The sequence below is a fragment of the Gopherus evgoodei genome, chromosome 10, assembly GCF_007399415.2.
Source record: "Gopherus evgoodei ecotype Sinaloan lineage chromosome 10, rGopEvg1_v1.p, whole genome shotgun sequence".
Taxonomy (NCBI): domain Eukaryota; kingdom Metazoa; phylum Chordata; order Testudines; family Testudinidae; genus Gopherus; species Gopherus evgoodei.
The window spans coordinates 77,411,502-77,518,272 of record NC_044331.1 but is presented as its reverse complement, the minus strand read 5'-3'; the positions used below and the strand labels follow the sequence as shown (position 1 = coordinate 77,518,272).

Below are 106,771 nucleotides of genomic sequence, written 5' to 3'. Positions count from 1 at the left end.
CCGAAGCCGGGGACATTTTTTAAAAAGGGTGCAAAGGTCTTGCCAAAGGTCACATGATAAGTGGTGCAGCCAGCCCAGGAGCCCTGATACACCCCTCTCCAGTCTAGCCACTGAATAACACACCCCACCGATGTCTTAAATTAAGTCAATTGTTAAAAACCAAGTACAGTGCAAGGAGGTTCCTTTAACTATTCTAATGTATTTGATCAAACTGCCTCTCTAAAGGCCTGCTCCAAAGGAATCTCCTCATTATCGTCAATGGGTTTTCAGAGCAGGCTCTTGCTTGTTAAAATTCTGAGGTTTAGTTTTCCAAGGCTTCCGCTGATGTAACAACTATAATATAAAACTATCTGTGAGTTCAAAGTCTCTCTGGCATAAAACACAATGAAAACAAATCCATGCTGGGTAAGTTAGAAGGGTAGCTATTGCTTCTTATAGCCTGACATTATTCCCTCCCCTGCCTCCACTTTCAATTCCTGCCCAGTGCGGCTGCATGAATCACAGCAGATCTCCCCAAGACACCTCTTCCCGACCGTCACACATAGCAAGTACCTACCACCAAGAGTGCTGGAAGACGTTGCGTGTTTACAGGGGGCTGGCCAGCTTCTCTTATACCCCCCCGAAGGGCCTGAGCCAGCATTTCCTTTAAAAAAAATAACCGCATTAATGAGACACAAGCTCAGCTGGCCACACCATTGCAAACCTGATTGGCCAACGCTCATGTCCCCTGTTTCTTGGGGAATTCTCCTTCCCTTTCTTCTCCTTATAGGGTATCTTACCCACTCAACTGCATGAGTCCAGGGACCAGGGGCTGAAATAGAACAGCTGCCTAATGAATTTTTCCTTCAAAGGCACCACTTCAGCCGTCTCTTTCCTGCCAGGTGACGGGTAAGAATTTCACCAGTGAGGGTAGCTGATCAGTGAAAAGCAGGAGTCCGACTCAACAGTACTTGGAGTGCCAGCTGTGCCCCTACTTCTCAAGTGGCACTGTCAGTTTTGACCCAATTAAGCTTCCACGTGAAAATAGTTTTTAGTCCTTACATTTGTGTTGAAAAACTTGTGCATCTGAGCTGTTTGCCTGAGTCTGCAGGCAGACAAACAATGGTGTCTATTGCGGAGTTGCAACTGCTTATGCCAGGACTGAATTTCACCCAACTGCTCTAGGAGGTGGCAAGTTTGACAACTGCCCCCAGTCATATTGCAGTGGCATGTTGACTCTGAAGTCTAATGATGACCACTTCAATGTCAACTTTGCTACCTCCTGCACTGCTGTGTGTTTCAATAGAAGCATCTGATGACTTTGTGGGTGGAGCATGAGTAGTATCTCCCGTCAAGGGGTTGTGTGTTTACTTAGGTGAATAAGCTAAGGAGTGAGTTTGCTGGCAGAAATGTTTGCAGAAACAGCAAATTTGAGGCAAATATTAGGGAAATGGAGAAAGCAAATTTTGAATTTGCAGTGGTGAGTATTCACATTGAAAATCAGATTCATCCAATCAGGGAACAGAAATGGTACCGCACGATCTGTATGTCCAATCAGAATGAGCTAATCCATCTTGACTTTTGAATATTGAGTGGTTGTGATGAACTGCTCATGAATGAACTACAGAGTGTGACTTATTTGCTGAGTGTATTCGGTGAATAATTTTAAACGATGAATCGTTGAGTGGAAGTTATAAGTGACTTACTAACGATCTGTCTAGAGAGTGCGAGAGAGGTGAAATTCATCAGATAAATTACGGACTGTGAATTATTCATCCTGATCTATTAGACATAAAGGTCTGTATTATCCATGGGTGGGAGCTAGGTGGCAAAAAAATAGTCACACCTCCCCATGAGGTTATAGGCCAAGCTGGTTAATCATAAACAGGCACAAGCTCATCCAACCAAGAGGCCAGAATCAGCAAACATTTAGGGCCAAATCCAGCTCCCATGAAAATTGGCCGAATAATATTATCAATGATCCAGAATTCTGACTTAGGGCTGCAGTCCCTACTCAGACAAAACGCCTTTGAAGACAGTGGGCATTTTGGCTCTCTAATGGCTGCAGGATCAGGTCCTGAAATATGACCGTGGGCCTCTGGGCACTAGTGAAATATGAGTACAAATAATAATTAATAATAAATACCACCTAAGCTAAAGGAGAATGGCCATTACTTCTTAGCAGTATAGGGCCTATGTCACAGAATTGAGCTGTTCAGATTTTACCCAGCAGAGGGCGCGCGCGCGCACTTACACACACACACACACACATGCACTCTCTCTCATTACGTTTTATAAACTCCATTATAATGACCCTGGCTGTAGTGGACCAACTTTTCCACTCACTTATTGTTATTATTTATATGTTATAAAAAAAGTATTTGTTTTAACAGCGCTTTACAGAAAATAAAAGACATGGGCCCTGCCCTGAGCACTCTGAATAATACCACCCTACACCACTCAAAATGAGTGACTTTGGAGGCAGGTGTTAGGTAGCCCCCTCTGAAAGGTACTGACGTCAAATGGGAGAGAGGGAGGATATCCAGGGGTGGGGCACTAGCCTAGGACATGGGGGACGTGGGCTTGAGTGCCTGTTCTCTCACAGACTTTCCCAGTGGAGAGAATAGCATGGCCCTACCTCCCTAGGGTGTTGTGAGGCTAAATCCATGGGAGCTGGTGCGCTGCCCAGCTGTTACGGTGATGGGCAAAAGATCATCGTGGCAGCGAGTCACACAGCTCTGGTCAGCTTGTGCTAAGGGGCGAAAAACAGCAGTGCCGATGTCCCACTCCGAGCCGAGACCCAACCCTCCCTGGGTTTCAGAGCCTGGGCTCCAGCCCGAGCGGGAATGTCTATGTTGCTGTTTTTAGCCCTGTAGCATTTACCCCTGTCAGTTGCCCCAGGCTCTGAAGCCTGCTGTTGTGGCAGGTTTTTTGCAATGTAGACGTGTCCCTAGGGTACAAAGCCGTATAAGATAGAGTACTTCTTTCTGCAGCCGCCAGCCCGCAACGAGTAAGGTATAGGAGAAGATAGGAGAACAGCAAGTCCGAGTGGGCCAAAAGAAGGTTTGGTTGACTTACGGTCTCAAGCCAGCCTGTCCTGGCAAGCCCTGGGGTAACCGGGAGCTGCCTTCCAGATGCTGCCTGTTACATTCACTAGGGTGCAGCAAACTGACATATGGCAGATGCTGCTTTGGGGGGTTGTTCGCATCGGGAAAGGCAAACCCTGCACGTGGTTATATTAAGAGCTGACCCAAGAGACTCTAAGATGTTTGTTGCATTTATTAATCATTAAATAATAATAATAATAATAATAATGCTGATCCTCTGGCTAAATGTGTTAGTCTCATTCTCAGCTGTTGTCTGCTGGCCGCTGTGGGGAGGATTGGTGTCTTCCCATGAGGACGGTAGGGTAACGCCTGTGCTGAAGAGGCAAACATCCCTGACTCGAACCAAACAAGGGCAAAGAGCTCTTTGCCCAGCACCCTGGGAGTGATCCTGTGAGGTGCTGAGCACGTTCAAACCTCACTAGGGGTGCAATTAGGGGCCCAATCCTAATGAGCCCAGGACTCCAGCCAGCTCTAGCCCTAACCTTAACCTGGGGCCCCCAGCCAGCTGCAATCCTAACCTTAGCCCGGGGCCCAAAACTGGCCCCAATCCTAACCCTAGCTTTGCGCCCTCTGCCTCCTGCAGACTGAACCATAGGCCAGTGCTGGGGCTCAAGCAATATTTGTACTTGCATAACTGACGCGGCAAGCCCAGAGGTGCTGGGGCTAGGAACTTGGGCTCAAGACCCTCAGCTGGCCCCATCCTTAACTAGACCCACCAACAGAAATTCCGGGCCCCAGTGCCAGGGCTGTCCCTAGGGCGGACAGGGGTGGAAGTGACAAATCCGTCACTTCCAGGACAGCCTGTCACTCCCAGGCATGTGCGATTGCACCGGGCCCCATGGGCCGGCACGATTGGCCAGCACAGTCACGTGTGCCTAGGAGCCCTGCGGCCCTCCTGGGCTGTTTAAAAGGGCCTGGGGCTCCCAGCTGCTGCCCCAGGCCCTTTTAAATTGCCTGGGCCCCTGGGCAATTGCCCCCTTTGCCGCCCCTCCCCCGTCAGCAGGCCTGACCTTAACCCATTCACCAGGGTCACCTACTGGCTTCAATCCTTACTCTGATCCAGGGCCACTACCGAGCCTCATACTGAAGTGTGTGGCCCGTGTGTGGTGTTATCTGTTATCATGCATTGCTTAGGAGTGTGTTTTTCTCAGGCCATGAATGGGATCATCCGTTAGGGTTATATGGGCCACTCTCACATTTGTTTGTCAGATCAGCCTTTGGTTTATCTCCATACTGTGTTGTCCTATACCCTTTCGGTTAGTTCTTCCAGCTGCAGTTATGAAAACAGGAAAGAAAAGGAGACTGTGGGGGCGGGGGGAGGAACCTTTAGCATTCCCACCCTGATGGTCTAACCGTTCCCTTAGTCGTTTCTCAGGGAGGTGTGGACCTCAACCTCAGGACATGTCTTAAGCTGCATCTACACTACCACCCGCTGTGTAACATAATTTAGACCGACCTAAGCGCCAGTGTGGACAGCACTATGGTGGTGGCAGGAGCGCTTCTCCAGCTGACATGGCTACTGGCCACTGCTCATTGGGGGTGGATTCGTTCAATCGGTAGGACAGCTGTCTCCCACTGGCTGAAAGCAGCTATTCTAGAGTGTAGCCATACTCTCTAGTGTCGCCATAGCCTCAGTTGGGGCGGATGGGGTGAAGGAGGCAGAATCCACACTCGGATCCCTTGGTTCACTCCATGCTAGAAGCAAATCAAAGAGCTACCAAACAAATAAACACACATTTAAACCAGCTGTGAGTCACAGTGTTCTGGAAGGGAGGGGTCTGGCTGGATTCTCAGTTGAGTTGCTCTTCCAGCAAGTGGCAAGGTGGGGGAGCCCAGCGGCTACACTGGTGCAAAGAACTATTCAGTAAGCTCATCCAAAGAGACTCAGCAGGCCATGCACATCAAAGATCCTACCCAAATGTGAAGAGACATCAGAGCAGCCAAGTGGCAGCGTGGATACAGCACGAGGAATGTAATTACTGCTGCCCCGAAACCTCATTATTAAATCAGCGTGTGTGAGATGGGAAATGCTGAAACAGACATTGATATTATCCTCATGCTTAGCACAGAATTAGCTTTAACCAACAGCTGCTACGAACAGGTAGAGGAGACATGTCCAACCAGGACTGGCTCTAGGCACCAGCAAACTAAGCACGTGCTTGGGACAGCACAATTCCAGGGGCAGCCTTCCGGGAGCTTTTTTGTTTATTTGTTTGTTTGTTTTGCTTGGGGTGGCAAAAAACTTAGAGACAGCCCTGTGTCCAACCTTCTGCTTGTGTCTTTTTAGAAGGCCTTGGAGAGTTTTCAGCATCTCCTGAATATTAATGTTAACCACAAGAAAGCCCCTTCCATCCATCTCCAGTAACTTCCTAGCCTGGGCTGCAATTTTCAAAAACTCCTAAGGGAGTTAGGTGCCCAATTCCCATTGACTTTCAGGCCCCTTTGAAAATCCTTGTCCTTATTTATTTAATATTTAGTTTATGGAAGCATCCAAAGGTCTTGATCAGAATCAGCGACCGGCTGTGTTAGACTCTGCACACACAGTCCGTGCCTCGAAGAGTTGACTATTTAAGGGTACATTGACACTGCAGATGGAGGTTTAATTTCCAAATTGAGCAGACATACCCATGCTAGGTCTGACTGAGTGAGCACACTAAAAATAGAGTGTAGGTGCACGAGCAGCAAGAAAACTAGCCACCCCGAGTATGGTCCCATCTGAGACACTAGCTTTGTGCCATTGCTCATGCTGTTATGGCTACATGTGGAGCACGCTTGCGTGATCAGATTTAGCACAAGAATGTCCACTCAATCTGGAAATTACACCTCCAGCTCCAGTGAAGACATTCTCTAAGAGCTAAATTTTGCCTGTGTAACACGGACAGACCAGGGTTGTCTGCAGGCGAGATTGAACCAGGGACCTCAGTGCATGAGCGTCTACCACAAGAGCTAAAAGCCCGCTGGCTGTTAGCTAAGGCTGCAGAGCAGACTCATTAATCACACTCTAAGTGGTCTCAGTGCCACTAGCTAGGACAGAACACCACACCCAGATGGTGTGTGGGTTACACATGGCCTTACGCTCTATCCTGAAGGAAATGGGTTTGCACAGGGTGTTGGCATACAATTTAGCCCTTGACCACTCATGTCTGCCCCCATCAAACCAGTGGCAAGCAACCGCTTCAGCTCACTGGAAGTATGGCACGGCTCCAGCCTGCTTCTGCTCCCTGTGAAAGTCATGTCAAAACTGCCATTGACTTCAGTGGTTCAAGAATAGGCCCCACACACAGCGTTGTGCTCCTAGCACAGGACAAACCTTTGTGAAAGGCTTCAACCTACTCCAAAGAGAAAGATTCTTCATGGCCTCAAATATAACACTATCGGTATTTAGGGAGTGGAAGGGGACCAGGCATTCATGTGCATCTAATGAAATTGCACATTGAATCCCTGACAGTAAAGTGACATCTTCAGGGATTTTGTTAGGTTGCCAGACTTCTGAAATCCACGATTTTCTGATATTTTCATGGGTTTTTCCCTCCCACGTGAATTAAAATATTTTCCTTTAGTTTAATGAGTGATTTATTCCCTTGGAATTTGAATGTTTTGGGGGAGAAAGGTTGTGTGGGATGTTCACAGATGTTTAAATCGTTTCTCTGTTCCTCCTCCTGCCCATTTATGGGATTCCCTCCGTAAATCTGAGACAGCCCATCAACGGCTTGTGCTTTTTCCCTCAGCTGCACATAGTTCTGCCTGTTTCAACACATCCAAATATTCATGGCACAGAAAAGATCCTGAGACTAAACTAGAGCTGAATATTACTGGATCCTGCTATTTAATTCCTTTAGAAAACAAACTCTGTTGAGCTTCAAGGAGCTCAGTGATTACATTTCAGCAGTTCAATAAATCAGTGTCCCGTAATAACTCTAATAATTAGCTGTGTCTGATGTTATCTTTAAATAATAATATACCAAACAGTTACTCTGATCCCCTCCGAGATGGCAGAAAGGATGAAGCTTAAGAGGATAAAATTAGTTCCTTAATGTTCCGTCTAGTGTGGAGTGACAGTTCTTCCAGGCCTGCGCTGGCTTTCTAAGATGTACATTTATATTGCCTGGCTAACGGACATTAGCAGCTGCATTTGGCAAGCGCTAAAGGCCTCCTACCACTTCCATTCAAGCTGGCGTTAGAACTTCTCAGGCTCAATTAGCCTGTCAGTTGCATGCATGCAGCTCCCATTGGCTTTGGCCTGCGCAACTGATGAGATAATCAGGAGCCTGTCCTATATTTCTGAGTGAATACTCTCATTCTTGGCAGAAAAGAGACAGTTAAAGACACTTGGCCTAAAGCCTCGTGCCTTGAAAAAAACACACAAAGGGACAGATTCTTCTCTTCATATATTCTTGTGTGAGTTATTATTGTTATGTGCATTATTGTTATATTTTGTCAGCTGCATTGAGAGTCCTGCGCCAGCTTTAGCTAGGATTTGTTGGGACAAAGAATAAAAATGGAATCGCAGAAAGCAAAAGCTGATCATGTAGAGTTGTTGGTATTCACTAAATGTAACACAACCCGTCAAATGCCACCGGAGATTTTTCATTCAGCTTCGGTGTCATCTGTTCTTCTTCTTTGTAGTCAGGGCTTTCAGGTTGGAGCATTTATTGTCCAAATTGTTTGGGGAGAGGGTTTAAGTCCATAGCCAAGCAGATGAAAAGTTTTAAACAATTTTGGCGGTGATTTTGATCGCCTCCTACTGTGCACACACCCCTGGCCATGAGCCCACCCGAAGGAGAGCTCACTGGGACAGAAAAGACGGTCTTGTGATTGAGGCACTAGACTCAGGAAATTGGGGTTCAATACTCAGCTCTGCCACAGACTGCCTGAGTGACCTTGGGCAAGTCTGTTAATCTTCCTGGTGCCTCAATCCTCCATCAGTAAAATGGGATAACAGCACTTCCTTTCTCCTTGCTTTCCTCTGACCTGTTTATATAGATGGTAAGATGTTTGGAGCCAGGGCTGTCTCTTCCTAAGTGTTTATATGGGACCTAGCACAATAGGGCGCTAGATGTCAGAAATCAGGGCCTGCAACAGAGCTAGTCTCCAGGCAATCCATGGCTTGCAGCAGGCTGTCTGAGCAGCTGGAGGGGCCAGCAAAGCAGCTCTGAAGCCAGCAGCAGCTTGCTATCTGTTCAGTGCTCATGTACATTATTGTCACTACTCTTGTCCCTACCTGAGACCCCACCTTGCCCGTTATCCTGCTTGCTCTAGGGGACTCCAGCTTGACCGTTGGCTGTGATACCCAGTGCCTGACTCCAGTCTCCAGCTCTGACCCTACCCCCTGATTTCTGATGCTCGGTTCCTGCCGCCTTCTCTAACCCTTAGAGCTGATGCTCGCACTCACCACTAGGCTAGACTGCCCACATCCAGGTCACCTGACACTAGGTGCTACAGGAATAATAATAGTAGGTGAAATGAAGTTGAAGGCTGGGGACGTGAAGGCCACCATTTGCGTGATTCTTCGGCTGACTGGGGAGTTAGTAGGGACTAGTAAATTATCATTGTTAACCAGAACATCTTTACTGATAAACCCACATACAATACATTCAATTTACAGGTCTGATCCTGCCAGCCTGGCTCTCATTCACAGCCCAGCTGGGGCCAGTGGGGTTACTCCTGTGCATAAGGGTGTAGAGGGCTCATAGTTTCCCTTGCCCTCCCTAGCAACAGAACTGAAATGTGGCTGCAGCTGTCCTGACAGCAAAGCACTCTTCTCGGCATCTGATTCATCACTTTGTGACTGGCGTATCTCTTGGCTTGGGTCCCCGAGTGTGTCATCCGTACCAAGGGGAACCATGGCACTCAGTGACTTCTTCTGCATTTGTCTGTTTTATCAGAGCTGAAAGCTTTCCCCTCACATGCACGTTGTCACGCTGCTTGGCAAATTGTGGGGACTTCTTAGGAGTCTGCTTCCTAACCCAGGGTTGTGAGTTCAGTCCTTGCGGGGGCCATTTAGGGATCGGGGGCAAAAATCTGTTTGGGGATTGGTCCTGCTTTGAGCAGGGGGTTGGACTAGATGACCTCCTGAGGTCCCTTCCAGCCCTGATATTCTATGATTCTAGATATGTACAGCATCTAGTGCAAGATACCCAGTTTGAAGGCAGAAGATGGCTAGCTTTTTGGACTCCTTTTCTTTGTCCCTCTCTTCCCCAGGTGAGGTTTCATTTTGCAGAAGAATCGCTCTGAACACCTGCTCCAGAGAACAACCTCACACGGCGATGCCAGGGCAGCAATTGCATGACTTGTCTGACCCCACTGCAGGGATCCTGCACGTTGACGTATTTTACCAGTAGCATCTTTCACTGCATGCAGCAACGTGAGGAAGCCTATTAAAACGACATGAAAAGATGGAGGGGGCGCGGAGGGAGGAAGCAGACTTTTACCTTCAGGCTTAAAAATGTTTTCAAAGCTGTTTGATCTAAGCAATCTTCAGTACTGGTGTATGAATGCCTGACAAAAACCTGGCAGGGGGAAAAAACCTGCTGTACAATTGAGCTATTTCCTCTGAGATGCAGGAAATGAACAAACCGATATATATTTTCTCTTCCATCTGATCAGATCCACCTGCTTGGGACACAGAAACTCCAGCACCAGGGTAGAGTTCTCACTTTTGCCTACCTGTCAAGATGGGGGTTTTCAGCATGAGCACACATGACTGAGCTAAAGGGCCACTGTCTTGTCGATTTCTGGTTTTATCTTTCTTACTCTCCATTAGTTGTGAAACCCTCCGATTAAGTTTGAAAATAAAACATCTCTATCGATCTTGCGCTTCCCATTTGGCAAATATTGATCTTCCCCACGTTCTCCACAGAGGCTGAAATTAACCCGGCTCTTTTTATTCCTGCTTCTAGGCTTGACATTCAACACTATGGGCAATGATGTGATCCAGGAATTAAGCAAAGCTCTGGGGGGGTGGGAAGGGGCTTTATTTAGTGAACTTGGCTGCGCTGTCTCGCTTGCTCTTTTTCTGTGCTGGCAGTCACGGAGCACTACACAGGATGGGTCTGGTTGTGCCTGGCAGGTGTGCAGGAAAAGGAAAGGCACCAGGAGAAAGAGGAGCAAAGAATAACAATAAGCTTCCTCACGGCCTCTTCACTTATTCACATTGTAAAGCCTCATTTCCTGCCAAGAGAAAGTCAGAGTCTTGAAGGCTAAAGGAGCCATTTCCCAGTGCCCACCTCTGTTACTTGTCATGAGAAAGTAGCATCAGTTTAACATAAGGCATGAGTTTAAACCCATTTAGTTAAACTAGTGGAAAAGGTTGTGTGGACCCTCCTATCTCCCTGTAAACCAGACATATTGCGGGTTAGCTTGCACCAGTTGGGAAATGACTGAAGCTAAACCACGACGAGCCACTCTGAAACCAAAATAAAAGGGTCCACATTGTCCTTTGCACCAGTTTGAGTAAATCTGATTAAAAACTAATTTAAGTTACATTGGCGCTATTTTCTCATGGAACCAAGGCTAAAGGAAAGACAGAGTGCAACCACTTGACACATAACACTCATGTTATGGAAAGTGCCATGGGATCTTTAATGTCCACAAAGAGCTGGGTTCCATTTTGAAGGGCTCATCTGAAAGACCCCCTCAGCACAGTAACCTGCTTAGATCTTGTTTCATCTGCCTAGGGAGGAATGGCTAAAATGACCCTTCCTGGGATTTGAACCTGTGATTCCAGGCAGTCTTAATATGCTGTACACGAGCACATACAGGTATTCCCTGTGGTTTACAGATGTTTCCTCAAAAAGGTTCTCAGTATATGTAATTAACTGGACACGTGGGGCCAAATTCTGCTCCTGGTTACACCCCTGCAAACCCCAAGACCCTTAATCCCAGGAGGGTCTAGTCTTCTGACTGGAAGCAAGCCCCAGGCATCCTGCCCAGCTTACTGAGAAGATCTCTGTAGTTCCAAAGCTTGTCTCTTTCCCCAACATGAGATATTACCTCAACCACTTTGTCTCTCATCCCCTGGGACCAACATGGCTCAATGAACGTCCCGCTCCCAGGAAAAGATGTTATGTGATTTTAAAGTAGATTTTAATTAATTATTTTAAACTCCCAGCTGAGTCCCATATGCATTTAGCAAACACTGGTCTTTTTACCCCTTGTGTGTTTCATGATTCAGCTGACGTTAACATGAATTTCTCTATCTGTAACAACCCCCTGCATCGTGGATGGCTGTCACCTCTGGCCAGTGCTGGGGATCAGCTTGCTGCTCCTGTGCACCAAGCAGAGGGAACACAAAGCAGGCTTTCTGGAGCCCGCAACAAAGGGCTGTTGGTAGCAGGATATTTAAAAGGATGCCTCCCCTGAGTGACCAGAGAAAGTCATACCTTTGAGGGCTGTAGTATTTCAGTCCCCTCTGAATGTCTGCTACCAGGCAGGGAGGCAAGCATGATAGGCACTACAAACACCAGGTCCTTGCCTTCTGTGGGTAGAGATCAACTTCCATTTTGAATCACAGAAGATGACTTTTCTAGGGCTACTGGAAACTGAAAAGAACAATTACTCAAGAAAAGAGTAACCTAATGGTTCCTCACCTAGCTCCTATGGGCACCCCACTAACAAGGTATAAAGGTAATGGAGTCTCATTGGGGTTCCCTCCACGCCATCCACCTGCTGCATATACACAGTCAAGCCTGTGCCACTTGCATGCACGCTGCTGCTGGCAACAGGCAGTTTCCGTGCCTAGCTCTCAATTTTTCAGTCCTTCCTCCTGGGCTCCTTGCCACCCGGCCTTCCCTGCACAGCCAGCTCTCAGGCTGCTGCCTGTGCCGTTTCTCCCACTCATACGCAGACCCCTCTCTCTGTACTGACCATGGTCCCCTCTAGCCTCAGACTGCCGCTTCCTTCCTTGTATTATGGGGATTGTGGAGCAGATATAGAGCTGGGTAGCACAGTGCCCACCCCCGGCTTGCTCCTTTTCACCCTTGTTCAGCCAGGGCAAGGGGGAAGTTGCCCCAGCACTCCATATGAGAACAGTTTCATATCTGGTTTATTCCGGTGTTGCAGGCACAGAGGGTGCCTGAGGCAAGCAACAGTGGTTCGTGCCTGGAGTGCTTAGCGCCAATGAACACACACCAGGGTGGAGAAGCAAGGAAAGTTTATTTGAGGTTTTAAAGTGGTGCTGTGAGACTTGACATGCCTTAGATTTAGCCCTTTTACACAAGCGGCTTTTTTTTATATGTTTTTTTCTTTTCTTTTCTTTTCTTTTTTTTTGTAGCAGTTATGTAAGTGCAGGTGCATTAAGTAATTCTGGCCGTGGCAGCTTGTTAGTAAGGTTTTTTTTTTGCAAGTTATCTTGTTCTTTTGCTAAAGGTGCACAGGCCTTATTATTTTTGCTTTAGACCAGTTAGAACTGTTGCAACTGATAACGGCTGTTACACCTGGCCTTTTAGGTCGATTAAAGTTTAAACATGGAGGGACTTTTGTTTGCTGAGACCTAAAACCAGGAAGGCTCCATACCCTTGTGGCCTTCCACCCTCCCGAGTTACTTAGGGTTATGCTTAGTGACACCAACACCGGGAAGGACCGTTTCTCACATTTTCCCAGCTGGTTTTTGTCTGCACTTTAAACAGGCTGCTTGCCCCTGCTAGTCAAGCAAAGCCCAGCACCCTAGCAGGACAGTTAATGCACAATGTTAGTAGTGGGCTGGCTGGGCCCCAGCTTTGATGTAACATGGTGCATGGCAAAGGGTGGGGGGAGACACTGATGTGCTGGGGATGAACAGCCCCACCCCAGAAGCGACTGAAACAGCCACGCCAATCCCCTGGCGCGAGAATGGGTGGAGCAGAGCCCCTGGCCGGAGACCCTTCGCAATCCCCGGGTGGCAGGTGATTCCTACCCCTCCCCTGCGGCCTCGCGAAGGGGGAGCCGGGCGTTGCTATGGCAAAAGAATGTTAAGTAATTACAGGGGGGGGGATAGCCAATCAGCGAGGCGACACAGATCCGCGCGGGGGAGATTAAAGTGCCAGCCGCAGCCTGCTGCTCCAGCCGAAGTCTTTGCCCAGAGCCAGGGCTGAGCAGGTACAGGGGGCCGCTGCCGGGGGGGCTTTGCGGAACAGCTGGTGCGGCAGACGGGCTGTAGCTGGGGTCCCTGCGCCGGCTGGAGTGGTCACTCGCTGCTTCCACTGACTCTTGTTTTTTCAGCCTGCAGCCCCCTCCAGCTGGGGGGAGAGGCGTGCTGCGGGGGCGCGGAGGGGTCGCCTCCTTCCTTGGGTGGGAGGCCAGGCTCTGCAGAGCTGCTCTCTGGCTGTGCGAGGGGTGCACCTTGGGGCTCGCCTGATGTAATTGATTGCAGGGGCTGCAGGCTGCTCCCTTCTCCCCCAGCTGCTAGGGGCAGGCAATTTTTCTGCCCTTGCTGGGAGGGCAGGCGTCATAAGCGGGTTACCGACCTGCTAGGTCTCTCAGTAGTGGACTAGTTGGAGGCTTTCACGAGTTGTTTTAATAAACGTCTAAAATCTTCTGGGAAGAAGTAGCAGCATTTAGTCCTTCCCTCCTCATCTCAAAACCTGTTAGACTGAGCTCTCCTCCTGTGCAATTCTGTTCCAATTGTCAAAGACATGCAGAAATCCAATCCATGAGTTGATTGATGAAAGGTCTATTCTGCCAGTGATACAGCCAGAAACAAAGGGCTTGATCAGTAAACTATGTGCATGCAAGTTACAGCTTAAATCCAGCCCTAAAGCAGGGGTGGGTGAAGCCTGTGGAGTTGACTGGTTCCTCCCCCTGCCGCATGCTGGTAGCTGGCTGGTATGTACTTGTGGATTTGGCTACTAGTAATGGTATCTGGCTTCTCATGCAACTGTTGAGCATAAATTGCTTTAAATGACTTCTTAAGTGGGAAGCCCCTCAAAGGGCCGATGTTTTCAGTATTTCCTCTCCAAAAGGCTTGGGCAATATATCCCATGTCTGATGGTGAATGCAAAAAGATAAGAACTGGAACATGTATGCGTAAAACTGCTACACAAGCATGTTTAGAAAGAACTTGTTTCTAACATTGCAGCTGCATCTGTGACCTCAATGCTAGTAATACCCTAGGACTGCTGAGGAAGTGTAAACTTGCCTTGCTTGTCCTTTACTCAACTTCTCAGGCTGTTTGGTCACCTGTAACATGGGCCATTGTGAACTACCTCAGCTGGTGGTGTGCAACATATACCTTCCCCAGTAGTATGCATCTGAGCTTGTAGTTATGGCTAATGTTGACTGTTGTCTGGTCTTTAAAATAACCAAATACTTGTAACCACAGCTTTGTGAGGGGTAAGGCAGGGATAGCTCAGTGGTTTGAGCATTGGCCTCCTAAACCCAGGGTTGTGAGTTCAATCCTTTAGGGGGCCATTTAGGGAACTGGAGTAAAAAAATCTATCTGGGGATTGGTCTTGCTTTGAGCAGGGGGTTGGACTAGATGACCTCCTGAAGTCCCTTCCACCCCTGATATTCTAAGGCTTCTTAGTGCAAATTCTAACCTGGAAAAATACTTAAATCTGAGCCACTTACTGGCTGTCAATAGCAGTATAGCAAGAATTGTAATAGAGGTGTCCTAGTTATTCTTAACCAGTACAGGTTACCTGGTGGTGTAAGAAAGTAGGCTTGCACATATTCAGTCTCTTCATAGCTACCCCTTAAGTCAGTGCTTTCATCATGGACTCTCTTGCATCCCTTTCAAGCTTTGAATGTGTCTAAACTAAAGACAGAATGAGATAAAAGCTACAGTATCAAGTAATGGCTACAAAAACCTCTTAAGACAAGTCTGGGTTCTTGTCACAGAGCAGATCTTGTCCTTAGTGACAAATGTAACTTCAATGGCCTAGTGTTAGTCACTGAGTTTTTGTTGGCCAGTCTCGGGTCACTTAGAATACTAACCGCCAGGATAGCTTATGCTCCAGAGCATGAGCTTTAAATGGTCCTTCCTGTCCAGAAAACAAACTCGTGCCCAGACACTGATTAGGTAGAGTGTGCTGGGGACAAAGCTGTTTGGAGCACTAGACTTTGGACACTGGAACATGTATGTTCACAACCCATACCTGTGCCAGGTGCAGTCTCTCCCTTTAGACCAAGGCCTTGGCTACACTGGTACTTTACAGCGCTGCAACTTTCTCACTCAGGGGTGTGGAAAAAACACACCCCTGAGCGCAGCAAGTTACAGTGCTGCAAAGCACCGGTGTGAAAAGTGCCCCAGGGCTGGGAGCGCAGCTCCCGGCGCTGCAAGCTAATCCCCATGGGGAGGTGGAGTACGTGCAGCGCTGGGAGAGCTCTCTCCCAGCGCTGGCGCTGCGACCACACTCGCACTTCAAAGTGCTGCCACGGCAGTGCTTTGGAGTTTCGAGTGTAGCCAAGCCCCAGGTTAAACCCGTAAGTGTAGCTTGCCGACTAGTTGCAGTGAAACTAACTAATCACTGAAACCTAATCTGTTCTGTCTCCAATCCTATCTGCAGCTGAAGCTTTGAACTCGCTCAACAGACAGCTGACAAGATGCCTACCACAAACGAGCAAGATGAGAGGATGAAAAAGTTTAAAAATAAAGGCAAAGATACAGCTGTAAGTATGGAGGTTCCTGGCCAATCAGCATCCTGACATTTGTGTCTGCAGGATTCCTCAGGAGGTGTTTTCCCTTATGGCACAGAACTTGAAAATGTTGACTGTAAGTGGTCTAAACAGTAGCTTTCAGAATATGATAAAGCATACAACATGAGATTTAGGCTTGGCCTACACCAGAGGTTCTTGTGGCCCCCTAAGCATGCAGCTGTGGCCCATGTGACATCCTCAGGGCCATACAGGTAGTGTGTATATATATTGACTGTAGCCCATATAAACCAGAGAGCTACATATCTGGCCCACAATGGTAAATAGGCTGAGAACTATTGATCTGTACTGTGAAATTGTCAATATAATCACGTTGCTTCACGCCCCGAGTGATGTAATTGTACCAAACAAATCCATGGTGTAGACAACTGCTTAGGAAGATGCTTTACTTAGGAGACAGGTTTCTCCTGTCTGCCTATCAGCATAGGTGGTATCTTCAGTAAGCACTACAGTGGCACAACTACAACTACAGCTGCAGTGCTGTACGTGTAGACAAGCCTTAATACAGCAGGAGGAAAACATGCCTTGAGCTTGAAGGAACAAGATCTAGCTTTAAACCACAAAAGAGAAACTAAAACTTGGTAAGAAATCACTGGGGCAGAAAGCTAGTTCTCAACACTTGTAAAAGGCAGAGATTTTGCTTTTCAGTTCTGTCAAACTGAAGCTTAATGGTATCAGTCATCATTTTGTGCAGCTACAAACACTTGAAGGCTAAAGCTAGCGCTAAAACTGTCTTGCTTGGCTTGGGGTGTTTTGTTTGAGTTTTACATAGCCCTCAAAACAAAATTACAAAAAGTTATCTGTATGGGGGTCAAGACTTTGAAAAGATTACCTATAATGTAGAATTTGAGAGATGAATCTGGGTTCTATTCGGTTGGAACAGTGTTCTCTAGCACTTCCTCTGTGGTCCCCTTGTACAGAAACTGAAGAAAACTTTTTAAAAACTAGGGGAAAAATGCAAACTGGCAGAGGATTTGAGGGCAGGTTTCATAACTGACAACTTTCTCCAGCTGATAATATCTCAAGCTGACAAATCTTTAAAAGTCCTGCCAAGTTTTAAAATAAAAACATCCTGGGATAAGGAAAATATTTGTAGGGGCTTGTGTAAACTTGAAAGCTCTCTTAGATGAACCTGAATTGCTTTAAGATAAACTGGCTTACATCCCCTTGTTTAGTTACAACATCTCATTCTGCTTTAATCCATTTTGGATGCAGATAGACTCTAATTTGGAAGGAGTTGCCCTGGAATAAGGTTGGCCTGGATGCATCCCCATTTAGAATTAGCTATTCTGTGTCTGGTAGTCCTCCCACTGCTATCCCACACTGCATTAGTGCCCACCTGGGTGGGCCCATCTGTTTGTACTACTGCTCCTGGGTCATCTTGACCAGATATCATTGCCCTGATTAAATGCTGGTGTGCAGCCAGGTGTGCCTCCTTTGGAGAGCTCTCACACAGTGGCATACAAATTATAGCAGCCACGCCCCCATGTGGAATGACAGGAGAGGAATCATGGGCATTAGTTTGACCAAGGCCTCCAATTCCAGTGGCTTCCAGTAGGTGTTCCCCATACAGTAAGAAAAATCCCAGAACTCATGAGCCTGGTGGTGGATCACAATACCATGGGATGTCTGCCCAGAATGCTCTGCACGTTTTTTGAAAAAGCACAGTGATGTGCTGTCTCTGATCCAAAAGGGAAGTCAGTTACAGCAGTATAACAAAGCAGTCTGGACCTGCTGCTCTGGGAATAGTTATACCTGATTGTCGGTATGTCTGCACTACAAAAGTAGGTTGAATTTATAGAAGTTGATTTTTTAGAAATCAATTTTAAGTGGGAACACACAGAGACCACTAACTTGGCAGAACACACACAGACCGCTAACTTGACAGTACCAAGGCTAGTGTTGACTTCTGGAGCGTTGCACTGGGGATAGCTATCCCACAGTCTCTGCCACCCATTGGAATTCTGGGTTGAGCTCCCAATGCCTGATGGGACAAAAACATTGTCACGGGTGGTTCTGGGTACATGTTGGGCATTTCATCTTTTTGGAACGGAGTTCTGATAGCACAGATTCATCTCCCTATACAGCGATCAGATCCCATACCTTCCATTTGGTCTATGCTGGAGCTCTCTTGCAATTCTGAGACTCCATCATGGTCACCTCTGCTGATGAGATCTGCACTCACCTGCATATTGCCCTGCTGGCCAAACAGGAAATAAGATGCAAAAGTTTGCAGGCCTTTTCCTGTCTACTTAGCCAGTGCATCTGAGTTGAGAGCGCTGCCCAGAGTGGTCACAATGAAGCACTCTGGGATAGCTCTCGGAGGCCAATACCATTGAATTGCAACCACACTACCCCAAATTCAACCCAGCAAGTTGATTTCAGTGTTCCCCCCTTGTCGGGGGAGGAGTACAGTAATCAATTTTAAGAGCCCTTTAAGTTGGAAAAAACCAGCTTAGTTGTGTGGACGAATGCAGGGTTAAATCAATGTAATGCTGCTAAATTCAACCTAAACTCATCGTGTAGACCAGGGCTTTGTCTCAATCAATCTGAAATAACACTCGAGTGGAGCCAAACCCTTGTACATGGCTGCAGTGAAGCTCTCTTGGAGAGGATAACTGTTTTGTGATCAGTGTCGGATTTGTAGGTGCACCAGAGAACAGTCTGACTACACTGGTGTCAGGAATGCCCTCTGGGGTGGGGGGGGACTGACAGGGAGGATGGATTTATGAAAACTTACTGATAGGAAGTGCCAGTCTAGATAGAGTAGTGCCCCCCCCTTGAGAGAGGGGAAATGTCAGAACAAGTCCTGGAGTTTCCTAGTGAAATGCAAATAACATCTATGCCAATAAACTAGCTCTTTCTAACATGTCTGAACAAAGCTGCTCTTTCCCTTAGCGTGTGTAAGGATGCAAGCCAAAAGCTGTCCTTCATAAATAATGACAAGGGCAGATTTCTGATAGAGATCTCGATTGCTTGGTAAACTGGGCGCAAGCAAACAATGGCGTCTGAAAAAGATTTGAGGGTTGTGATGGATAATCAGCTGAACCTGAGCTCCCTGGGCAATGCTGTCACCAAAATGCCTAATGTGATTCTTGGGTACACAAACAGCAGAACTGCATGTAGGAGTAAGATTATTTTAGCTCCGGCACTAGAATACTAGCTCCAGTTCTGGTGTCAGCAATTCAAGAGGGATGTTGATATACTAGAGGGCTCAGAGAAGAGCCAGGAGAAGAATTAAAGTTATTAGAAAACATGCCTTACAATGGACTCAAGGTGCTCAGTCTCTTTTTAGTTTAACAAAGAGAAAGTTATGGGGTGATTTGATTAGTACCTACATGGGGAACCAAGATTTAATAATGGGCTCTTTGGTCTAACAGAGAAAGATGTAACATGATCCAATGGCTGGAAGTTAGACAAATTCAGAGTGGAAATAGTGTAAATTTAACAGTGAGGGTAATTAACCACTGAAACAAATTACCATAGATATTGATGTATTCCCCATAGCTGGTGGTTGGATGTCTTTTTTCTAAAAGATATGTGCTCCGGGAACTATTTTGAAGTTCTATGTCCTGGCTTATGAATAAGCCTTGCAGAATTCTGTTTTCTTTTATGATTGACAGAGAATATTGCTGTTTGGTTTTAAGCATTTTTAAGTTATGGACTTTAAACATTCAGTTTCCAGAAATCATCAGGAGGCGTCAGACAATTTAATGACAGGTGTTGAGATTCAGAAAGAAAGCTTTAAGTGCAAATTGTCTGCATCACATCAAAATATGCAAAGTAAATATTCTTAAAATCAAACTAGAATTTCTCAAATAGCACTTTTCTTTCTTTGCCTGTCTAATTTTCAGTTGATCACTTTTTCTCACTGGTTTGTGTGTGGATGGTGAAATTTACATTTGTCTGTAAATGTCATCTTTCCAAGCTTAATTCTACAGGAGGTAGACTAGATGAACACAATGGTCTCTTCTGGCCTTGTAATCTGTGAATCTGATGGTTTACCTTAATTTCTCTAGGATAGCACTAAAGCATTTTCCACAGGAATATCACCTATTCTCCTAGTCACCAGAGCATTTGTAAAGCATGTCCAATGGCAGATCATTACAAGATTCCCATTTTTTGGTCTTGCAGCGTAACTCTCAACTTGCCACAATCCCCTGCCCCCAATAATACATATGATTGTTGGTGCCAATCTGTCAAGACATGTCACAATATTTATGAAGCTACAAAGCTTAAATAAATCAAACAGGAAATCTGAGTGGAACACTTGAAGACTAAACTTGGGATAGACGTCAGATCACTTCCTAGAGAAATAATGTGTGCAGTACTATGAAACATCTTCAGAGCTGATACTCACAAAACAGCTTGTAACATATGGCACTCTTCCTTCACAGGCGATGAGACGCCAGAGGATGGAGGTTAATGTAGAACTTCGAAAGGCCAAGAAAGATGAACAGATCCTAAAACGAAGGAACATTTCTTTCTCTTCCATGGGAGAGTGTCTTTCTCCAGAACAAGAGAAAAAGAATGCAGTGAGTACAGTGCACTGCTGTGCAAAAACCATGCCAGGTGCTAGACTCTGTAGCCAGGCTAATTCGTATAGTGACATAGTTGCTAGGTACTCTGTAGTGTTTACTGTAACATCTGAGCGGCTCACAAAGTCTAAGTGAATCAGTTCTACAGGAAGACCATCCAAAATACACTAGAAAGGAGATGTCTGAAAACCTCTTCCAATGGTATATGTTAGACTTCCTGGTAGAAGATAGAACTGGCAAGAACCCAAGCTGGCTACTTGAGCAGTGAATGCAATGTGTTAGCTGATAGTCTGGCTACGCTGGAACCTTCTCAATGAACTTTCAGAACTTGCAGGCTTATTCCTGCCTGGCACAAGGGATCAGTTACATCTGACGTTTTCATGGACTTTCTTCATCTGCCTCGTCCTGAAACTGCATTGCATAAAGGATGGATATTTAGACATGCAGTGGTGACCGATTGGGCCTAGGCTTCTAGTTGACTACAAAGATGAAGTCTGAGTCTGGGCTTACCTTGTCTGACTCTGAATCTCATTTCTCCATGACAGACTGCTCAGCTCTCCTTGGAGGAAATTGTTCAAGCTGTGAATGGAAACAACCCTGAGCTTCATCTGAAGGCTACTCAGACAGCCAGGTATTTTGTAACAGTTCTTTCTGTGCAATATAATACAATTATTGATGTAGTGCCCCTATGTGCTACAGACCTGTTCCCTGCTCGAGTTTTACTGCAGACCTAATTGAAGAACTAGAGAGGATGGGTTGTCTGGTGGTTAGGGTATTGGCATAGGACTCGACATCTGTGTTGAAGTCCCTACTTCACCAGACTTCCCGTCTGACCTTGAGCAAGTTACTTAGTGTGTCTGCCTCAGTCTCCAACCTGTAAAATGGGGATAATAGTACTTCACCACACAACTGTGAGAAAGGGAAGAAATCAGACTGAGGCATTCAAATAGTGCAGCAATTTGGGGGAGAGGGCATGAAAGTGCCTGAAACAATGGAAGGGAAAGGGGCAAGGGTACAAAAGCCAGGATCCAAAACATGAGGCAACTCAAACATTAGCCTGTGTAGCGATGAGGTGCTTCCTTGCTAACTCATGGGTGGGGAAAGGGATGAGTCCTGTCCTGTGTGAGTGAGTGGAGACAAGTGAGGGGAGGAGGGGAAAAGACCAACCAATGTCTGAAGCTCAGGTTAGAACAGTTTAAGAACAGACCTCAATGTCTGAGGGGACAAGTACTGTGAAGGAACATAGCTGGTAAAGTGTCTCCTCTCCTTGAAAGGGTTAGGCCTGCTTGAGGTGCAATTCTTCCTTCAGGCCACATAGCAGTCTCCCACCTTAGCCTTAAAAGGCAGGGGGGTTGCTATGGCTGCCACCACTCACTGAAGGCTCCTCCTGGCTTCTTCTGCTGACTCGACTCCCTAGGCAAGGGCATCTGCTATGTCTGCCAGAATGACTAGGACACCTCTATACTGTGGTTAAACCTGTGGCTGGCTGGGCTTCAGCTAAGAGGCTGTTAATTGCAGTGTAGATGTTCACAGGAGCCTGAGGTGGAGGAGTCCCAAAGGTCAGGCTGCAGCCCAAGCCTGAATGTCTGCACCACAGTTAAACAGCCCCTTAGCCAGAGACCTGCAAGCTGGCATGAACCAGCTGTGGGGTTTTTAATTGCCACATAGATGTACCCCAAGAGCCTTCCTAAAGGTCCTGTGGTGGTTATGATGGGCAGTGCAGTAATCTCTCTCCTCTGGAGACTGGTTCAAATGCATTTGCTTCTCAAGTGACAAACTTGGCCTCTACTAGGCTCAGCTTGTGCACATCACTAACACAACTTGAAAACTAGATGTGACTGACCCCTTTCAAGGAAGAGGAAGGCCAGTCTTCCAGGTGCATGGCAAAGCTGACCTGCAGTTGACTTTTGAGCGTCCCAGGCAAAATATCAACAAGCTGTAGGTAGTCAACCTGGCAGGCTGTACCAGAACACAAGTCTTCTAAAGGACCCCCACAAAAAAGCAGTAATCCCTAAAGAGGAAGTATTACTGCTCTTAACATGCTTTCTCTGGCTGCCTATGGCTCAGAGCAGTGGCAAACAATGATATTGCTGCCACCGTGACCTCTTGATGATCCATGTGACTACAGTTTCTGTAAAAGACTAACTTTTGGATACACAATAACACAACTACTAGTTTAGGCAAATCCAACAGATGCTGAATTCAGTTTTCCTATAGTGAGAGCTACAGGGTTTGTCTACTCGCTGTGTAAAACACTCAAAGGTCCATGTGACTATCTGAATCCAAACTAGAGGATTGTGGTTCTCCCTTTTCACTCAGTCAGTGGGAAATGATGAAGTTACCCTGAGATGCCATTTCCTGTCTGTCCCCCCCACAGGAGGATGCTGTCCCGGCAGAGGAACCCACCTCTCAATCAGATCATTGAAGCAGGGATTATTCCCAAGCTGGTGGAATTCTTGAGCCATAATGATAACGTTACCTTGCAGTTTGAAGCTGCATGGGCACTGACTAACATTGCTTCTGGAACATCTGACCAGACAAGAGCCGTTGTGGAGGCAGGTGCTGTCCCAGCCTTCGTAGCCCTCTTGTCTTCTCCACACATGCATATCAGTGAACAGTCTGTGTGGGCACTGGGTAATATAGCAGGTAAGAGGCACTCTCTAGCTTTCACAAAATGGTGACCTGTGCAAGGGCTCTCCTTTGGAATGCCTCCAGATTTTGCCTTTTGATCACTATTGCCTTGGCAATAAGCCCTCTAGCCTTAATGGGAACTATATATCTAGACTGCTCAAGGTATAAGGACTAGTGTAAACCCAATAAATTCATCTACTCGACCTTGCTGTGGTATAGGCAAACCCCTTCAGCACACAAATGCTGGCTAACAACCCTTACTGAGACCTTAAATTCCTCTTATGAAGGCAGAGTACTCAATCTTGATTCCCCTCCCCCTCCATATCTGCCTCTACCACCCCTTTCTTGCCCAAGAGTGTGGTTTTGATTTTCTTAAAATTCAGTTTGTGTGAAGGGAAAAACTGTCTGGCCACTGAGTTCTCACAGATTGAAAACAAACAATACTTAATGGCTCTAGTCTGCCTACCAAAAATAAACCACCTCTTCACCTACTGTTGGCTGCAGGCATAGACACTACTTTCTTTAATGCATCAGGAAGTAGTCTGGCTGCTAGGTAAGACAACTGTAAACAAACCATTCTGCTTTTCCCCACACAGGTGATGGCCCCATGTACAGAGACTCCCTTATCCACAACAACGTGATTCCTCCTCTGTTGGCCCTGGTGTCGCCTTCTACTCCTGTAAATATTCAGCTCCTTGAATTAGTAGCTGTTAATCAGTTGACTAATTGCTGAACTGTGACTACTAATCACTTGTAACAAAGCCAAATGTTAACCCGTTTGTGTAAAGGTGGGATGGGCTCTGCTCTTGTGATAAAAGGGTTGGGGAGAAGGGGTTGGAAGAAAAGGATATCTTGTCCTATATATAGTTAATGGTTTGTGATTGGCTAATTGGAAATGCCCACTGGATACAAACTAACAAAGATCTGACTGCTTTCACCTGCTGGTGTTGCTTTGGCTATCTAATAGTGGCAAATGTAACAAGTTGGTCCCCCTGCACCTAGGTCTAAGGAACCTTTCCACTCTGAGCCTCATCTTCTTTTAAACCTCTCAATTTGTCTAGTGCTCAGTTGCAAACAACTGTCAGAACTAGATAGAAAGTGGTGAGATGCTGAACTGTGTCACTCCCAAAAGGATGGGGGCTGGGGTGGAATAATAGGAGCCTATATTATAAGAGACCCAAAAATCAGGCCTGTCCCTATAAAATCAAGAGATCTGGTCACCCTAGAAGCAGCAAGGTTAACTTGTACTCTGTAACACACACGCTGCTCATGGGAGGAGTGAAGGAGGGAAGTAACACAGGGTCTGGTGTGCCTCCTGGCTAGTATTTGAGTCCATGTTAGATGTTCCAAAACAAGAATTTAAAATCTTGGCTCTAAACACAAAACAAAGAATAAAGGGGGGGTTGGAGGTTGGCAATGCAGGTGTATTATACATCACTTTATCTGCAAATCCATGTGAGTGATCCAGGAAATTCACCAGTCCAGATCCTTACTACATAACTGTCTAATACTCTCTCTCCCTTGGATGAACTGCTTAGTCTGACCCTGCTAAGGGTTCCTGAGATGATAAATGTGTTTCTGGGGCTCCTCTCCTCCCTGGAAGGGCTGAGGCTTTGTACAAGATGCTCCCTGGAAAATGGCAGGGTTAGGGTTGGGCCTAGTGACCTGCATGGATGCCTACAGTGGAGTGTCCATAGGCCACTGATGTCCTATATTGTCCTTTCCTATGGGTAGAATAGAGGCAAGAGAGCCTGCTGTGCACTACTTCTGGGTAGAGGAGGGGCAGTTTAGGGCAGTGTTAAGCAAATGTCCCTCCCTTAGATCAGCAGTTCTCAACTTTTATATTGCTGATGCCTTTCACATAGCAAGTCTCTGTGTGCAGCCTCCCCATATAGATTAAACACTTTTATATTTAACACTACTATAAATGCTAGGGATGAAACAGGGTCTGAGGTGGAGGCTGACAACTTGCAACCCCCTGAAGGGTCATGACCCCCAGTTTGAGAAGCTTACTTTAGATCTGCCTAGTTCTTGCAGAATTTGTCTCTTGCTGCTGCATTCCTAGATGTACTCATACTCTTGCCTCCTCCCAGGGAACAGCATGGATAGATTAGCTATGTATTGAAAACATAATATGGTAGATGCAACTCTTTCTGAAGGACAGCAACATCTGGGTTCACAAAGTCAGTGCTTCCCTCCTGCTGTGATGAATATGGCCTGCACAGCACTAGCTATTCATTAAATCAGCCCATGCTGAAATACCAACCACTCCAGATCAGAACTTGGTAGGGGATTACTCCATAATCTTGGTCCCAAGGTCCAGCAAATGCTTGCCTTGGAAACTGGCATTTAACTTGTAACATGCCAAACAGCTCTAGTTTAAAAATCCACTCTTTCAGTATCAGTTTGTCATGCCGTCAGGTATTTATTTGAGATGTCTCACCAGGTAGCAATTTATCATGGGGGTCTCAGGGGGGAAGGAGACTGCCTTCTTCCTACCTCATCTCAGATGGGGGCACCCTATTAACTCACCTCCCATCTTATCCTTTCTCTTCCCCAAAGAAGACCACCTCCCCAAACTTCACAGAAACCTGCGACTGGCTTTGCAGGATTCTCTTACTGACTCTTTGCTGTTCTCCTCTAACTCATGAGGAAATGCTATTAAATGGGGCAAATGCACCACTTCTAGAGTGCTTCCTTTCCCTGGTCTTAGCTTTGCAGATTTTCAGTCTTGTATGAGAACATCCTCCCTTGTGTTTCAGGTTGGGTTCCTGCGAAATATAACATGGACACTGTCAAACCTCTGCAGGAACAAGAACCCTTACCCACCCCTTGAGGCTGTGAGACAGATCTTGCCAGTGCTCATTCGCCTACTGAAACATGAAGACAAGGATATCCTCTCTGACACTTGCTGGGCTGTATCCTACCTGACTGATGGGTCCAATGATCGCATCCATGTGGTGGTGGAGACTGGGATTCTCCCGAGGCTGGTGGAACTCATGGCCAGTCCAGAATTAAGTGTTGTGGTAGGTAGAACACGTGGCCTATGGCAAGGAATACTCATTCTATCATGAACCTCACTCCTCCACAAAGGCACAATTCAGTGCTACAAAGAGAAACCTAAAAAGCAAGACTCCTCCCGTATAGGACTGGAATTGGAAGCATGCTGGAGGTGGGAGGGAAACAAAGGTATCCTTGTCCAGCATAATGGGATTGTCCTGCTCCCTAGATTGCAGAAATAGTTCTGCTGCTGATCCAACACCCTGGTCTTGCTGGCTTATGGTTGCATGACAAAAGTTTAACCAAGCCAACTTCCTCTGAAAATGGGACTTGTCTTAAAAGTAGGACACCAGAGTTGTGCACTAGTTAGGTTATGGCTGCAGGGGCCAGCAGTATGAATGAACTCTTCTACTGGTTGGTGAGGGGAAACATTTGTTAGACTAGTTCTGTTTCTTGGGTGACTAAGTCTGGGGTACCTGCCAAACACTGACTCCTCATCTAGCTCATTCAGTGAGTGAATCATTTCTCTCTACCTAGACCCCTGCTCTACGTGCTATTGGGAATGTAGTCACTGGGACCGATGAGCAGACCCAGATGGCCATCGATGCAGGTGTGTTGACCGTCCTGCCACAGCTCTTGCAACACCCAAAGCCAACTATACAGAAGGAGGCAGCATGGACTCTCAGTAACATTGCAGCAGGACCTTGCCATCAGATCCAGCAACTCATTACCTGTGGGCTGCTACTTCCCTTGGTGGAGCTGCTGGATAAGGTATGGGAGAAGCAGTGTGGGTGATGTGTGGCGCTGGGATTACCACTATAGCAAAAGCAGTGCTGAGTTGAAAAAAGAGCCATGCTTCCCCCTTCTAGTCTGAGCCTTTGTTTGGACTAGGAGGAATGGCACATGCCACTACTCTTCAGGTACTCTGGCCTGTTTCGTGTGCCTTAAAACTGCAAGGGAGCCGCACACTTTTCTTGCATGCCCCTCATAGAAGCATGCAGGTACTCTTTCCCTATGACCAGCCTCTTCCATACAGACCTCACAAGTGTCAGATGACGTGTGCCTGCTGATAGTTATGAGTAGGAAGACGGAGTGAGGGCAGCTGGCTTCAGCAGTGTTAATGACCATGCTCAGTACAAGCCAAGCAGCAAATTGGGGGAGAGGGGGAAGCATGACCCTACATGTCTCCATGTCACTTCTACAAAGCTTAGCTTAATTCAAGAATTAAGCAGACTCCTGAGACTACAGTCGTATCAAGGAAACTGTCTAGTCCTTTTCAACTTGTTACATTTTGTAGATATAGGTGAATGGATCTCCAAGTTCTAACATGCATCTCTCTTGCAGGGAGAATTTAAAGCTCAGAAAGAGGCTGTGTGGGCAGTAGCAAACTTCACAACAGGAGGCACTGTACAGCAAGTGGTGGAACTTGTCCAGTATGGGGTCCTTAAACCTCTGCTCAATCTGCTCTCTGCCAGAGATGGCAAAACTATCCTGGTCATCCTTGATACAATTTCAAATCTTTTCCTGGTAAGACCTTCACTTCCAGTGGTCTTGCTTTTTTTTGTAAGTGGTGGTTTTTCCTTTGGGGGGGGCCTCAAACTTGTATGCACTAGGGTTCCACCTTGCCTGTGCATGTGGATCGCCCGTATTGGCCCTACCCTTGGAATAGGCTGTAGGCAGTACAAGAATGCAAGTGTTGCCCCAAAATGACTACTAAATACCAAAAACTTGAGCTGACTTGGATAACATTAAAAGCAGTGCATAGAGAAACAGAAGCTTGGATTCCTGCTTTCAGCTCTTTCTTCCTTCATAAGAGGATGAAACAAGCTATTATGGCACTACAGCAGTGTCCTGTGTAAATATTGGCCCCCTCTGGAAATAAACTCCTATTGACGGGCTGTGTAACAGCACAGAAATAGAGTTCTTGAAAACTAAAGCTTAATATTTTTAAATAAAAGTACTGAGGTTAACAACTTAAGATCACAACTGGTCCCAGAGGATTGTAACTAAATCCCTTGGAGCCAAGTACACCTCTACCTTGCTATAACGCAACCTGATATAACATGGATTCGGATATAATGTGGTAAAGCAGCGCTCTAGGGGGTGGGGCTGGGCACTCCGGTGGATCAAAGTAAGTTCAATATAATGCAGTTTTATCTCTAACACAGTAAGATTTTTTTTGTTACCTCAAGGGAGGGGTGTACTTATTGTGTGGTTGAATTTTTGGAAATACCTGAGCTTCAGGCCTCATTCTTGTAGCATTGCAAGATCCAACTGGAGAGCTTGCAGGTTACAAACAGTGTACCTGCATGCAGGCTTTGATTCTCGACAACACTTTGGTGTGCAGAAGTAGGGATTCAATGGATTGTCCCAGAACAAGGGGTCATCTGATGGAGTTAAATTTTCAGTATGTCAAGAAGGCACCTCATGGCAGCTGGTGTATCTAATCTCCTTGCTCCTTTTCCCAATCTCCACAGGCAGCTGAGAAGCTGGAGGAGACAGAAAAGCTGTGCTTTTTAGTGGAAGAACTTGGTGGCCTGGAGAAAATTGAAGCGCTGCAAACCCATGATAATACTATGGTTTATCGAGCTGCCTTAGGTCTCATAGAGAGATACTTCGCTAGTGAGGTATGTGGACTGGAGAGCAGTATCACATGTGTTCTCTGAATAGTATCTTATGCCAGGTCTCTCCATCCAGGCTTTCAGGACCCTGAAACAATCTTGAGTTTCTGCAGTTTCTTAGCCTCAGACTGTGCCATCATTCATTTCACAGGTATCAGTTACTAATCTGGACTCCAGAAGTTCAAGACTTAAGTTAGGTTGAGTTGATGCCCAACAAAGTCAACCAGATCCTATCTTGCTGCTGGAGTTCCTTTTGGCTGTCTCCAAATGACATCTGTTGGAATGATTCAAGGATTTATATGAACTGCAAATGTAAATAGGGTTCACTTATTTAAACTTAGCTAACTTATTGGCATGAATGGAAGACTAGACTAAACATCCTACTCTAATTGAGCACTCTTGTCAAGCTGCTAGCCCTATAGGGAGAAGATCAGATCATGTTAATTCTCAATAAATCTCCCTCTATCAAAGGTTAAGTTTAGAACACTGGTCTAATGCTGTAACTCTAAAGTTATGGTTACAGTTGCATTTGGGGAGGGGAAAAGGATACAGGGAACTTAGCCCTGTCATGTGCCCCTTTGTGACTTCTCGTAACTGCAGTTGCAGCATTTGTGCATGTACAGACAGAGTGTAGCTGTGCTGCTAAAGTATCTGAAATGTGTTCATAATATCATTAGGCTTAAAAGCGAACACTCCTCGAGGTGAATTGGGGCACCTTTAAATGACAAGCTTTTTGAGCAGGGCTTATCATACCAGTCTGTTCAGCACCCAAGCACAGTGGGACCCAGATCCTGCCTAAAATCTATACGTGCATATCATTAGGATGTTCGTATCCCAAACCCTAAGGTCTAGAAACTATAATTAAAAGGAAACACTCTCTGCAGGATTTTAAAATACTTGTAGGGAAGCCTCATGTGTTCCGGGTAGCTGACCCAACCTTGAAGGATTTGGGGGCACAGGAAGAAGGCAGACTAACATCTTCCTTACAAAGAAACTGTCAGGCTGTAACAGCAGTGATCAGAGCTTGAGTGAACTCTACTGCAATGCTTCTGTGAGACGTGTGACCTGTAGCCCATCTACACAATCAATACAGGAGGCCTAGAATATCCCTGCTTTGTGCAGCACTAGATGGGTTGGAACAATACCTGAACTAGTCCCCAGTCATCTTGTCACTGCCAGTGACATGACTGATCTAAGGATTCCATAGCTATAAGAAATGAGTCACTTAGTCAAGTCAAATGGCCAGTCTCCACTGCATGAAACACCCCTAGCTAACTGCCCCTGATTTGTCCATGCTGCAGCTGGAAGCAAACTCAGGCAGCAGCTTGACCTCACAAGCCCATCCAACCTCTTGGATCAGGGCTAGAATGGCAAGCTGCAATCTCTGTAGAGCTAGTTTTAGTGCACTAGATTGAGTGAAGCTAGTGCGAGTGTCTTACTACTCAGGCTGGGAGGCTTGCTCCCCAGCTGCAGCTTAGACCTACCTTGAGTATTTCCCAGATTTTAGAAGAGGGCAGAAACTTGGGCCTCAGCAATCCCAATGAGCTGCTACTGCCACTGTCATTCAGCTGATGAGTATCTGCCTTTCTCTAGGAGAATCCAAACCTGCAGCCAGAATCTGACCAAGAAAAACAAACCTTCAGCTTCTAAAGATGAAGCACCACAAAACACTGAGCTGGTGGGTGGAGGTGTCGTCCTGTCTGGCTGCCAAGCCCTTCGAGAGGAACAAAGGTGTTCAGTCATTTTTTGTATTTCTGAAATCTGACAATAAATCACTTTCTGGATTTGTACTACATGCTTCTGAAGCCTCTTTCCAATCACTGCTGTGAATATCGTCAGCAGGGTCTGATCTAATCTCTCAAACACTATTGTAGTCCACAGAACTGTTTTTCAGGCAAGGGGCATGGATGGAAAATTCAATCCACTTAGTTCACAAAGCAAAATAAAAGCTTTCCTAAGTTATACTTGGAAGACTTTGTAAGATAACACCCTGATGCTTAGTGTTAGAATAAAGCAAACTTTCATCTGGCCACATGTGATGAAATTTTCAAGTAAGCTTGGACACGACTGAAACCTTCTTAGCTATACAATAAGCTATTTAAAGAGCGTACATCTTGTAGGCAAAAAACCAGCTGACCCCAACAGAAGGGAACTAAGGGCACTCTTTCCTGGTTGACCTAAGCATCTGCTAAAGAGGATTCATACTTTCTAAAACTGGCCTCAGTTCAGGCCAAAATGAGGCCTGAACAAATAAAGCTGCTGAGTTAGATGTCAGACCTTGTACTAGTGGCAAAACTAGCTGTTGGAGCAAGCCCCAGCTTGCCTCCAGTGGTCAAAAAAGCAAGCATGAGCCCTTGTTTAGTGTTTTGAGCCATTTTAATGGAAGTTGCATTTCCCTGGGAGGATCACAAGGAACTAGCTCTTCCCTGTCCTCATTGCCGGCTGAGCATGGGGTGTACAGGTGAGGGTGAGGAGATAATACACACACCACTGCACGTAGCTTTAAAACTGTTTCCATGAGTCAGTCTAAGGGCTGGTCTACACTGGGGGGATCAGTCTAATATAAGCAACTTCAGCTATGTGAAGTTGAAGTATCTTAGTTCAACTTACCTGGCCATCCTCAGGGTGGTGAGTTGACTGTTGTGGCTCCCCGCTCAACACTGCTTACTCCTGCAGAGGTGGAATACAGGCATCAATTTGCAGATCAATTATGTCTAGAGGAGATGCAATAAATCAATCCCTGATAGATCAATTACTACTGGCCAAAACAGCAGGTAATATAGACATACTCTAACTTGTACCTGTACCATAAAGATAACTAGCTTGATTAAAGCACCAGTGTGTAACAAGGCTGTGTTTCACAGGTCTCTGCATAGCAATTAGGCATTTCATTATGTGCAGCCTGGAGCCATTGCCTATTTCACTGAGGCAGATCTTCTCTTAGACAACCATGAACTTTGCAATTTCTGTTTTGCTAGTCTGAGGGTATGTCTACACTACAGGATTATTCTGATGTTACAGAAACTGGTGGGTTTTTTTTAAAAACACTTTATACAAAGTCAAGTGCACGCGCCACACTAAGCACATTAATTTGGTAGTGTGCATCCATGTACCAAGGCTAGCATTGATTTCCACTGTGGATAGCTATCCCATAGTTCCCACAGTCTCCCCTGCCCCTTGGAATTCTGGGTTGAGATCCCAGTGCCTGATGGGGCAAAAACACTATCACGGGTGGTTCTGGGTACAGCCTCGCCTCACTCCTCCCTCTGTGAAAGCAGCAGACAACTGTTTCATGCCTTTTTTTTCTTGGTTGAACTGTGCAAACGCCATAGCACAGCAAGCATGGACCCTGCTCAACTCAAGACCACAATCGTGGACGTTGTAAACACCTCATGCATTCTCGTGTAGTCTATGCTGAACCAGGACCTGCAAAACCAGGCGAGGAGGAGGCAGCTAAGGCAGCGCAGCGACAAGAGTGATGAGGACATGGGCACAGAATTCTCTCAAACCGTGGGCCCCTGTGCTTTGGAGATCCTGCTGGTAATGGGGCAGGTTCTAGCCATTGAACATCAATTTTTGGGCCCAGGAAACAAGCACAGACTGGTGGGACCACATAGTTGTGCAGGTTTGGGATGATTCCCAGTGTCTGCAAAACTTTTGCATGTGTAAGGGCACTTTCATGGAACTTTGTTACTTGCTTTCCCCTGCCCTGAAAGGCCAGAATACCAAGATGAGAACAGCCCTCGCAGTGGAGAAGCGAGTGGCAATAGCCCTCTGGAAGCTTGCAATGCCAGACAGCTACCGGTCAGTCAGGAATCAATTTGGAGTGGGCAAATCTTCTGTGGGGGCTACTGTGATGCAAGTAGCCAAAGCAATCATTTAAGCTGCTATGAAAGTTAGTGACTCTGGGAAATGTGCAGGTCATAGTGGATGGCTTTGCTGCAATGAGATTCCCTAACTGTGGGGGGGCAATAGATAGAACCCATATCCCTATCTTGGCACCAGAGCACCAGGCACCCAGTACATAAACCGCAAGGGGTACTTTTCCATGGTGCTGCAAGCACTGGTGGATCACAAAGGATTTTTTCACCAACATCCATGTGGGGTGGCTGGGAAGTGTTCATGACGCTCACGTCTTCAGGAACACAACTCTGTTTAAACAGCTCCAGCAAGGGATTTACTTTCCAGACCAGAAAATAACAGTTGGGGATGTTGAAATGCCTGTAGTTATCCTGGGGGACCCAACCTACCCCTTGATGCCATGGCTCATGAAGCCATACACAGGCAGCCTGGACAGTAGTCAGTTGTTCAACTACAGGCTGAGCAAGTGCAGAATGGTGGTAGAATGTGCATTTTGCCATTTAAAGGCTCACTGGTGCACATTACTGACTCGCTCAGACCTCAGCCAAACCAATGTCCCCATTGTTATTGCTGCTTGCTGTGTGCTCCACAATCTCTGTGAGAGTAAGGGGGAGACCTTTATGGTGGGGTGGAAGGCTGAGGCAAATCACCTGGCTGCTGATTATGTGCAGCCAGACACAAGGGTGATTAGAAGAGCACACCAGGAAGCAGTGTGCATCAGAGAAGCTTTGAAAACAAGTTTCATCACGGGCCAGGGTACAGTCTGACTGCGGTGTTTGTTTCCCCTTGATGAACCCCCACCCTTGATTGACTCATTCCCTGTGAGCAACCCACCTTCCTGCTTCAATTACAGCTTCTAAGGAAATAAAGTCACTATCGTTTAAAAATCATGTATTCTTTATTAATTATAAAAAGAGGGAGAGAACTGACAAGGTATCCTGGGTGTGGTTTGGGAGGAGGGAAGGAAAAAGCCACTAAAAAAATTTCGAAGTAGTGACAGCCTTTTGGTTGGGCTGTCCACAGGGGTGGAGCGGGCGGGTGCATGAAGTCTTGCCCCACGCGTTCTTACACAGCTGGGTGAGGAGGATATGGAACATGGTGAGGGGTGAGGGTGGTTACACAGGGGCTGCAGCGGCACTCTGTGACCCTGCTGCCATTCCTGAAGCTCCACCAGACGCCAGAGCACGTCAGTTTGATCACTCAGCAGCCCCAGCGTTGCGTCATGCCTCCTTTGATCTTCCTGCCCCCACTTCTCATCTTGAGCTTCCCTCCTGTCCTCAAGTTCACTGGCATCTTTCCTGTAATTTGATACCATGTCCTTCCACTCATTCAGATGAGCTCTTTCATTGTGGGTCACTTCCATGATTTCCGAGAACATTTCCTCTCGTGTCTTTTTTTTTCCCAAAGAGCCTTTGGGATGGAGTAGGGAGGCTTGAAAAATTTGCAGCTGCACCAGGGAGGGGAAAAAAGGGAGAGAAGTATTTAAAGAGATACGTTTTACTGAACAATGCTTATACTCTTTCATGGTGAACACCACTATTCACCTTACATAGCACACGTGATTTCACTACAAGGTCACATTTTGCATCTTAATATTGAGTGCTGCGGCTCTGGTGTTAGAGAGCTCACAGACGCAGGTCTGGGCATGAGAATTCAGCTTGCATGCGTCCATGGTAAGCCATTGTCTTTCGGCTTCTGCAGCCTTCATATACACAGTGCCCTCCTTTCCCAAATACCAAGCAAATCCCGTTCAGTTCTGTTGCTTTCCTGTTAACATGCAGCAGCAGCAACCACCCCCGCATCCAATTCTCTGGGATCGTTTTACCCCTCCCCCCACCGTGTGGCTGGTATCATGGAAGATCACTACTAGCCAAATGTGAAAAAGCTCAGTGCCAATTTCTCCCCCCCTCCCCACCCCACTTGGCTACCTCCAAGGAAGGATTTCTTTTAAGCAACAGGCAAACAGCCCAGTAGGAATGGCCATGTCTGTCCCCTTAATTAAATTCCTGAATTTCAACTAGGTTATCATGAACGATTTCACTCTCCTGAGGATAACACAGCAAGATAAAGAACAAATGTTGCTTGAATGCCAGCAATCATCGGGACCATATGCAGCTAGGCTTTGTCATGCAATGATACCAGATTACGTGCTACATGCATGGCATGGTCAAATGTCCTACCATGGAGGACGGAATAAGGCTGCCCTGCCCAGAAACCTTCTGCAAAGGCTTTTGGAGTACCTCCAGGAGAGCTTCATGGAGATGTCCCTGGAGGATTTCTGTTCCATCCCCAGACATGTTAACAGACTTTTCCAATAACTGTACTAGCCGCGAATGCATCCCAAGTCCTTATTAAAAAACACTTGCTTTTAAACCATGTTTTATATTTACAAAGGTGCATTCACCAGAGGTCCCTTCCATGGCTTCACTGTCTGGGCTAATGGCTTGGGAGGGCTGGGAGGGTAATTCCATCACGGTGAGAAAAAGCTCCTGGCTGTTGGGGAGAACAGAGTGCTGTGTGCTCTCTGCAAGCTCATCCTCCTCTTCCTCCTCCTCATCTTCCCTGTCCGCAGAATCCTCAGCCCTGGCTGAGATTACCACCCCCACCTCGGAATCCATGGACAGGGGTGGGGAACTGGTGGCAGACGCCCCTTAGAATTGCATGCAGCTCAGCGTAGAAGCGGCATGTTTTCGGCCCTGCCCCAGACCTTCCGTTTGCTTTTTTGGTTTTCTAGTAGGCTTGTCTGAGCTCCTTAACTTTCACACGGCACTGCCCTGAGTCCCTGGTGTGGCCTTTCTCCATCATGGCCTTGGAAATTTTTTCAAATGTTTTTTCATTTCGTCTTTTGGAATGGAGTTCTGTTAGCACGGAATCCTCTCCCCATACAGCGATCAGATCCAGTACCTTCCGTGCGATCCACGCTGGAGCTCTTTTTCGATTCTCAGGAGACTGCATTGTTACCTGTGCTGATGAGCTCTGTGTGGTCACCTGTGCTGGTGAGCTCTCCACGCTGGCCAAACAGGAAATGAAATTCTAAAGTTCACGGGGCTTTTCCTTCTACCTGGCCAGTACATCCGAGTTCAGATGACTTTCCAGAGCGGTCACAATGGTGCACTGTGGGATACCACCCAGAGGCCAATACTATTGATTTGCGGCCACGCTAACCCTAATCCGACATGGCAATACCGATTTCAGCGCTACTCCTCTCATCGGGGAGGAGTGCAGAAACCGGTTTAAAGAGCCCTTTATATCGATATAAAGGGCCTCGTTGTGTGGACGGGTGCAGGGTTAAATCAGTTTAACTCTGCTAAATTCAGTTTAAATGCATAGTGTAGACCAGGCCTGAGGAGCAGCCGCATGTAAGAATGGGCCCCTTGACTTTATAAAGTGACAGTGGCTTAGGAGAATGCCATAGTTCTTGAACTGATACTCTGCTCAGAGCAGGAGCTGCATGACCAGGTCTCCCAGCTCTCAGGGGGCCAGAACAGTTAAGATCTCTGCCCTAATTCTCACCTTGAATTAACCATCCCCTTGGGCTTTGCTACACTTGCAAGTTAGAGCACATTAAAGCAGACCTAGGCACCCTAACTCCTGACCTGTCCACACTGGCAAGGCACTTATGGCACCTGCACTCTGCAGCTAGGGTGACCAGATGTCCCAATTTTGGGGTCTTTTTCTTATATAGGCTCCTATTACCCCCTCATCCCCTGTCCCAGTTTTTCACATTTGCTGTCTGGTCACCCTAGCTGCAGCTGGAGCGCTCCCGGTAATCCACCTCCATGAGAAACATAACATTTGCTGTGCCTCGGCTGAAACACCCAGGCATCAGTGTGAACAAGGTGTTGCATTACTGCACTGTGATCAGCCTCTGGAAACATCCCATAATCCCCTTAAGTCAAGTGGCCACTCTTGTCCTTGTTTTGAACTCAGCTGTAGGAATGCAGATATCCCCTTTCAAAGCTCTGTTTCTGACATCTGGCTTGCTTATCTGCTCCAGGGCAAAGCAACCATTACTGTGGAATGCTGCTTGCTGTGAGTGTGTGAGAGAGAGGAGGGGGGTCTGCTGCTATCTGAGCTTACAAGACAGCATACTGACACACTCTCAGCACCCCAAAAACCAACTCTCTCTCTCCCCCAAATACACACAACACATGCCCTGTCATCCCCTGCATTTGAAAAGCATGTTGCAGCCACTTGCATGCTGGGATAGCTAGCACAATGCACTGTTGTTTGTGGCATTGCAAGAGCTGCTAATGTGGCCACACCAGTGCATTTCCAGCTGAGTGTGTAAACACACGGCAGCATTTTCCCTGCTGCGATCTCTGAAGGCTGGTTTAACTCCCAACACTTTACATCTGCACGTGTAGCCATGCCCCTTGTTATTAGCATCCAACTTCTGAAGCTCTTGTTCTCATAGTAATGTCACAGTGCAGAGGTCTGATCAATCTCTATACTTGTGGTACCCAAAGAATGGCCTATGAGTCACCTGCTGGCTAGTAACAAGATAGCTTTTATTGCTGAGGGGAGTAAAACTATATTAAATGCTCTCTAATACTAATCTAGGCAGCAACTGTAGCTGCTGCAACATTGTCTAGACTACTTCCAGCTGGCAAATAGATGGATAAAGAGGTCCACAAGACTATCTAAGATCTGACCCACCTCTCTGAAGTCTATTTCAAACAGGTCCTCATCTTCAAGGGTGAACTTCAGCATTTCCACCCCCTCAGTGCTTTCACACAGCACTAGGAGCTGCAGTTAGTGGTACAGGAGATACTCTCAACCGTTTGAGGATGAGGTGAGCGATCTCTCAGTGCTTCGTGGAAGGTAAACCAGGGAAGGAGTGAGTCTCTAACTAGAAGACTGCACTGTTCATAGCACACTAATGGACTTCACCCTTCAAACGTCTTCATAAGAACAGCCCCCAACCTCCCACTTCAGGAGTTAAAAGCAGAAACCATTATCAGTCCTAGCTGTGGACTTGGTCTTCAAGTACACCTCTACCCCGCTATGACGTGGTCGTGGGAGTCAAAAATCCCTACCGTGTTATAGCTGACACCCTGTTATATTGGAGTAGGGGCGGCAGGGCTCCGGAGCTCATTTAAAGAGCTCTGGGCTGCAGCTGTTGCAGGGAGCCCAGGTCCTTTATATTGCCAGCGAGCCCCGCTGCTGCAGCCCGGGGGTAGCGGCGGCAGGGCTCTGGCGGTGATTTAAAGAGCTCTGGGCTCCAGCCGCTGCAGGGAGCCCTGCTGCTGCAGCCCAGGGGTAGCGGTGGTGGGGTTCCAGTGGGATTTAAAGGGCCTGGGGCTCCCCGCAGCAGCCGGAGCCTCGGGCCCTTTAAAGCGTCGCCGGAGCCCAGTTGCTACTGCGCTATATGTGAACCCGTGTTATATCGGGTTGCGTTATAGCAGAGTAGAGGTGTAATAGGTGCCTGATGCTTTGACACTTCAGCTTCCTGTTATTTAGTTCCCATGAAGCAGATTCTGCCCCAGACCATGAGGTGCTGGTGATGAAAAAGGGCGGGGTTGTGCAGAGAGCATCCGAACCTTGCTGTCTGCAGACACTTCCTGTGTCCGTAATTACCTGACTGTACAAGAAGCTGCCTCTGGGGTCCAAATGAAAAATACATCACAGCTCCTTCCTCCTACGCTTTTTCTCCTAATTAACAATTCTTGCCTAAAGACCCTCTCACGGAACAGATCTAGGCAAGAACCTGCCTCTTCATTCCCACATGCAGTATCCAGTCTTCTGTAGGAAGCAGTCTTGGTTTGGGCTGCACAGCAGCTAGGCTTGAGCAATGCTAACCTCCAGCTAACTCATTTGACTATAGCCCTAGGCAGTTCTAAATTAAATCCTTGCTAGTTGAAAGCCATCTAGCCCATGTGCAATAAGAGGCTGCCTCAGTCCTGGTGTAGAGGGTTTGCCGCAGCCTTCTCCACAATTACAACAATGAGGGCAACTGGGCAAGGATGATGTGGCAGGTGGACATGATGCTGCAACCTCAGTTGGAGCTATTGGTTCCATCTTAGAACTGTGAGCAGCTGCCAGGGGAGCTTGCACTGCCCCTGTCTAACTCAAGAGGCATTTAAGTATTGCAGAAGATACAAAAGCCAGAAACTTCCCTAGCAGAACTGGAACATGCTGGAGGGCAGGTGAACATCGGTGATGACTTTGCTTGAGGGAGATCTACACATGCAACTGAGAATGCAAAGCAAATGGGCATGCGTGATAGGTCTAGTTACCTTTTGCCTTCCTATGAAAAAATAAATTAGGCCTTGGTTTATTCACTATCTGCTGGCTAATCACAAGCAGCAGCGACAATCACTTGACTGGCATGTGGGACAGTTCAGCTGGCTGTGATGATCATGAGATGAGAAAGAGGTATAAGTCATAACTACTGAATAAAAGCTACTGTATTATAAAGGGTAGGTGTTATCTTGATCTTCTACAGCCACTAGAAAATCTGCGGGAATGATGGCTACTCTACTGGTGATTGGTGTAGAGTGGCTATATAAGGAGAAATACATAAGGTCTTCATGGAATGTAAATTCCATCTGATCTCGCTCCTCCTCTCCCAAAAATCTACCATGACTTAAGATATCATGCCCCATTCAGGTTTCCTTTTGACAAAAAAGAAAAGAAAAGAAAAAGCCCCAGACGTGTTTAGGAGTTTGCATCCCGTGTTGTAGTGTATTAGGAAAATCTGGTACTGGAGAATAGAGAACCACCTTCCATTAAAGTTAATTCAGCCTGGAAGCAAAACCTATTTCCTCCTCTTATTTACCCAGTTCTAACTGAAGTGTTAATATGCTCGAGAGTCTGTACACACGCTCCATCTGCCCTGGTGAGATGCATCCAGTTTTAATCATGTGGGAGACTTGAGTATTCTTCTCTGTTTAATATTAAAATGCCAGAGCTGCTGAATTACAAAGTGATCCTTAATTATTTTTTGTTTCTTGGATACGATACTGTATATTCAAAACTGGGACAAAGGGTTGTCTGAACATGTAATTTAAACTATTAAATCTTTTGTCTGGGCCAGTGAGTTGATGTCAAAAGGGCTCCTCAGCTCATCTGCCTTCTCCTTCTGGCATAGCATTACTGCTGAGACTGATATTTTAGCTGGAAAATATTGTATTTCACTGGGTAAAAAGAATCTGAGGCAGATGCCTCTTTGTTGTAAATTGATACACAGCATCGAGGTGGGCCTTGCTAGGCCACCCTGTGACTGTCGCCTTGAGATTGGATTACTTTAAAGCATCTACATGGTTGTATCTGTGCTGGGCTTTTTCATAATCTCTCACCAGTAGGCTAGCAGTGGTAGCACACCAGTGGAAACTGTCCTCTAGTATTTGAAGCACCGTGTCGTTTAACCTGGCAGTACTGCTAGATGACATGGGACTGATCTAGCTCTACCATCAATAGAGCTCCAATGGGTGATCTTTGAAAGATGCTTGGAATAGGCCAGGTTCATGAGACTCTTAGTACTCAGAACCTCAGCTGCCCAGTAACCAAGCAGCATCTTTCTCAGACAGCATATTTCACTGATGCTGTGCAGTCTCCACTGGCTTTCTTCAGTTTCACGGAGGAGTTCAAGGAGCCAGGGCTGCCCGGGGGGGAGGCAAGTGGGGCAATTTTCTCCAGGCCCCAGGCCCTGCAGGGGCCCCGCGAGCCCTGGCCAAGAATCCCTTTCCTCCCCTGGCAGTGCTCCGAGTCTGCAGCAGCGGCATTTCGGCAGCAGGGGACCCTTCAGTCATTCCGGGTCTTCAGTGGCGGGGGGCCCTTCAGTGCTGCTGAAGACAAGGAGCGACTGAAGGGACCCCGCTGCCAAAATGCCGTCACCGACTCAGAGCGCTGCCCGGTGAGTACAAGCTCCCCTGCTTTGCCCCAGGCCCCCTGAATTCCCTGAGAAGAGCTATAAATGCTTGGGATCTGGCCAGGCGAGAGACAGCCTCTTTCCCAACAGGATACTATAGTGGAGAAGCTTGCACCCTGGTTTAAAGGGGCAGGGACTGGTGCTAGGCTGTTGTCAGGGAGAGGTCTTTTCCTCTACAGCCCATTCCCCTTGGGCTGATAGAGCTCCGCCTTTGTCGCTGCCTAACATTTCTATAGCAGCAGCATTCTCCCTGCACCATCAAGTGCATATGGCAGAAGTCAAAGAGCACCAGTCATCCTTATCCTGGGCTTGTTTTTCCAGCGCTTTTATATCCAGATATAATAATGCTGCTTCAGCCATTACTGTGCAACAAAGCAGGCCTCTAGGTCAGCAGCTCAGTCTCTTGGCTTGGGGTCATGAAAGAAATGCATGCTTAGGTAGCCTACTTTTGGACATTCTCATAAGGTGACCCAGGTATGGACCATCTCTTCTTCTGTACTCCTTGTACTGTTGTGGTAGTTGTGCCCATTCTAGGATCTCTTATTACTGCAGTAACACCTAAGTACCACCAAAGGAATCGGGGGCACCCGCGGGACTGAACGCTGTGCAAATGCAAAGCCAGGATCCCTGTCACAAAGAGCGCACATGAACGCACGCTGCAACACTCCTTTTGGTATCCTTGGCTTCTGTTGTGGGGGTGTTGGATGAGCAGAGGTGGGATGTCATACTTCGGCAGTTGACTTTGCTGTGGCTGGCTGAGTATTGGGATAGATGCCTGAATAAATATGCACATACCAGTGCTCTTTCAGTTGTCTCCTAGTGGGTGAGTTTGCTACGCACGGGAATCTGCTTGCCTGCTTCACTAATGCTGCTATCCTGTAATCATCCATCTGAGAGGCCCCCTGCCTCAGGCAGCGACAGGACTGAGTGTGAGGTGGCAATTTTCACTTTTGTTTTTAGGGGAAGGGGCGTTTGAACTGCCTGACCTCTCTCATCATCGAAGGAAGCACCAGTCTGGCTCCAGAGTGTAACCGTACCCCACCCAATCTATGCAGTAAGAGTAGCTGGTAGGATCTTTTGGTTGTGTATCATGGCTAGGGCTAAAAAAGTCAACCAAAAGAGAGTTGTAGGGCGAAGGATTAATTATAAGAGATTAGTTTCCTGACTACCTAGTCCTCAGCCTTGTATGAATCTGATCTCTCCTCTGAGAAATTTGCAATCCAGTGTAAACACAGAGTAGAGATCAGACACACAAAGCTTAGGGTGAAGGTCCAGGCTTCAAGCACTGCTATTTAATTCAAATACACAATGTATGTGATTACCCATGTCGAAAGGCATGGAATAAGTGTTTTAAGGAAGGATTTGAATGTAGAAAATCATCTGATGGTTTTCATTTCACCCATCACACCCAAACATATTATTCAACAGTACAATCCAAGGAGACCAAAAATTCATGGAGTTTTCCTCTCCTTGAAGTCTACTTCCTGGAATTTATAGGAGAGACAAGGTGGCTGAGGTAATATCTTTTATTGGCCCAATTTCTGTTGGTGAAAGAGACAAGCTTTTGAGCTCCACCAAGCTCTTCTTCTGTAACGCTCAAAAGCTTGTCACTTTCACCAACAGAAGCTGATCCAGTAAAAGATATTACCTCACCCGCCTTGTCTCTCTCATATCTGTGTATCCCCACAAACTACAACACTGCAGACGACAATGGAATGTATAAAGCAGTTTCCCCCTTTACCGCAACAGAATTCCATGTATAGAGATTCACTGCTGAACGGCTGCTGTGCTTAGTTAAGCCATCGCAGACCTTTCTTAGCAAACAGATTGCAACTTCTACAACTGTTATTCCTAAAAACGACAATCTGGAGAGGAAAACAAACTGCAAGGAAAGTCCGCTGCTGGGAGACAAGGCATTTAGCTATCAGCATTCTGAAAATCAAACAGCAGGGACACAGGGATTAGTCTTAATATCCTTGCCTTCTTTCTCAGTCCTAATTTCTGGAAATATTTAAGGTCGTGGGTCTTCTGGATTGAAAATATATTTCAGGCAGTCCAGTCCCTAGCTGCGCTAGGAGTTAACAAACACCGATACAACACTTGGAAAACATTAAGAGCCAGATTTTCAGCTGAGGATCTGGCCCTCTACATGCTACATACTTACTATTAAAAATCACTGGAAAGGGGTGGACAAAGTTAAGAGGAGCTGTAGTTTATAATTATAGATCATCTTTGCCGCCACACAATAGCAGCTACATCAAAATCCCAAATTATTATTTTTTTAATGGGAGGGGGCTTGAAATAACTGCATTTAGCCACTACCCCACCCCTTCATGCTCCAGGAGTCTTTCATTCATCTGTCCTGGCTTCAATTTTTTTACCCCAAAGAAGGGAAGATTAGAAACTGTGCTGTCTTAGCCTGTGGAAGGAGCCAGCCATGTCACTTTCATCCAGCAGCAGCAGCACATGATTTCAACTTAAATACAGTCAGAAGCAAAGCAAAACCCAAGTGCATATCGTCCTGATTCCAGCTTCTAGTTCAATAAATCAGCAGGAGTGGGGAACTAGGTCATCTCCGTGCTGGCAGAAAAAAAAAAGGCTAACATTTATCTGCCACACACTAGTGTTTATTCCTTCTGTCTGGCTATGCATAGCCTCATCTAACCTCCTCCAGTAGCATGTTCAACCTAGCATGTGCTTGCCTGAGACACAAAGCACCACATGCAGATAGATAATCAAGATATGCCAGTCTTAGCTCTAGCAAAGGGTATAATCTATAGGTTTATTAATGGATTGAATACAAGAGACACAAGCAGAGTTTGGAGGAGACTATATCTACCTCTTTGGGGGGAGGGATTATGTTGTATTTATTATTCAGATGTTCATTGTTGTTTATTTTGCTGATAGCATTGTGTAGCTCCCTGAGCTAGGACGGGTTTGCTCTTTATAAAGACAATTATGTTATCCTATCTTTGTAAATCAAAGCTTTATGATACCTATGCAATTTTTATTCTAGTTGATATTCTGTATCAGCATACATAGGCTATTTCAAAGTTTGGGTTGGATGGGAGAGGAACGGTGGTAGTTACAGCAGGAGACTGGGTATCAGGACACCTAGGTTCTGTTCCTTGCTCTAATTTGCTATGTGACCCTGAATAAATCATTTTATCTCTCTATGTTCCCCTCTCTTTATAGCACAGAATAGTTGAGAAGGTTAATTCATGTTTGGAAAGCAATTTGAGATCCTTTAGGTAGAATGCTGTAAAAGTGTAAAAGAAGAAAGAAAAGATGGGCATGGTCACAACTTGGAATGAGAGCACCATTGTGATTTAGCATAACACAGAGACCTGGAAACGAGAGCATTTGACGTGGCGAGGAACGTAAGCATGATGCACCCAGATATCGTGGTGTGGAAGTTCAGCAGACACTGTCATATTGTGCCATGGAAATGTGCCAAAATTCTTGTTGTCTTGGTATTTCCATGCCATGCCATATCAATCTCTTTAGATATTTATATGATCTCACCACTGTAATATCTGAATAGCTCTAAAATATTACAAATAGAAATATCAATAACCATCTCTCTCTCCCTTCCTAGCCAGTAGGAGAAGTAGCTTTATTTGTTTTGCTTTATAATTTTTTTTGTATTTGTTTACATGTATGTGAGTGACAAATTTATTGGGGGAGTGAGCTTTGCCTCTAGTTCTGAAGGTCATTCTTAGCTCTCACGGCTATGAATTCCAGGTTCTTCCTGTCTTGTAATGCACGTACAATAACACACTTATTGACATTGAAAGGCAGCAAATTCATAACTGAGAAAAGGAAATACTTTAATTCAACTGTGGATCTCATTGCCACAGGATGATGTTGAGGCCAAGGATTTCGCAAGGTTCAGAGAGGGACTGAACATTGATATGGATCACAAGAATATCCAAAATTAGAATAGTTAATGCTAAAAAAGATATTTTCAGGATTTAAACCTCTCTCTAACAATTAAAGGATTGGGATTAGACTTTCTTCAAGAGCAGATTATTCCTCATCTGTTTACTAAGGGGTTTCTTGCATCTTCCTCTAAAGAATCTGGTGCTGGCCATGGTTGGAGACAGACTACTGCATTAGATGGAGTAGGGGTCTGATCCAGTACGTATGAGAATTCCTATATTGATCCAGAGAAATGTAACTGCTATGGGCGGTCATGGTTGCAAAGGAAGCGGATATCTTCCAGGTAGTTTGAACCAATCTCAAAGAGGGCTTTGAGTATCATGATGGAGACTTTTCACAGTATCCTGTATTCAGTAGGGAGCCAATGCAGAGCGGAGAACACTGGCATGAAGAGAGCACAGCAACTAGTGATATCGAACAAGGCAGGCTGCTGCATTTGGTAGCAGCTGGAGCTTTTTCAGGGTGTGTAGCTTCATTCCTACATATGACAAATTGCAGTAATTGAGATCAGGAGTGTATGGGGCTGGGTCTGAGCCCCATAGGAGTGGGTGCAGGGAGTCCAGCATCACACTCTAATTCAGTCCTTAGAATTATTCTGGATTTCAACAAGCTGCAGCCTCCTCACAAACTACACCACACCAGATAAGAGCATCCAACCCAGACTCATTTTTTTTCCCCTGGGGGAAGGGAGAAGAAACACCCCCCCACAGCCCTGAGCCCTCTGGAACTCGGCCCCAATCGCAACTCGAGAAAAGAACCACCCTGGTGGGTCCTCCCATGATCTGTGGAGTTAGGGAACCCAACTGAGCACCCAAACACCCCCTCCCCCCTCCAGGGGTCTTGCCACCCCAGGGGCACCAGGGGGCCAGTACCCTTTACCCCAAGGAGGAGGGGAGAACCTGCAGCCCCATGCCCACTCGACCCCTCTCTGCCTTGCAAGGCCCCCCGATCTCCTAGGCCCCCAGGGTGATGACAATGCTTAATTTGTAATGAAAGACGTGCCAGGAAATTAGGTGCCATGGCTCAAATAATTTTTTTTTACGTTCATAACTGATGCAGAAAGCCAGAGGTGCCAGGGCTATGAACTGCCAAGACGAGAGGGGCCCAGGTTCAACCCTAGCACAAATTAAGCCCTGGGGGATGGAGTAAGACATGGCTCAGTCCCAGAAGGCCCTGGAGGGGCGATGGGGGTGACCCAGGCCCCTTGGGGTGGGGGTGCGGGGGCAGGGCCCTGGAGGGGGGTATGGGGTACATGGTGTGCAGCATAGCTCATCCCCCAAGGACAGGGTGCAGCACAGGCCTCAGTTTCCCTGTGGCCACCCTGAAACCTTGCACAGACTCGGTCTCCTCTCTGGAAGGAACCAAACCGCTCCCTGCAATACTGGTGCCCTCCGCCGGGGGCACTGCCCGCTCCGCCCAGAGCGTGACGCCGGCCGGGCTCAGCTGACGACCTCCCCGCGATGGCGGCAGCCTCTGGCCGACGCGCTTGCGTCACGCCGCCTTCTCGCGCAGGAGCGAAGGAGGCGCGAGCCTGCGGTTCGGGGCGGCGCGAGCGCGCAGTCCTCGTCCGGGTCGGGCTGGGCGTCGAGCTGCGAGCCGCGGCTTGCTGAGGCGCTGTGGCGGGGACGCTGTGTGGGGCGGCGGCGGCCGGACAGGCGCAGCCCAGCCCGGGGGCCGGGAGAGGCAGGGCCCGGATGGGGGTGACTGTGGCCGGCGGCTGATTCCTCTCCCTTCTCCTCGGGGAGCGATGTCGAATCCAGGGACCCGGAGAAACGGCTCCAGCATCAAAATCCGGATCACAGGTAGCGGAGCGGAGAGGGGCGGGGCGGCGAGGGTTTTACCCCCCCCCGCGCTCCCACACCCCGTGGGGCCTAGGGGATCGGGGGGGGGCATGAGGGTCCTCCCCTCCTTCTTGGGATAGAGGGTCCTGTTGCCTCTGGGGGGGCAAGACCCCTGGGGCAGGGACGGCCCGGGCCCCGGAGGGGGGTGCAGGGTCTCTGGGGAGAGCAGGGCCCCGGAAAGGGATGGGGATCAGAGCCCGTCTCTGTTAAATCCGGTTTCGCTCCTCTGGTTTGGGGTGTAATCCTGGCCAGTCGGGGCCGGAGGGGAGGGGAGGGTTTCATTTTCCCTTCCCCGGGAAGGAAGCCCGCTTGGGGGGGCGGGGTGTTTGGGTGCTCGGTTGGGTTCCCTAACTCCGCAGATCCTGGGAGGACCCACCCGGGTGGTTCTTTTCTCGAGTTGCGATTGGGGCCGAGTTCCAGAGGGCTCAGGGCTGTGGGGAGGGTTTTCTTCTCCCTTCCCCCAGGGGAAGAAAAATGAGTCTGGGTTGGATGCTCTTGTCTGGTGTGGTGTGGTTTCTGAGGAGGCTGCAGCTTGTTGAAATCCAGAATTATTCTGGGGACTGAGTTAGTGTGTGCTGGGTAAAGTTGAGAATTTTTCTTTCCTTTTTCTCTTCCTTTTTATTTCTATCCAGACCCTGTTTCTCAGCAATCGTTTTTCCATTCTCACCATTTCCTCCTGCAAATCTCCTTACTTCACAATCTACCATTTGTATTTCTCAAGTGTCTTTCTCCTGTTCCTGTTCTTTTTCCCAGTTGGGGTTGTCAAGTGAGAGGTGTCTGAAGTCCAGACTGGAGTATAGGGGGGACTGAATTTCCTTTATGGCTTTTTTTCTTCAATCAACTTTATATGTCTCCCCTTCCCGTTGTGTTTTGCATTTGCCCATTAGAGATCCCTTAGCGGATGAATGTGTGAGTCCTGGTGTATGCATGCCTCCTATGGATGGACAGTTTCTGCTGGGAAGTATCCCTCTTTGGCAGTCTCCAAATGTCCTGTCCATTCCTGGCATCTTTCCTTTCCACTCCCGCCACAAAAAAGTCTGGTTTTGCTAGATGTATTTAAAGAGTCATATTTTTGTGCATGTCAATTTTTATAATGGAAAATCAGTCCCTCCCTTAATAGTTTATATTTTGTTAGCCCTAATTAATAATTAATTTGCTTTTTTCTGCAATTGAGAGGTTCACTTGCTGGAAAATATATATAGGAGAATATATCAAACATCTGTTTAATCTCTTTCAGACATTTTCACCTAATTCACTTTCCTTAAGTAAATCACATACTACACTTTGAAATTCATGTTTGGTCATGAGGTTGTAGTGGGTACATCAGTTTGTTATACCCTTACAGAGCTGAATTACCTGTTATTTTATAAAAGGTGCAGCCTGCATTGACATCTCTTCTTTAAGGGAAAGACATGTGATTTCTGTTTCTAAACATGACAGCATCATGAATTACTGATGAATAAGATCCAGTACAGGTTTTGAAAGGCAACAGGTACATCCGCTATAGGATCTCATTGACTGAAAGAACCATAATGCAATTCCACTGCATGAATTTAACATATGGTATATAGTTTTTGTTGGTACATAAAATATCATGGATTAATGAGAATATGGCATTAGTTAGAATCTAATTTGGTTCCTAGTTACAGAGCAGTCAGTCATAAACACCTGTGTTAAAACCCATTTCCTTTTATAAAGTGCAAAACTAGCTGATTTCAAATAGTATTTCTAGGAAACAGTGATTAAATATATGTTTGAGGGGGAAGTAATTGGTTGGAAGATATCAGCTCATTAATCTTAGATCTAAACTACTGGTTTAGACTTTAAGCTTTGTGAGAAAAGGGTTTTAAAGATAGAATGAATGTTTTATGAAACTAAAATGTTTTAAAATGTTTGAAGTACATAGCTATTGATGTACATAGATACTGGTGTATGTTAAATACATGCTCACAGATTCATAAATTGTGTTTTCTAAAACAGACGTTCAGAATTTTTTTTTATTGATTTCAGAAGGAGCTGAGTAATTGTTGCATAAGGTTTCAGAGTAGCAGCGGTGTTAGTCTGTATCCGCAAAAAGAACAAGAGTACTTGTGGCACCTTAGAGACTAACAAATTTATTTCAGCATGAGCTTTCGTGAACTACAGCTCATGAAAGCTCATGCTGAAATAAATTTGTTAGTCTCTAAGGTGCCACAAGTACTCTTGTTCTTTTTGTTGTATAAGGGACACCAGCAGTCCACTTCACAACACTGTACATAGCCCAAGTAAAAATTATTCTGAACAGAAGTTACTGGTTTTGCATTTTTTAAACAAATACCGCATCAGGTAGCTTGTATTTTCATTTTCACTTCTAGTTTGCATGAATCGACCTTCATAATTCAAAGCATTTTGGGAGATGCTGCATTTTTTGTTAATGAAATAACTTTTGGTGACTTGTTGGAGCATAATATTCTTTAAACTATATTGAGGGAATCTGCCATCTGGTCAATCTTACTTTGTTTTATTAATAAATAACCCCAACAGTGAGTTAAAATCTGCAAGATTTATTCTAAACTTAAATACTACTTTTGGAGATTTGTCCCTTCAGAAGTATTAAACATATATTTTACTTCTTGCTTCATTTGAAATGTGCTTGTTGACTGATCAGCTTTGAATAACTATAGCTATTATGTCTTTTGTTACTACATTCTGTTTTGTTGTTGAGAGAAGCTGAACTGAAACAAAATGGGACATCTTCTGTTTGATATACTACCTACATCATGTTGCCTTGTGACTTGCTATTTCTTTTCCTGTGATTATAAATGATCTCTGTTGTTTTATATCAACTGAAAATTACTATATAAATACCACTTACATAGAAGATGCCTTCAAGAACCACTTCATAAACGAGATGTAAAGACTGTAGAATCTTTCCTGTGTTTAAAGAAATGAACTTCATTCTTGTACACACACAAACGTTTGCATTAACAGAAACGTTTTATTTATTTTTACTTATCCCAAGTTCTAGACACTTTGACAGTGATTAAAAACACAACTGCTTATGGACAGGATTGGACACTGTGAGCTCTGCCACAATGCTATCCATAAAAAAAAAAAAAAGCAAATCCCTCCCCACCCCTGTTTAAAACAGAACAATAAAAAGCCAGTCCATAGACTAGAATAATCCCACCTTTCACTGATCTCAAGCACTCTGATCTCCCCTCTATACTCCAGCTTTCCTCAAAGACTGAGCAAATAAGGTCCTGATGGAGGTAAGGTGTGCACTAGTTTTTACAATCATGTTGTCTGTTGCTTTTCAGAGCAACTCTGGACAACACAGTGTAAAAATGTGTATTATATTGTTATCAGTGGTAGTGTAAGAATGAGAGCACTCTCTCAATAATAATAATAATAATAATAATAGCTAGTGTAGAAAAGTCCTAAATGGGTTGTGCCATGTGTGTCTGAAAGGTCAGCTGTTCAAGGGAGGATTGCATTCCAAAGACCAGGGAGCCTTCACAGAGGATATTTCTCCAGCAGTTCCTCTCATTTTAAACAGGGTTCCAGCTCAAGCATCTTTGTTGTGTTTTGCTGTGGCAGTGTCACTTTGGCAGAGGGGTTTGTCGGATAGGTCCCAAAACATTTAAGGTTTTGAGATTTCTAGTAGCACTCAGAAGCCTTGATGAGGATTGTTATCACATCATGCTGAGTATCATGCAAAGATGGAGACTTGACACCCATCCCCAAATAGACTCATAGATTCTAGGGTCAGAAGGGATCAATGTGATCATCTAGTCCGACCTCCTGCACAAAGCAGGCCACAGAACCCTACCCATCCACTTCTATAACAAACCCCTAACCTATGTCTGAGTTATTGAAGTCTTCAAATTGTGGTTTGAAGACCTCAAGCTGCAGAGAATCCACCAGCAAGTGACCCATGCCCCACGCTGCAGATGTGCACAATATGAAGTGTAGGGAAGATGGAAACAGTAAATATAACATATGTATAAATTTATGATACAATTGCAAAATAAAAAATAGCAAAGAGTGACTTCCCCAACTGCTTCTTGGCCTAGGCTTTAGAAGTTGGTTGTCTGTAGGTACTTTGGTGGCAGTATTGGGAGTTGAGAAGCAATTTAAAGAAAGACAGGGTAGTGATAGCCCTATGGATCAGTTCTGGGGAAAGGGGTTCATGCATAAGAATCTGAGTGAAATAAAATGCAAAGATCTTTATGGGCTGAATGGACAAGTTGGTAGCAGAGGCAATTCTAATTGACAGAAAAGAAAGGGAGCTGGGGTGGAGAGGAGCAGCGTGAAAAACATGAGCGGGTAAGTTAGGAGGGATGGAATTATGAAGGGCCTTGAAAGTAAGACTGCTATTTTTAACTTGATATCATGGAGGTGGGGAGCCACTGAAGAGTTTAAAGAGAAGAATTACATGGTCAGAGTGATAGGCAAGGAAGACTGTTTTAACTGCATTTTGTACAGATTGGAGGGTGCAGTAAACCTGTCAATGAGGGTATAGATGGGAGTCCTATCTGTCTTTACAAGAAAAAAAGGTTGGATTTAGAAATGTTATGGAGGAACAAGCAACAAGATTTGGAGGCAGTCTGGGGGTATGTCTACATCTACAATTTGGCAGCGCTGGTTGTTACAGCTGTATTAGTACAGCTGTATTAGTACAGCTGTATAGGGCCAGCGCTGCAAAGTGGCCACACTTACAGCAACCAGCGCTGCAAGTGGTGTTAGATGTGGCCACACTGCAGCGCTGTTTGGCAGCTTCAAGGGGGGTTCGGGGAACGCGAGAGCAAACCAGGGAAGGAGACCAGCTTCCCCGCGGTTTGCTCTCGCGTTCCCCGAACCCCCCTGCAAACCGCAGGGAAGGAGACCTGCTTGCTCGGGGGTTCGGGGAATGCGAGAGCAAACCGGGGAAGGAGACCAGCTTCCCCGCGGTTTGCTCTTGTGTTCCCCGAACCCCCCTGCAAACCGCAGGGAAGGAGACCTGCTTGCACGGGGGTTCGGGGAACGCGAGAGCAAACCGGGGAAGGAGACCTGCTTGATTACCAGAGAGGCTTCCTCAGGTATGCTGGGATACCTGCTTATTCCACGGAGGTCAAGAAAAGCGCTGGTAAGTGTCTACACTTGATTACCAGCGCTGGGTCCTCTACACCCGAGACAAAACGGGAGTACGGCCAGCGCTGCAAACAGGGAGTTGCAGCACTGGTGATGCCCTGCAGATGTGTACACCTCCTAAGTTGCAGCGCTGTAACCCCCTCACCAGCGCTGCAACTTTGTTATGTAGACAAGCCCTGGATGTCTGAGGCAAGTGGGAGCACTGAAAGGTGACTCCTGGGTTACAGATCTGTTTTTTGCAGGGGAGATGGTCGCGTTAATAGTATCAGGAAAAGGGGGAGAAGGGAGAATGGTTGTGCATACCAATATTTACAATAAACTCTGGATGAAATTTAGTTAGAGTAGTTCAGGTGCATTTAGTTTATAAAATTGAATGATCAGTATATTTCAAAAACATGGCTTCCAAACATTTTGTAAGTAAACTCACCTGCAACTTAAACATTTGGGGAATAAATTGACTTAAAGTTCAAAGTAAAATATCTAAATTATATTTTAGATAGAATGCACTTACAGTTAGTGAAAAGGCAAATTTGAAAAGCATTTGTCACAAATGTATTAGCTTGTCTTGCTTTGGCTTCATTATTAATGTAATATTGCTTGCAGCAAAGTTAACTGGCTGATCAATAGCAACATTGAGATTGGTGACCCAGACAGTTTTGTGTCTCATTTTCAGAAATGTTGAATAGCACTACACATCTGTCTTTGTCTTGTCAGAAGTACTAAGTACCTAATGTGTTGTACGTAGCTGTTTTTCTCACATTTTCATATAGAATGTGGTTCACTGGTTGTAGAAAAGCATTGTCCTGGTACTGGTCTGACTATTATTATCCAGGGGTGAAAATTGAAATGACTGGTTAATAAGCCCAGTATGTTACACCATCTGGACAGGGAAATGATTTGGTTGTACACAATAGAGTCACTACAGACTCTGGCTAGTAGCATGGGATTTCATCAAAATCTATGACCAAAACTTTACTTTATTTTTACCTCAATTTCTCTCCTGTAATGATTGTCTCAACTCCTTTACCGCAGACACTCTTCTGGGAGTCAGATGGCTTTGTGGTTGGAGCACTGGACGGAGTTCAGTCCTGGCTTTACCACAGACTTCCTCTGTGACCTTGAACAAGTCACTGAATCTTAGTGCCTTGGTTCCTCATTTGTGCTGTGAGGATAATACTGCTGCCTTACCACACAAAGAGGCTTTGAGAGTAAATTCATAAGAATGGTCATAGTGGGTCAGACTAAAGGTCCATCTAGCCCAGTATCCTATCTTCTGACAGTGGCCAATGCCAGGTGCCCCAGAGAGAATGAACACAACAAGTAATCATCAAGTGATCCATCCCCTATCACTCATTCCCAACTTCTGGCAAACAGAGGCTAGGGACACCATTCCTGCCCATCCTGGCTAATAGCCATTGATGACATCTCCACGAATCTAGTTCTTTTTTGAACCATATTATAGTCTTGGCCTTCACAACATCCTTTGGCAAGGAGTGCCACAGGTTGACTGTGCATTGTGTGAAGAAATACTTCCTTTTACTTGTTTTAAACCTTCTGCCTATTAATTTCATTAGGTGACCCCTAGTTCCTTGTTTACTTTCTCCACATTAGTCATGATTTTATGGACCTCTATCATAGCCCTCTGTCATAGCCCCCTCCTTAGTTGTCTCTTTTCCAAGCTAAGAAGTGCCAGTCTTATTAATCCTCATGTGGCAGCCATTCCACACCCCTAATAATTTTTGTTGCCCTTTTCTGAACCTTTTCCAATTCCAGTATATCTTTTTTGAGATGAGGCAACCACATCTGCACACAATATTCAAGATGTGGGTGTACCATGGATTTATATAGAGGCAATATGATATTTTCTGTCCTATTATCTATCCCTTAATGATGCCCAACATTCTATTCACTTTTTTGACTGCTGCTGCACATTGCGTGGATGTTCAGAGAAGTATTCACAATGACTCCAAGATGTCTTTCTTGAATGGTAACAGCTAATTTAGACCCCATCATTTTATATGTGTAGTTGGGATTATGTTTTCCAGTGTGCATTATTTTGCATTTATCAACATTGAATTTCATTTGCCATTTTGTTGCCCAGTCATCTAGTTTTGAGAGATTCCTTTGTAGCTCTTTGCTGTTTCCCTGGGACTTAACTATTTTGAGTCGTTTTGTGTCATCTGCACATTTTGCCACTTCACTGTTTACCCCTTTTATGTTGAATAGGACTGGTCCCAGTACAGACCCCTGGTGGACACTGCTGTTTACCTCTCTCCATTCTGAAAACTGACCATTTATTCCTACCCTTTGTTTCCTGTCTTTTAACCAGCTATTGATCCATGAGAGGACCTTCCCTCTTATCCCACGATAGCTTACTTTGCTTAGGAGCCTTTGATGAGGGACCTTGTCAAAAGCTTTATGAAAATCTGAGTATGCTATATCCACTGGATCCCCCTTGTCCACATGCGTGTTGACCCCCTCAGAGAATTCTAGTAGATGGGTGAGGCATGATTTCCCTTTATAAAAACCATGTTGACTCTTCCCCAACAAATTGTGTTAATCTATGTATCTGACAATTTTATTCTTTACCATAGTTTCAACCAGTTTGCCTGGCACTGAAGTCAGGCTTACCGCTTGTAATTGCTGGGATCACCTGTGGAGCCCTTTTTAAAAACTAGCGTCACATTAGCTATCCTCCAGTCATTTGGTACAGAAGATGATTTAAATGATAGGTTTACAGACTACGGGTAGTAGTTTTGCCATTTCACATTTGGGTTCCTTCAGAACTCTTGGGTGAATACCATCTGGTCCTGGTGACTTATTACTATTTAGTTTATCAATTTGTTCCAAACACTCCTATAATGACACCTCAATCTGGGACAGTTCCTCAGATTTGTCACCTAAAAAGAATGGCTCAGGTTTGGGCATCTCCCTCTCATCCTCAACCATGAAGACTGATGCACATAATTCATTTAGTTTCTCTTTAATGGCCTTATTGCCCTTGAGTGCTCCTTTAGCATCTCGATCATCCAGGGGCCCCACTAGTTGTTTAGCAGGCTTCCTGCTTTTGATGTACTTAAACATTTTTTTTTTTTGCTATTAATTTTTGAGTCTTTGGCTAGCTGTTCTTCAAGTCTTTTTGGCCTTCCTAATTATATTTTTACACTTCACTTGCCAGAGTTTATGCTCCTTTCTATTTTCCTCGCTAGGATTTAACTTCCACTTTTGAAAGGATGCCTTTTTGCCTCTCACTGCTTCTTTTACTTTGTTGGTCAGCCACGGTGTCAGTTTTTTTGTTCTCTTGCTATGTTTTTTAATTTGGGGTATACATTTAAGTTGTGCCTATATTATGGTGTGAGACACTCATAGTATGGTGATATGGAGGGAGACGCATATAACTAGAGAAAAAAAACTTGTATTTTTTTCTTTGTGTTTGATGGGTAAGAATCCAGAGTGCAACTTTTGTAATAGGTCTGCTGATATCTTCACTGAGCTACCAGAGTGGGAATCCGAAGAACAGCCTTTTCCTATGGGAAGGCTGGTGGGTAACAAGTCTTTTTTTTCCTAGGTGGAAGTCAAGACCATCCCAAAACCGTTGTCCTTGTGGAAGGAAATCAAATTTTCAAAAAGAGTTTGCTTCAACATCCCTCTTGGGTGGGGGAAGTAGGAATACAGTTGCCATTATTCCTAACTCAAGGCTTTCTTTTCTCAAACTCAGAATCTTCATATAAAGAGTGTAATTTGGAGTACTGTTATACAATTTAATTACTGCTTTTTCTTCTTTTTATTATCTACCAGACTAAGAACTATTCTTTTCTCACCCATTCCTTTTAACACTCTTCCATCTTGTATTTTTGTGTTTTCTGTAACTGTTCTGAATGCCTTCTTTCTGTCTCTGTGAAGAAGTTAAACTATTACTGAAAATTGGTTTCTGTAGTGAACCACTGAATCAATATTGAAATGGTATAAGTGGAGCAGATAAAACATCTTCATTATCATTTCAGATACAGAAAGTATGAGATTTGCTAATTTTTAGTCATGTTTTCTGAAACAGCATTGAAGATGATATATTTGTAGATACACCACTTTCATTACTGATTTAGGATGGAGTGGTTCATGCTTCTGAAAAGTATTTAGTAATTTCAATTTTGTAGTGTAGAGGTGACTGAGGTTCTTTTTATGTTATGTCCCCATTTATAGAAGGAAATTGACCTATTGCTGACAGTAGCTGGCAAACGGTTTACCTGATACTGGTGAAACAAAAGTTTTCAGCATGGAGTGGTGTCAGTTATATATAACATGCTAAAGTAGGAACTCTGTTTCACAGAATACAAAGACATGCTCTCTGCCCCAGAGAACTTACAGTATAAATTTTAAACTGGACTTAGGCCCTGATTCAGTACATCACTTAATCATGTACTTAACCTTAAGAACAAAAGTAATCCCTTTGTCTTCAGTGGGAAAACTCACGGGCCTAAAGTTAAGCACATAAATCCTTTGCTGAATTGGGGCCACAGTTATTGGGAATGACTAACGAAGGTGGGAATGGGTCAAAGAAGGATGAAGGCTATACCAGTTCAGTAATGTGTCTGCTTAATTTAGTCATGTGCAAATCATCTGGCTCATTTAATGTTCTTGGGTATAAAAATAAGTAAGATGAAGATATAAAGTAATGAGTTCTCTTCTCTATCTTTGCTGAATATGGTTCTTCACAATGGTTCCATTGGAACCAATACTTGAAATATTTGAAGTCCTTCTGTAGACAGGATAAAATTCTGGAATGCTGCTGAAAAAATTTATCTGTACTGGCACTTTAACTATGTGCAATTTTGATTCAGAGGGAACTGAGAACTATTCTCAGCAACAGTTCAGCTTCCCAGTATGGACAAGGCGACTGCTATTTTGCTGTTGAAGACGATTTGTCTCTAGGCTGGAAGTTAAACTTTATAGAACATTAGTCCAGGATACCTCTTAATGACAACCATTATAAACTGCATACTGTACGTTTCTTGTTGCAGATAGGGTTTAGAGTTTGGTGTGAGTGGCTGTGATCTGCACTGAAGTCTTTCTGAAAATCTTCCATACTTGCTTGACACCTCCCCCTGTGCTAGAAATGATGAGTACTAGTGTTGACTGACCACCAGCTTTTTTGCTGCCATATTATCTAAGTCTGTCTAGAGTAGATTCTAGAAGACGCATTGTTAAAGACAGTCCACATTAACATTCCTACTATTGCTAGTATTGATAGAGTTGGTGGAAGATTTTCACCAGTGCCTCAGTGTAGATTAGGTCTGTGTATGTGGTAGGAGAAGCAACTTGAATGTAAAACATTAACTGTTTAGCTTTCTTTTTGAAAAAGGAAAATCTGCAATTCCATACTCCAGTTAGATAGACTGTCTGGTTGTAAATTGTGATTCAAGACAGTTTGATACTAAAATGCTGTTATAGACTAACAGATGTATTGGAGCATGAGCTTTCGTGGGTGAATACCCACTTTGTCGGATGCATCTGACGAAGGGGGTACTCACTCATGAAAGCTCATGCTCCAATACATCTGTTAGTCTTCAAGGTGCTGCAGGACTCTGCTGCTTTTACAGATTCAGACTAACATGGCTACTCCTCAGATACTTAAAATGCTATTGCAATTCTCTTAATTTCTGAATGGAAAATCAGAGAATATATTCTGCCTCTTCTGACATCCCAGTAACTGCCTTGTGTAGACCTTAAAAGGCAACATTTTGAGCCTCCCTGATCTTTCTGTGGTGTGTGTTTGTGTGAATTAAATTATTCTGTTTCTGAAGCAGGGGCGGCTCTATGTGTTTGCCACCCCGAGCATGGCAGGCAGGCGGCTTTTGGCGGCACACCTGTGGGAGGTCCGCTGGTAATGCAGATTCGGCGGCATGCCTGCAGGAGGTCCGCCGGTCCCATGCCTTCGGCGTACCTGCCACCAAATGGCCACCGAAGCCGCGGGACTGGCGGACCTCCCTCAGGCATGCCGCCGAAGGCAGCCTGACTGCCACCCTCATGGCGACTGGCAGGCCACCCCAGGCATGCTCTTGTTGCCATGGTGCCTGGAGCCGCCCCTGTTCTAAAGAGAGACACACATCCTGGGAATATTTTTGTCTACATTGGAAGATATGTTTGTGACACTAACTTGGCATAAATAGCAAAGTAGGGTTGTATTCTGTGAAGAAAAAAAATCTCACAGAGATATAAATAGCTTGATGCCTTCCTCTTCAGCAAATGATTTTTGTCAAGTTAAAGGGCAAAATTCAGACTGGCTTGTTGTCAAGATCACTGTTAGCACAGTAGACCAAAATCCCTAAGGCCACCAAACTCAGAGCGTAGATGTGTAGAGTAGGCAGAGCAAGATTTTCTTAACCTTTTTTGTTTTAAAGAAATTGAAATTACTGTGTGCAGTTTAACAAACTTAAGTATTTAATTGGAATGTTCGTCCATCTATTTGTGGGTAAAACAATCCACAGTTGTTTCAGAATAATGCTAAAATAATGCCTGATCAATGAGGATGTGGTGGTGATTCATGCTACTCCATCAGTTCCATCTGTGTTCACCTCTATTGCAGCTGAAAGGAATTCTAATTGGCTGAGACATGATGCTACAGACATTCGTCAGTGAACCCAAAGGTTTAGGCTGACTGTGGCATGATGTAGCAATTTGAATGTAAAGATCCATGAGTCTGACTCTTGCTCTTACGGTTTCTTGAAATTGTGAAGAATTGTCTGTAGCTAGGTGCTTATATTATAGTAACTTTCTATTTTATTCTGTAATTTCTAATACCCAGTTAGTGTGCTGTAAACAATGCAAATTTAAAGGAACACTGTCAATTTGAAATTATCAGTTTAAAAAATGATTTCAGATATTCTGTGTCATTGTTTCCTTGCCAATGTTTATGATCTTAGTCATATTTACCAAATACTTAGTTTTTTTTTCTCTCCCCAATGACTGCAAAAGATCTACGCAAACAGGGGAGACTGACTATGCGGGAGAATGAAATATACAAAAAACGAGCCGAAAAGTAAGATAGTGTTCTCTGACCTTTTAGTTAGATTATTTTAGCTCTTGCTGCTAGTACTAGATTTAAAAAAAAAATCATGAGTGTTTTTTTAACTTGATAGTCTCTCTTTGTAAACTTTGCAATTTAGCATCTTTCAATAAAGTGGGGTTTATTGTACTTTTGGGAAAAAGTATAGAATGCTCATTATGCTTTTTGTGTCTTTGTACTTAATCTTCTGATTATACTTTCACTCAAATGATTAAATTAAAATAAAATGCAGCACTGAATTGAACCCTCTGTAGTTCAGCATACTACTATCTGAAGATTTGCATCTCTTGTTTCCTTTACAAAATTGCAAGATAAATCCAATTATGTTGATGAAAGAGGTAATATATTTTGTTTGAATAGTAAACTTTTTGGTTTCCAGAGTGTGGAGTATATTTCTTTTTAAGATCTAGGTAGAAGAAAGTTGTGGAAATGTATTTTAGACAGCTGACATTTGATTCACTTTGTACTCAAGATGACTGTTAACGTAAAGCTGAATTGATGTTTTTTCAGACACTGAATGGTGCCTGGCTTGCATCCGGTATATGTACCATGGTCATAAGTATGAGGGGTTGAAAACTCTATGGCCCTTTGATCAATACTATTATATTTACTATTAACCCATGCAAATACTACCCAAAAAGCTTTTTGAAAAGAGCATTTTGTGAAACGAACATTTCTAATTGTTATACTGAAAGTGAACAGTCTAAAACGTCCAGATTTTTAAATGTGCATGAAGAGCTAAATGTCCTGTACATGGCTTGTGCTACATTTATTTAAGTCAATAGAAGTTTTATATGCATAATCACACATGCTCCGTAGTACTTAATCCAGCTATGTAATTTATATGCTTTATAGTGATCAGTATACTTTGGGTTGAAAGCTCTTCTGCTTGCTTCTTGGCCCAAAGATAATCATAATGAGAAAGTTTGGTAAATTTATATTTGTGTTTTTGATTAATCAGTGTATATAACAGTTTTTTTTAATGGACTTGATGCCGCACTCTAACTGAAAATTATGTAACTTCATTCTTCAATGATTAGTGTTAACAGCTTTTTTGAATACATCTTCTTAGAAAAATATTCTTTGGAAACATCAGTATATGACTTTACACTCAAGTTTACAATACAGAACTCCAGTTTTATACATGTAGTTCAAATGTGTGTCAGATTCAGGGATAATGAATACCTGATTGTTAAAATAAATTATTTTAAGAAAAATGGAGAAACCCTGTTTAACAAGAATCTGTCTACACTATAGCAGTGCAGCTGCAGCATCACAGTGTAGTGCTTCCTACATCAATGGAAGGGATTTTTCCATTGATGTAGTTAATCTACCTCCATATGAGGTAGTAACTAGGTTGATGGAAGCATTCTTCCATCGACCTAGCAATGTCTACAGCGGAGCTTAGGTCAACCAAACTGTGTCACACAGGGCATGACATTTTTCATGGCATTGAGCAATATAGCTAGGTTGATCCAGGTCTTTTTTGAGTGTAGACCAAGCCTAAGAATCTGAACTGTTTTCTTTTGACCAGGGTATGTGAACACAGTCTCATGTTGGGATGTTAACCTCTTATTGAAAGTTTGCCAGTTTTGTTGGGTTCTTAAAGTAGCATTTACTTTGGCATTTTTAGACAATAGCTGAACTATCAGCAGTGTCCCTCTTTTCTTTAAGATGGCTGCAAATAAGGTCAACCTAGCTGGTTAAGGTGATTGTTTTTAACAGGGAATTCTCTTATCACTAATTTTCAAATTATGCACACCCTCATTGTTTGTAAATGTCTTATTGAAATAACAGACTCCTCAAATACTTTAGCATGAGGGAAAGAAGAAATTGATGAGCGCAAAAATAGTAATGTACCACAATTTTCTGGATTTGTGAAATTTTCTGAAAGTTCCGTGATCTTGATTTTAAAAAACCTCTTTTCATTAGGAAGAGCACCTCCACTATGTGAAGTGATATACTTGGTTAACTGAGTTAACCTAGACTTAAAATTATCTACCACCAAACAGCAATGGTTCTTATCTCCTTTATATTTCAAAAAGCTTAACGAATTATTATCCCCAATTTATAGATGAGTACTGAGGTGCAGATATGTGAAATGGTAAAAGGGGTAACTTGTGTGAGATTGCCCAGCTAAATCAGTGACAGAACTAGAAATGGAACCTAGTTCTTTTGACACCTAATCCATTCTCTGTCCCCTGGACCATGATGCTGTCAAGCAGCAAAGGTATATATTTGCCCTTCTTTCATCTCTTTATACAATTCAGGGTGAAATTTAGTACTGGCATGAAGCGTTTACTTGGTAATGTGTGGGGGAGTTTTTTCTTAAATTCAGAAGTTAAATGCAAACCAAAACCTTTATTAATGTAACATTAAGTTTACACATTTAAAAGCATATCAGAAAATGAAAATGATAGTTTTCTTTGCAAGATTAACGTACACATAAATACTGTGTAGTGAAATATACATTTAACAGTAACTAGTAATTTAAAGTGTTATGGTAATATGGGCAGATTAATGTTACGTTGAGAAACATATTTTTTTCATTTCTTGACTTCAGTTTAAAACCTGAATGTTGTATACACAACACTTTTTATTCAATAAGTATTGTTTAGGTCTCTCTCTGTGTATATAAAAATATGGGCAACAACCATACTCAGAGTTGTTGTTGTTCTCCTGTCTACTCTCTCCACCTGCCGGTAGTAACCTTCTTGCCTCATCTATTACAGGATTTTTGGAAACAAAATAAAAATGTAAAAGGTCACTGTTATTTTCAGTATTTAGTTTAAAAATTAAATGCCCTCTCAGTTTAGAGGCCTCCCTTCAATAGCAAAGGTCCACCAGTATTTACAGAGCAAGTTTTGTTTCCCCGTTGCTGGATTTTTTTGAAACACATGTAGTATTGTAAGCCACGGTAGTGATTCTCATTCTTCTTTGACTTGTCTAGTGATTAGTGTTTTGATATGCTTTAGTGGAAATTAAAAATTATAAAACCACCCATCAAACGGAATTTGTAAAAACTTGCTTGGGAAAATAAGTGTTCTAAGTAGTCTGCAATCCAAAGCATTTCCTGTTCTACATGCTTATCAAGCCTGTGAGCTCTACTTCCAAGCTGAACTAGAACAGATTTGAGAATTATTCCTAGCTGATTGGGGATTGTGTAAAAGGGAGGGAATAAAACAGAATTTCAGAGAAAATAATACAACTTCTTTATTATTTCAAGCTATTACGCATACACATGTTTACAGAAAAAGCTTCAGACTTTTGGGAGACCAAAGGAAAGAATTACTATTCATTTGGGGAGATGTGAAATATGTTGTTGCAATACACCTCTACCTCGATATAACACTGTCCTCAGGAGCCAAAAAATCTTAATGTGTTATAGGTGAAACCGCGTTATATTGAACTTGCTTTGATCCGCCAGAGTGCGCAGCCCTGCTCCCCCGGAGCACTGCTTTATTGCATTATATCCAAATTTGTGTGTTATGAGGTCGCGTTATATTGGGGTAGAGGAGTACTTATTTGTGAGATTGATCCAAAGACTCTGTACATTTTGACAGATGAACGTCACTGTACTAATCTGCGTACCAAGTAAAACCAAAATGACCTACTTATTTCCTGGAATTTTTCTGCACTCACGCAGCTGTCAAGCAGCAAGTGACAGTTAATTGTTAAATAAGACAGTTATGCTTTCAGATGCCTCAGTGGTGCTCCCTTTATGGTTGTAGAAGTGGAAAGAATCATGTTGGAAGTCCCACGCCTGGTCATGAGTCTGATTTTCCTTTTTGGACTATGGATTCTAGATGTAGGAGGCTGGAAAAAGTGGTCCAGGGAATCAGTAGATACTTTATTGTAAGACTTTTGGCCATCCTGACTCATCCAGAGAACCAGGAGCTGACACCTGTCAGTTTTATAGGTATTCATTAGTTCTGTATAGCAGCAGTGAAAAAGGCAGTTCTGTCAGATTGCACTCTTCCTCAGTTTGGCAATGCTGTAAGCAAGAGCAGAGGAGCTCTAGACTCTAGAGCTATGTCTGCAGACGGTAGCCTAACTGCTATGTTCATAACCAGAAGGGACAGAAACTTAATTTTTTAAATGTAAGCTTTGACTTTGCAGAAATTGATAGCAGTCACTAGGAAAACTTCCTACTTACTTCAGGTGAATAGTTTTGACACTCCTCTTTGTTTTGGTAGAATACTATTTAATTTACCATTTCCCACTATGTCCTTCAAATAATTTTTTTTTACATTTGCAAAGTGCTCTAAAAAGATCTCACTAATTCACATTCAAAACAATGCATCAAATTTCTACCATTCTGCAGTAGTTTAGAATAGCTTGTGCTTTTTTAAAAACACAATATTATTTCATTTTGAAGTGTTCTCTGTGTGTTCCTAATAAGGAGTGGGACAATGTTTCATACTTTTAATTTCTGTATACAACATTCAAAATTTTTATCGGATGTCTACTGAATTTTGCCTGATATGGCTTTTTTTATCCTTTCAGTTTTAGTGTTATGTGTTCTAAATAGGTATGTCCTTTGTTTTAGATGTTTGCGTTACAAATCAGACATTTGAGGGTACGAGAACTATGACTATAACATGAACTAAAGCAGTAGGTTAGGACTGAATATCTTGAACTGTTCCGTGGAAAAGAACAATTCTAAATTATTCTGTTGCTAGTGTCATTTTTAAAATGATAGAATATGTATAGTAAAGCTGTCATAACAAGTGTAAGTACATTCCGTAGGTTGAAAGTGGATAAGGAAAAGTTATTTACTTATTCCCATAATACCAGAACTAGGGGTCACCAAATGAAATTAATAGGTAGCAGGTTTAAAACAAATAAAAGAAGTTCTTCTTCACACAGCACACAGTCAACTTGTGGAACTCCTTACCTGAGGAGGTTGTGAAGGCTGGGACTATAACAAGGTTTAAAAGGGAACTGGATAAACTCATGGTGGTTAGGTCCATAATGGCTTTTAGCCAGGAAGGGTAAAGAATGGTGTCCCTAGCCTCTGTTCATCAGAGGATGGAGATGGATGGCAGGAGGGAGATCACTTGATCATTGCCTGTTAGCTTCACTCCCTCTGGGGCACCTGGCATTGGCCACTGTCGGTAGACAGATACTGGGCTAGATGGACCTTTGGTCTGACCCGGTACTGCTGTTCTTATGTAAAGTATAATGAGGAAACCCATCTTTCTGAGAGTCTCCATACTCTGCATTGCAGCAGTCTAGTAGCAGTCACTGCCTCCAGGGATGTAGCATGAACTATATGTTGATGTTTTTGTAATTCTGTTTCTCTCTAATTTGAACTTTTCATTGGGACTGCCTCTGTTTTAATGAAGTATTGTGGAGGTAAATATAATATCTAGTTAGAGGAATGTTAAAATCAAACCCAAGCAAATACTTTCCTCACATTTAATTTAATGTGACCTAGATTATATCATCCATGTGAAATATAATGTTTACTTGGTCAGCCAGTGTTAAAAAAAATCATTGGTTTTTCACTGAACAGGTTCTCAGTTAATTTCTAAGAATATTAATTTATAAGGTTTTAGTTCAAATCATATCATGGTTTGACTCTCTGTTAATGTTATTTCCCATGGAAAACACAGCAAAATTAATATTATGTAATCTCTGAAAATATTGAATCTTCTCTTTGGACCTAAAAGTCCCATATTTTTGCCCGGTGGGGGCAGCTTTGGTATATTTTCATTGAGCTACATTGAAATTATTTATCACCTTCCAGATGAGCATTTCAAAATAGTACTGGGATTATAATTTGTTCATTCATTGGACACTGATTTTGGATATAAGAACAACTTACTAATAGCAGTAACTCTATATTTTCTCAATTTTATGTCTTTAAGATCTCAATCCTAATACTACATTAAAGCAGTAGTTCTCTCTTCAGGTTCTCGTTCATTGTAGATATAGATTTGATTGAGGTCAGATAAATGGTGGTATCCTGTTAGTGCAGAAATGTGATCTCAGCTGCCAAGCTATGTCCGGAAAGTCATAATATTTTAATAATTATGCATATGGAAAAGTAAGCTAATAAACTATGTTTGCAGTGCAAGTACTTATGGCATAGGTTGAAAAGTTTAGTTAGAAAGCTTTGTATATAACGCTATATAAAAATCTATTGCTTTCATCCGGAACTGGGTTGACATTTTGTTCTTTTTGGTTTGCAGTCAGTCGTTAAGTAAAAAATGTCTAGCATCTTTTGATAGAAAGTTTAGGCATTGACACTTATCCTTCTCCATCTGCTTCTAAGAGAATTTTTCTGATCTTTCCAGGTTCCATTCCAGTATGTAGCCAAATAGCTTTAAGTGGCGTTTCACGCTTGGCTCAGTGAAGATAAGGACAGCCTAATGCTTATGGTCCAAGGGCTTACAGTGTTTCTCTGATGCCAGGGAATTGTCCTGTCATGCAGAGCATGAGCTGAAAACAAACTTAAATATTTAATATAGCTGTGTGGTACAGGATACAGATTGGAATCATTCTGAATCCAGGCTGTAAATTATGCTTGAGTTCACTAAACTCACAAGAAGGTTGTGAGCAGAATAAGGATAAATATTTTATGCATACAAGAGACAGTTTACTTGTGTCAATTCTGTAATGTTCATAGATAATGGAACAATCTTGATCAGTCTTCTAAAATGAGAGGTGAGCGGGAATCATTGTAACTGCAAACATGGAAAATATGATCTGCTTCTTACTTTGAACACATTTCTCTTATTCCCATTGTATTTCAGTTGGTAGATTTGGTGTAACCAGTTTGTTTTTGTTGTTCATCCCTGGTGACTGCCAGTAGTGCTATGCTGTACAAACAGGGACTATTGATCAAATTTGAAGTCATTAACTTGCCTGTTTAAATAGATGCTGTCCTATATAATTAGTAGAACGAGAGAGTAATACTGGCTGATACGGCTTTATTCTAAATAAAAGCCTTCTTTTCATAAAGTCTTAATTTGGTGCTATTCAGATGTTTTGCTTGTTTTGTATATTTAGCTTGCACAAGAACTAGGCTTTTAAAAAAAATTTAAAATAAACAAAATATATTTAAAATAAAGCGAGGATAATAGTTTTGTGACTATAAGTGAAGAATGGCATTGATATGATGTGAGACTGCAAAGCCTTTGTTGCTAATTGTAAAATCATGCTTGGAGGAAATGGTCACCAGGGTTTTCTGTGAGGTAAATGACTGCCAGACAATTTCTTGGTAGACAAATGAAAATATTTGGGGAAGAATGGCTTATCACTCTCTGGCTCCAACTGCTTAGAGTATTCTGTCCAAAATGTTTCAACTTGCCTTCTCTGCCCATAGTACCTTGTTTACACACAATTTACCTTTCACCTCTCCTTAGCTGAAAGGAACGAATATCTTAGCAGTTCTGAATTATTATTCTCAAATGGAGAAAAGAGGCAAGATTTAATAGGTGTAAGCTGTTTTTTCAGTGGCTCTGTATCTTTGTGGTATGCCTGTCAGTCTTCTGTAGCATCTGTATTTCCTAGATATTGCTTAGCACAACTGAATGTGAAGGTCAGCTATACAAAGTGGTTTTTGGTACACATGCTGAATTCCTTGAGTATGTATTATAAATTAGTGCTAGGTATGCATTAGTGTATTGTGAACAGCATTGGAACAGAATAGTGATAATCTCCTTAATCTGTGTACAGTATGTGCCTGCAGACAGTCTAGTGTTCCTGAGTCACATTGTTGCTAGTCTCTGGAGAGTCTGCAAATTCAGCAGTAGGATGCATGCTTATTGACCCACATTTCCTCAGGCACAGAAATAGTCACGTGTGTCTTCCACACCAGGAAATGCATCTCATTTACTGTTTGGAAACCAGACAAGCATTGATGTACAGTAACTTGGTTCATCAAGCATTTATATGACCTAAACCAAAGTGCTTTCAGGGATTTACCCTTTGTATGACTGATATGTGATTAGATAGACCAGGGGTTCTCAAACTTGATTGCACTGTGACCCCCTTCTGACAACAAAAATTACTACAGGACCCCAGGAGAAAGCACTGAAGCCAGAGCCTGCCCAAGCCCCATCACACTGGGTGGAAGGGGTAAAGCCCAAGCCCCACTGCTTTAGGTCAGGAGGCCAAAGCCCAGAGGCTTCAGCCTCAGGCAGGGAGCCTCTAAACTGAGCCCTGCCGCCCATGGCTGAAGCCCTTGGGCTTGGACTTGGGCATGGGCTTGGGTCCTGGGCCCCAGCAAGTCTAAGCCAGCAACACATCAATCGCTGAGATAGACTATAGAGAGTATATGTGTATGCTTCCTTTAATTTTTGTCTAGCAAGAAAACACAGATCTCTGTGTGCACACTACTGCCTTATTCTTACAATAGTCAAGTAAAAAATTGCTTACTTCTAAACCAGAAGTGTTTTAATTGTTTACCAGACATTAGAAACTTTGATATTAATCTAGTGAAAACGGCATTATATAGGGATATTTCCTACAACAGATTAGCTGCTCTTATATAATAGAGAATAGTGATTTTAATATTAAGATTAATAGACTCTGCAAAAGGATCAGGAATTGGGGGACGAATGAGAAATTTGATTTAAAATAAATACTACAGACAACTTGTTCCATACTTTCTATGCATTTTCAGCTCTAAGCAAGAAGGCTTTAGTGGCGATCTTTAGAAAACTATAGATGTCCAAATAGTAATGGGAATAAGAGTTTTTTAAGCTCTTTGTGCTGAACTACAGTAATTTGGACCAATAAATGGAGAGGATGTATAATAATTTGTGTGTGTATAAATCTCAGAATTTGACAGTTGAAATTTTTTAATGATTCAATTACGAGTAATATTTTTATTGAGAGACTTCTTGTATTCAAAATCAAAGTTGGTGCTAAGAATCTCATGTTGTTTGATGTCTCATTGCAGAAAATTTCTGTTCATTACCTCCCCAGACTTGAGAAATAAATTTCGCCCTTATGCCAGAACTTCCAAACTTGAGATCCTAAAATCAAACACCTAACTCCATATTTAGGTGCTTAGGTAATAGGTCTGATTTACCAAAAGCAAAACAAAACAAAAAAACCTTGGTGCCTGTAGTTTCTGTTGAAATAGGTGGGAGTTACAAGTGCCCAATGCACTTCTGAAAATCAGAGCAATTACTTAAAAATAGATTTTGTTGTGCAACTTTAGACACTTAAGTTTGGGAAATACAGGCCTTAGTCTTCAGATTTGGCTGTGCCTTTTTATAATCATCTGGGAACGGCTTAAGAAAATTATGCTTTGTTTTCTATATCTGACAGAAATAATGTGGCTATAAAGGAGTATTAATAAAAACCAAAATTGATAAATAGATGTTTGACCACTAATCTGATACTTCAGGTGTTCTGTCTGATGCCAGTGTATAAAATCGGCGGAGTTTTAGTGGTTAGATCCCTCTCTGTCTAGCTGCAGTGGCAATGTAACTATAGAGCAGTATCACGCTTCCTGGATCCAGTATTAAATGGGGTTTGACTGTATCTATTGCACAAATGACTAAACTATGTGCAGCCACAGTTGGAAGGGTCCTGGAGGGAACAGTAATATTGGATTTTAAAGCACAGCTTCATTCGTGACGTAGACGTGGTCAAACGTGGATAATGAATGAAAATTACTTTCTCCATTTATAGAATTTTGTTTTCCAACAGGAAGGAATCCAAATGGTGTTTAGAATGATTTTTGGGTGTTTATGCTGCAATAATTTAATGTGGCAGGTTCACTTTGCTTGGCTAAGTGTTTAGAAAGGGAAGGCAGTATATCTGTGCTAAGAAGTTGACCTTTCAGTATCAGCAAGGGTTGAAACTGTTCATCAGGATCTCACATATAGTAACTAGTTGTGCATCAAAAACTAGGTAATCAATCTAAAATCTTTAGTTTAAAATGTGAATGTCATTAATACCTTGGTACAGTCCTAGGTAAAATCTAAGACTTTATTACTAATCTGGGGGAATTCTTTCTAATGACATATGACACAACTGTCAACTCAAAATAAATATAACAGGAATTCAAGGCCAGCCACTCATATATAATTGTGAAATGAAGTTATACTCATAGGAAATACCTAAAACTATATCCAGTATGTGTATTTTCTCCATATTGAAAACTAACAGTACCCCTGTCTAAGCAGTATCAGTGCCTTGATGCCAGGCTGTGTGACACTGTACCTGGAAAAAAATATTGTAGGGGCGGAGGAAGGGAAATGCTTTGAAGAACTAGCCAGCACCATGACTTTAGTCTCAGCGTTCCATGGTGGTATGCAACTTTAGGTTCCTTTTGGATTTTTCAGTGATACTGGATTACCAGTTAGCATCTTCCATCTACTACTGACGGAGAGGCCCCATCCTTTGGGTGTGTGGTCAGCCACATATTTGTTACCCTTGGCTTGACTATGGCAACACACTATACCAAGGAATGAAAGTAACATTGAATGAAAAAATTCCAGCTGGTTCAACTAATGGCTGTCCGCCTGCTAAGTAGCCCAGATCAGTATGAACACATCACCTTCATCTTTTGGACACTCTTAGCTCCCCATTGAATACTGGCTTTAATGTCGTGATCTTGATATTTATAGCCTTCAATGGGCTGGGGTTTGGTTACCTCAAAAATTGTTCCTCTTGTTGTCATGCTTTTCCAGATAGCTATATCGGTCAGGAACAATGGAACTGTTAATAACAAGGCTGAAATTTGTGGAAGCAGGGAACAGAGTTGCCTTGGCAGTGGGGCCCATAGCTTTGGAATTCTCTCTATCACAAGGATTGACACAAGTAGTCTTACTACATTTAGATGGAAAAGTAAAAGCCATCTTTTCACTGTAGCTTTCTTAACAAAATATAAATGTGAAAGCAAGCTATATACTCTAGAAAATGGAGGAAAATCCCAGACCACTGGTTGCTTAAGGTACTCTAATATCAAAATGGAGTATTAATACCTGTACACAATAGTAAGTAAACGCAAAATAAATCCTATATATTGAAAAAAGGAGAACATGGAATGTGGATTTCTTGAAAAGTACTGCAGTATGTATTTATTTAGAGGTCGCTCCAGTAGTAATGTCAGATTAATTTAAGAGACTTTATTTTATAATTTTACTTTAAAAAATAACCCTTAGTTCCAATAATTAGTTGCTGTCAGATTAATTGCTAGAGATGAACCAGTAAGCCAGTAGTTTACATGTTTAGACATATTCAAAATCTGGCCTTAACATTTTTGTGTCTGATATTTTACAGAGTGAAGTTTTCTAAATTGATGTCTTGTACTGGAAGTCCTTCATTTGAATGGATTTAGTGATTTAAAAGAATTTAGAGAGAAGGGAGTGCTAGGATACTGTGGCTATGATGGTTATAGAAGTGCCTTGGGTAGAATTAGTTGCCATCCAAAGAATTGCTGGTAATTGAAAGTTGGAATATCCCTGTTGGTTCCAGGTCATTAATTGAATCTACAAGAGTGTATGTTGTTTTCAGTCTATTTAAATAGCAGCTATCCTGTGGACTTTCACTTGCTGTTGGGTCAATTTACTCCTCTCTTACTTCATAGTTGTACCTTTTTAGCTGACTTAAGTTTACTCTTTGCTTCTCCCAGTTAAATGTTGTTCTTATAAAAGCTTTTTTCTTTCTGGTGGCTCTTGAATCCATCATCTGAAGTGATGTATAGTGTCAGCTGAAGCCAATTGCTAGCTGCCTTTACACAGTGCATTACATAGCAGCTTTTGTTAGGTCTGCTCAGCTGAGTGCCAAGCTTTGACTGAAGGCATGCCTGTATTTTTACTTTTAAGACAATGTTTCATGCAAGTTGTTTAACTAAAATCTTTCATAGTGATACATTTAAACTCTCTTGGGATGAACTAGCAGTTTGCATAGTTTACAGCTTACACAGGGTTTAACGGCATACATTTTTGAAATAACATTGTTTGTTTTTAAGCTCTTACAAACATTCCTGTTGAGCATTTGATGAAAACCAGACACTTATCTGTACCAAAAAAAGAGTATTGTCCATAAAAATTCCAGATAGGCTTATTTTCATTTAAATTCTTTTGCTTTTGTTTCTTATGTTGAATTAGTACCCTGATTTTTTGTTGTCTTATTCCATGTATTTGAAAAATAAAATTTAACTTCACGTAATTTATTTTTTAAATATATATGGAATTCTGAATCATGTCCTTGTCACTTTTGGTATGATCTTTAAGTAAACTAAATAGCATCTAAAATTGGAAGCAGTCTTTGGAGATTAATATAGTCTATGTGAAGGGCTATAAATCCCAAGCATTGTTTGGCTGAAATACAAAATGCTTTTTTATGAAGATTTCAAGATTGAAATGGCAAAAAAAAAATGCTTGCCGTTTGGATGGATGTTTCAGAGCTTTGGCCATTTGGGAATAATATATGTCACTGTTGGGCTGTTGCCTTGTTATATTTAAATAAACTTTCTCAACAGCTTCAATGCAGAGGCTTCCTCTTTCTACTGCAGGACACTTGAAGCCTATGACCAGTCAGGTTTTTGCTATCTCTTTACTGATGAGATAAATTATTTGGTGTTTAACTGTGTGTGTGGGGAAACAGGGTCAAAGATAATATTTGGTTAATAAGTATAATGGCTAACCATGTTTTGCCCTTGCCAGAGTTATATAAGCTGGTATGTGGCTCTTTTCTGTCACCATTTCAAATGTGTTTTGCTCTGTGGACAATAGTGTCCCGTCCGCCTCTTCCCCCCCCCCCCCCCCCCCCCCAAAAAAAAAATTGGTCTATTTAATCAGTTTGGCTGATCTTCCCTCCTCTTAGCTCTAAGTATAGTAAGACATCCTAAAGTATATAGCGTATTGTGTTGCTGGAGCCACTCAGCATTTGTGTGTTTTGTGGGTAGTTTATCTCCTACTGAGGCAGTATGGGATATAGGCGTCCAAGTTTTCCCAGTATACGAAGAGACAAAGAAAGATGTTTCTTTGTAAGGACTCTCAAACTTGGTTGACACATGGATATTTGTTTAACAAAAAAAAGCAGCTGTGTGAAAATGACTCGATCCTTGTCATTTGTGTTTCACAAATTGATCACAAAATCATAATTATACTAGTAGAGTGGCTGGCTGAGCCCTTCGCTTTCAAAAGGGAGAACAGAGAGCACATCTGGTTAAAGAGCAAGATCCAAAATGGTCCATTTTATAACTAATATGTAGGTTTTCAGAAGACCATTACATATTTGAATTAGCATCCAAATGATCTGCAACAAACACATTTTATAAAAATATGTATTTTTAAAGACAATCAAATGTCTCAAAAATGGAAGAGCTTTCAAACTTGTGAAAGAGGAGATTGAATATTATCCTAAATTCATTGAACCAGTAAATAGCTATCTAAATTATTTGAGTATTCTGTAAACACTTTCCTGCTAAATATGTACAAAGCAATTCCAAAGTAATTTTGGAGGAAAGCTTTTTGGATATTCACTTGGGGTTCTTTTCCTATTTCTCATGTCCTTAGAAAGTCCATTTATGTCCTGCATGAATTTCACTGTACAGTTTTGCTTGAAATCATTCATAAGTGGATACGTAGTTTAGTTTAAGGCAAGAGTTTGTATTTGTGGAAGGTTTGATTTCTTGGAAAATTCGGGGTGGGGGGGGAGGATGTCCACGCTCCCATCTATATATTAACTAATTAAGAATGTTTTTCCCTAAATATTCTTGTGGATTTGATGTGTTAGGAAATGAACACTGTCTGCAGTTGGCAGCCCTTTTGTTTAGGTGGTTCTGTACTCCGCCAAAAATCTTAAATAATTTGAATGAATACTGATAGCATTAACAGATGGGTAATTAAAGCACATTCATATAACATACCTAACTGACTATCTCCATAATTTTTAAAAGAAACCAAATAGTCCTACCTTCCTAATATTAAAAGTTAGTACAAATTGATAAATGGTCTTTGCATCATTTGTTAGCATTGTTCCTTTCTACTCGACACATGTACAGGATCCCAATGTCATTTCAAGATGTAGCTTCAGTCTTTTCATAAATAGGAAAGAACTAAGTTTAAAAGGTGAACCGAAAGACAATTTTAATAGCTAAAATCAGTACCTATATTGTGTTCAGATCTCAAATTTTATATTGAATTAACCATTCACTGTCACACCTCTGGTATTTGTAAAAATCAAATGCATATTGGTGAAGTTATGATTAAAGATGCTGTTGTCAGGTGCTTACTTTTTGGAATATTCTATCTTTTTTTGCTGTTCTGCAAAGGCTTGGAGTAGAGTATAATGTTAAGATATGGGGCAAGAGTCAGAACTCCTGAGTTTGATTGCCAGCTCTACCTCAGAGTTGCTGTCTGTGCTTGGTATTTTCATGCTTTAAGAATTTTTTCAGTGCTTGGATAACTGAAACAGCTAATTTTAAAACTTCATCATGGGTTTATTTCTCAAAGATTTTGATGTTATTTGAAGCAAACATGCAGCACATAATTTTCAACACTTCACCTTCCAACAAAATTTTAGTTGTATAGCAATGATGGGGAGCTCTGCACATCAATATCTGTTTCAGAGTGTGATCAGATATGTGCGAACCATTCAGATAAACATTGCTGGTCAACAGTGTGTCTTTTTTTTTTAATTGAATGGAAATGAATATGTTATGGTTTAAGAAATAAAACTCACAAGAAATCCAAAATTGTGGTTACCACTGCAACTGTAACTTGGATGCATTGCTTCTACATTAGGGCATAAAATTAACAGTGTAAACAGAAATATGCTGCATATATGAAAGGGAATATAGTTACAGCTCTTGTTTGAATTGTAGCTTTGAATTTCTTGATTTTTGTTTAAATTCTCATCTATAAAATTGTGTTTAGGATTTTTGCACTTTATTTTCTGAATTTTGTCCCCTGTATATACTTAACTTTTTTTTTTCTTACCACTCAGTTGTCCACTTCTCAAAATACATATTGTATCCAGACTGTGACGGAATACAATGGGGGTAATGAGAGCATAGTGTATTCTCAAATAGTTGAAAGCTAATTTGTGGGTGTTTCATAAAGAATTCACTCAATCAGATTTGTTGGAAACATTTTGTTAGAAAAGAGGGAAGAAAAATTTGACTTATTTTGTTTTCACTTTTGTTGTGGTTCTGGTGGATGCAGTGGGAATATGTGGCTGTATTCCCTGAAATGTCAAGGGAGGCAGTGTAGTCCAGTGAATATGGCACTGAACTGGGAATTGGGAGATCTGAGGACAGTTCCCTGCTCTGCCATTTACCCATCTGTAAAATCAGAATACTGATAAGTGCTTTGAGATCTGTGGCTGAAAGTTGCTATTAAGATCTAAATTGTCTTAATTTATTTTGTGAGGCTGGGAGGCTGTTAAGTGGTGGGGGGAACATAAGGTAAGAAGGTGACTGAATAAGGGTAGGAATTGAACATAGTGGCTAAACAAGTGCGGCTGGTGAACGGGGAACCAAAGGAAACTCCTACTTTCAAAAACTGATCTGCTTCCAGGAGTGGGAGTGATGGCTGCCCTAACAAGGCGTTTCTGACTTCTTGAATTTCTGTTACAGAATAAGTAATTGTGCAGTGGGAGTGGGAGGGTTCTTGGCGCAGAGGTGGAGGGGAGGACACAGAGTGAGAGTGGCTATGTTGTGTTGGGGGCACAGGAGGATGCTTGGTTAAGTGATAGACTAGTTAGAATTTTAGGGGCATTTAAAGAAATACTTGCGTTAATAGATAAGGGTTGGATCGGGCACTAATTGTGGGTGGGGAGAGGGGTAAGATGGGGAAGTTTATATTGAAAAAAAAATTCCATACCTGCTAATATCTCCTGACAAAATTAAATTTGCATATGTTCAAATAAATAAAATTGATTTAATTCAACACCAATTAATCTTCCCCTCTCCCACATAATTAATTCTAGAACTCTTTCACATGCCCCCCCAATTTATTCTCTTCCCCATTTCCGTAATTCACCACATATGCACAAAGGCTCAATTCTGTTCCCCTGCACACGTTAGTCCCCCAATTCCTTCTATAAATCCCTGCACAATTCTACTCAGAACTCTAATATCAGTTCTCACGAATCAGCCTCGCCCCACCAGTTAGCCCTATATTTTTTCCTTTTTGTGTGTGTGTATGTTATGACAGTAAAGGTTAAAATATTTCCAAAAGTTTGAAAAGCTAGCCAACCCTTCCACATACACAGGATGTACAGATGCAGATTTTAACAACGTTTATTGCTGGTCACTGCCATAGTGTTTTGTTTTGTTAATATCGGGAAGTCAAGAGACAATATATGGTTCAATTTGTGGTAACGTCAGGTTGAAATTAACATAAATGGAGAGAATACTCCTATTTGCAAGTTCTTTTTATGATTATGTAGGACCAACCTGTTAGTATTCTTTTCCAACTAGTTTTTCAATGCACTTTTAATTGCTAGCTATCGCTTCATAAAAATGCTCACACTTACCCCTGGTGTGTTTGAAGAATCTCTCTTCAGAGGTGCCTGCTGTTTGTAGATGGATATGTAGTGAGTTTCTACCCAGAAAAAAAACATACTTTGAACCCTACTGCAGCCCACGTAAAAGGGCTGCATAAAAAGACCTAAATATCTTAAATCTAGTAACTCTTCCTTTGGCAGTTAAGAGAAAACTTCATAGGAATGTAAAGGATCATGTATTGATTCAGTCCTGTAGCCCAGTTGAGTTCTAGCTTTAGTTAAGGTGGAGTGAAATGTAAGGATATGGTTTGTATTTCCACTGAAGCCTGTTCTTTGCTGACTAGCAAACTGTGTCGGCATTATAATACTATTCTCTATCATTAATGCAGGTCAGTCATGTGATGTTTGCAAAATATTCTCATTAGTTATTGTATGGACATCTGTACAGGTTTTCAGTTTGCCTCTGTTCTCTAGGTTTTAAATATCAAACTCCAAGTATCTGATTTCTGAAAAGTTAAATACACACAACCCTCTTAAATCTTTCAGAACCTGAAGTGCAAAGTTGAATCTGAATTCAGAAATTCACTTATAATTATGATCAAAATAACAAAACAAAAATAAAGGAGAAGAATAGAATGGATGCCTTGGACTTTGTAGTAACAATTTAACTTCAAATTGCAAATATAATGGTGTATTTTGGTACAATAATGTGGTTAGTCTTAGAAATGCTGTTTTTATACATGTAGTGCCTTCAGCAATATTCATTTTCTATTAAACTATTTCTCCTTCCATACCCCATCAAACATAAATGATTGCCAACCTGGAAAAAAAACCACTTAGATTCTTCATGTGTTGCCTAGTGGTGGGAAATCAAAACAGACATTTGTCTGCGGTGAAGTCTCTCTTAAGGGCGTGCACACAGAATAGGAACAGCAAGCAGAATCATTCTCAGAGGCAGTACAGGGAGGGTTGCTGATGGTGTTCAGAATATTTTCCACAGAAAATACACTGAACCACTTGGATGAGCAGGGATTTCATTTGACAGATTCGTCTAAGGTTTTTAATCTTGTGCCGCTGCACTGTGGGATTTAATGCCGCATGTGTTGCGTTGCTGCTGTCTGATTTTTAACACTTAAAATACTTTGTCCTTTTATGCTGCCCTCTCAGAAAACTTGTTCTTCCCCCCCTGCATTTTAGCTTTGAATAACAGAACACCCTGCTGTTTGTAGTTATTTTTAAACTGCCATTTTTAGGGTAGAAAAACAGCAATTTGGAAAATAGCCCTTAAGACAGAACTTATAAATAGTATAGCATTCGTTTGTGCTATTGCATAGTAGTGGCAAAAAAATTCTCCTTCATAAATAGGTCGCCACTGATTCCTGTGTTTGCAAGTTGCATACCATGTGAACTCTGGAGGCACTAGTGGAAGTATTACTATTATAATTATTTCTGTGTCTTGGGCCAGTCTGCACTGGGAGTGTTTTGCTGTTATAGCTATACTGGCAAAGTGCTCCTAGTGTTGATGCAGCATGTACCGGCAAAAGCACAGTTTTGCCAGTATAACTGTGTACACTAGGGGCTTTTGTTGTTGCATTTATGTTGGTCAGAGCTCATACCTGGCTCACCCCTGACTAGGGTGACCAGATGTCCTAATTTTATTGGGACAGTCCTGATTTTTGGGTCTTTTTCTTATATAGGGTCCTATTTACCCCCCAGCCCGTCCCGATTTTTCACACTTTCTGTCTGGTTGCTCTACCTCTGAACAACATAGCTATGCCAGCAAAAGCTTATAGTGTATACCTCATCTCAGATACGCTGAGGGCTTGTCTACACATAGTGCTGCTGTAACACTTAGTGAAGACGCTACCTACACCAGTGGGAGAGTTTCTCCCATTGGTATAGGTATTCCGTTTCTCCAAGAGGTGGTAACTGTGTTGACGGGAAAAGCCCTCCCATCAACATAGCGCTGTCTACATCAGAATCTCAGCTGGTATAACTCTGTTGCTCAGGGTAATAGATTTTCCACACCCCCTGAACAGCGTAGTTATACCATAAGTTTGTAATGTAGAGCACATCTAAATGTAAACTACATTGCAGCTGGATGTCCTTGTGTGGTATACTGTAACATTCATTATAACATGTCAGTTATTTTGCATCTAGGACTTCCTGTTTCCCCACCTTTACTCCTCTCTTCCCATAAGGAAACTTTCAAAGTAGTCATTTATAAATAAGAATTAAAAAACTTGAGCACTAAAATCTTTAATGTTTTTAATAGAAATGACCTATTAAAGCTTCTATTCTGTGCTAACTAACTTTACCTATGATTAGGGAGGGAAAGTCAAGACTGGTGTCAGATGTGTAAATATTTTCAAGTCAAAATCTTTTCTGCACCCTTATGTCCACCAATCTGGATTAATGCCTGTGACTGAGAATGAGGAGAGTTAAACACCTCTTGGAATGCAGTAATTGAAAGTGCATTTCCACAAACAAAGATAATCAGCTGTAATACCTGATGAAAGCACAAAGATGACCAAAACATAGCTCTGCAGACCTCTTACAATGAGACCACCCCTCTTTCTGCACAGGAAGAGGTGACTGTTCTCAGAGGACTTGTCTTCACTGCAAAGTTAAGTAATTTAAGTGTTGCTCCTAATTGGAATCCCATCCACACGCACGCAGCCCTGACTTGAGTGCAGTTCTCCTTTTAACTCAAGTCGGATGGCCTGAGAAGGTGTATAGGTTAAAACTCAAGTGAACACAACCTGTCAATTTCTAACACAACCACTCTGTAGTCTGGATACAGACTAGATGCTCTGTTGTGCATCTAGTCGTGCAGTATCTTCCCACAATTTCTTCCATGTGTCCAGAAAAGATGGACAAGTTCTCCTACAATTCAGTGGCAAAGAATTCAGAGTACCTCTGCTTACCGCAATGCTAAGAACTGTGGTATCTGCCCCCAGATAACTTAGAGCCACACAAGAGAGTATAATTGGGTCTTCTGATTTTTCGGTAAAAATTGACAAATACCGATAAAACACCGCCAGTGTGCTAACTTAATGTGCACTGTTTGGCTTATGTAGACCCTTCTGGTGCACGCTAAAGGTTCCATAGTGTGCTTTAACAATGCTGGAGTAAGTGACTTCTGGGTATTCTTCTGGCTCGGTCAGTCTGTTCTTCACTTCAGCAGGTGGGTATTATAGTTTTAAGAATACTTGATAGAGATCTTGTAGGTGTTGGAGAACACTTCAGCCTCCCTGGTCACTCAGTTACAGACTTAAAAGTCGCAATTCTCCAACAAAAAAACTTCAAAAACAGACTCCAATGAGAAACTGCAGAATTGGAATTAATTTGCAAACTGGACACCATTAAATTAGGCTTGAATAAAGACTGGGAGTGGATGGGTCATTACACAGAGTGAAAACTATTTCCCCGTGCTAATTTTTCCCCTATTGTTACTCACACCTTCTTGTCAGCTGTTGGAAATTGGCCATCCTGATTATCACTACAAAAGTTATTTTTTCTCCTGCTGATAATAGCCCACCTTAATTAATTAGTCTCGTTATAGTTGGTATGGCAACACCCATTTTTTTATTTTGTGTGTGTGTGTGTGTGTGTGTGTGTGTGTGTGTGTGTGTGTGTGTGTGATCTTGCTGTATTTTCCACTGCATGCATCCGATGAAGTGGGTTTTAGACCATGAAAGCTTATGACCAAATAAATTTTGTTAGTCTCTAAGGTGCTGCAAGTACTCCTCTTTTTGTTGAAACAAGGTGAGGGGAAGCTATTTGGAAGGCATAATGTAAGTGACCAGCATGCCAGGGTTAACACCCCCAATATTTTTGCAGCAGATTCGATGAGATGTTTGTTTACAAGTGGTATATAGCGCTCTGGCAGTACGATGCCAATGGCTCAGCTACCATAGTGCACCCTGCCAGAAGAGTTTCACTGGTGGTAGTGCACTTTAAGAGAAAGTCTTGCATAAACACAGCCTGGAGAAGGAAAGCATTCTCCTCAATCACCAGCACCACTTCCTGTTGCAATCCCCTATCAAGTGCCTTTGTCACTTGTTTGTTTACTTCGTTTTAGAAATCTGAGGGTTTTTTTTAAGTGAACCCATTGATAGGGCAGTTAAAAGCATTTTTGCTTCAGTGCGCAAATAGTGGACTGAAGCCAGGGCACAGCTCAGGGATGCTGGCTACTGAGATTGCTTCATAAAGGTGTTTTTGGAGCACTGACTGTTTTTGTGGCAGGATTTTTGTGTTACTACAGTGAATAATAGCTTTAACTAAAATTGAGGGTTTTACAGACTGCAGTACTAAAATTGGCAGTAATACTCTACTACAGTAGACCAAAAGCCAGTGGCAAAGATAAAACATTAAACAGAGAATCTAATTTTCCAGTAGTCAGGAACTGCAGTGGCTTTTATTCAGAAGCTCTGCAGAAGGTAGCTGCAAGAAAACACCATAAAACTTGGGTCAGTCTGAAAATATAAATTTAAGAATGAGATTGAGTATAGGGCTTGAACTTGTATATTTGGAAATTTTCCTTTACTTCTCCAATAAGCTTTCATATTGATGGTGAGAAGTGGGGTGAGAAGCTGAAGAATTCTATACTTTAAAGGGGTTTTTAAATTAGAAATTTCAACTAACAGTCTAACATTTCTGACTAATTTTTCCCATATTCACTTTTTTCTGTTTATTTCCTACTTTTTTCTCAAATCAATCCCAGCACTAGAAGAAAATTAATTGTTGCACTGTAAGTGCTCATGTAGTAACTGACTCTGATTCTGTAATTCTATTTTATTTCAAATTGTCATCAGTATTGTTACGAGTACAATACTTCACAGACCTGCAGATTTTTCATTTTTTGGTCAGTGGGGGGAAAAGATTCCTGTGATCTAGCACCAAATTTAAAAAGACACTTATGATATATGTATTAAAAAAAACTTCTTTACCTCTTGCTACAAAGGATGTAAGAATGAATGGTTTGTTTTTGCAGTTCATTCAGGTTGAATAGCAAGCTAGTCTGAACAGTTTCATTTGGTTATACATTTATGAATTTAATGCAGTGTTGTTTTTGATCATATTTGCTCTTTGACAGCCTCTTAGTCCACTTCCTGGTTGAAGGCAGATGCTGGTGGCATTGGTCCCAGCGCAGAACTGCTCCCAGGAGGCTAAAAGGGTCTCAGCAGAGGTGTGCCATGATTGTTTGTTTTTTTTTCCCATGCTTTTGTTACAACTATTTCCCAAGTCTAGCTTAGCCAAGGTGAAGGTGCCTGTGTCTGACCTCACATTCCTAGGGCTGATTTTATGCAGAATGGGAACCCGTTAGCTGCAGGGTGGGAAAGAGATGAGACATGTTGCTAGGCAGAGTGATGACATAAGCATTATACAAGCATCCTGCTACTTGTGTCCAGACGGCTCATCCTGATAGAGAGGGGACCTTCTCAACAAGTGGTTAGTGAAACATAAATGAACGCTGGTATAGCTAGCCTACTTTCTCTCTCTCTCTCTCTCACACACCTTAAGTAACGCTTAAATATCTTGACAATATTAATATTTGACAGTCAGTGGTTATACTTCCTAGCCTGATATAGAAGTTTAATGAATATTGGACAACTCCTTGGAACTGAGGCTGAATACTGAAAAAGTCTTATTGTACAGAGAGTTAAGATTGGAGTCTTGAACAGAAGAGGACCTTATAGAAGTGGAGATAGTCACACCAAAGTCTGTCTTTCTCTTATTCCTTTCATTTCTGTGTACTCTGCTATCCTTTTCTGTAGAATTGGGGAGAGGCAAGTAATGTCCGATTTGTGGATCTTCAAGAAGGTCATGGATAATTGGATGCTTTTTTGGCTTTGTTCCCTTGGATGGGGTCTTGTCTTATATCTAGGGCAAAAAGATATTGCATTGGAGACCCCTTGATCACTATTGCAATGTGTGCTTTTTTTTTCTTCCTCTTTTCTTATTTTATTATATGTAAAAATACTTTTGCCTACAAGAATTGGATTTGCTGGCAGATTGAGGTAGAGTAAGCTGGGGTTCAGTAGGAGGGTAGGTGCAAAGTTCTAAAAGATACTGGTACAGAACAGTAACAACTGCTTGAAAAGCTACGACCAACAATCTGAATGGATGGACCTGAGGCAAGAGAAGTCACTTTTGTGTATGTAAATATAAAATGCGCTTTCTGCATTGGGAACTTGAGCAAAACTGGCACACTTTGAAAGATACTGAATTCGGTCTTTGTCATATTAAACAATTTGTGCCAAAAGTTCATAAAGACCAAGATTCCTTTTATTTTATTTTTCTTGGTATGTGGTCAGCATTGAGATATGAGGGTAAAGGCAGTAGGGGATTAATTCAATTCCCTCCGTACATGAGTGCATGCAGAGACTACGCTGATTCCAAATTTTGAGGGCAAGAAGAAAGCAGTGTTCATATTTAACTTGGTCAGTTTTAAGTTAAGATCAAGATTGAGAAAATTTTTGGTGTCTAATCATTATGGGTGTTGAAGATATTTTTATAAAAGGCTTTTGATAGATTAATCTATTTTTGTTTTGCAGTATTATGTGCCAAGAATCTTGCAAAAAAAGATTTCTTCAGTAAGTATAACTGACAGATTTCTAATACTGAATAAATAACTTTATGGTATTGTTCTCACACTTGTATTTTTAAACTATAAATTATTGTCCTAACTCCCATTTATGTCTATTTTTCTGTGCTAGAGTTAGAGATAACTTCCACATTTGCCAGTAGCACCAGATTACTATTTAGGTTCATATTACTATATGATGTAGACAGGCAGCTTAGATATAAGACGGGGGCCGGGGGACAATTGTAGTCCTGACTCTACCACTGATGTCACTTACCTCTGTGTCTATGTAAAAGAGGCATAATACTGATCTCAAAAGAGGTGGTAACACTTATGTTTGTAGAGCACTCTGAGATTATAAAATACCATACAAGTGCTGGAGCCTAAACCATACCAAGGAGTGCATAGAAATGCATAGATACTAATGAAGGTATTTGTTTAATGAAATACTGTTTTAACTTAAGCAGTGTTTAATGTTTTTTCCCTTTATAGAATTTCAAAATTTGCTTCAGGTTAGAATTATGTTAAGCAAATTGTGTCCTAAAAAAAATCTGATCCTAGGAATGGAAACTGTATTTCAGTTGCAAAAAGAATTTTAGGATAACTGTAAATTTTCCTTACAAGAATGTTAAAAGCTCATGACAGAATTGGGATTAAAAAAGGAAAACTGAACAAAAAAAAAATAGTACAAAGGTCAAATTATGGTCATCATGTTATTGGTCCTATATAAAATTACAAAAAGGTAGCTTGCTGAAACTTGTGATAGTTTTTTTTCTTTCAGTTGCTGATGCATTAAAAGTGTGTATGTGTATATATGTATTCAATTGTTAATTTGGCACTGTGATTCTAATTGTACCTTTTCTCTCCCCCCATCTCCCCTCCATAGGACTTCCTGATCCATTTGCAAAAATAGTAGTAGACGGATCAGGTCAGTGCCATTCAACTGACACTGTGAAGAACACATTAGACCCCAAGTGGAACCAGCATTATGATCTGTGAGTTACTTATTCTGTAAAACCATTGCATGAATCTATCTGGAAAGTAAAACACAAGTGTAAGCAAGCCACCTTTTCCCCCATCTATTAGCAAGAAGAGCCAGAATTCCCGGAGGAAGCTGGACTTTACAATCACTTGCGGTTCTTAAAATATATTTGAAAGGTTTTCTTTTTCTTTATGGACACTTTTTTAAAAAAAAATTATTTAGGCATGATTTTAAAGCATCTAGGTGTTTCAAACACAGCATGAAAGCTTTGACTCTAAGCTTGGCTAGATTCCTGCATCAAAGTTATTTCCAAACATTCTTCTTGTTGCAGTGATTAAAATTTTTTCAAAATAATAAACACAAATCTAAAAGAAGTAAGTTTGGAACATAATGAATTAATGTGTCACGTAGCTTTTAATGAGGCTGTCTGTAATTAACCAGTGCTATAACATTAACGTGCTGTGCAAAGTTGCAACACTCTAATTAATGCTATAGCAGGATTAAGTATTTCTGTATTTATGATAAAGCGACAGGACTAAAATATATCAGAATTCAATCTGCATGGAGCAAAGTGAAAATACTGTAGAATAATAAGAAATCAAGCTTAAATTATTCTCTTCTAAATATATATTTTTCTAGATATGTTGGGAAAACAGATTCTATAACCATCAGTGTATGGAATCACAAGAAAATACACAAGAAACAGGGAGCTGGCTTCCTGGGGTGTGTCCGTCTCCTTTCCAATGCCATCAGCAGACTAAAAGATACTGGATGTTAGTATATTTTTTTTACATGCATCTTAAAAAATGTATTTTGCAAAAGTCCTTGGTGCTATATATTTAAGTTATGAATATTAACTTTATCTTCAGTTCAATATTTGCTTGGGTTGAGTTTTTTTTAATTCGTTTGCAGACCAGCGTTTGGATCTATGCAAATTAAACCCCACAGATACTGATGCAGTACGAGGCCAAATAGTGGGTAAGAACATTCCTGTCTGTATAAAAAGAAGCAGTCGTAGTTCAAACTTCACAACTCTTTGGATTAAAATAAGATTCAGATGGATGCTAAAAGGGAAAAACTTTCCTCAAAAAAAAAAAAAATCTTTCAAACCTCATTTCCTGAAGTCACTTATTGTTTCAATCCCCTTTCATGTTCCTTATACTAATATTAATTAGATGTCCTGGTTACTGTAAATGAACAGGGACTAGGTTAGATCATTTGAAATTTGTTTAATCATTATCTAAATTGCTTTCTTGCAACTGATAATTGTAAGGATAATTGGTATGCATAAGTAGGAATGGAGGATTTTGGTGGTGATTCTAATACAACTACTTAGGGTAGACTTTCTCCATGGAAAACCAATTGTACATGTTTCATGAGGGGAGGGATAGCTCAGTGGTTTGAGCATTGGCCTGCTAAACCCAGTTTTGTGAGTTCAGTCCTTGAGGGGGCCATTTAGGGAAGTGTGGGGATTGGTCCTGCTTTGAGCAGGGGGTTGGACTAGATGATCTCCTGAGGTCTCTTCCAACCCTAATAATCTGTGATTCTGTAAGGCCAAGGTGATGCATAACAGGAATTCAGTGGACCATCAACTCTAAAGGAAGATACTGTGATATAAACATTTTGCAGAACACCATTTTTAAGTCACTTTTCTGAGAACACCACCTGACAAAGAATGGCTGTTTTGACATTGCGGTAGTGTGCCTGCCTAGCCATCTCATACTGTGAGCTGGTGATCTGTGACTTGGGATACTTAACAATTGATTAGACAAGCTTTTTCTTTATTTTTTTTTCTTGCTCTGTTTGGAGCATTTAGCCCAAATTTTACACTCTTGTGTTCTTAAAATATTTTGAAGTATGCATTTAATTTAAAAATACAATCAAATCCCCTTTGTCTTTTCCTGACTCCCCTTCACTGAAGGAGGAAATATGTAATTGGCAATAATTTTAATTCTCCATTGTGGTGACATCTAGTGGTGAATAAAGTTCTGATTCCAGGCATCCTTGACTTGGTACTCACAGAAGAGATATAGAACCTTTGTGAATGCTGATAAATAAAAAAGTCCATATTTATAACAAAGTAAATGCTAGCTTGGATTATTCATAGAGAAGAGACAGTCTAGCTTTTGGAGCTATGATGCTAGTAGTTTGCATTTGGGAAGTACTATCCCTTTTTTAAATCAAAAACACTTAATAAAATATAGAGTAGTGCAGATGTGAACTATTGATAAAACGATGCATTCTTGGAATGGCAGGATTTGTCTTCAATTTTCATTTTTCTGTTTCAGTCAGTTTACAGACACGGGACAGAATAGGCTCAGGAGGTTCTGTGGTAGATTGTAGAGGGCTGTTGGAGAACGAAGGGTAAGTGTTAAATCTGATGATTCTGCTGTGTATTTAGTTTCACTTAATTCCATTCATGGTATTTTTGTTCATGGTATGTATTATGCTTATGAAGAACAAAATCTGGAATTCTTGTGAATAGTAATTCAGCCAAATTAATTAAGAAATGGTTTTGAGATAGATATGATGTATCTCTAGACCATTTTTTTAAAAATTTGTCTGTATTGCTAATCAACAATTTAATTATGTTTATACACATGTGCACATGCACATAAATATGTATTGAATGAAATTTGTGTGTGTATGCATGTATATGAATTTAATTGTGTATTTAATTAAATTTTAAATGAAAAAATATATATATAAATAAAAAAAGAGTAGGGTATAGTGTGTGTCCTAGAAGTTGCAGTTCATTCAAATCAAATAATAAAGAGGAAGAAAATTAGCCCTTTTTGTATACAAACATTTGTTGTGTTAATTTTGTGAGCGTCCCTGCTTTCAGAACGGTGTATGAAGATTCTGGACCTGGAAGGCCACTCAGCTGTTTTATGGAGGAACCAGCACCATATACAGATAGTACTGGTGCTGCTGGTGGAGGAAATTGTAGGTTTGTGGAATCTCCTAGTCAAGATCAGAGGCTTCAGGCACAGCGACTTCGAAACCCTGAAGTCAGAGGTCATGTACAAACACCTCAGAATAGACCACATGGTCATCAGTCACCTGACCTACCTGAAGGTTATGGTAAGAGTTTCCGGAATTGTACATTTGCTGAAGTCTTTTAGAGAGCTTTATAGCTAAATTTCCTTAAGTTTAGTATAAAATACATGCTTTACTTGTTAGTACAGGCAATATCTGTATGTCTGTAATGGTCTGTATTTAGGGACATGAGATAAGCAGTACAGATATAAACTGAAGAATGGCTCCTTAGAAAACAGCTACTGCAAGAGACACCTAGCGCTGATAGTAAACTAAACATGAGTTTGTGGTGCGATGCTGTTGCAGAAAGCTAATGCTAAATTTGAATGTTTATGCATGGAAAGTGCATTTAAAACTAGAGTAGTAGTGCTATTTTGCTTTCCCTATGGCATATTTTGTGCAGGGTTGAGGCCCATAGTTTAGAAAAGAGCTAGAAAAACTACGGGAAAATATAAAGGCAACAAAGAAACAAGAATCAGAGGATAAGATGAGAGGGAGAATTAAATCTCATCTAGGAAAAAAGAAGACAACAGATTTGGGAGTGAGGCAGTTATCTAGTTTATTTTAAAATAGTAATAATATAAAACCACAATATAAAAGAAGAGAATCAGATCACGATGCCTTGAACTAAAACTTAAGATATTAGAAATATTAAGAGCAGTTGGATAGCGAAACATACTATTGAGTCCAAAGTGAGAGAGATCAGACTGGATGGCTCAAGTAATCTCTTCTCTCTCTGATTCTGTTGTAAAAGAACATGCTTATAGCTGTAAGAAACTGCTTATAGATTTTTAAGAATTTATCATTTAGAATAATTAAGGAATATTTTCCCTCCTTTATGTAGAACAAAGGACAACGGTACAGGGCCAGGTTTATTTTTTGCACACACAGACTGGAGTTAGTACGTGGCATGACCCCAGGATACCAAGGTATGTATTCATAGCTATATAGTCAGTTATTTTCATCTTATGGCAGTCAGCTGAATCATTAAGTGCTGATGGTGTGAAGTGGTTCCTACTCTGAGAGACAGCAGAATAAGGAATCATCGGAGATTTCTTTATTGACTTTAATTCAATCCCCTCAGGTTACTTACTTTTGCTTATTAATTAAAAATTAGCTACCTGTGACTTTTAAATCAAGTAAAAACATCATGTAACCCTTACTGAAGTCACATTGATAAAACATGGATTTGACTTGATCCTTTTAATAAAGTTGCAAATTGCTTTGTTGAATCTGACCTAAAATTTTTCTGAGACTGAGAGCCGTTTGAGTGCTCAACTGAGAAAAGCTAAATTCTGCTGGCTTTAAACTACTGATAACTTCTGACTCCTGAATGGTTGGTTGATGTCTTCAATCATAGTATTGCTCACTTTTTGTGCAGCTGAAGCAGAAATATTTTGCCAATTCTGCACTCTAGGGGCTTGAAAAATTACTTTTAAAGAACTATTTAAAATTCTCCATTTCAGGCCAACAATTTGCTGCTGGGAAAATGTGAATCATCCACAAAATTAATTTGGTAAACCCTCTTTAAAGAATTAGCCTGTGCTAATCCAGTCCAGTCTTTTGTGACTATACATCCATAGCTGGCTAGTTTCCCTGAGGGGTTTTGCTTCTCCATAATGTTCCTATAGGCTGTCTGTGCCCCAAAGCCTGGAAAGTGAAACTGTAAAAGTCTGCAACTTTCTACTCACTATGCAGACAATATAACTAACTGGAGTAATGCAAGATACTGGATAGATGAAGCAGAATGCAGAGACAGGCTTTCAAGAACAACAAGTAAACAGGTCACAGCATCTTACTGGCGACAATAACATTTGCCTTATTTTTTAGCAAAGGTTGTTCTGTCTTTCTGTACCTGTTTTGAGACAAGACTTCATAATCTTGTCCTTGCCATTTAGCACAAATGTACACTAAAAATTGGATGTGATCAGATCACTAAACTACAGTTTCAGATGCACAGCTGATCTAAACACATAGCCATAACTGAAATATTTTAGAAAAACCTGACAAAGGCCTATTCCCTGCTTTTTCCTGCACTAAGGAAGCTTAGAGTATATAAAATGTGCTTTCCCCATAGCCTCACAACCCACTGATTTATGTTCATATGTATAGCTAGATTCAAGAATATTCCCATTCAGAATATCTGTCAGGCAGCATCTTGAACCTCAGATAAAATGTGCATCATAGCAGCTATCTAGTGAATTTTTCACTTCCTTATTAATGAGAACAACTTTGCTATCTAAATAATAGTCTTCAATGACTCCATCCCTTTTTTTGCCCCTACTAGTATTTTCCTATATTTAAGATGCTGGAGGCCTCTGCCTTTCAATTATGCATGTGTAGTACATCATGTCAATGGAATTGAAATGTTACCTGTAAGTAAGTGTACAGTCTTCAATAGCACTTGTAAAAAATTACATTTGAGATTACCTAGAATGAAAAGGAAAATGTTGTCGTCAATGCCTCCCTGAATAAATGAGTTGTACTGAAATTATTAATCATATGGTTAGAATCAGAACTTGCTAATTAGAAGTGAGAGATCTTCTTGTCTACTTGTGCCTATTTTTATCGCTAACAGTTTAAAAAAGATAGTGGGAATAGTCAGCCACCTCTGTTTTTAATGGGCTGGGTTTTTGAACACTGCAATATATAGTCTTAGGTTTCTGAATGCTGTAGTTTTTTGGGAAGGGGAGCCTCTTTTAGCGTTTAAAGGAATAGTCGAGTTATCTCAGCTTTTGTACATATCCTGATTTGTCATCTTCCTATGAGAAATCCCCGCATGGTGTTTACGCCATTTGAAAATATTCCCCATTTAATTGCTTAACCAAGTATCCATTTTTAATTCTCAATTATTCTTCAGTTCTAACCCTCTGGCTCCTAATCACTTTTATTGCTGTACTCTGAATTCCTTCCAATTCCTCATTCTTTGTGTTAACAAGATGTTCAGAAATGAATGCAGTTTTCCGCATGCAGTTGCAAATAGGGTCTGTTACCTCACTGCTCTGTTGTGATGTGCCTATACTGTCAACACTGATCCTTTTTTTTGCTGCCATATTGTATTGCAAACTCGTGTCTAATTTGCTTTCTGCTATCGCTCCAAGGTGTGTGTAGTATTCCTAGTGTTCAGATCTGTCCCTCCTATTTGAATATCTGGGTTTCTTGCGTAACAAATAAAACAGAATGGCCCTGTCTTACATGGCAATCTCCCCTCGCCTTCATAAACTCCAAGTTCACTCATCTTATTTTCAGAGTAATTTTTCTTTTAGTTACCAATACTTTCTAATGTTTTTCCTTCTCCTGTCTCTAGAGACCTTAACAGTGTGAATTGCGATGAACTCGGACCTCTGCCACCGGGTTGGGAAGTGAGAAGTACAGTATCTGGAAGAATATATTTTGTAGATCACAATAACAGAACCACACAGTTCACAGACCCACGATTACATCACATCATGAAGTAAGAACTTCATACAGTAGAGAATTCATCTTTTAATTTTAGGCTCCTGTGGTTTGAAGTATCTTTTAAAAATAGCTTAGCTTTTTCTTTGTCCATAATCAGTAAATTTAGATATAATGCTGTAACTCTTTGAGACCAGCATATTTTTTTAAGCCCAACAATAGATACAGTATTTGCTACCTCATTTTGGTGCTACTTGTTTTACTTGCATGGAGCCCAAGTAAAATGCAATGAGAATGTAGTCTTAAGCTGTTTCATGTATAAAGCTCTCATGCAAACAGTTTTGTAATGGAATGTCGTAGCTCTTAAAGTGGTCTCAGTGTTGGAGAAGTCTGTGAAATTTTTCATACTGTCCAATCAGCAGTCAATATAAGCGTTGTACAACAGTGAATAATATTGCAATGAAAAGAGAGGCTCACTAGTTCTTTCACTGTCACGGCCATCACATTATGCCACTTTCCCTACTTCTGTGCTTTTAGAGTAAATGTTCTACATCATTTTTTCCAAAGCCATCAATGCCAACTAAAAGAACCGAGCCAGCCTTTGCCAGTCCCAAATGAGGGGTCATTAGAAGATGGTGAGGAGTTGCCTGCACAAAGATATGAAAGAGACCTAGTACAGAAATTAAAAGTCCTTAGACATGAACTCTCTCTTCAGCAACCACAAGCTGGTCACTGCCGCATTGAAGTATCCAGAGAAGAAATATTTGAGGTATGTAGGTTTGTGCATCACTGGTGAGATGTGAGAGTCAAATGCTGCTGTTAGTTCTTATGTAAAATTGCCCTTTGTTCACAGTGAAACTGATTCATCCTAAGGTAGGCACTGAAGTAGACATGTCTAAGGAGATAAAGCTGCCATAAAACGTAAGCTTGGACTACAAAATTGCAGGATTATTTTTCTGACCTGAAATTTGTAGCTAGAGAAGTGCCGCTGAAGTACCACCTCAGAGCATATTGAATTATCTGTGGTTTTGTTTAACTTTCTGTCTGGGTAACAGACCTATCCTATTAACTTCATGACTCTGAGTTTCACTTTGTGATTAGAGCCCTAGTTTGTTTGGGGTATTTTTCCCCCCCCTTCCCTCAGGAGTGTGGGGAAGGTAGTCATAAGCTGTCATGCAACTCAACACCGACAGAGTTTTTTAACGGTAGTGTAGCATAGTATGAAAACATAAAGGAATAACATTGAGGAAAATGTTAACTGCTGAAGTTCAAATGTTGAATATAAGATTGTGGTGGTTTGAAAATGTTTTCAGAATGTGCCATACAAAGAGAAGTCTTTGCTGGTGTTTCCACACTTGTGCAGCTTGTCAGACAAGTCTCATTGAAACCCTTTTTTCTTTCTGCAGACTTTGCAGCAGACTTGACCCTCTAGCTAAAATTACAAGCAGTCAGGAATTTAATGTGACAGTTTTGTTAGATTTTAACAAGTTAACCTGAATTTTTCTTAGTGAAATCCCTTAGTTGTATTTCCAGTCCATCTCTATCATTGATATTATTGCTTGTGCTTTTCAGTCATGTAAAGATTTACTTTAATTGGGAAGTCTCTTATTATTCTAGGAATGGATAACATTAAGAGCATTTGAACATAGAAAACACATCTGAATTTATAGAACAGGAGTAGGCAACCTATGGCATGCGTGCCGAAGGCAGCACACGAGCTGATTTTCAGTGGCACTTACACTGCCCAGGTCCTGGCCACCAGTCCGGGGGGCTCTGCATTTTAATTTAATTTTAAATGAAGCTTCTTAAACATTTTACAAACTTTATTTACTTTACATACAACAATAGTTGAGTTATATATTATAGACTTATAGAAAGAGACTTTCTTAATATGTTAAAATGTATTACTGGCATGTGAAACCTTAAATTAGAGTGACTAAATGAAGACTCGGCACAGCACTTCTGAAAGGTTGCCGACCCCTGTTTATAGAATCAGACTCCATATATCTTCTCCTATTTAACACTAATATTGGTGAGATGTTATTGGAGTTCACATGGACACTAGCCATGAAATACAGGGAAATCTTCACTCAAATGGCAACCTATATGGTTCTAGTGGTTTATAATAGACTTATAACCATGGAAAGGAAAGAACTGTCATCTTTGTAATATATATAGGAGTCCTACCGTCAGATAATGAAGATGAGGCCAAAAGACTTGAAAAAGAGGCTGATGGTGAAATTTCGAGGAGAAGAAGGCTTGGATTATGGTGGAGTGGCAAGGTGAGACCTGGATTTTTTTTTAGTCCTTTCTGTCTGGAATGTTGTAGTTTAACTGTAAAACAGCCTTTAAAATGCTTAGTGACCTACCCCTGTTGCCACCACTGACACGCTGTGTGAATTCATCTTTACCCTGACAATGCCTCTGCCTCAATGTTTATTCAGGTCTTAATCACTTCCTCTCTAGACAGATGGTGTTCCATATCTTTTTTTATGATTTGCCCAAATCTCTGCATACAACTTCAGAGGATCCAGAATTATGTAGCTAGACTACTCTCTTTCTTTTTCCAGATAATGGAACAGTATAACCCCCATTACTTTCCTCAAGATCCTGTCTATCTCCAAAGTCTATCCAAAAACTGCCTTCACACAAAATTCTGCTTGTAATTTTTCTTGTTTGCTTTATTCTTTTTGGTTTTGCCCCTCCTTTCTCATGTCGCATTAATGCTTAACAATTGGAAGCTGCTTTTTTACTGTTACTGTGCTGTCTGTGACTTCCTTCCAGCACCTCAGTACTTCTGAATCATTTGCCCTTTAAATATTACCTTAAAACCTTGCTTTTTCTTACAGTGAGTCACTTGGTTATACAGTTTGCTTTAGTAAGAAATCCTTTATGCAAAATATTTACTGTTTGTTTTGCTGCTGCCGTCCTTCTTGGCTTCTATTACTGGAAGTGTGGGAGAAAACAGGCTGAATTGCAGATCATTTTGGAGAGAATACTGTCAACATAAAACTGCCACTTAAGTCTGAAAATTTTTCCTACTGTTATTAGTAATAATACCTAAAAATTCTGTAACTGAAGTAGTTTGAAATAAATCTCATTTCAGTTGTGCGTACACTTTTATTCCAAATTGTCAGCTCTGTATGGTTGGCCCACAGCAAGAGAGCTTAGAAAACATATTTTTAAATAGGAAAATATGATTGTAAATATTGGGGCAGATGTGTACTACCAGAAACTACTGAATACTTAAAAATAATAATAATAATAATAATAATAATAATTCAAGTTGATTTGCTTTAATTACATCATTGGCCTAAAACTTAATATTTCCTCGAAACTCATGTTCGTATGTGTTCTCAAATGTATGCATACATCAGTCTGTAAGGCACCAGTGGGTAAAATGTTCAAAAGCACACAAGTGGCTTAGGAGCCTAAAGCTCAAGGAAAATCAGTGGGGCTTAGGCTTCTGCATCATTTAGTCAATTACTTGAACATATGACTAAATCCACAGTAACTGCTCAAAAACTTTAATGCATAATTAAGGTTGCCCAGTGATGCCTCATATCCTTCCAGATAGCTAGCTCTGCACCAAAAGTTACACACATCTGGAAATATTATGAGCGCCTCATGTTAGGAGGGCTCCATTGATTAAATGACCCAGCAATTTGTTTTCCTTTGATTACACTCAGTCCCGTGGCTCAGGTGAAGAGTATGAGTTACGATTACATTACCCTAACTGCTTACTGGTGTCTGTTTGTTTTTTCCCTCTTTTTTTTTTTAATTAATGCTAATTTCCTTGACAATACTTCTAAAGTAAAATCAAAATCTGTATGTGAATGAGCTAGACGTTTCCCGGCTTCCTAGAGAAAGCTTTATAGTCCTCCACCCTAGGCAATATAGATTACCAGATTTCTGATAGAAAATTGAAAATAAATCATTGAAGACTGTTTGTTTGACTGAGTTATAATAAATGTTTGAAATGTCAGTGAAACTTTCACTAAAATCCTGCTTTGTTTGTCAGAGAGTGGTTGTATTTACTGTGCCATGAAATGTTGAACCCCTATTATGGACTCTTCCAGTACTCTACTGACAATATTTACATGCTGCAAATCAATCCAGACTCTTCTATCAATCCTGTAAGTATTAACATTAGAGCAATAATAATATATGTTAAACTTCAATGGGAGCTCAATCACACTTCTACTTCTGTTAGTCATTGTCCAATCTTAATAGGGTAAACAATAAAGCTTTGTGATGGGATGTAAACTAATGTAATAGTGAGTTTTAGACTGATGTACCAGAAGTAGTGTGTGGTTTATGGTATATCAGCATTGCTGTGTGCTGTCATGTGAGATTCTTTGGTACTATTAAACACCTGGTCCTTTGAGACCATATGCATGGGTGCAGCTACTCCACCCCCACCCATTGCTCCTGAATGCACTACCTTGGTGTTGACTGCTGGGGCTGCAAGCAAGGGTTGGACCCTGTCCCCCTCCGGAGACAGCTAGGGTACAATGGTAGGGAACTCATCAGCTGCCTGCTTCTCCATCTTACCAGGGGTGGTGGGGCTCAGGCTTTGGGCTTCAGCCTTGGGGTGGCAGGTTCTGGCTATGGGGCTTTAGTCTCCAGCCCTGGGCTCCGGCTGCATGGCTGTAGGCACCAGGCTCTGGCCGCAGGGCGTTGGTCTCCATCCCTAGACCCTGTCCGCCAGCCTTTCGGTTCCAGCCCCCCGCTGCTTTCCCCAGTCACCCACCCACCGCCATCTCCCCTGGTCCCAGCTGCCTCCCCCAAAAGCCCCTCCCCCATGGCTTAATTTGTCCCCAGGCTTTCCGGTGTTGAGTAAATCTGCTGTGAAAAATGATACTTGTATGTTTGTTAATATCTCTTTTCACAACAGACTTACTAGCTAGCAATAAATAAATTACAATTATCTGGACGTGTATATTTGCTTTTTTTTTTCCTAAAGCTAATTAAGTATTTTAGGAAAAAGTGTGAGAGTGGCCACCAGCAACAGTTGGTGGCCTCACTCTGAGGCCACCGAATAATTTGTCCTGAGAACCCCTGGTCCCTTCTGGCATTATAATCTATGAATCTAGAGTAAACCCTTGCGTATTTTGTGATTTTTAGATGTTGTTGTTGCACTGATGTAGATCCCTAGAGTAGGCATGATTTACACCTCATGCACTTAAATCAGTGACTAAAATCCCAGTGTTGACAAGTTATAGGTGGCACTGTGCAAGAGGATGTATTGGAAGAAATTTGGCCTCAAGTTGAAAAAGCCTACTCCTTTAAAAACTGAGGCAAACCTGCAAGCATACGCAACATGTGGATGATCTAGAACTGAATGAAATGAGCTATTTGCTAATTTCCAACAGAAGAAATTATCAATAAGAGTTAGGGGTAAAGCTGATATTCTACTTGACAAGCATTTGATTTGTTTGGATTTTCTCTGCTGCTTGTATTTCTAAAGGGTTTCTTTGGGTTCATATTCTTGCATTTCATTTTTCGGTGTTGAACCCTTCAGATGGTGCTTGGAGACCTTTCCAAATAAAAGCAGCAAAGAGTCCTGTGACACCTTATAGACTAACAGACATATTGGAGCATGAGCTTTCATGGGTGAATACCCACTTTGTCAGATGCATGTAGTGGAAATTTCCAGAGGCAGGTTTATATATGCATGCAGGAATCAGGCTGGAGATAACGAGGTTAGTTCAATCAGGGAGGATGAGGCCCTCTTCTAGCAGCTGAGGTGTGAACACCAAGGGAGGAGAAACTGCTTTGGTCTGTGTGCTCCCAGCTATCAGAACCAGCAACATGGAGGCAGCACTTCTCTTGCTCGTGCTTTCACTCCAGTGTCAGGAAACAGGCAGAGCTTCTGTGAGATGCTCGTGGACATTTCAGTGGTGTTTTCTGGCCCACCAAAGGCACCTGATAGAGCTCATGATGGAGGCAGAGGAAGAAAACAAGGAGAACACAAACGTGGTAGACTTCAAGAGGCTGATGCTGCACATGACATTCAGTACATCTGCTGATGCCCCCTGTGTAGATAAGCTCTTCTGGAGCAGAACCATAAGCATAGATTGATGGGACCACATCATCATGCAGGCAGGGGATGACCAGCATTGGGTTCAGAATTTTCACATGAAGAAAAGCTACATTTCTGGAGCTTTGTGAGCAGCTTGCCCTACCCGCACCCCACCCCCTGCATCAAGCCACACACATGAGGACAGCCATGCTGATCCAGAAGCAGGTTGCTATAACAGTCTGGAGGCTGGCTACCCCAGACTGCTACGGACTCTTTGCCAACCAGTTTGGTGTTGGAAAAATCAACTGTGAGTAAAGTGATGGCAGAGATTTCTGAGGCAGTCAGGTGTGTGGTTTACTCCAGCATGTTGAACATAATAGATATTTCTGAAATAATTGCTGGCTTTGAGAGAATGGGCTGTTCCTTGGGGTGAGGTTGGGGCATCAAAAAGCTCCTCCAAGTATGGCCCCAGGTTGTGCTGCTCCTGTGGCAAAGCCTCCTCTGGGCTCAGTTTCAGCAGCAATTTCATTTCGCTGGCCTCACTCACTTTTTCTGTTCAGTCTCCATTGCAAACACAGAAGGCTTTCTGATGGTGTGTTTGCAGCTCACTGACCCACCAAGCTTCTGTACTACAGCAAGTGGGAGAGGGGCAGATGCTTCCATTTCCCTGCAGTCAGCTGGTGGTTCTTGGGATAGAGAGGACAAAGGAAGTTGACTCATAGGATTATGGGATACTTTTGGTGGACTTCTAGGACTTCAGTCGAGAGCTGCATCTACCCTGCAAAGCAGAAGGGTTTGAACCCTCCAGTACTGCAGGAACCTAGGACTTTAGGTCTGAGCCAGAGTCTGAGAGTTGTGTGTAGACAGAAGGGAATTTGGGCTCAAACTTGAGTGAGCCCAGGCTTACATAGTTGTATAGACATACCTTGGTGCCCAGCAGATTGTAAATCCTTGGATACTAAGTCATTGCTACTGGCATAAATATAGCCACAAGGTGTCAGCATTGGACTGCTTTTCCAATGATTTATTCTTTTTCTTCTGTATCCCCTGCAGGATCACTTGTCATATTTCCATTTTGTTGGTCGGATAATGGGTTTAGCTGTGTTCCATGGACACTACATCAATGGGGGTTTCACAGTTCCCTTCTACAAACAGTTGCTGGGGAAACCCATTCAGCTATCTGATCTGGAATCTGTTGACCCAGAACTGCACAAGAGTTTAGTTTGGATTTTGTAAGTACTGTTCATTTACCAAGTACTTAACTGTAGAAGACCGAGCACTAGACTTCCGGGGTAATAAGATATCACATTGAAAGAGAACCTTCACAGTGGAGCAGGTTTGCAAAAACACACAATTTCCTGGCCTCTGCTCCCCATCCAAGAATTGAAGGTACTTGGGAAGGAGAGCTCTTACACAAACACCACTCAGCTCTTGCTGGATTCTCAATGAAATCGTAACCTTGTCCTTAGTTGTCTAATGTTTAGTTGCAAATTATTTATATCATAATCTAATTAATTCTGTGTGATTGCTTGGGAAACAACCAGTGGGGGAGCATGCCCTTGGTTGTACTGTTTTAGACATATATAAGAAATTATCTTTTATATTCACATCCTCTTAGATTTAGTCAGATATGTTTGAAATTCCTTCAGAGTTTCATTGGTCATAAGGCCAATAATTATCAATGCAGCTTTTCCTTTTGTGTTCTAATTCATTGTCAATTCACCAGCAGTTCAGAAAGTTACACGATCTCCCTCATATTTTGTGTTGAAATATGGCAACAAATCAGTTAATTTTATTTTAAATTTAACAAATTAACTGTTATTTTCCCTTGTCTCTATCACATTGGCACACCCTGCTAGTAAACAAACACACAGATTGGGCTTCTGAAACCCACAAGGCTATACATGAGAGAGGTAATTTAGGAAACAGTAAATGTAGGGCTTGTGAAAGATGGCAGATAGACCCTTCACTCCACAGATTAACTTCCTTAAGTGTTCAGTAAATAATTGGTCTGTGTGCATCAACAGATTGGAAAAAAAAATGTCAGTTTTATCCTTTTCCTGTTAATTGACAGAGAGAATGACATCACCCCAGTGTTGGACCATACTTTCTGTGTGGAACACAATGCTTTTGGGCGGATTCTGCAGCATGAGCTCAAACCAAATGGCAGAAATGTTCCTGTTACAGAAGAGAACAAGAAAGAATATGTCAGGTACCACGGGAAGACCCAGCTGCCCCAAACATAGCGGGAAGGGGTTGGAGAAGATGAGTTCTTTATACAATTCTTAGGATCTGAAAAGTGAAGTAATGAAGAGTGCGCAGTTAGAGGGAGATCTGAAAATTGTTTTTAGTGAACAAGTGTGTGTTGTTTAGGACTTGGAGGAAAAGAGATTCTCAGAGAAAAAGTACATTGGGAAATCCTTTGCTTTCCTGAAAGTTCCCATTTCCAGCCCATCACAACCACTTATGTCCATTAGAATGACTCTTCCTTTGTCTAGGGAGGAATGAAGACCTTTCTCTGAGCAAGTAAACAGTGTTCCCTCAATCAGTCAGAGCAAATTATTAGAAAATAATTCCTTGGCACTTCACTCCAATGGCTTTGCAGGGGCTTAAGGACCAAGTTCTGTTCTGAGTTGTGGTTCTCTGCATGGCAGCAGTTTCTGCTGGCACTAAATAAATCTATTCTAAAGAATAAATAAGTCTAAGTATCTTAGATTTGGGGACATTTTTGCTGCAGGATTTATAAGGTATATAGATTTATGGATTTTAAGGCTAGGAGGGGACTAATATGACTCTCTAGCCAGTGGTTCTAAACCTTTTCCATACCAGACCCACCTTCTGTTTAGCAATATGGGAAGGGCAGGGTGATCATGACCCCCTGATTTAGAACCCATCATCTAGTCTGATCTGTAGCATTGCACAGTACATAGAATTTTATTCAGTAATTCCTGGATGATGTCCAGTAACTTGTGTTTGAGCTAGATCATCTCTCTTAAGGAAAAAATCCAAAGAGAATTCAAGATCACACCTATATCAAATGTAGAGAGCAGGTTCATATTTCTCCCTTAGTTGTTTATTATCATACATATTAATTCATTGCTGCTTTCACTTGACTTCCGTCTTCTTATGATGACATTGAAAAACATGACTAAAATCCTTTTGGGATTAGACTTCTGAGCTGGCTTTTAGCGAACATGCCTAAAAGTGGTGAAAAGTATTTGAAGGGAGACTGATGGTTGAGGGCAGAACTTTGATTTCTTTTTCAGAAAATCTGCAACACTCGAATATAGAATAATACTTGTCTTGATGCATTTCAAACATTAATTTACTGCTTACCCTTACCTGGGAAAAACAAATGCTCTGAACTGATGGGAAATGTAATGAATGATACAAACAAGATCCAGTGACCTATTCTCAGGAGCTAGTTACTAATGACTTTTCTGTCCTGATTTTGTATGAATTCATCTTTATATACCTTCCTGGCATACCAATGTTTGTATACGTGCCATAAGAGCTAGGAGAAATAAACTGAGCTTTATAAAAGTTAGTTCTTTTTTTCTTCGTGTTGATATGGAACTGGCAATAACAGAAGGAAAATGGACAAAAAAAGTTTTCCATAAACAGTCTGTCTATTGAGACCATAATAGATCTTTGACCAAACTTTCCCACTCTGATATAAAAAAGCCTAGTTCTATCTAGCATATTGCTCCTAACTTTCCGTTTTGGGCTTTTTCCTCCCCAGGTTGTATGTAAACTGGCGATTTATGAGAGGAATTGAGGCACAGTTTCTGGCTCTCCAAAAAGGCTTTAATGAACTTATTCCTCAACACTTACTAAAGCCTTTTGACCAGAAGGAGCTTGAGGTACACGTGTTTATTCATTCGGAATGACTTTATTTTGTGATCAGGATGACCCATGAGCAAATGTTTAGAGTATTAATGTAAAAATAGTTTTGCCCTTTTCCATTATAATGAACAGTACCAGAAAGCTGTGTCATTTTAATCACAGTTGCTAGTTTGTTCTGGCTTTTTTGTGCGTGTAAGATACTAGCATTACTGCTTGAGCTGTCTAAAATGGGAGATGGTAAAAATACATGTTGTCTAAACAAGGGCTAATGCTGGACGTCGACAGTTTTGCTTTTTAACAATAAAACTGATTCTATATTGCAGATCGCACAAAGAGTGACAGATCCTAGCTTGTTAGTCTCCTCAGAATAGCTTATCTTCTGTAATAGTTTACAATCCAGGTCATTTATTGATACTATATAGAGCAAAGATTAGAGCACTTTAAAATGAAAGCAGAAAACTGAAGAATAGAATATACAGAAAAGACCTGGGCCTGTAACTTTAAACCTGAATTTCAAAGTGCAGCCACTTAAAATGGTATTTTTTTCTTTGTATCACATTTATCTATTTCTGTTTTCTGTTCCTTCAGTGCAAATGGTTTGCTCCATTAATAGTAAAGTAGATGTTCTCAGCTTGTAGCTTGTGGACCATTGGTGGTCCTGGAAGCACTTGCTAGCAATTTGTGGCATGCCAACTAGTCACATAAGGCTATTCCTTGTTTCACTCTTCTAAATTGCCTTGAAAGGCAAATAAAAAATGCATTAAAAACTTTGTGATATTTTTCATGTAAACAAATGTTGCCATTGCCACAGTGTTAAATGAATGTGATTGAGAGGGAAGAGGTTCTACATATCATGGCACAAGACAGATCCATGAGACAATACTCTTTTAAAATGTGGTTCATCAGCTGAAACAGTTTGAGTACCTTTGGAATATACTATATCAGGGATCTGCAATCTTTAGCACGCAGCATGTCACGGAAATCTGCTGGCAGGCTGGGGCGATTTGTTTACTTGCAGTGTCGGCAGGTTCGGTCGATCGCAGCTGCCACTGGCCATGGTTCGCTGTTCCAGGCCAATGGGGGCTGCGGGAAGCGGTGTGGGCCATGGGATGTACTGGTCACTGCTTCCCGTAGCCCCCTTTGGCCTGGAATGGCAAACTGTGGCCAGTGGGAGCTGCAATCGGCCAAACCTGCCGACGCTGCAGGTAAACAAACCATCCTCCTGGCCTGCTAGTGGCTTTCCTTGATGAGCTGTGTGCCAAAGATTGCCGATCCCTGGACTATATCATTCATTTTAAGCAGTTGGATCTTGTGTCCCCACTTCCCTATCACCATTCCAGCTGGTTGGGACCTTGGCCTATCATGACTTCTTCCCACTACTCAGCATTTTCACTTATGGAAGAGATCTGAGGAGTTTGTTTTGTAGTCTATATTAGAGATGATAAACAGAATATTGTATAGATATGTATGCCATGGCACAGTTGGCAGTGATCTAGTAAGATCTCACAAATTAAGCAGAGTTTGGCTGTAGTCATTAGTGGGATGGAAGACCTCCAGATAAAGTGCAGTGCTGTGAAAAGTGGTTTGTATGATTCAGTCGGTGACACTTTTGTCTAAGTCTAAAGCTCTGGTATAGTGTAAGGAATCACAGTATGCTTTTCAGGTTCCATGTTAAAAAAACAAACAAACAAAACTAGTGATAATTCAAGTAGAGGTTGGCTTTTGTTTCTTCTGCAAACCCAGTTTAGGTAATTGCATTCGCCTACCTAAAATCCGCTTGCCGTTTCAATTGGAGAGAGTATTCACTTCCTGTCCTGAGCTGTTTAGTAGCATTACTATACTGTGCACCAGAAAAAAAAATTTTCATTGTGGGTAAAATGATTTGTGTATGTGCAGTATATTAGTTTGTAAAGCATGTTGGGGTAATAAATATTAATATAAGATGTCATTTCAGTGCTTGTTGCTTTAAAGTGTTTTTAAAATTATTTAACAGCTAATAATAGGAGGCCTGGATAAGATAGACCTGAATGACTGGAAGTCAAACACACGTCTAAAGCACTGCATGGCAGACAGCAATATCGTAAAGTGGTTCTGGCAAGCCGTGGAAACGTTTGATGAGGAAAGAAGGGCGAGGCTGTTACAGTTTGTGACTGGGTCCACACGTGTCCCTCTTCAAGGTTTCAAGGCTTTGCAAGGTGACTGATACGGAGTCTGAGTTAATGCATAGTCAGAGAAGGCAGTAAAAGTTGTTCCATATTCACTGCACTATAATAGTAGCATGTCAATATGTGCACTAGAATTTAGTAATCTAATTACTGAAACCCTGCCCTTAAATTGAAGTTCTCGTTTGTCAACACCTCTGCCAGTAATGAACATGTTAGCAGTTGCCAGCAATGAGATGCATTGACAAGTCTATATTCTTGTTATCAGGTAGCAGTTCAGTTGGTGTCACCACTAGAATGTGTCAGGCTCCTGAGAAGACTATTGTCTAGATGGGTGTAGTTAAAATCATTGTATATACAACCACTGTATATTTAAGTGCATGAAATTTACAAATATAATTGGGTTCCTGATGCACATGAACTGCTTAGACTGTTTCTTAAATGAAGATTTTATACCCTGACTCAATACATTTTGCTATATGTATTTTTTTATTAGACTTTGAATGTATTTCCAGAAATTGCCTCTTTCTGGCAACAGAATTTCAGTGTCTTAAGCACATTGTGAATGGACCTATTACAGATACATGTTGGCTGAGAATAGATGGAGCCTTGCAGCCATAGTATGTGTGTGCATCTCCCAACTGCTGCTTGTCTTAACACCTCTCCTATTTTGAGAACAGGGAAGCTCTTATTTAAGTAAAAACCCATGTTTTCTGAGAGCCATGTTGGGTGATATCTTTGTTCTGAACAACTCCAGCTACCTCCGCAAAACCCCTGGGCCAACTCTGCACTGCTGGTGTGCACAGTTAACCTCTGATACTTTCCTGGTTTAAATTGGAATTAATCCTCCTTCCCACCCCCTCCCTCCGTATTTGGCAGATTCATTATGTATTATAACTGTTGCTGAAGTACATTAACTAGAATGTCTGTCTGTAAGGTTCTACAGGCGCTGCAGGACCCAGGCTGTTTACCATCCATTTGATAGATGCAAATACAGACAACCTTCCAAAAGCCCACACTTGGTAAGATGAAGATATTATTAAAATCTGCTGCCTCTTGCGTTAGTGCAGAGTATATTCATTTATCTCCATTTGTCCAGTCAAGCCTTCACAGATAAAAGGATACACATTACAAGAAATAATCTTCAAAGGCAATGATTCAATACTTCCATATATTCCTTGTGCAGCAGTACAATAATAGTGTTCTTGCAGTGCATTTAGCTATAAAATTAGAAAAAGGCACTCCTAATACGTTATATACAGAACTGAGCTTCAAGAGAATCTGAGATTAGCTTTTGCATAGACCTATTCACATGCTCATGTACAGGAAGCCATTTTAATAGATACCCTAAATATTTTGGCATTCAGAACCAAAATGTAGGAAAACTCTTATTTTGAAGCAACACTTTCAGTAAATTAAACACTTAACTGCATCCCAAATATGCCTCATACTTGGGGCAAAGCGCACACCCAGTGCTGCCATGCATATTAGGCACACTACTGTCTGATGTTCCATTGGACCATCAGCCCTCAGAAAGCAGTAGCATTGTCCGATACAGGAAACGTTTTGAATTCAGTAACTTCTTCCCCTATTATATATTAATAGGTGAGGAAAAAGTTAGAGTTACAGTGACTAAAACAATGCTTCAAAATGCTTTGGACGCTAGCCAGTGTTACTGTAGCCTGATGTCTTTTACATGTTGCAAGTGTTTTCAGTTCAAATATTGCATGGGAATGTTTGTATTTTTATTGAAAGCTTTTTACTTTATTCCACCATTAGAATTATACATTATTATTAAGCGAAAAAAATTATCAAACATTTCACATGTGAATGCTAAATTTTTATTTTAAAAAGTGTAGCCATATTAGAGGCAATATTTATTTTTTTTTAAACTAGGTAAAGGGTAACATGAAACAGTGAAGTTAAACTTGCTCAAATGCTAACAAAATTCCTTTCCCCTAGTTCACAGCTCTCCTGTGCAGGTTCATGAACTATAGGAAAAGGTGCTAAATTAATCCTAATCTTGTTCAATTTGATCACTGAAACAGCTAATAATTTTCACTTCTACCACGGTTCATTTTATAGAGTACACCTTTAAACATGGGGGTTTGCAAGTGAAATGTTTTGGGTCATATACAGCAATGTTCATACTGTTGTTTTCATCTTGTTTAGCTTTAACCGGATTGACATTCCGCCTTATGAGTCATATGAGAAGCTTTATGAGAAGCTATTGACAGCCGTGGAAGAGACATGTGGATTTGCTGTGGAGTGAAGAGGCAACCAAAGGAAACAGACACTAGCTCATGGACCACCAGATCAAAAGCTAGAAGAAGCTTGCTGTGAACTTCCTGCTAAGCTGTCTTAAGCATTGGAACACTAGACAACTTAGAGAGATGGGGTTGTTTCCCCTCCTTTGTTGGTGGGGGGAGGGGGCTTTTGGTGGTGGTTCCCAGCCATTTTCTCCCCTTTGTTACAATAATCCCCACCCTCTTCTTCCATCCCCATAAAATGAAATGCAGCCAAGTTCAGCATTTGGCTTTGATTACACCAGATATTCTGCTAGACTTGTAACACATATTGTGATAGGGTCAATGACCTGTGGTCTTTTTATAGGAGTATCAATCTGTAGTTGAGTATCTGAGCTTGGTTTGCTGAGGACTGGCAATTGGTAGGAGTACCTGGCTATTTTGTCTTAAAGCAAGCTTGAGCCTCTTCTAGAGTCCAACAGCTATTGAATATCTGACTGGCACTGGAATTCAGAATTGCACGTTTTAAACACCAGTTAAACACAACAAATTTCTAGCAGAAAATAAAACTCCGTATGCACATGTAACTGAAGGTCTGCCTTAGCAGGAAGCTCTCAGTAAAAGTAGTGGCTCATGTCTAGAAAAATGAAGGATTCCAGGGCAGCTTCATTGGTGTATATTATTTCTTTTTGGATGTCCTGGTTGAAATTTAATTGTCTTGCACATGGGAAAAGTATTTCTCCTGCAGATTCACTTACCATAGTCTGTCCAAATTTAAGTACTTTGCAAAGAAGCTTGGTAAAGAAAAAGCAAACAGACAAAATTTTCAAATCAGATAAATCCAAAAAGCTGTGATTTCTTGCCACTGTTTTATCTGAGAGACACTTGTGAGTTGAAATTCTAAAAGATTTTATGAGGAAATTGCTAAAAGCTAAGCTAATGGAACAAAGTTCTGTTCTTAAGTCATAGGCCTTGTGAAAGGTGTTTTTGAGGGAAAGGTAAAAGAATAACGATATAGTGAATAAAGTCTAAACTTTACGTAAAGCTGTTGGAAGGTTTTATCTTTTAAGTTCTGTAGAGATGGAAATTACTCCAGAGTGCCACATATGGCATTTTTTTTCAACTATCTGAAACTAATGTTAAAGGTTGGTACTCTAACTCATTTGCTAAAATGGATTCCCAGTGCAAGGGGAAACAGCAAATCAAATACCTGGGTCAAATAACATTTCTTCCAATTTGCACACTAAGATAAGACAGTGTTTTAACAAAATAACATGACTTCATAAAGAGCAAGTTAACCATCAAACATGTCTAAACATAAGTAAAGCAGGCTTGCTTTGTATAGGATTTTCTTTGGCAAGCCTGATTTTTAGAGATTCATTACTGAAACATTTAACAGATGTTATGTTTATGGAATAGTGCATTGGAATTCAGCTGTGGGTCAGAGATTGTTCTTCAGAAATGTCTACTGGAATATTTCTATTTTGTCTTTTTTAATTGAATTTGATAATAGCTTTAAACTGTGATAGGACAAAAAGTTATATACTTGTCAAAAATCCTGGACCCTTCCCCCTTGGTTTTATTTTCCATTGACCATAATTCTTGTGGTTTGATGTTGGGAGTGTCAGAATTGCATTCCAAGTATGAAATTGTATAATTTTGTGAGATTTGCACAGTTTGGCTAGAGAAGCTCACGTGACAGGATTTTGTAAGAGAGACATGTTCAGACAGTTAGTTATACGTAGGATCTTTAGAATCTAGTGGCACTTAAGGGCCAGTTTCTGCATTATGGGTTATTGGGCATGGAAGGAGAAATTGTGTGACACTTGCAGTAGAGGGGAAAATGAAACTTTCTGCAGCCGCACATCTGTGCAGTCTTGCATTGGGTAACGTAATTCCACTAGTCCTGGCTTGTTGAAAATGGCTATGAAATCAGTCACTGCCAATGGAATGTAGTTAACCTTTCAGAGCATTTGTATGTGCAATATGCCATAGGCAGGTAGGAAAAATCCAAAACAGGTTGTTGCCCAAAAATATTATATGCGGTCTCGTTGTAGTTTTTTCACTGAAAGGGCTAAGAATAAATAAATAAAACCCACCAGCTTCACACACAACACAAGCTCTCTAAAACCAAACAAGGAGGATAGAGGGGGCTCAGTCCGGAGAACTGCAAGTTAGCATTTGATAATACATCTCTTCTAGATCAACACTTCGTTGGTTGCACAAAATAGGCAAGGATTTCTGTTTTGTAAAATCTGTTTTTGTATATTTAAAAGCCTTGCTAAAGTTCCTTTTCCATGCTGGCAGCAGTGGGGAGAGGGAACTGTCCTCTAAATTACTTAAGGGATAAATCTTTGAAACAGCTTGCCCACCACTCCCATTTTATGTTGTTTTTTCAATTTTGTGCCACTGCCGTAATGATGGAGCATTAATTTTATATCATTGTGTACATTAATGTGTGAGACAGGCCTTAAAACTGTCTGGATGGAGAAAATAATCAAGCTAGGCAAGTGTGGGTTTAAAACAATGCTTGGTTCTCACTATTCTAGTTTCACATCTGGGTTCATGGCCAAGAAATTGTGAAAGACGAGCAGAAAGTTGAGAGGGGATGGTGCTGGAGGGAATGCATTCATTTAATTGACTCAGGTTTTTACTGAGTCTGTTCTTGTCACCTCAGACACCCAGAATTTTAAAGCATGTTCTTTCCCTTGTGGTCTGCCAGCATGAAGAAGATGGAACGTGTTCTCTGCAACAACTTCCAGTATTTGAACTGGTTGGTGGTTTACAGACTTGCCCAAAGAATAACGCAGAATAGTTTACCGTTCACATTTCACCATCACCCATCTGCCTTGTACACAAATAATTTTTGGAGCAGACGTGAGGAAAGTGCAAGTTACAGCTTCTGAATTCTTTCTTGTACCTATTCCAAAAACAAATTTAGAAACTGCTCCAGTGGTACAGATGTTCAGTACTTGCCCTGATTATCAGCCAATCCTATACACTCAGGGATGTAGGAGACCACCATTCTGCTTGTGTTTTAAATCGGGAAGAAATGAGACTGCTTTATGAATGTTAGTTAACTTGGGCATTGTGTTTGACAGAGCCCTGCTTTAAAAGGCTGCTTGTTGGTTGAGATGGTGAAATCAAAGCTTACTCAGCTGTACATTTTTAGTTCAAGTCAAGGAAGGTGGTTTTGAAATCTAGCAGATTTCATACAAGTAATGCCCCCGCCACCACACACTCTGCACCCAGTGCCCAGGATCAGTGCTGTGTAGCACAGCAGGCTCCCAGAAACACAGTATATGTGATTCTGTTTTTAATTTGTTAATTTTTGTTCCTTGACCACTTTATAATGTATTTTTAATTTATTATTTTGTAATGTCTTGTTTAAGTATTGCTGCTATCCTTGTTATTCTTCCCACTGTTTTTATTGCAGATTTATTTTGTGAAAGTTGTACACTAAAGTTTCATTTTATGTCTGAATCAAAGTATTTAAAGAAATACTAGTTCTATTTAATGTGGTTATGGAACCAGCTGGAATAAACAGTGATTGTATAGTAGGCTGGACCCAGGAGGTCATGTTCATTTTTGTTACATATGCAATAAACTCACAACTTTAAACTCTTGGTATCTACCATTGTGTTTATCAAACTGTGGATAAGGCAGTGATGACTGTGACAAAGGGAGTGATATCAGTCAGCCCATATTTGGGAAATGGTAAAACAGTAGGAAAGGCAACAAAGAAATGGATTGAAATGCCACTGAACTGAGTATTTAGCAGAGCTTACAGTAGAACCTAAGACATGTTGGACAGTCTGCATCTATAATGGTTTTTACAAAAGTTTTCTAGCATTAGTTGA

At 42.0% G+C, this 106,771-nt stretch overlaps 2 protein-coding genes across 3 annotated transcripts; both read left to right on the top strand.

Moving 5' to 3' along the window:
• The first annotated feature begins 13,072 nt into the window (after positions 1-13,072).
• On the top strand, positions 13,073-30,227 carry KPNA7 (karyopherin subunit alpha 7). Its single transcript, XM_030577559.1, has 11 exons — positions 13,073-13,160; positions 15,569-15,671; positions 20,114-20,251; positions 20,800-20,885; positions 22,632-22,900; positions 23,482-23,564; positions 25,648-25,911; positions 26,423-26,656; positions 27,230-27,412; positions 28,363-28,512; positions 30,100-30,227. Exons 2-11 carry the CDS (start codon positions 15,606-15,608, stop codon positions 30,154-30,156), a joined length of 1,530 nt encoding a protein of 509 aa, XP_030433419.1. The 5' UTR covers positions 13,073-13,160; positions 15,569-15,605; the 3' UTR covers positions 30,157-30,227.
• Positions 30,228-45,797: 15,570 nt separating this feature from the next.
• Positions 45,798-106,535, top strand: SMURF1 (SMAD specific E3 ubiquitin protein ligase 1). Of its 2 annotated transcripts, none has more exons than XM_030577558.1 (18): positions 45,798-45,984; positions 81,187-81,225; positions 82,102-82,210; positions 82,837-82,970; positions 83,110-83,175; positions 84,486-84,561; positions 85,043-85,281; positions 86,081-86,165; positions 88,544-88,690; positions 89,200-89,401; positions 90,811-90,914; positions 92,654-92,768; positions 95,711-95,889; positions 96,732-96,869; positions 98,400-98,520; positions 100,497-100,698; positions 101,612-101,687; positions 102,838-106,535. In XM_030577558.1, exons 1-18 carry the CDS (start codon positions 45,930-45,932, stop codon positions 102,935-102,937), a joined length of 2,187 nt encoding a protein of 728 aa, XP_030433418.1. In that variant the 5' UTR covers positions 45,798-45,929; the 3' UTR covers positions 102,938-106,535. The 2 variants fall into 2 exon arrangements, with proteins under 2 accessions (XP_030433418.1, XP_030433417.1); XM_030577557.1 differs by having other exon boundaries at positions 101,603-101,687.
• The last annotated feature ends 236 nt before the right edge of the window (positions 106,536-106,771 follow it).

What these genes read in the sequence shown, in the direction of transcription:
- KPNA7 (XM_030577559.1), top strand. Translation starts at nt 15,606, where the DNA reads ATGCCTACCACAAACGAGCAAGATGAGAGGATGAAAAAGTTTAAAAAT. An exon ending in CAATTTCAAATCTTTTCCTG is followed by an intron (nt 27,413 to 28,362) that starts GTAAGACCTTCA and finishes CAATCTCCACAG; the next exon opens with GCAGCTGAGAAGCTGGAGGA. An exon ending in AGAGATACTTCGCTAGTGAG is followed by an intron (nt 28,513 to 30,099) that starts GTATGTGGACTG and finishes GCCTTTCTCTAG; the next exon opens with GAGAATCCAAACCTGCAGCC.
- SMURF1 (XM_030577557.1), top strand. Translation starts at nt 45,930, where the DNA reads ATGTCGAATCCAGGGACCCGGAGAAACGGCTCCAGCATCAAAATCCGG. An exon ending in AGTACGAGGCCAAATAGTGG is followed by an intron (nt 83,176 to 84,485) that starts GTAAGAACATTC and finishes TTTCTGTTTCAG; the next exon opens with TCAGTTTACAGACACGGGAC. An exon ending in CATGACCCCAGGATACCAAG is followed by an intron (nt 86,166 to 88,543) that starts GTATGTATTCAT and finishes TCCTGTCTCTAG; the next exon opens with AGACCTTAACAGTGTGAATT.